General features: G+C 44.8%; 4 protein-coding genes across 17 annotated transcripts; 2 read left to right on the forward strand and 2 right to left on the reverse strand.

Moving 5' to 3' along the window:
• Positions 1-5,010: 5,010 nt before the first annotated feature.
• On the reverse strand, positions 5,011-28,168 carry BROX (BRO1 domain and CAAX motif containing). Of its 2 annotated transcripts, none has more exons than XM_080651282.1 (13): positions 27,308-27,431; positions 24,439-24,555; positions 22,434-22,540; positions 21,999-22,095; positions 18,867-18,962; positions 17,670-17,742; positions 14,446-14,551; positions 13,205-13,294; positions 11,652-11,737; positions 10,496-10,577; positions 10,059-10,209; positions 8,333-8,492; positions 5,011-7,139 (listed from the first exon to the last, which is right to left on the reverse strand). In XM_080651282.1, exons 2-13 carry the CDS (start codon positions 24,537-24,539, stop codon positions 7,056-7,058), a joined length of 1,233 nt encoding a protein of 410 aa, XP_080507408.1. In that variant the 5' UTR covers positions 24,540-24,555; positions 27,308-27,431; the 3' UTR covers positions 5,011-7,055. The 2 variants fall into 2 exon arrangements, with proteins under 2 accessions (XP_080507408.1, XP_080507407.1); XM_080651281.1 differs by lacking the exon at positions 27,308-27,431 and adding an exon at positions 27,775-28,168 and having other exon boundaries at positions 5,015-7,139.
• Positions 28,169-28,187: 19 nt separating this feature from the next.
• On the forward strand, positions 28,188-53,979 carry AIDA (axin interactor, dorsalization associated). The gene is made up of 10 exons (XM_080651283.1): positions 28,188-28,502; positions 34,426-34,495; positions 40,926-40,979; positions 41,422-41,476; positions 45,092-45,155; positions 45,314-45,420; positions 46,275-46,397; positions 48,669-48,791; positions 50,494-50,611; positions 50,738-53,979. Exons 1-10 carry the CDS (start codon positions 28,393-28,395, stop codon positions 50,832-50,834), a joined length of 921 nt encoding a protein of 306 aa, XP_080507409.1. The 5' UTR covers positions 28,188-28,392; the 3' UTR covers positions 50,835-53,979.
• Positions 53,980-54,894: 915 nt separating this feature from the next.
• On the reverse strand, positions 54,895-89,286 carry MIA3 (MIA SH3 domain ER export factor 3). Of its 13 annotated transcripts, none has more exons than XM_080651366.1 (29): positions 89,136-89,286; positions 85,823-85,956; positions 81,922-82,008; positions 76,528-79,351; positions 74,963-75,124; positions 73,812-73,927; positions 69,764-69,895; positions 68,738-68,759; positions 67,898-67,986; positions 67,578-67,655; positions 67,375-67,485; positions 66,346-66,417; positions 66,046-66,150; positions 65,295-65,417; positions 65,092-65,203; positions 64,259-64,314; positions 64,074-64,164; positions 63,368-63,506; positions 61,747-61,848; positions 60,841-60,901; positions 60,705-60,740; positions 60,561-60,628; positions 60,340-60,437; positions 59,793-59,927; positions 59,033-59,098; positions 58,608-58,678; positions 58,430-58,501; positions 56,628-56,778; positions 54,895-55,707 (listed from the first exon to the last, which is right to left on the reverse strand). In XM_080651366.1, the coding sequence occupies exons 1-29, from the start codon at positions 89,266-89,268 to the stop codon at positions 55,400-55,402; spliced, it is 5,754 nt and encodes a 1,917-aa protein (XP_080507492.1). In that variant the 5' UTR covers positions 89,269-89,286; the 3' UTR covers positions 54,895-55,399. The 13 variants fall into 13 exon arrangements, with proteins under 13 accessions (XP_080507492.1, XP_080507487.1, XP_080507494.1 ...); XM_080651361.1 differs by having other exon boundaries at positions 58,385-58,501; XM_080651368.1 differs by lacking the exon at positions 59,033-59,098.
• Positions 89,287-95,847: 6,561 nt separating this feature from the next.
• On the forward strand, positions 95,848-118,680 carry TAF1A (TATA-box binding protein associated factor, RNA polymerase I subunit A). Its single transcript, XM_080651225.1, has 11 exons — positions 95,848-95,944; positions 97,464-97,586; positions 100,030-100,199; positions 104,671-104,784; positions 106,053-106,251; positions 109,468-109,598; positions 111,042-111,200; positions 111,788-111,854; positions 113,089-113,212; positions 115,332-115,486; positions 118,068-118,680. The coding sequence occupies exons 2-11, from the start codon at positions 97,466-97,468 to the stop codon at positions 118,178-118,180; spliced, it is 1,353 nt and encodes a 450-aa protein (XP_080507351.1). The 5' UTR covers positions 95,848-95,944; positions 97,464-97,465; the 3' UTR covers positions 118,181-118,680.
• Positions 118,681-142,748: the final 24,068 nt, after the last annotated feature.

Consider the following 142,748-nt stretch of genomic DNA (forward strand, 5'->3'; position numbering starts at 1 on the left):
AATAAAAACATACGTTTGTTATCCGCTGCGGAGCCAGACTCAGCCAACATCTCGCAGCTTGCAGGCGGCACTTTTCATTGGGAGCCGAGATGGCTGGGCCTCCGATCCGTTCCCTTTGCTTTCCTCGTCACTTTCCTTGTGTGGAGAGAAAGAAGGAAAACTTCAACGCTAAGCCAAATGCCGCAAAACTCCCCCCTTTTAATTTTATTGCCTTTAAATGACATCGCAATAAAGCTGACAAGCGTGGAGCCAGACTGCTTAGGTTCAAAACCCTATGGCTTAGGGTCCCCGTGTCTCGGTTTCCTCATCTATAAAATAGGAAGGATGTGGTTTGAATGTGTGTGTGAATATAGCACTGACTTTGTGAAATTGAGGAGTGAAAGAGTAAAGACGCATGAAGGAGGTAGAGCAATTCTTAGAGAGAGTGTTTAGTAAAAGCTGGCTCTTATTAAGTACCTATCACTTGGAAGGTCGTCCGGAAGGACGTCCGGAAGGTCGTTCGGCTGTCTGGTCTAATCAGCATATTACGCTTTTATTGTTATAGAAGGTATTTTAAGATTATTATCAGTTAATTTGGCACACTGAGCTGATGCAGAAGGATTCTCCTTATTGTTTCAAACACACAGAAATGCTGGATGAAACGAAGGAAACAAAATATTAAATCAGGCCGCACTAAGGAAGAGAGAGGAGGGGAGGAGGAGGGAAGGGAAAGGAAGGGAAGGAGTGGCATGAAGGAAGGAAGGAATGAAAGAAGAGAGGGAGGGAGGGGTTGAAGCACAACAATATTCTAAGAATAATACTATTGCAAAAGTAAATATTGTCAATGCCATGAGAAATCAAATGTTCTACAACCCGAAGAAAAGAAAAATGCACTCAAAAAGCAACTCATGCCCTGACCGGTTTGGCTCAGTGGATAGAGCATCGGCCTGCGAACTGAAAGGTCCCGGGTTCGATTCCGGTCAAGGGCATGTACCTTGGTTGTGGGCACATCCCCAGTGGGAGGTGTGCAGGAGGCAGCTGATTGATGTTTCTCTCTCATCGATGTTTCTAGCTTTCTATCCCTCTCCTTTCCTCTCTGTAAAATACCAATAAAATATATTTAAAAAAAAATAAAAATAAAAATAAAATCAATTTTAAAAACAGCCCTAGCTGGTTTGGCTCAGTGGATAGAGCGTCGGCCTGCGGACTGAAAGGTCCCGGGTTCGATTCCGGTCAAGGGCATGTACCTTGGTTGCAGGCACATCCCCAGTAGGAGGTGTGCAGGAGGCAGCTGATCGATGTTTCTCTCTCATCAATGTTTCTAGCTCTCTATCCCTCTCCCTTCCTCTCTGTGAAATATCAATAAAATATATTTAAAAAAAAGCAACTCACCTCCAGAATCCCTTTGCCTTCCCCTTCGTTGCTTTACCCCGTTCTGGTTCTTTTTGAAAGCAGTACGAAACTTGGTGCTAGAAGCTGGTTGCTGAGTGGTCATTCACACAGGGCCCTGGATGGAGCGTGCTGACATGGAACCATCTGCCTGTGTGTGACCAGCAGGCTGCACCGTGTTTAAGTTGCGAGAAAATCCGTTCTATTTGCACATTCGGTATTTAGTAAACCCGGTGGCCCTCCAACTTGTCTTCGTATCAGAATCATCTGGTCTTTTAAAAACTTCCAAGGCCCGGCCAGTGTGGCTCAGTGGTTGAGTGTCGACCTATGAACCAAGAGGTCGCTGGTTCCATTCCCGGTCAGGGCACATGCCCGGGTTGCAGGCTCCATCCCCAGTAGGGGGTGTGCAGGAGGCAGCCTTCTCAATGGTGTTTCTATTTCCCTGTTCTTTTCCCTTTCTTTCTCTCTACAGTCAATAAAAATATATTTAAAATAATTTTTGAAAAAACAACCACACATGTCCGAGGCCAGGCCACATCTCAGACCACTTCGATCACAATCTCTAGGGACGGGGCAGGGGCATTGGTTATTTTTGAAGCTGTCCAGGGGGTTCCGGTGTGCAAGCAAGTTTGGGGACTAGTATCCTAAGGAGAGTGGAAGAAGAGGTAACTTCTAAATTGAAATAGATTTGTGATACATGACTTACTTTTTTTTCAAGAGGGTTTTTTCCTTTCTGAGCCTGCCTCCCCCACCTTTCCCCAAGCTAAAAATCTTAAATATCTAGTTTATGAAAAAGGCCTAACAGTCTCATGGCCTTACTCCTCCCAAAACCAGCTCGCAATATACACTTTTCCAAACGGAATGAAGCACTCTGTACCCCAGACACCTTGCTCACCCCCATTATCTTACAGACGAATGGCTGCTGTTGGTCCTCTGAAGAAAATGCCAGTTTCTGTTCTAAGTGATAATAGTGTACATCAGTGGTCAGCAAACGGCGGCTGGCGAGCCACATGTGGCTCTTTGGCCCCTTGAGTGTGGATCTTCCACAAAATACCACGGCCTGGGCGAGTCTATTTTGAAGAAGTGGCGTTAGAAGTTTAAGTTTAAAAAATTTGGCTCTCAAATTTCAATCGTTGTACTGTTGATATTTGGCTCTGTTGACTAATGAGTTTGCCGACCACTGGTACATTAAGGAGACATGCATCCCTTAATTCAGAGGGACTCTTTTCACTAAAGGGAGGGGTAGAGGAGAGCGGGACGGGACCTGCAGCTGATTTAGTGGGTGTCTCCTGCCACCTAGTGGACATTTTAGGATGTGCTATGCAAAAGTCATTGTAACCACAGTGCCTGTGACCTAGAGTGGGCTCAGTACTGCGGTGTAGAATCTACTTATTTTTATTTACAAAAACCTTGGGAACATTGCCAACTTCACACCAAGTGCCTAGATATGGGTGCTTCGAAGTGATCTTTCAAAGGACCAAACAGCCCCTGCCACGTGCTTTAATTCTTGTGAGCACCTCTATTCTTGTTTCTTAAAACTCCCAAATGTCATTTATCAACAGCTGTTCCCAAGTATATAATGTAATTAACGGACAATAACATCTCCCTGGCCTTTCTACGTATATTAGACTGCCTCAGGGCTCAGTGATTGTAGCTCTTCTGTTTTTTTTTTTTAATCTACTGCCTTGATAATCTTGTTTATGGCTTTAAATGCCATCTACACACATTCATTATTGGACATTTTTATATCCAGGTCGCTTTCCCCCTGTATCTCAGAGTCATAGATTCTACTGTCTACTCAGCATCTCTTCTTGGGTGTCTGACAGTGTCAATTCTAACCTGTCTTTAAGTCTTTGCTTAGCTCTCACTGCCTCCTCCTCCCTCCCTCCCCCCCACCCCACACACACACACAGGACACTCATTTCACTAAACAGCAACTCTATTCTTCCAGGTGCTCGGACCAAAAATACTGGAGTCACTCTCTATCCTTCTCCTTTCATCACGCCTCGCATTACATCCACCAGGAAACGTTCTTGGATGTTTTTGGAACCCTAACAGCACCCCTCCACTGCCTCCCACCTGGTCTAAGCCACCACCTCTCACCTGGATGATGGCGGCGGCCTCCTAAGTGTCCCCCCTACAGTCTACACTCCTAAAGCACCCAGAGCTGTTACATCTTAGGTGGGATAATGTCACTCCTCTGCGTAAAATGCTCCAAGGGGTTCCCAGCGTACCTGGAGCGGAAGCCCACGTCCCTGCAATGGCCCACAGGCAGTGGACCTGGCCCCCAACACTTTGCTGACCTCAACTTGTAAGCCTCTCCCCTCGCTCCTCACTCAGGCCGCAGGCTCTCGTCCAGCAGGTCCTCTGTACAGTCCTTCGCTCACACTTTGTTCGCTCCCTTCCTCCAGGTCTGACTTGAGCTTTTGGAAGGCAACTTCCCATTCCCTTGACCACCTTGACTGCCGTCACCCCCGGACACCCGACCTCCTGGGCTTGTTCTCTCTCCTTGGCACTTACCAATGGAACACACTTACCCTCATGGAACACACTTACCTCGTATGTCTTCCTCTCCCCTCCCTGCCCCTCCCGTCTTCCAGGCAGAGTGGGGGGGCCTTCCCTGTGCCCTCCTGGCTGTGTCTCCTCCCCTACAATACCTGACACGCAGATGGAGCGCAGTATTTGTTTAGTCAATGAATCATACAGTTAATTCCTTTTAATGAGTGGGGGAAGGTGCCATAGAATAGATTAGAAAAACAAGGACAGAACTTGCAATTTTATCTCCTGATGTTAAAATGGCCACCCTTTAATACACTTCTCATCACCTTTACACACGAATCATTGCACTTTACTCCTTCACTGACACACGGCATTGTAATCTGCGGCGACAAAATGACATCCTGGTTCTAGATCCTGGCATTTAACTTCTGGAAGGTTATACCTGAAACTTCCTAGCGTTCTTTCCGCTTCCATTGATCAGAAAATGTTTCCAGTGAACCGGGTTAAGCCAAGAGGTGACAGAAGACCTCCTCAGCACTGCTCACCTGGCCACTGCAGGTCGCTGCTCCCAGCTCCCCCCCTCGCTCCCCCCACAAGCCCTCGAGGCCCTGGTGACAGCGGCGGTGGGCCACCAACACCCACAGGGCAGTCCTCCGGACAGTGACGCTGCCGTGTACTTGTGGGCACCAAGTAAAAGAGGTAAGACATGTGCTGTTTTCTAAAGGGTGGAGGACAAGGAACTGTTTCTGAACACGGCTTTACCTCTGAGTGTATTTATATAACACTGAAAATGCCGCCTCAAGATTCCAAAGTACAAAGCGTTCTGCAGAGCAGTGCTCAGCGGCGATAAGCTCGCTAGCGAGCCTACCACAGTGCGCAGACCGTGTCACAGGGACAAACACCAGGAATAAGGCCAATCGACATCGTGCTTCGCGATGAAGGGGTGATAAGTACCAATAAACAGAAACCAAATAGCCTAGGGCGTGTGGAACAGCTAACGAACTCATGTAGCATAAAACAACGGACACACATGGACTTGTCACTTTCCGATGTCACTGTGAAAAATTATGGCACTGCACTGTGTTAACTCTGTCACTGGCTTAATCAATGGAAAACTATTTATAGAACAGCAAATAAAAATGTCAATGAAACTATAAGTAAAATTACTTTTATTTTCATAAATAAAAAGATGATTCATTATACAAACAACAGTCAGCAGAATGTTAGCTGTCATTATCTGCTTTAAGTGAAGTATGAAGTGTCTGCAGCAGTTAATGCAAATAGTTCCCTCTCTCTAGACCCTTCATGCAACTTCTTTACGAACAATATGGCAAAGGGGATATTGCAGTCACAAAGCGTTGCCTTTGCGGAGTCAACAGAACGTTTACCTGCTTAGGTCAAAGTTCCCAGTTACGGACTAAACTGCCAGTATTGACTGCGTATCACAGAAGCACTGAGCGTGCTACAGGCTTTCATTCCGTGTGTGGTAGTATGATGCACACGATGTCCACGTGAGGATTAGCAGCTTGATTAATAAGCACTGGTACCTGCAATAAGCTGACCCACTGGGCCCAGCTGTAAGCTGCAAGGACAGCTCAGTTCTGTCCGCTACTGGTGTACAGCGAGCCGGCGACGGCTTTGTCATCACAATGCAGTGAATTTAATTAAAATATTAAATTCTAACTAAAATGTGATGTCTGTTCGGTTATTACTCTACTTATTCTGGAAACGGCAGCTTCAAAACACGTTTTACAGCAAGGAGCATTTCCGTATGTTACTTCCGGTAGCATTCCACATATTTTTTAAACACACTGATTCTATGTAGCTTGTTTCACGAGTGTAAATTATGATTTTAGTAAGCACTTATTTGAGCACAATATTGATTCAGACAGGCATAATCTATTTATTCTTCATAATGAAATGTTTATTCCTATTTCAACAGTCTATGCAGAGTTTACCTATTTCTCAGAGTTGCTGTGTGGACTCAAGGGTTTATCTATGGAAGTGTTCGGTGCAGGGCCCGGCATGTAGTAAGCTCCAACATATACTGCTCTTATTACTAAGTGAGCCAGCCCATTTATGAGAGGAAAATTAGCTAATGCCCCCAGAGAATAATCAAAAGATAAACCTACATGTGTATGCATCCACTATATCCCAAGTCTATGTACATATGAAACGGTTTCAAATATTACGAACTATTGTTAAGATCATACTGTATCTGTTGTTCTGTTAAGTTTTTGCTCTGGCCTCTGGCCTAAAGCAGCACATATCCTGTGTATCTAAAAAATCATATAAAAGCAAGGTACACTACCCCAGGTAACCAAAGCATTTTAGTCTAACGTCTCTAGCAAAGAAGTGGAGTGACAGTGTAATTCAACCCTCCCCTTAGGTTCAAAGTTTCTCTCGACATCATGCAACATCTGACTTCTTCAAAAACCTTTTCGTTCTGGCTCCCCTCACACAGAAACATAAGAGCTACTGAAAGTTCTGCCCTAGAAGTGAAAAACCCATGAGAAAGAAACTCGTGAAAACCGGTTAAGTTTACAGACAGACGAGGTGCAGGGCCGCCAGAGCAGAAGTCCTTCAATGATCTCAACATCACCGAACACTGATTTCTTAGTAAATCATAGATTCGATCGTAAGGGGTTGGGTATAAACACTTTCTCACCTTTAACTATAAGTGACTTTTTTTCCAGTGGAAAAGGTAACTAACTCAGAACCTAAGTCTGTGCTACAATGAAAAGAATGTGAAGGGAAAACTGTCTGTTGGAAACAGACTCCTGTCATTCTGCTGGTATCAACTAAAAGGAAGGAAAAAAAGATTTTTGTAAAGAGAGAAAACATACCCAAGATCACGTGATTTTGGCCTATACTATATTAACCTATAATTCATTACTACCCAGAGTGTGGGGGGGAAAAACCAAAAAACAAAACCCAACCCTTAAATACACTCTTCAGGGGCAGAATCAAGTCTTTCCCATGCTGTCCTGGTTACAAAGGAGTGTGGAAGCAAAGCATGAAGCCTCAGTACATGAAAAATCTAACAGCTAAACTGAAGGCCGATTCCCTCTGAATGTACTCAATTATTCTACAGGCTTCAGAGAAATCATTTCAAGAAACGTGGACGGAAGTCCACGGCTTATCTCGTCCCCTAGCCGAGCGGCTCCCATGCACCGGGGTCAGTGCATTTAGGAGACGGAGCACCCCGTGTCCTTCTGAGGTTTGATGTCTGGTTCTTTCACAGGCCTCACGTCTTCTGGTTTGGGTTTGGTCTAGGGAGAAAGAACAGTACGACGTAAGAAGAGAAGCTAAGATTCGGAAAACCAACTCTAGACCTTTTCTACCTCCAACTTTTAAAAGACGCTCCATTCAATTCTCCAACACCGGGAGGAGCGAAGCTGTTCCGAAAGCTACGTATCAGTTCGGCTGAAGACATAACGGGAAAGCACTGCACTGGTGAGGATGGGAAGCTACGGGGGCCAAGATCAGGCTCCTGCTCCTCCTACGCTGTCTGAGGAGGAGACCGAGGATGATCGTGCACGAGGAGGCTGTGTGTTTGGAAATCACTCGTGACAGTAACAGGCCCTATTCTGGAGGCGGGCCAGGATACAAACACAGTTCTTTTAAGGCATGATGGCTTTAGCACGGGTGGGGAATTAGTTAAAAACCACCCCGTTTCAAGGGAGAATTAATTCCCACTTCCTTTTTTTCACAGAGCCCTCCCTCTTTTGGAAGTCAAACCTCAACACTTCTACTTCATGTACCCTTCGATTGAGTACAGCAAGAACTTAGACAGACGTGAATGCAAGCAGTCTTATTTGACCCGTGGGTGATTCCAGGCGATGCTGAAATCAGGCCAAGCTTTCAGTTACCCTGCCTTACGCTACATAAGAACAGAGAGCATCACTAGAGCAATAGACGTGGGCGAGCCATCCTCCTCAGAGGTGCTCTCCCTCTCTCTTCTCACAGGAGGCTCTGAACAAACTGGCAAAAAGGCAAGACAATGTGTTGAAACAAGGCCAGTCGATTAGGTGGAAAATCAGGAGACAATGAAGGCCTAGAGTTCTGTCTCTGAGAGTCCGAGAACATTTCACCAAGCATTGCAGTTAGCTGATTGAACATTTAGACCAATATATATATCTGCTTGGGCAGAGAACAGTATCAAAATGCTAGCTCTGAATTCTTTTTAAACATCTGTGAAAGAGCCCGGGCCGGTTTGGTTTAGTGGTTAGAGCATCGGCCCATGGACCAAAGGGTGTTGGGTTCGATTCCTGGTCAAGGGCACATACCTCAGTTGCAGGTTCCCCAGCCCTGGTAGGGGTCCGTGCACGAGGCAACCAATCGATGTGTCTGTCTCGCATCGATGTTTTTCTCTCTCCCCCCTCCTCCCTCCCTCCCTCTGTCTAAAAATCCTCGGGTGGGGATTTAAAACCGTCTGTGAAGGAATGAAAACCCAGTCTCTTACGCTGTCGTCCTTGGGCCTTTTGGTGAGGTCAAACGCAGCCAGCGTGTCCGGGGTCCAGTGTGCACTTGTAGGAGGAAATTCGAAAGGCACGGGCTCCACCAGGCCGTAATTTGCTTTGAGTTCCAGTTGTGGGGCTTCTGTTGGAATTTTTTGAAAGTAGCTGCAAAAAGCCATTGAAACAGCAATTTATTCCCTCATTCATTAACTATTTGAGTACCTATTATGTTCAGGGCCCTGTGCAACCTGCCTCATGTAGCTTACAGACGAGTAGGTGAGACAGTCCAGAAACCTTGTCGACGACGACGCGGTGCGACTGAAGCTATGACGACACAGAGTGCCATGGGAACACAAAAGAGGACAACTGACCCAGATCGGGTCTGGGGATGCTTTCCGAGGGGAGTGATTAGGGGACACGAGGCGTGTTCAAGGGCGTGAAGGCGCTCAGATGACCAGGTGCAGGAACAAGGGGAGGGATGCAAGGAGACCAAAGCAGGGACAACTTGGGGTTAACTTTGCAGCTGCGGCTGAAAAGCTGTTTTGTTCTTAATATATTTGTTACTGGGCCTCTATTTAGAAAGCTGGAAAGAAACGTGATAGAAATGAACGTCACAAAAAAATGTACGAAACCCACGTGAAAGACTGGGGGCCAAAGAGAGAGATCTCGCTAAGTGAGGAGATGTCGCTATTTTTTAATAGAAAGGCACTCAAGTGATGAGGACTGTGGCTTTATCTTCTTTGCACTTCACTCTAGGTTTTCCACATTGAGCACATTATTCCCCTATTTCCAATTAACTCATAATTTTTAAAAAGTATGGGAACTTTAAAGATCTTTAAAAAATTGTATCTACCAACCTACAGTTCGAACAATGCTGATTTAATAACAAAACTGAGGCAGGTTAATCTCCCTGCTTACAGGTGGCTGAGACAAGGGTGAGATGACTATGCAAAGGGAGTTGTGAAGAATATATATAACATGTGGAGGAAGAATGGCGGGGAAACAGAAAATCAGGACCGTATAAGGGGCTATTACGTTATAACTGAAAATTCATGTTTAAATTTTGAAATCTGCTTTTATACATCGTCATCAGAAGCAGAATAAATGTTAAGATAACACAAGTAAACTTTAGTACCGATTTTAAGAGAAGATTAAAGTTAATCTTAATTGCAATCTGACATAAAATCTTTGGAAACAGATCAATGCATACAGTTCGCCCTCCTCATCTGTGGATCCCCAACATATATATATATATATATATCTGGAAGTTACAGATATTTACCAAAAAAATCTGCCTATAAGTGGATCCAAGCAGTTCACACGTGTTGTTCAAGAGTCAGTGGCCTACCCGCATTACTATTACTAAGACTAGAGGCCCAATGCATGAAGATTCGTGCAAGAATGGGCCTTCCTTCCCCTGGCTGCCAGCACCGCCTTCGCTCTGGCTGGAGACGCCTTTTTGCTCCAGCCCGGAGCCACCTTTCTGCCTTCCCACACTGCCCAGAGGCCTGGAGCGGCTGGGGCAGTGCGGAAGGCCTGCGTCGTCACTATGGCGACAATGCAAGCGTCCTGCCCCGCTCCTGGCCACTCAACGCCTGCATATGCAAATTAACCCATCTTTGTTGAGTTAATTTGCATACTCACTCCCAATTGGCTGGTGGGCATCACAAAGGTACAGTCAATTTGCATCTTACTCTTTTATTAGTGCAGATACTGCTAAGCTGTACTCACATAAATCCATTTTCTCTCTGACATTTCTCTAGGGTATTCTTCACAAGGTTTCCAAGTTTCCTGAAGAACAAGTGTTCCGAAGGCTTGACTGTTGGTCCCGGTCCTTTGGTTTCTCCATATTCTTTGCATAATGCTTCTGCCTTTGCAAAGGCTGGTGTGAAAGGGATAGAAAGTCATTTGATTTGAAGTCACTGTTGATTATTCACACTAAAAGTGCTTTAAATCAGAGAAGGCAGGGAATGCTGCAGCAACACCAGCATCAGTGCAAAGGGAAGCTGGGTCTTCTCTAGAGTCTAGGTTTCTGAAACGTTTTTTCTTTTCTCCAACTCCCATCCCCGTTCATGAACTCAGCCAAAATCTCTTTTAACTGCCTCTCCCCTTTAGGATAAAACATGTGTTTTTAAGAAGGGAGTTAATAATCTGGTGGGAATACTCACATTTTTCTGCTTCTTGGAGAGACCTGATTGCCTCACCACATTTATCACTAGCCAACAAAGTCTGACCGTGGTAACAGTAAGCCTGACAAAAGACACAAATTTTCACTCATTTTCTCCACAAATGATGCTTTCCACTGCCATTGTTTTATATATGCATCAGATAAATCATTGCCTTTGCCACTGGTTGAAGTTTCAATGCAATCCCTTACATTTATTTACTTGAATAAGCATTCCCCCATCTCTGTTAGTATCAAAAGTGGAATTACATCAAACCTTTGGGCCAAACTAGTCTTTTAACCATGGGCTGAGAGCAAAAAGCATTTGCTGAAACCTGTTTCTAAAACTAGGGCATTGTGGGTAAAGGAGGGAAAGCACTGTGCTAATGGAGAGGGAGTGGGAGGGAGGACTTAAATTAGGACTAAACCGGTTTAAAGCATGAAGTTGGATATGCTCACTCTTTAAATGTCTACATCAGTATAAGGATGGCACACACATGGTCTTATGCAGCATGCTTAAAAACCAGTTATAAGGCTTAAGAAATGAAAATATCTACCTAGATCTGAAAAAGGGTGGGTTTTTTTGTTTGTTTTTTTCATTTCAGAGAGAGGTAGGGAGAGAAACATCGATCTGTTGCATCCCGCCCCCATTGGGGATCGAACCCGCAACCTAGGATGTGCCCTGACCAGGAACCTAACCCGCCACCTTTCAGTGTACGGGATGACGCCCCAATCAACCGAGCCTCAATGGCCAGGGAAAGGTCTGGTGGGTACAAGAGACAAAAAGGCCACTTCCCAAAGAGTGCTTATTAATAGTTCTTCCCCAGCGAAGGTGATGTATGTTCAGTATGTCCTAAGATTAGAATTAGTAAGTATCTTTCTACAGGGTGAAATGAGAGAATTCTTTAGTCTGCAGAAGCTTCCAGCTTAAAAGTGGGTTTAAATGGAACAGTAACTCCACTGCTAGAACCCAGTTCTAAGTTCTCCATCCTCTCTCTCCACCCACCTTAGTTCACAGTGGTGGCCGCACTGACTGCTGGTGACCAGCTACTGAGAACTCCATTATTGGTAAAATGCTAATTAAGGGCCGGGGAGATGGCACGCCTGGCACTCAGGGCCGGGAAGCCGGTATTTTGCTGTTCCGGGTTATGCATACTTACATACGCTGTGTAGAAGCACATTTTCAAGAGAAGGTATTTTCTCCATTTAGCAGAGTATGCAGGCTCCAAACTGGATAAAGTATGATCTAAAGTTACATTTTAAAAAGCAAAATATCATTTCACCCTGATTCACTAGAAGACTTTTAGTTCATGTGTTCAGATGCTAAAAGCAGAATGACATTCAAGTCTAAACTCAAGCATTTACACATTTTTAAAAACCTCGCTTTATTTCAAGTGATTTATTTTTCCCAATAACTATATAGTAAGATTGGTTAAGTACCAGGGCCCTTCTTTGATTTGATGGTTAATGTAATTTAGGTTTAACATAATGATAAAAATAGATATAACTAAGGACTTGAAGGTAAATATGATTTATACTATTACATTATCTATTTTTTAAAAGTTACATAGCAATGCAGAGTAGTCTAGTCACCCACGTCAGAAACATGAGGGACACACTCATTCAGTCCCATCACTGAATCTCATATGAAATACACACATTCACACATCCTGCCACGCATCTCTCAAGTCTGTTTCTTCCTCCCCATTTCCTACTTTGCTATCTTTGTCTAAGTGTTCATCATTTTCTCCTTACATTATAAGCATTCCTCCTAAGCACGCCCATTTCTCATCTTAAAACCATAGAGACCTTTTAAAAATTCAAATGCAATCAAGTCAAGTTTACTTTGTATCATTTAATGGGCCCAAACATCTACTGAATAAAGGCCAAACTTCTCAGATAGGCTTGCAAACCAGTTCATGATTTCACCCACGCACGCTTTCCTAACCTCTCCTCCCAACATGCATCCTGTGTTTTAGCAAGAGCATCTGTCCAAAGCTCCCAGAAGGAGCTAAGTTCCTTTGTATCTCTATAAACTACAGAATGTTCTCCTCTTCCCATCGCTCAAGATTCCTAGCACCCTTAGAACTTCTATTTATATTTCAAAATAAGGCTAACATAACACCTTCCTCTCGCAGGCCCAGGTCCTCCAGGCTTCTATTTCACTGCTGTAACATCTTATTTCATGCCACAATAATGTGTGTGTCCCTTTCTGTAGACTGTGAATCTGTTCTACTGATTTTTGTGTACCAGTAACTAAAATAGTAACCATCCCATACACAGGAACATGTATGTGTTCCCTAAGTAAGTGAATGAAAAGAAAAATAGGCTAATGAGACGACCAGAGTTCTAGTCCCAGCTTCTCAACGGCGAGCAGTTAAATGATGGGTCAGTTATATTAATTCTCTGGCGTTTGGTTTCTTGTCTCACTAAGAATAGTAACTATACGGTTCTAATAAAGACCAAACAATTTTCAAAAGCAAAACAGCTATATAATTATTAAGACATAATTGGTTAAAAAGTATAGTATCGTCCTTTCCATTAACTGTGAACAGCTCTAATTCTTTGCTTTTCAACAAAATTCATAAAATAATGCAGATATTATTACGTGAAAAGTCTGAGCATTTTTCTGATTTGCTTGTTCCCTATTTAGCCCGGAAGTTAATCTGAAAACCTAAAGGCTAAACGTGTAACAACGGGATGATGAACGTACCCGCTTTCTGATAGAAATTGGCTGTTTCGTAGGCCAGCGCCGCTATCAGTCCCGGAGCATGCTTCAGCTCAATGGCTCGAGCAATTGTCACTGTGACCAAAACACAATCAAATGAATCTACGTTCAATGATAATGGCAAAGGACAGTCCAACCACCTATGTGGGGTTTTAATAGTTTCTTCAAAGTTTTACTATGAAAAGTATGCTACAGAAAATGCAAACACAAACTGAGCTTGCTGGCTCTGATGCTATTTTTATTTTAATTTTTTAATGTTTTTATTCATTTTAGAGAGAGGATGAGAGAGGAAGAAAGGGACAGCAACAAGGATGAGACAGAATCGACAATTGGATGCCTCCTGCATGTCCCACTGAGCTTGCAACCTTGACCTCCTGGCTCATGGGTTGACGCTCAACCACTGAGCCACACTGGCGGAGCCCATTTCTTTATTTAAATAAATCACTGTAGCCAATTACCATCTAATCACAGGAAATTACTACTATAAAACAGCATGATGTAAGAAGAAACAAATACCTTCAGGGCTCTGGAATCAGAAATAAAGCAAAACTAAAGCCTACAAAGTTTATTGTTTTCACCGAAGTCTTCATTTATTTCCTGCCATTGAAAGGGGGTAATTTCAAGGCAAGCCAAATAGTGGAAGAAGAAAAGGACTGAGCAAGATGGAGGGGGACAAGGTGAGTTACAGAATTAATTTCATTTTGTCAGATACACTTTGTGAAATCAAATACTTTTAAAAAGAGACATGAAGGGGAGAGGCTGGGGGAAGGTCAATGGGGGAAAAAAAAGGATATATATGAGCTACTATATGTAATACTTTAAACAATTAAAAAAAAAAGAGACATGAAATTGTGAGGCCTTTTTCCGCTAACTAAAAATGAAGGCAAATGCTAAAGGAAAATTATTCCTCACTGTAAATTTTTCAAAACCTAAAACTGGATTCTAGCTAATTCTAATTTGAAAAAGAATGGGGGTGGGGGGGAACCCTGGCCAGGTAGTTCAGTTGGTTAGAGCTTCATCCCGATATGCCAAGGTTGTGGGTTCGATCTCCGGTCTGGGTACTTACAAGAAACAACCAATAAATGCATAAATAAGTGGAACAAAAAATTCAATGTTTGCTTCTCTCTCCCTTCCTCTCTATCTCTTAAATAAATTAATTTAAAAAATAATTTTTGTTAATGCCGATACAGACTTTCTTTTAAAAACACTTTATAATCGTAAGATACCTTCTTGAGCCTCAGCCTGACACTGAATAATGTAAGCTTCTAGGAGCCGTGCTTCCAAATCTCTCCCCTTCTCTGCAGGTGTGATAAGCCTTGGGATGTGACTTTCCTGAAAGAGAAAAAAAGAAAAAAAAAGCCCCATTTCTTTTATCCCAGTTGTGAGAGATGAAGAAAGTGGAAGCTGATGGAGATTTATCAGAAATATAAGGTAAAACAAAAAATGTGTTAAAAAAAAAAAAAGGAAAAATACTAAGCATATAGAGAATAAAAGCTCCTGTATACGCAAACGTTCAAAGCTTTTTATAAGCTTCTGTAAAAATAAGAAATTCAAGAACAAAATCTGGATCATAATGGATTGGTTAATGTGCAAATCATATTTTCACCTTAGAAAACGTTGAACTGAAACAGTCACCTTGTGAATGGCAGCCGGCACTGCTCACTCACATGAACAACTGGATATAAAGACGACGACAATTCTACAGCTCCCTCGGGGTCACGGCTTTGTGGTCACTGTAAAAGCATCTTATCTTACCCTAAGAAAACCCAACACTGGTCTCCAGGAAATAGTGGTTTAGTGAGCATGAGATGCGCGTGATTCTGGTTGGAAATACATTAATCTTTCTCCTAATTCCCAACCATCTTCAGGCACTTCAGATAACTAGTGTGTACTGCACGCCCTGCAGTGTTCTCACTGAGACAGAGAAAACACAGCGGCTCAGGTGTGCACAAGTCTGACTGCTGCTGGCCGCTGCTGCAGACAGCAACAAGAACCGGTCAGCACCAGCAATTTCGGTGCTTTGTCTTCTGCCTTTTCAGGAGAGACAGAAGAATAAGCAGTGAATTACGACGTGTGTTTTCTCATTGTGAAATTCACTGGTGATTTTCTAAAATGGAGACACTATTCTACAACTGGTCCCACTCATCAACATGGTACTTAACATGAGAAAACCAGAACACACACTAGTACTTTTTACATAATGAATAATGCCCTCGTGCTCCACCCCAAAGAAGTAAAGAAAAATTATTCAAGCCTGGCTGGTGTGGCTCAGCAGCTGAGCAGGGCACATGCCCGGGTTGTGGGCTCGACCCCTAGTGGGGGGCATGCAGGGGCAGTCGATCAATGATTCTCTCTCATCACTGATGTTTCTCTCTCTCTCCCCCTCTCCCTTCCTCTCTGAAATCCATAAAAATGTATTTAAAATTTTTTTTTCAAGAATTAAAGCATTAATGAGAGAAACCAAGATGGCGGCATAGGTAAACACCTAAACTGCTGCCTCGCACAACAATTTCAAAACTACAACTAAACGACAAAACGGAGATCCAAAATCACAGGAAGGCTGATTGAGTGGAAATTCTACAACTAGAAGGAAAGAGAAAAGAACACTGAGACTCAGAGGAGCTGCAGGAGGCAGAGGTACTGAGACGCACATGCCGAGAGAGCGGGCAACTGAGTACGCGGCTGGCTTTCTCAAGCGGGAGGGAGACAAAAGCTCCCGACTGCACGGAACTCCAGTTCTGGGCAAGACTCTGGGGATCCAGACTAATTCAGGGAGAAAATGGACTGTCTGGCAGTGGGCGGAACTCAGGGGCGGCTTTCTCTCAGAGGTGCTTGCAGTGATTACCATGGGACACTGAGACACAGAGGCCTATTAGGGCAGGGCTGATGGGAAACCAATGCTGTCTGCTCCACCCTGAGACTCCGCCCCATCCAAGCTGAGCACAGAGGCTTTTGCAAGTCTTGTCTCATAAGGGTGTCTCCAGCACAGAAGTTCTCCCAGCCTATACACCGCTGATCCTCACAGCCAATTGGCCTGGAGGTCAATTCCTCCCAGTGATACCAACAACAATCAAGGCTTAACTACAACAAGACTGTGCACACAGCACACAAAGGGGTGCACCAAGAGTGTCCACCTCAGGTAACTGGGGAGGCTGAGCCACTGGGCTCTATAGGACATCTAGCACACAAAGCCACTCTATCAACTCAGGGAAGCAACGAAAATGCGGAGACAAAGAAACAGATCACAAATGAAAGAAATGGAGGAAAGCAAATGACTGGATATAGAGTTCAAAACCACGGTTATAAGGTTTTTCAAGAATTTTCTAGAAAAGGCCGATAAATTTAGTGAGACCCTCGAGGATATGAAAAAGGACCAACTAGAAATTAAGCATACACTGACTGAAATAAAAAATATTATACAGAGATCTAACAGCAGACTAGAGGATCGCAAGAATCAAGTCAAAGATTTGAAATACAAAGAAGCAAAAAACACTCAACCGGAAAAGCAAAAAGAAAAAAGGATCCAAAAATATGAGGATAGTGTAAGGAGCCTCTGGGACAATTTCAAGCGTATCAACATCCGAATTATGGGGGTGCCAGAAGAAGAGAGAGAGCAAGATACTGAAAACCTATTTGAAGAAATAATGACCGAAAACTTCCCCCACCTGGTGAAAGAAATAGACTTACAAGTCCAGGAAGCACAGAGAACCCCAAACAAAAGGAATCCAAAGAGGACCACACCAAGACACATCATAATTAAAATGCCAAGAGCAAAAGACAGAGAATATTAAAAGCAGCAAGAGAAAAATAGTTACCTACAAGGGAGCACCCATATGACTGTCAGCTGATTTCTCAACAGAAACTATGCAGGCCAGATGGGAGTGGCAAGAAATATTCAAAGTGATGAATAGCAAGAACCTACAACCAAGATTACTCTACCCAGCAAAGCTATCATTCAGAATTGAAGGGCAGATAAAGAGCTTCACAGATAAGAAAAAGCTAAAGTTCACCACCACCAAACCAGAATTATATGAAATGCTGAAAGGTATTCTTTAAGTGGAAGAAGAAGAAAAAGGTAAAGATAAAAATTATGAACAACAAATACATATCTATCAACAAGTGAATCTAAAAATCAAGTGAATAAAAAATCTGATGAACAGAATAAACTGGTGGATATAATAGAATCAGGGGCATAGAAAGGGAGTGGACTGACCATTCTCGGGGGGAAAGGGGTGTGGGGGGTGCGGGAAGAGACTGGACAAAAATCGTACACCTATGGATGAGGACAGTGTGGGGGAGGTAAGGGCAGAGGGTGGGGTGGGAACCGGGTGGAGGGGAGCTATGGTGGAAAAAAGAGGAACAATTGTAATAATCTGAACAGTAAAGATTTATTAAATTTAAAAAAAAAGAATTAAAGCATTAGAAATATATTTTATTATTATTTTTTTACCTTTAAATGTTTAAAAATCCCAGCTGCAATTTTCAGGCTTCGATGGACCTCTTTCGCTTCCTCTTCTGTAATGCTTGAAGACAGTGGTTACGTTACTTAGAGGATCAAAGCCGTTGCTGGTATTAAAAACCAACAACTAATACATTATGTGTCATAAAACCAAATTAGTCATTTGTGCTTCTCACCACTAGCTTTCCTCCTTTTAGAAAGTCTAATTGGACATTTAACAAATGCACATGAAAAAGATCCAAAGAGAAGAAACTACAAATGAAAAGGAGATGATCTAGTGGTCTGAACAAAGGCTTCTTGTTTTTCCTTCCAGATGAGCTTCTGTGCATAAATGGCACCGAACGTCATACACGTAATACATGCCCACACTTGAAAAACACATACATACACGACATTCACTACTCTGCTCTTGTTTAACCCCCTTCAATTACTTTAGAGATAATTTTACATCAGCCTACACAATTCAACTTCATTTTTTAAAAATCGTATTTATTGGGGTGATACTGGTTAATATAGGTTTCAGATGTACAGTTCTATAATACATCATCTGAATACTGAATTGTGTGTTCACCATTCCGTCAAGTCCCCATCCATCAATTTCATTCTTAAATGGCTGCATATTATTCCCGTGTTCAGATGCACCAGAGTTGGTAGTGGATTTCGTATTGTTAATATCTACTTTTACTATTATAAAAATTGTATCTCATTTTATTTCACAATTCTTTAATCCTTCAGAACATCTTTTGCATCCTTTTAAAGCCTTTTTATTTAGGTTTCTGTGAACTGTTTATGTCCTTTATCTTCATTAGATTTGTTGGTCTTTTCCTTCTTGACTTGTAAGAATATAATTATAAAAATAATTTGTAGTATGCATTGCACTTTTTTTGACCCATCTATCATTTTAAAAATTGTTTATAGTACTTTTACATAGTCAAATATTCAATCTTTTTCTTTTCTTGGTTTAGGGTTTTATTTAAAAAGACCTTCCCCATGACAAAATTTTTCATTTTTTTTCCTCCTTTTGACACTGGGCTCCATAATTCTGAAACTTATATGCTAACATTTTGAGGCAACCTTTCACTTGCCAAAGTGGTACTTTTTATCAATAGTCTAGATTTTTTAATAACAAAGCTCCATATACTGGAAAAAATAATACATGTGCATATAAACCATCCCCTTTTAACTTACTTTTCTTTTCCAGCCAGTCTCGAGGCATACTTGGTGTACCACAAAGCTACATTAAATCCCATGGAAATTAATTCAAAAACAGCATCCTGCTGGGCACTAGAATCATAAACATGATCATTAAGTTTTGTCAATTATTAAGACATCTCTACATGAGATCTACTGGTACATCCAACTCAAAATTATAGGTAACTCTATACTAACTGAAAAATGAAGGAAACAGTCTTTGTGCTGAACACGGAGAGCTAAGACACACACGTAATTAACAATGAAGGCCTAAACACGCTGCCCGGCGTGTGCCCTGTAACAGTAAGCCGAGGTTTCCTAATGTAATGATGGTAGAGGTGAGCATGAGACTAGTCGTTGTTCCCAAAGGTGACTGTGCATGGAGGAGCTTTAAAAACACTGATTCTGGGACTCAATCCCAGAGACTCAGAAAGTCTGGGAGGGGCCCAGGAGCTGCATTTTTAACAAGTACCCGACTGATTCTGGAGCTGGTGGCTCTGATACCACATTTTAAGAAAATGGAATTCATAGGAGAGATGGTTTCAGGCTAAATAATTAAAGAAGGCTTCATGTATCTATAGAACCTGAAGTGTGCCCTGAAAGATGGCTGCCAGGAAGCAGAGGGCGTCCCAGGTGAGGGAACGATGCTGCTAATGCACAAGAAGGTCTGACGGTTTTCCTCACAGCAGAGACCCCACTAGCTTGACTGGCACAGATGGTTCATAAAAACAAATCGAGGAACAGAGGCAAGACGCCAAGCTGGAAAGAAACTGAAGAGGATTCTGAGCTAAGCCAATCAGCATCCTACAAAGAAAAAGGTCTTAAACTCAAATATACTAGTATTTTATATCTTGTTTCCTTCAGGTTCTATTACTAAATAGGACACAAAGATGACAAAAGCTTATTAAGCAAATAAGATAATACTAATTTTTAATCACTAGGTTTCTGCCACGACCCTGAAAATTCCTTATACATGATCTCATGTATCTCAAATGAGGAAGAAAACAATGCCCTTATTTTACATACACAATACTAAGATAAAGAAAAATTACCCGAAGGGGAGAAATCAGAATCATGATTCTACTTTGTTGCCTACATCTTAAAAGAAATGGAGACATAGAAACTTTTTAGATTAAAAAAAAAAAAATCTGTTATAAGACATACATAGTAACTCAAAAATAACTTTAAAATAACTTAAAAACTACTGTTTAATGTTATACAAAAATATGTTATGAACAAACTACCTGAAAAAAATTTAATGCATAGTTTCATAGCTTATTCTTTTCAGCATTATCTTTCAAATGAATTACCTCTGATGATCTAGTAGGCATCTCTAATTTTTAACTTTAAAGTAATAAAATAGCTTTGCTAATTTACAGTCACAGGAATAACTCCCATTTTTCCTTCATATATTTCAATCTGCCTCACTCCCAAATATTCCACTTCTATTGAACTACATCTAAGTAGTGGTCAGAGTATATACAGTTGAGGAAACTTTTCAGAAAAGCTATATTCATTCTATCTATACTCGTAAATATATTATCTATTGCATATCAGTAGCAGTCAAGGATAAAGTTACTTAAATTATCTCGGATGTACTGAATATTCAGTAGTATTATTTAAGGCCTCTATCACATAATTCTGCACTGTCTCATAAAACTATGCAGAAAATGCTGTTACAGGAATCAACATTTGGCGCACGGTGGGGAAAAGTGCCAAATATATGTGACGCAAAACAGTCTTAGAAGCTGCCCAAGTATTCTAATGTAATAAAGACAGCGGTTTGATTCTCAAAAAAAAAAAAGAAAAAGGTTTTTTAAATAAAAATATTCCTTACTTTTAGATAAAATACAAGGGAGTCACAGAAAGAAAAACAAAAAATGAGGACTTGGAAATCCTTAGGATCCCAGAATATTAAAATGTGGAAAGGATCCAGAGTCTCCAACTTCCTACCCAATTTATGATTTCTACATACAACATTCCCAAGGAAGGAAGGAAACTCACATTCACTGACTGTCTATTATGTGCCTGGCGTTATATTAGTCACGGAAGATAAGTGTTCATGTTCTGCTTCTCACAAAGGCCGATACCTGCAACCCCAACGTGCAGCGGAAGGGGCGGATGTTCCTGCACTACTGGCCTGAGATCACACCCAGTTAGTGTGAATCCAAGGTCCACACTCCTGCCTCCAAGGCTTGCTGTCTGGTCTTTCAGCCGTCTCCATTTCCTCCCCTTCTGATTTTAGAAAACAGTAATTCTAACAAATTGATATAAAGATACACAAGCATTTAAATAGCTCAGTGGTGTAAAAAAAAAAGTAGTTAAATAAAAATTTAGCACCATTATGATCTGCTTCCTGTTATAATTAGATCTCTTCTAATTAGTCTCAAATAAGTGGTAAGAAAGTTCTGAGGGGGGAGTTTTTTAAAATGAGCAGAAACAGTGTAGAGAAATTAGGAAGAAAATAAATATTGTGAATCAAAAGGGTATGGAACTGGGGTGGCATTGGGGAGAAAGAAAGAAAGACACTGACCAAGGATATCTGAATTATTCATCAGAAAGGAAAAGGAGGGGAAAAACCAAATTCTTTTCTGCCTGAATGTAGGCAAAGATCAAAAGCTAGCTTTGGGTTCCAAATTCCAAACACTCTGTGTGTGTCAAGGCTGGCCCAGCCAGCATGGCTCAGTGGTTGAGCATCGACCTATGAACCAGGAGGTCACGGTTTGCTTCCCAGTCAGGGCACATGCCCAAGGTGGGGGATCAATTCCAGTAGGGGGTGTGCATGAGGCAGCCGATCAATGATTCTCTCTCATCACCGATCTTTCTATCTTCTCTCTTTCCATTCCTCTCTGAGATCAATAAAAAAATAATAATTTTAAAAGTCAAGGCTATTCTAGTTAATATTTGTACTGATTATCTGAAAAACAGATTTGGTCCAGGAGAAACATTATATTTTTACTTAACAGCATGTATTAGGAGTTTAGGTGAAATTTTAAAAATTAATTTCCTGATAAGAGAAAATACTGATTGGGTCTATATTTTATTTCTTCAAAAACAGGGGCTATGAGTTAAGTACTGGCTAAATAGTTAAAAAAATGGCTTCAATTTAGTACTGTTAGCACTGCCTACCTTGGAACCTGTCCTTGTAATGTATCGGTCCACTTGAAATTTTGAATATATCGTAACTTACTTTCTTGGCTAGATTCATCCAATGAATTTATGAAACCTATAAACGGTACAAAACATTCCAGTTTTAGAAAGCAATATCAAGTATTAAATTTAGAAAATTTTTCAGATAATGACTTTTCCAGGTATCTGAATGAAACTCCTAACCTCTCTCTCCCTTTCTGTATCTCACACCTTCTCTAAAGTAACACATTATGAAATATGAACACATTTAATTTTCAAAATGTGAGAAAGACCACATACCACTCTTACGTTCTCACATTTCTGAACCTCAAGCATACCAAAGAATACAGCCCAGATTTGAAAAGTCTAAGAATTAAATGTGAACTTGTGCATAGCTGTCTTTTAAAAACTCCCGAGTTTGTATAAATAACTCACCTTGTAAAAGGGAAAAATACGCATCGGCCGCAGTCTTCATCATTTCTGGGTTACAGCTCAAATCCGTGAACAATTCAAGCAGCCGTGCCCTGGACGACCTCAAGTCACTTCCATGAGACAGAGACAGTCAAGTTAGTAAGCTGTGTTATAATGAGTCTGCGTCAAAGAGGTAAAACGTCAATTGTAACTTTTAAAACACCATACACACACACACACACACACACACACGCACGCACGCACGCACGCACGCACACACACACGTGCACGCACACACCTCCTCTAAGGTATTGCTAAGTACACAGAAATGAATTTAATTAGGGCTAACACTGGAGGTAACTAAAATTTCTAGTAACAATTGTTTTAAAAGTTGTACTAAAATAAACTCAGTCCAATTTAAAGGGACAAATCATGGGCATTACATGTAATAAAAATATATAGCAAGTTTTAATTTAAAAAATTAAGTATAATCACTTAAGATGGGAGGAAGGCCTTAAGAACGAGTAAACTAAATTGCTCAGTTCACAATAAAATTTTGAAAAATGGAAACTGAATACGTTTGTGCATGATTTTACTATCTTCTTGAAATTTCAAATTCGATATTATGTCGAAATATACTTTAACAAGTAGAAACCCATTTTAAAAATGAAATTTCATTCTGTAATTCAATATACACGTAAAGAATATGTAAAAACGTGTGGTCATTAGTCATTTTAAAACGTCTCCCTTCCCTTTTACTTCTTTGCAGCAATAAATGTTGTAGATCCACCGTTTCCTTCTTGAAATTCTTTTCTCCCTTGATTCCAATAACTCTAAATTTTGAAGATTCTCCTCTTATCTTTAAAGGTTCCTTCTTCACTTTTTCTATGCCCCCTTCTCATTCCCAGTCCAAAAATGCCCAGTCTCTAGCTTCCTCCTTTTCTCTCTTCTGAGGTCTCATCTATTCGTGCAACTTTCTATCCAACCCTAGATCTACATCACCAGCTCCAACTTGGTCCTGTTCCAGCTCCATCTCACTTCAGAAGGCAACTTGCTTAGTGAGGGTCCCAGCAATCACACTGCACTGACCATGTCTGAAGACACTTGTGTGCAAATGGCTAAAGACTAAATTTAAATTGTAAGCACCAAGGGAGTTTTCCTACCTTTTGCTCCAATTACTTCTTCCCACAAAAAAAGCAGCATCTCCCTTGATTTTCCTTTACTGGTACCATCAATGCCTTGATCACCTTGGTTCTCTATCTCATATACAATGAATGCTTTCAACTTCCCAGAGCAGATCTGGCCAGCTGACCCCTCCTTAGAAATAGCTCTTGCATCTCTTTTTGTTCTGGTCAAACTACTCTAAACAAAGGTTTTCTTGATAGAAATGACTTCTCTTCTTCTTTCTTACTATCTACATTAGGAATCAGCCTACTTTTCCTGTAATGGGCCTGGAAGTACATACTTTAAAGTTTCTGGGTCATCTAAGCCTCTATAGGAAATGCTGTTGTAGAGAGAAGGCAAAGGCAACCACAGACAATATGTAAATGAATGGGGATGCAGGGGCTGTGTTCCAATAAAACTTTATTTATAAAAACAAGCAGTGGGCTGAATCTGCTGAACAGAGTTTGCTAACCTGGTTTAAGCTAACAATTTATTTAAACTCCTTTTTCCTATATGAACACTCTGAGGGCTATTCAAGTCATAGGGTCAGAACTCAATGAATTTAATATCCAGCCAATTAACAAAACCCATATACGACTTTGTAGAGTCTCTTATACCATTATAATAATTCTTTTATTGTGATTGTTTTAGCCTCTCTGGGACTCACTGATTTAAAACTAAAGACCCTGGCCTGGCAAAGTTTAAGTAATCTAGGATTTAACTCTTCACATCACTTATAAGTTTGTAAGGAGTCTAAGTTTAGGGACAGTGTGTTACATACTTTTGGACTGACCATGGGACCTATATAATTCCATGGTACCCAAGGGTGACTCAACCAATACCTGTTGAGATTAACGAAACTTACCTGCAAATTTTTGAAGCAGCCGGACTAGTGACTACGCCATAATAATTAAAAGAAACAGGAGCTGTGGCTTTTAATGGATTCCTATGAAACCAATGTGTCATTTTCTCCAGATGTTTCCTATTTAAAAAAAAAAAAATGCATACAAGTTAAATAATGCAAATAGTATAAAAATAATTATTTTTAAAATAAAATTTTACTATAGGTATATACACTTTTATATAAAATACATGTAAAATATACATAGATAAACAAAATGCTTCACTGCTGTAAGTCAACCTTGTTTTATCTATGTTTAGATCAGGCCTATTAAAAAATAGCATTTGTATTATGCTAAGTGAAATAAGCCAATTTGAGAAAGACAAATTCACATGATCTCACTTATTTGTGGAATCTAATGAACAAAATGAATTGACCAGCAAAGTAAGACCCGAAGCATGGAGATGTGGAACAGACTGACATACCTTGATGTGGGGTTGGGGGGACCAGAAGAGATAAACCAAAGAACTTATATACTTACTAGAGGCCTGCTGCATGTGCACTGTTGGGGTCCCTCGGCCTGGCCTGCACCCTCTTGCAATCGGGGACCCCACGGGGGATGTTGGACTGCCAGTTTCGGCCCAATCCCCGCAGGCCAGGCCAAGGGACCCCACCGGTGCATGAATCCGTGCACTGGGCCTCTAGTATGCATATAAAATCTTTGGTTAATCTCTCCCCGCCCTCCTCCTTACTGGCTTCCCTCTGAGATTCATCAGTCTGTTCCATGATTCCATGCCTGTGCACTGAGCGTCCGCCCCCTGGTGGTCAGTGCGCATCATAGCTACTGGTCAAACATTCGAATGGTCGGAGGGTCGCTTAGGCTTTTATATATAGATATGCACAGCCCATGGACACAGACAATAGGGTAGTGAAGACCTGGGGGGTAGGTAAGGGCTCAGAGGAGCGGGATAAAGAGGGGTAAAATGGGAAATATCTGTAATACTATCAACAATAAAAAATATATTTTAAATAATAAAAAAAATTATAAACTGATGAACCAAAAGATAGATTCAGAGGCAGTAAAGCATCAAACAGACTGTCAAATTACAGCGGGAAGGTGAGGGAGAGGTGGGGGAAATAAGAGATCAACCGAAGGACTTATATGCATGCATATATGAGTAACCAACGGATGCAAAACATTGGGGAGTGAGGGCATGTATGGGAGTGGGGTGGGGGTGGGCAATGGTAAGGTATGTACACATATAATACCTTAATAAAAATATATATTAAGAAACAAACAAACAAAATATATATATATTTTAAGAAAGTAGCATTTGGACATTTGCCCACAATAACTGCAATGTTAACCTGAAGCAGTAACCTTTAAACCCTAGTGTACATTAAAAATCACCTGGGGGGGTGCTCATTAAAATGCAGGTTATCAACATCTGGGGTAGGACCTGGAATGCTGCTGCTGCTGCTGGTCCCTACACTACACTTTTGAGTAGCAAAGTACTAGACTTTGGTTGGACAGCCACAAGTGAGAATGACAGAGAACCAGGTGAATGTAATTGCCAAAACAGGCAATTTGGACTGCTAAGGTTACTTGAGAGAAATAGGTTTTATTTTATTTTTAATCCTCACCCTGAGAGACCAGGATTGAACTCAGGGCCTTTCAGTTCACAGGCCCATGCTCTACCCACTGAGCCAAACAGGCTAGGGGGAAATAGGTCTTAAGGTAACTATACTTCCCCCATGATAATGCTGGCATCAACTAACAGGTTAGATAGCATGTGTTCTATAGTAAATACACTTTCAACACAATAGCAAATAAGGATCAATATTTTCGTGATTAAAAAAATGATACTTGGTCAATAATTTGGAAAACGATGTAAGTAAAATGGCAACTACAAAAAATTTAAATTAGAAAAAAAAAAAAGGTGTATGTCACTTGCCTATACGTCCTTGAAGGTCGGTAGTGCAGATTTTACAGGAAAGCCTAGCTGAAGACTTATATGTGGCAATTAGATTCCAGGAAGTAACAGACAAGAAATTCTGATAAGGTTTAATTAATTTGAAGGTATTATACAATGTTGTCGATCAGTTTTTCTTAATGGGAAAAATACCCAGGGCTGCACAGGGTGTGAAATGCCTACTTTTAGCACCTCCCTTACCTGTTTAATTATTCACCACCAAACAGGTTTTAGAGAGCACCACGCGTTTAATGAAGAGAAAATGCATTGTGTTCTCAAGAAGAAACTGGGCAAGTACACTTCTGACTCAAAACATTTAACAAGTCCTGATTATGTATATACATATACTAGAGGCCCGATGCATGAAATTCCTGCAAGGGGCTCGGCCCTCACAGCCCGGGCTTCCCCAGAAGGTCATCCAGCCGGTCGTTCTGCTATTTGGTCTAATTAGCATATTAGCTCTTTATTATATGTATATATATCAATATAGATATATATATAGAGAGATAGATCTATATATATATATAATCTTCTAGACACCATCCACGTTCGCCTCCTTTATAACCCAAGTAAATACAGCACCTACATGCATGTAAATCAGCCTTCTAGAGATAATGGCACACAATACACTTGATTTTGTGGCAGCAAATTTCGTGCACACACTCTGTTAAGGCGGCCTGCCACTTCCGGGATGAACGTGTCTGAGGGTCATCCGTCCCAGACCCTGCACCCCGGTTTCCAGGGATTCGGAGGGTGGGGTCGAGGGACGCCACACCCACCGCAGGTGCAAGGGGACCTGCAGAGCCACCGATACAACAGCGGGATCGAGGCCGCCACCTAGCAGGCCTCCACAGTGGGGACTGACTACGGACAGGGGCCCCCACCACTCCGGAGCCCCCGGGTCCCCCCCGGGAGCCTACCTGAGCGGCGCCCCGGGGCCAGAGCGTCCGCTTCCTGTTTACCACCAGCCTCTTCCCAAGCTCCGCGCCCGGCCGGCCCGGGTAGGCGGCGGCCACCCGCGCAGGCGCCAACCCCGGGCGCCCCACTTCCCGACAGGCATTTCTGTGGAAAGCCGACACTCCCCACTCGGGGGGACGGGCCGACGACCGCTGGACAAGCCCCTATTTAGCTGGAAGCCCCCCAATACCAGCGGAGAGGCGGGCAAGGGGGTCCCGCGAATCTGACTCTGTTCATGCTGTTGATTCGCGGGGCGCAAAATAAATTTTCTCTTTCTTTGGTTTCAAGATACCAAAAGGAGACTTTGGGGGACCACTATCCGGGAGTCTATGGGGACTGCAAAAAGGGGGTGACCCCATTGTCTGGGACTCCAGGGACGCGACAAGGGCAGGATATTACTGGGAAACGCCCGTCCTCTTGACATACTTACCGGATTTCTCGGAGCCTGGACGGCAGTCCTCCTACGGGAAGAAAGGCACGGTTCGAGCGGCCAGCGAGGAAGGGAGGGACGCGGACAACCTGGCCCCTGAGCTGGAGCGACGGGAACCGCGCATGCGCGGATCTGGACCACGTGACCCGGCGGCCATGACAGCTACCGAGGCAGCCGCGCGGGCCGCTGGGGGCGGGGGCTGCCGCGTCGTCGCGGCCCCTCCGGACGCTCCTTTCCCGGGCCCTTTCCTAGCTGCTCCGCCCTAGTCTTTCCTCTGGAGCTGCAGCCTCGTCTCCAGGGAGAAGCGCAGAGGAGGCCCGGCCTCCGCGGCCGAGGCAGACGCCGCAATAGCGCCGGCGGCCGCTGGGGGAGCGGGGCGGCCTCAACCTAACGCGGGGCGGGGCCTCGGGGGCGGGGCCGCGGCGGGGCGGCCGCCGCCGAGCCGCAAAGTTTGGCTGTGGCGGCAAATGGGCTTGGGCGGCTCCTCGGCGGGTGGCGGCGGTGGCCGGAGCGGTTCCTCCCGGCCCTGTTAATGTCGGGGCCCGGCCCGGGGAGGATGGCGCCCTAGAGCCCGGCCTCGCCGGGGCAGGGGCGGGAGGGGACGGGTGGGGACCGGCCATGTCGGAGGTGACCCGGAGTCTGCTGCAGCGCTGGGGCGCCAGTTTCAGGAGAGGCGCCGACTTCGACTCCTGGGGCCAGCTGGTGGAGGCGATAGACGAGTATCAGATGTGAGTGACTAGCGGCGGGCGGCCCAGCCCGGCTGCAGGGGCCGCCTCCGCTGTTCCTGTCGGTAACTCTCATCCCTGTCTCTGCGGCCAAGGCTTCTCAGGGTGGGGCCCCGCGGGCACTGGGGCTGGCTCGCCCGGCCCCCGAGAAGCTGCCCTGGACACCACGATCCGCGGGCTCTCTGGGCTTCCTCGCCCTTCTCCCTCCGCCTCCACCGGGCCAGTCCCCATTCAACAGGTTGCCCTGGTCTCCCGGGGCGCCGGCCCCATCAGGCTACCTACTTACTTAGTTCCTTCCCGCGTCTCACGGGTCCCCCGCTCGCAGTTTCCTTTCCTCCTTCCCCCCCGCCTCTCGCAGGTTGCCGCCCCTCAATTTCTCTGTTAGAATCTCCGGGGGGTCGGGGGGAAAACTTGGGTGCTCTCCGCCCATGTTCCAGGCACGAGTGGCTCTGTGCACGGTGCCATCCTCCCCCCCACCCCCCCATGTGTAGGACTGGAGGGGACAAACTGGTGGCAATGAAGAGGAGGGGGGTGCCCCTGGGAAGCAGCGAGGCCAGAGGTGCCTCACCAGCCCAAACAAGGGTCCCCCCTCGCGCGCCCCTTCTCCACCCATCTTTCTGCAGAGCCCTGTTTTCCCAGTTCACCTCGGTTCCGTTTCGGTTTCTGGGACTGTTATTTGCTCAGCAGTGTGGGTCCCACCCACCCACCCCCTCGCTCGGTTGCTTTGGGTGGAGTCCGCGCAGGATGTGAACAGAAGAGAGCAAAATGTGAATTAATAGACCACGCACGGGAGCCGCCGCTCCCTCCTGGGCCCCTCCTCCTTTTCCTGTGTATAATGTATAGCCGCTGGGTGCGTGTGTGTACCAGTTTCTTTGATCGGCCCAAGTCCGATTTATTTCCCTTTCTAGTTTCCCCCTCCCCCCCCCAAAAAAAGTAAGAGTTTATTATTATTATTATTATTATTATTAAAAGACAAGGTTTACGTACCTATAAAACTTTGCTTAGATTCTTACACATTTTCCTGGAAATAACTGGCTGCTAAAGTGCCATTGCAAACTGTTGCCATTAATTACTTATTGGGTTAAAGCAAGTTATTGTTTGAGGCTGTAGGGAATATGAAACCATGTGTGTGTAAAATCCTCCCCCCCCCCCCCCAGTGTCTTCTGGGAAGAATATACGATTGGTACTTGGAGGATCTAAATTCTTTGTTCTTTCTCTACAATAGTTATTTGTGTTTCTATGTGGCTGTTCAGTTGAATGTGTAGATGTTCTCCTTCCCCATCGTACTGACTTTGAATTGCCTGTAGTTTCAAAAGGCTCAGAAAACAACCCTGCTCTGGGCCCTGTTGCCATGCGTATCATTTGACTTGCACTTGCACTTGATATCACTTGCTCTTGCCACTACTCAGTGAGCATATTATTCTCATTTTACAAAAAGAGGAAAGAGAAGCTTGGGTTAAGCAGACTACCTAGGGTCACAATACTATGCCGCTGAAATCTGAGGTTTTTAAAAAATTCCCAATCCTGTCTGCTCTACTCCATAGTACTTAAGATACTTTATTTAAGATGTGGCGTGTATGTCATTTGGGAAATTAGATTTTCTTCATTACCAAAGAACATGCCCTTCCATACTATCGCCTGTTAGGCAGTGAGCACCTACGTGTATTCTCATTCTGTGTGTTCGCCAGAATTGCAGACCCTGAGGTGTAAAGCCGCCTCGCACTGTGAAGTGGTGGGACTTCACAGCTGTTGGCATTTAGCAGCAGAGCTCACAATGGGAAGTGGACAGTACCGTGTCCAATTGAAATTACAAAGGAAAGTGGAGTGTGCAAGCTGTTTAGCTAGCACTGAGTAATAGGCACATACAAATCTGCTGTTGGACCTCCACACTAACTTTTTAACTTCGTCAGAGAGAACCACTCCAGAGTGGTTCTCAGATTTTAAAACCTGCCAGCGTAATGATTGGCTTAAATTTTGTAGATGTTTAAAAATGAGGCTACGTATAAAATGAGGTTGAAATGTTCAAAGCAGCGCAATTTACAATAGCTAAGATCTGGAAACAGCCCAAGTGCCCATCAGTGGATGAGTGGATAAAAAAGCTGTGGGACATTGACCCCATGGAATACTATGCAGCAGTAAAAAAAGAAGGATCTCTTACCCTCTGAGACAGCATGGAGGGACCTGGAGAGCATCATGCTGAGTGACATAAGCCAGTCAGAGAAAGACAAGTATCCCATGATCGCACTCATATGAGCAAAATAGATCCAGAGACAGAAGCATGGACCAAACTCTGGAATCTCAGAGGAAAGGTGGGGGAGGGTGGATGGGTGGGAAGAGATCAACCAAAGAACTTGTATGCATATATGCATAACCCATGGACACAGACAGTAGGGTGGTGACAGCCTAGGGTGGGGCAGGCCTGAAGGGGTCAATGGGGGGAAAGGAGGTATATGAAATACTGTCAACAATAAAGATTTTTAAAAAATAAGGGAAAAAAAGGTTGAATTTAAAATTCATATATCCAAAAAGGAAGGCGAATTGTCTTTTTTATTTGAATTATCTGTGAGGAAAGGCTGCAGAAAAGAAGACCATTTGGGGGCTACTAAATGATGTAAAAAAGAATTGACAGGATATAGTCGCTGACTGGATATTGAGAGTGAAGGAGGGAAAGTCTAGGACAGCCGTGGGCAAACTACAGCCTGCGGGCTGGATCCGGCCCGTTCGGCTGTTCTATCCAGTCCGCAGAGCCGAAAGAGCGGAGGGTTCTCTTGCTCTCCCCTCCGCTCCTTTACTTTGAATTTATATTAGTTCACACAAACACTCCATCCATGCTTTTGTTCCGGCCCTCCGGTCCAGTTTAAGAACCCATTGTGGCCCTCGAGTCAAAAAGTTTGCCCACCCCTGGTGTAGATATTTGTTTGGTGTAGTCTCTCTCCCCACTTGAATGTAAGCTCTTTGAGGGTAGGGTATCCAAGGTATACTTAGTGTCCAGAGTAGTGCTAGGCTATCATCAAATAATTGCTTAGTTAGATAATAGATAATTATCGTATTCTATTGAATGGATAGATTCAGTAGTATGCTGTGGGAACAGTAGAGAATTGATGTCAAAATTGATGTCAAAATAATTTAAACAAATTATTATGGCAAAAACAAAAACTTCTATCCAAAATAAACATTGTTGATGAAAAAAATTCCGTTTAGCAGGTCACCTCTTTCAGCAAGCTGAGGGATATGTGACCCCCTAACTTATGGTAGAGTGGTATGGAGTCTGTTGCTCAGAATCAGGTATTTCACAAGAGGTCTTAGTCTAGCACATGGATGCTCAGTAAATATTTGTTAAAGTGAATGGGTGAGTTTGAAGACCGAATAATACCTGCTGTTAATCACCTTTACTATCTATAATAATAAAAGCGTAATATGCTAATTAGACTGGACAGCCGAACGACCTTCCGGACGTCCTTCCAGATGACCTTCCAGATGAAGCCGGGGCTGCGAGGGCCGAGGCAAGCGCTGCAGCTGCAAGGGCTGAGGCAAGCCGCCTCGGCTGCAAGGGCTGAGCCCCTTGCACAAATTTTGTGCATCGGGCCTCTAGTGTGTTATATCAGTGCTACTCAGGTGTGGTCCACAGATTGGTGCTGGTCTGCAAACTGCCACTGGTCTGCAATGAGATAAATAAAGGAATCGAGATTTAAGATTTAGAAACTAGCAATTTAACATCTGCACGATCATTTGTGTTGTATTTTATAGAAGTATTAGTCTGGAGCAGATTAGAGGGAAAGACTGGTCCTTCACTAAAGACAGTTTGAGAAGCACTAATTTCTGTCACGGATTGCTGTCCTTCGACTACTTGTTTATGTGTTTAAAGTATAATTAAAACTCCCCTTTGAGAACAGTCCTGTTTTATCTGTAGGAAGCACTGTAAGGTGAGTTTATTCTCTAGAGAAGAATATTTGATAGATTTCTCACCTCTGCTAACAGAACGGCAATTCTTGCACTTTGCTCGTCTGATATCCAAAAGTACGTGGATTTTCCCTCAAGGGACACAATCATGTCTCACTTTGCCTTCAAATGGTACAATCATTTATGGATTTAGCAAATTATTGTTTTTGCCTAGGTTTTAAAAAAGTTTAAAATAACTATGGAGGTTTAATTTCTATACCATGAGTTCACTCATTTTACATAAGCAATTAAATGAATTTTTAGTAAATTTACCAAGTTGGGGAGCCATCCCTACAGTAAAGTTTATAACATCTTCATCACCTGAAAAGACCCCTGTGCCCATCTGCAGTCACTTCATATTCCTACTCAAACCCCAGCAACTGCTAGTCTATATTCTGTCTCTAAAGATTTGTCTTACCTGGACATTTCATGTAAATTGAGTCATCTAATATGTGATCCCTATGGCTTCTTTGATTAGACAATGTTTTTGAGGTTCATCCATGTTGTGTGGCATGTATCACACTTCATTCTTCTTTATGCCAAATAATATTCCATTGAATGGATATACTCCTTTTTGTTTACCCCGTTCATCAATGGGTGGACATTTGGGGTATTTCCACTTTGGGGCTGTTATGCTTAATGCTGATGCTGTAAGCATTCATGTACAGGTGTTTTTGTGTGAATATATGTTTCCAGTTTCTTTGGGAATATACCTAGGATTTTGAAATTGCTGGGTTATATGGTAACTTTGCTTAACTTTTTGAGGAATTACCCAAGTGATTTCCACAGTGACTGTACCATCCTATCAGCAGTATGTGAGGGTTCCAATTTCTCCACATCCTTGCCTACAGTTATTTTTCCCTCTCCTTTTAAAAATTATACTCATCCTAGTGGGTGTGACATGGTATCTCATTATGGTTTTGATTTGTATTTCCCTAGTGACTAATCATAAGAGAGATATTCATGTGCTTATTGGCCATTTTTATATCTTCTTTGGAGAAAAGTCTGTTCAAATCCTTTGCCCATTTTTAAGTTGAGTTATTTGTCTTTTTATTTTTTAGTTGTTAAGAGTCAATCCTGTGTTTTTGCTGCCTCAGAAATCACTTTGGATCTTCACTGTTGAGTTGAACTAGCAGCACAGCTCCATCCTTGAAAATTCACCCAAGGCCTCGCTGCTATTTGTAATTTTGATGATAATTGGGCAGACAATGATTTTCATAGCTGATTGGTGGCGTTTTCTTTATTTTCCATGAAAAATGTTTTCAAAGGTATAATTTGGTTGGGTATTGCCACTTCGGCATGGCTGTAATGTGGACTAATCTTACCAGCAAATTAACAATAGGCTGATGAAGTGTCTCTGGTTGGTACTGTTCTTGGTGCTCACCGGAAGTTTTATGCAGCATCTGGACAACTGCTGATTGGCTTGTTCCAGAAGAAATGTATGCGTGCGAAAGAAAGTTGGGTTAGATGCCACTTGAGGTTCTTCCCAGCTCTGAGATTCTGTTTTTACTGTCTAGAGCTCAAATTTGTCCCAGTGAAATGCTCTGAAAATTATCTTATTTTCATTGTCATTGTATAAAGAGTTTGATTCTAAAGATAATATAGGTTTATACTTTGAAACCAGAACATAGTATTATTGTACTTCACTGTTTTGTTTTTAAAATATTAAAATTGTGCCCTGGCCAGTGTGGCTTAATTGGTTGGGCAGTATCGCATGCACCAAATGGTTGCTGGTTCGATTCCTAGTCAGGGCACGTGCCCCTGTTGCAGGCTCGAGCCCCAGTAGGGGGCATGCAGGAGGTAGCCAATTGATGTTTCACTCTCACATAAATGTTTCTCTCTCTCCCCTTCCCTTCCTCTCTCTCGAAAAATGTATAAATAAATAAAAAATTATTTTTAAAAATAAAAGATTGAAGTTGCTTCACCTTGTTGCACTTGAGATACTTTGCTTTCCTTCAGTTCTCAAGAATATGTTTTCTTCTTACAGATTAGCAAGACATCTACAAAAAGAGGCCCAAGCTCAACACAATAATTCCGAATTCACAGAAGAACAAAAGGTATCATAGAGTAATTGCCAGATGTGTCAAATTCCAAATGAACAGGCTTCCGTCCTTTGATTCCATTAAGCAAAAACAAAAATCAAAACTGTTATACAAAAAATGATACTGATTATGCTTTGCTGAACATTGTGATCACGTAGAGATACCACGTGATTTGCCACTTAGTGAATTTCTTACTTCATGAATTTCTTAGCCATTTAGGCTTTGTTTATCTTTAGTGGAGATCATCCACACGTTGGTTGGGAGGGAAGTCCATAAACTGGAGTTTGATTATGAGTAATTGTATCTTATTTTTAACTCTGAACTTTCTTAATTTCTCTACCTCCTTTCAAAACAAAACAGACACCCCCCAAAAGAAGTCACCACTGAAAAAAATTTGTTCAATAGTTTGGCATAAGATTCTGTCACAAAATAAATGCATAAGATTGCAAAATGTTTCAATGGTGCTCTTTCTCCTTGCATTAAAATTTTAATGTGTCATGTTAATTTCTTGTAGAGATGATGAAAAATAGGATGCTTTAAGAAGCTTTACTTTAGCCCTAACCACGTCGGCCTGCGGACTGAAGGGTCCCACGTTCGATTCCGGTCAAGGGCATGTACCGGGGTTGCGGGTACATCCCCAGTAGGGGGCGTGCAGGAGGCAGCTGATCGATGTCTCTCTCTCATCGATGTTTCTAACTCTCTATCCCTCTCTCTTCCTTTCTGTAAAAAAATCAATAAAATATTAAAAAAAAAAGAAGCTTTACTTTAAAGAGTGAGATGAAGTGGGAAGAAACAATTCCCATTTTTTCCTGGCTTAGAGTATCTAATGTAAAATCAAATTTTAATCTCGTAGATAAAGAAAAAAGACTTGTGTCAGTTTTTCCTTCATCTCTTAAGAAAACACATTGTGAAAACTATGGTGACTTAATTTGCTTGAATTCTTTTTTTGTGCAAAGAGTGGGAGTGGGAGTGATTTTTTTTTTCTTTTTTTTCTTTTTTTTTTTGTATGTGTGTGTGTGTAGACTTTTTAAGGAAGCTGAAACAAATTTATTTTGGTCCTTAGGCTTTGTATTCATTTGAGTGTTGTTTATAGGAGTTTGGAAAGGAAAAAACCCCTAAAGATTTTGGTTAGCCATATTTCTTACACAAGATAGTACATTTGCATTTTAAAAATATTTAGGATCTACATAATCTAATGTACTTTTATTGTGTTGAAAAAAGAAAAAATACATTGCTACAATTTAAAAGTGTACTGTTCTCTTTTTCTTAATAATTACTGATACCCACAATAGATTTAGGATATTTAGGATTTGAGCCCTTGAAAATAATTACCATAAAGGAAATGATTGGTTTGCTTAAGGAACAAAGACTGTATGCTTTATCACCTCTATAGCATTTGTGAAAACTATCTAGGAATTGATTAGGAAGTGATCAGCTGGTTTCACAGTATTGAGAATTAAATGACCGCTATATTTTATTTTTATTTTTCATTTTTTGAAATTGATTTTTAGAGAGAGAGAAAGGGAGAGGGGGAGAGAGAGAAACATTGATGTGAGAGCAAAACATCAATCTCCTGTCTCCTGTGCACTCCCTACTGTGGATCAAGCCCAAAACCCAGGCATGTGCCCTGACCGGGAATTGAACTGACAACCTTTTGGTGCACAGGGCAGTGCCTAGCCAACTGAGCCACACTGGCCAGGGCTGACCCCCCTATTTTAATCACTTATTTGCCCTGAGTTACTAATACGTTTTGTCTCCAAAATCTGCTGCTTAGGTATAAACCTATGAGCAAAATGACCTCAAATATAAAGAGATTTGACCTAAACCTTTAAAGTTAAAAAATGCCATCAAGAAATGATCTTTGCCTGTACCTCCTCCTATCCTGGAGGCCTGATTTCTGAGGTGCTATTTATGATAACTGCCTGGAGGCGTTTGTGGCTGCTGGTGGTGACCACAGAGAGAGCTCATGCCTGCCTGCCTATTCCTTGGGCTTGGAGAAGGACCCCTAACTCAATCTGTACTACATTTTTAATGGAAGGCCAAGTTGTATACACTTAACACATTCAAATTGCTTTAAAAAATACAGGTGAGACATTCACAACAGGAGAAAAATCCCATAATGACATACAGGCCTTATTTGAATGTCACATAAGGAAGAAGTTGCTAAATGATTAGAAAACAAAGATTTCCCAGATCTGATCTGGAGAATGCTGGCTCTGAGAAATTAATAGATGTTAATTGAACAGAGAGTTTGTGACTTGTCAGGGCTTTTACTATGGCCAATGTGTATGTTGAATTTTTTCCTCTTTTTAAAAAATGTATTATTTAGTTAGTTTTGTATGTTGAATTTTTAAAGAGTTTGGGTAATGGAATATTTCTTAAATTTGTTTGTTTTTGGAAGTCCTGCCCCAAACATTTCATTGGGTCTAGTGTTCTGAAGGACACGTTTTGGGAAATTTTGAAACCAACTGTTAGGTCTGCAAAATTAACTGAACGCTACACCTGGAACATAGGCAAAGTAGGAGAAAGTCGATTATGTTTTCCTCAAAAGAGGAAAATGGAAACTGTTCCCTACATTATTCTAAGCAGAATTGTTCTTTATGTTTTCCATTTTGAATTCTATTTCTAAGCTTTTACTATTTTCAGTGTTTTTGTAGCTGTGATAAATTTGAGAATTATGGCAATCATTCAATAGTTTGTGGGACTTTGAAAGGAGATTTTTAAGAAACCAACCATATTTCTAAAATGCTTTCTTTATGTGCCCTGACTGGGTATTGAACCAACAACCTTTTGGTGCACAAGAAGCTTTTTGCTTTCTAGCTCACAGTAAGCTTTCACAATTATTTGATGAATAAATGCTTCATTATTAATCGTAGGTTATTGATATTTATTCATATATGATTATTATTTTAAGGTAAGAGAAATCCTAATTTTTGAGAGCATAACTTATATACATCTCCACAATATTTATTTTAAGTCTAAAGGACTCTAAAACAGATCCACTGATCCCTCAAACCTTTACTAATTGGTGATAAAATATTCATAGGGATTTTCTAATCATAATATCCACAAAGACTTCCGGTGGAAAGTAAAAAAATTTGTGATTCTTATTTGATCCTCCCTCATGGTTAGTTGAATTGGCTTTCTATTCCCAATAGTTTTGTCATAGTAACAACTGGGTTTAATAGCCAAAGCATAGCTGCCAAAAGCTTTCATTCCATTAAGTTCCCTACTTTGGTGTAGTAGATTTTCTCATGTAAGTTTCTGGGCAGAATAGAACATCATGTCTCATGATGCTTAGAAAGTCTTTTTCTGTTTTGAATCAAATTTGGTGGTAATGAGAATTCCAGCACTAATGCTTGTATTATATTTTCTAGGCACCCCCTTTCTACTGCCTCCCCCTTCTTTTCCTCCCTTCCCAGCCTCCCCCCAGCTAGAGAGTAGATGACTAGCTGTTTAAGTCTAAAAAATTAAATCTGGATTGAGACTATACTACTTCAACTCTGTGTATTTTTAAAACCTATTTAAATTGAATACATTTTAGCAAAATTAATGTAGCTCTTTAATTGTCTAATTTTGATTCCACCTTTTTCTTTAAAACTGCTCTTTTTGGAGTTGTCAATTTCCCTAGCAACAATAAACTAAAATAGCCAATATTCTGAAAATGAGAACATTTACCATTGCATATCATATGTATGATATGAGCAATTAATTTGAATGAAGTGCTGATAATTTAAATCTTCCTAAATTTAAACTTCACTTACCCTCAATGCACGTTAGTTAATAGTCAGTACTTACTCTGGCACAAGTGGCCTGTGCTTCTCAGTCATTTTTGTGTCCATTTGTTTCTAGGAAAGGTGAAAGAAACAATTACAGTAGCAAGCACTGGATTTTGACACCAATAAATCCTGCATGTTTTAAAAATCATTGTTACATCTGAAAATGATAGTGTTTCCTCCTCTTTTAATACTGATGTTGGGTGTGGTCCCTTAAAATAGTTATGAATAATGCCTATTGGTATTTTGCCATAGTTCAGTAGATTCCGGCTAAAAAGCTGTTGCTTCTGCTTAACTTGAAGAAATGTTCATTTTAAAATAGGTTATTAGTGGACTTATAGTTGTTAAACAACATTTTACTTTAAAAGTTAAAAGTGTCAAATCAAAAAGTAAAGAAGGAAAAGGAGTTAAGTAATATTTTTAAAGACTTACTCATTGATATATCTCAATACAGACAAAATCCTTGTTAAAAGAACATTTTTGAAAGAACAAAAAATATGGCCAAATGGTATTAAAATAAATGTATTGCTTTTTAATATTTTGTATAGAAAAAATTTTATATTCAGGGCAACTTACTTAACCTCTGTTTAATTTTTGCATCTATAAAATGACTGTCTCTAACTGATAGAATTATAGTGAGGATTAAACGAATTAAAGCTTATAAATCACTTAGGAGAGCTTGTCGGTAAGTGCTCTATAATTGTTAGCCATTACTGCTCCTATATTATTTATGTTTAACATTATTTATTAGTTTGTCAGAGTTGAGTGGTATATTTGAATAACAATGATTAGATTTTATTTAGAAAAGATTCACTGATTTCTATGCAAAAGCTATTTGAGATGTTATATAATCTATCTTGAATCCTTTTGCGCTTAACATATTTAAATACAATCTTTAAATGTAAATTTTCAGAATGAAATTGGGTATTTTCTAAACTCTTATGTTGGGATTGAAAGGAATTTTTAGATTGTGGAAATAATTAAATATGGTTACTTATGCATTAGCCAAGTGTCACATCTTGCTCGGTAGTGGTTTATTTTGTGAGTTGCTGTACCAGCTTTTTATTATTGATATAATAATAGCAATAATACACACTAGCCTAAGCACCGGGGCCAGGATGGTACTTGTTACTCCTCTTTGCTCCTCATTATCTTGCAGAGAAAGCTGACAAAAGAGAAAACCACCATATTCAACTAACATTTATACATTTAGAAAAACATATCATTTGTTTGCAGAATAGTTCATTGTGAAGGCACTGTAAATATTGTACAAAGATACTTCACTTTTATGGTCTGGATTGATTTCTAACAAAAACTTAAGAAATGTCTTTTTTGGAAGGACTTGAAAGTATTGATGGCATAATTCGGCTGCCTGCTCTTACAGATCTTTCTTCTATGGGTGTCCTCCTTTTCATAGCCGCCCTAGCCATTCATGTTCCTGTTTATGACCATTTACTGGGATACTTGAACTAACCTGACTGATCTTACCTTCAGTCTTTTACCTTTCCTACTTCATCCTATGGATTCTGTTGTCACAACAATATTCTTAAAGGGCAAATCTGATTGTCATTCTGTGTTCAAAAACCTTCTGTGTAATTTACTGCTGAAGTAATGACAGCTTCCTCAGCTAGTCATTGAAGGTCCCCTTCAGAACGACGCCCCCACCCCCAACACACACACACTTCATACGTCAATTTAGTTTGGGACAAATGCATCATGACAATTTTCTAAGCTTTTTCGTTTTAAAATCCTCCCAGTCACTGCAGCATATGGTCTTGTCCTATTTCTTCAGAACATACAGTGGCTTACTTTGCTGCATCTTTTTTTTAAAAAATATATTTTATTGATTTTTTTTACAGAGAGGAAGGGAGAGGGATAGAGAGTTAGAAACGTCGATGAGAGAGAAACATCGATCAGCTGCCTCCTGCACACCTCCCACTGGGGATGTGCCCGCAACCAAGGTACATGCCCTTGACCGGAATCGAACCCGGGACCCCTCAGTCCGCAGGCCGAGGCTCTATCCACTGAGCCAAACCGGTTAAGGCATTACTTTGCTGCATCTTATAGAATCAAGTGTCTCTTCTTTAGATTACAGTGATTCTGTCCATGTCTTATCTTACACTGTAGAACCTGAGCTTATTAAGGTCAAGGACTATGCCCTGTCACTTAATAGGAAACAGATCTGACTGTGAAACTTGCCACCATTCATCACAAGTACTAATTTTGCTTAGTAGTGCCTATGTATTTAATTATCTAAGTCATGATTGGACTTAGTCAAAATTAAATTATATCATGCTAACTTTCAGGTATTTTTACTTTTAACTCTTTTAATGAATTTCAGGCTTTATGGAGAAAAAGAGAAGGCAGAACTTGGGAGGGAATAGGTTGTAAGTCCTTTTCATTGACCTGTAAATCATGTCATAAAGCTGTCATCAAAGTAAACTTAATTTAAAATTGGTTGTGGCACATTAGCTCTCCCTCATCCCAGCCCTTTGCTGCCTGTTTCTCTTCTTTAAAATCTGTAAGACGCTAAAAAGAAAGAGAATTTAACTTATTTTTAGAAATCATACTGGTACATCCTTTATCAATAAAAATTAACTGGTGATTTTGACAACTACTAGTTAATAGTTATAATGTTTGGTATTTATAGCTTTTTCTTTTTTCTACAGAAAACCATCGGCAAAATTGCAACATGCTTGGAATTACGAAGTGCAGCTTTACAGGTAAATAGCATTTTGCCCCTCTTTCTGATACAAGGAAACCACCAACTGTTAGGTCTGCAAACTTAAGGAAAAGAAATTATTATGAACTATTCTAATGAAACATTAGGCATGCCTGCTAAGAGCAGTATTGTCTCAGGAGGGTTTTATAGCAATAGGAATTCATGAGTTAAGCTCATATGAAAATATTTAGTTCATTTTTTTATAAATTAGAAATAAAAGATATAACTTTAATTTTTTTTCTGTTATTATTAGTCTGAATGTTCCCAAAACACAACAACAAACAAAAATCCGCTTCAGACTTGTTATTTTCTACTTTGAAAGTCAGAAATAGATTCATTTATTTTGGCTACTTTTGGACTATTTAGTTCTTGCCACTTAAGAGACATTGGGTATAATGAAATATTTATAATAAAAAGATGTAATATGCATATTTTGAATTCAGTCCACACAGTCCCAAGAAGAATTTAAACTGGAGGACCTGAAGAAGCTAGAACCAAGTAAGTTTTTCAGTGATACTTCTTTCAAAAAATATTCATTAGATTAATTAAGATTATTTAGCATAAATGCTTATTTGATTTATTTTTGTTACTGTTTTGTCCTGTGTGATTTTTTTATGCTTTTATAATTCCTATAGTATTGATAGTAGTTTTTATTTGGTTTACCTTCATTTAGAATATGAAAAATTTGATTCTAGGTTGTACTTGCCTCACCTATACGTTTTAAGCCTTTATTTTGTTTTAATCACTGTAACAAGACTCCAGTTACTTTGGTAAGCGTTTGTAGTCATGTCTACTGGAGAATTTAAAATTATAGTCACTGATGCCCATTTATATCATGACATCCAAAACTACAGTCCAGCTGTTTGAGTGCTCTACAAAATATTTTTTTGTTGTCCTCATTTTCTTTCCCTTCTTAAAAGCTCTTTTGAAGTAGGTGGTGGTTAGGATGCTGCTAAATAAAGCTTTTTTTGCTGGTTCAAATGAATGGTCTCTTAGAGAAAATGTTTGCAGTCTAGGCAAAGGCACAAGGATTGAATACCACCATAGTCCATTTTAGGGCATTTTCATCACCCCAAAAAGAAATCCTGTACCCAGTAGCATCCACCCATTTCCCCCAACTCCCCAATTCCCAGCCACGAGTTTAATGTCTGTCTATAGATTTGCCTGTTGTGGACATGGCTTATAAATGGAATCATATAATATATGGGCTTTTGTGACTGGCTGTGCATACCATTGTTTTAGGAAAAGCACATTGGCAGCTTTAATGGTTATTTAATGGTTATGTAATGTTTCTGAAGAAAATTCTAATCAGTTTTTCAGTGATAAGCATAATTAGGACTTTGGCTCCTTACTTAGTCACTATTTTTCATTAGGTTTTTGTTTGGTGTTTTTTCCCCCAGTTTGTTTCCAAATAAAACTTTAAAATCAAATAGATATGTAGGATGACTGTAAACTATTTATCCTTAGGTCTTTATCATCTCTCTCTCTAAACGTGTCCACTTATTTCTCCTGTTGCCTGAAAGGATCATTCATTGGTGACCATGGTTACCAGTGTTTAGAATAGCAGCTACCTAATAGGCACTCAGGTAAAGCCACTCAGTTGCAGTTTGCTAACTGACACCTGCCCATGACCTTACAGCTTATAAATGCCAGAACTGGAGTCTTTTGGCTTTGTTTAACCTTCATTGTTGAAAGTATTACAGATGTCCCCTTTGTTTTTGTTTTTGTTTTTTCCCCATTGACCCCCTCCACCCGCACACGCCCCTCCCAAGCCTTCACCACACTATTCCAGAACTTGGTATTGACCAGGGTTCTAAGTGGCCCCAATCCTGTGTTTCCTCCACTGCACTCTATATTACACCTGTAATGTTAGAATGTCGACATCAATCCTAAATATCATAGTTCTCCAGTTCAAGCTCCTGAGAGGTTATTGACACACATATTAGAAGATTGGACTAAAATCTGCATTAATCTTTTATTTCTTGTGTTTTTGTTTGCTTTTTATTTTTATTTTTTAAGATTAGGGGTAGGAATGGAAAGGAAAGATAGCATTATTGGGATTCATTCTGTTACATTTTGAATTTATATAGTTCTTTTCATATGGACTTCTCCCTCCTTGGTACTTACTAGCTTTTTAGATGACTTTAATTTGCTCTGGCCTCCTAAAGGAACATCAGTGTGCCTATTGTATCTCAGTAGGATATGCTCTGTAATTTTTATTTGATTAAAGCTAGGCCCTTGTGAGTTAATGATTGTATCAGAATCATTTTCTAAAGGTTGGTGTTTGATATGCTTTAAGTTAAGTGTACTTAGTCAAACTAGCCTCTGCCTCTTCTAAGACTAAGAAAAGTAAAATTAATGAATGACTGTACCTTTCAATATGTGGACTTGGTTGCTTTATTTTGCTAATGTATTTTTTCTTCAAGGGTTTTTAAATCTGATAATCCTGTCTGAAATATACTAAACCTAAGATCTTGAAAGTACTAGTCATTTAATTTTCTTACGTTTATCCTTAGTAATAGCAACATATCACATTTCAGATCTCTGCCACTTCCCCTTGGCTTATCCATTTCAGCTGTACAGTCCGTTCTATTCCGTGAACAAGTCAGGCTCGTTCCTGCCTCAGAGCCTTTATTGCTGCTCTCGCCCGTTCTCTAATACGTGGACAGCCCTTGTTCCAGAGCTGCTTAGAGACAGTTCCTCCATTCCAGGTCACAGCTCTCACAACTCTAACAAGTTAGCTGTGAAAGGCCTGCCTTGTCCACCTTAGCTGAAGTTCTCTCCTACGCCACTTGCAGTCTTCTGTTTGTGGCCTTTATCTCGCTAAGCGCAATCTTACATTACCTTGTTAACTTGTTGGCTTATCTACTGTCTGCTTGTCCTCACTGTGGCCTAAGATCCATATGTGAGGGCAAGAACCCTCTGTCTTGATCACTGCCATATCTCAAACATTATGGACATTATGGACATTCGTGGCACATTTGTTGAGAAGAGAGTGAGAGGAAGGATAAGGGTAAGAGCTGGAAGGAGAGAGAGAGAGAGAGAGAATAAGAATGAATGAGAATCTAGACACAGTCTCAGATTTCTTCCTCACTGAAGGACTGAGTAGGGGTGCTATAATATATTATAAGAAGTGTGGTAAACACATCTCCCTCCTGTTGAAGTCATATAATTGCAGTCTGCACTGGGGTTTCCTCCTTTGAGATGACAACATGCCACACCTATTTTAGCTTTAAGCTGCAGGACTCCAAAATTAGGCTGAATAGGATGCATGTAAAATCCTGGGAACTTTTTGGGTTGCCCAGTTAATGCCATTACTTCACCTTCATATAATTGCAGGTAGTTACTGGAAACCCATAGGGCTAGATCTGAAGCACATACTTATAGCACCTCTCCAGCGTAGGCAGAAGAGGAGAACTCCTCTCTGTAAGTTTACATGCCAGAATGTAATCATGGAGCACAGCCCTAGTCCAGGAGGTGGTGCCATAGTGTGTGGTTTCAGACTTCCCTTGAGGATAAGTCTTTCTTTATGTTTGTGTGCATGTATCTTATGTATATGTATGTATGTAATAGCCTTTATCATAAATGATAATGGTTTTATGTATGTGTATAATACATGTGTGTATACTGTAAACTTTATATATGAAAATTATAACCAGATTTACCAAACTTTACCAGTTTCATGTAGTTGAGGGGAAATCTAACCAGGACACAGAATAAGACATGTTCATGTGCCTCTGATTGGTCATCTTTGATGTCAGTCTTTAAATGTTGTACTCCAGGAAGGAGGCATTACTTGTCTGTTCCCATGTCTCACCTGGGACTTTGTACATAGAACTATTTGGGGGTTTGTTTTCCATGAGGGCTTTGAGGCTCTGGAGCTTATCCTCTCCTTAGAGAGCTGATAGTACTTTGAAATTATCAGTGGCTGAAGCATTCTACGGATAGTTCCATTTGCTAAGATCTGTAAGTCCATGGACAAATACATGATAAGATCGGCAATTTTCAAAAATTATTACTATGCAGAGAAAATTGATTAAAAACAGTCATTTGTGGTAAAATTCTAAATTTGATTCATAGAAGAATTCATGCTCCTTTCTCTTTTTATTCTAGTCCTAAAGAATATTCTTACCTATAATAAAGAATTCCCATTTGACGTTCAGCCTGTCCCCTTAAGGTAAAGTAAATACTCACCAATATTTGTTTTCTTATTTTACACCTATTTTTGTCAACATTGTTTATATCAGCATCTTACCTGGGAAGTGAGCAGCTGGGAGGCTTCCCTAGAATACTTGGTTTTGTAGCTTATTATTTTTTCTGTCCTCTCGTACGTAGAAGAATTTTAGCACCTGGTGAAGAAGAGAATTTGGAATTTGAAGAAGATGAAGAAGAGGGTGGTGCTGGAGCAGGGTCTCCTGATTCCTTTCCTGCTAGAGTTCCCGGTGGGTATCTTTGTTTTAAAATAGTCACAATATAACCCCAGGTCAGGGTGTTTGGAACTGATTTTGGTACTTGCTAGTGGGGAGTAAGACATCTCCAGAGCCCGTGTCAGCCTGAAACAAACGTTTATGGCCATGTTATTGGCAGGAGCTATTTTAGAAGAGTGGTCTGAAAGTACCCTACTGTGTCGGGGTCCCAAGACCACCCTCAGGTTTGGTAATTCGCTAGGAGGACTGAGCATATAGTTGTACTCATAGCTATAATGTCTTGCAGTGAGCAAAATACAAGAACAGAACCAGCAAAGGGAGAAGGTGCGCGAGTAGGGAAGCCAGGTGCGAGCTTCCGGGAGTCCCCCTGGTAGAGCTGCATTGGGATTAATTCCCCCAGCGACCAATGGGAGCAGCACACGGAGCTGGGTTCTGTCGGGAAGCACAGTGGGGACTCAGTGCCCGAGCTGGTACTGGGGCCGATCACATAGCCACCCTCTGCCGAGCACTGGCCGAAATCCCTCCCCGAGGAAAGCAGGTACTCAGCATAGACCGCATTGTTTGCCCAGACAGCCGAGGCACAGTGGCTGTTCTTATCAGGGGATGTGGGAACCCTCCCCAAATCCAAGTCCCAGACACATGCCCAGGGCTGACCTTGCAAGCAGGCCTTTCCCAGAGTGACAGGCTCGGTCCTGCTCTGTTAACTCTTTCCTGTCCACGGTCATGGTGCTTGTTTAATTAATCACATTGTGGTTATTAAACCTGGACCCGGAGGCGGGGGTGGGGGTGGATAGGAAGCAAATAACGTACAATATTTACTCTGAAATTTCCCGTGGAGCTCATTTTTATTGCTGTTTCTCTGTTACCAGGTACTTTATTACCAAGGTTGCCGTCAGAACCAGGAATGACGTTACTAACGATCAGAATTGAGAAGATTGGTCTGAAAGATGCCGGGCAGTGCATTGATCCCTATATCACAGTCAGTGTAAAGGGTAAATAACTGTGTCTACGTGTTTTCCCTCTGGCGAATTTTATAAAACGGTGTTTCTCATTGGGATAAATGGGGGCGGGGGGACTCTCGTGTCTATGACAGCTCATTTTTCATTCATTCTACAGTGAGGCAAGATCCCTGAGAAGAGGGCATCATTCCTTCTCTGAACATTTCTGAGAGATTTACTAAAAGTATTTTCCTATTATAACTTACACTCATGTTTGCTTTCGAGGTGTTTTTTTCTATGTCTTTTATTCTTCTAATTCCATCAAGGGTGCTGCTAGACATACACACTGTCTTCACAGCAAAGACACCCTTCAGGAAACAGGTTTAAAAATGTCCCCACCTCCCAGGGGTGTGTGGTTCCCTTTGCACAGCCGTGCTCTCCTGTCCCCTTGTGCCTCCGAGAGCCGTCCAGGAGAGCCTTCCCAGGGAGAGCCGTGCCCAGGTGGGCGAGAGTCAGGGCGTCGATGAATCATCCGTGGAGAAGGGAAACAGGACGTATCCGTAAACATCCACACCCAGAACACAGTCCTGGGGGACGCTAGAAAGTGGTGTATTTCTTGTCCTAAACTATGTTTCCAAGGTTATTGAACATGGTTAGTCTTAGAAATTTTTTTGTCTGCTATCCAGTGATTGATTCCTTGAAAACAACTTTTTCTGTCTTTGGTTTAAGAGGGAAACCACAGCAGTTGAGTTCTTTTGTTGCATCGCCCAGCATTTTATTTTATTTTATTTATTTATTTTTTTTTTTTTTAAACCAAGAGCCGGTTCTTTCAAACATATTTTTTTTATATATTTTATTGATTTTTTACAGAGAGGAAGGAAGAAGGATAGTCAGAAACATCGATGAGAGAGAAACATCGATCAGCTACCTCTTGCACACCCCCCACTGGGGATGTGCCCGCAACCAAGTTACATGCCCTTGACCGGAATCAAACCTGGGACCTTTCAGTCCGCAGGCCGACGCTCTATCCACTGAGCCAAACCGGTTTTGGCTCGCCCAGCATTTTATTCAGAACTTTACTGTAACGTACTCAGTGGCCTTTTAAAAATAATTATTGAGTGAGTGAGAATGAAGTTGTCATACTATTACTCAGAAATGACAACACAGTTAATCCAACCCACAGTTAATCTGCAGTTTGAGGCAAATCAATGAAACAGATATGGACTGAAATGAAATGGAACTTTCACCAATGACAGAAATAAATTCAGACCCATGTGGGTTCATCAGTACCAAATAAAAGAAAAAGGAATTTGGCCACAGAGGAAAATTGTAACATGGAGAAACCACGACCCACAGCACTAGCGCTGTGTTACTTTATCTGCTGATGTGCAGTTATCAAGTCCATGGTCGACTGGAAAGCATTTGTACCCGACATTGTTTTATAGGCCCTTAGCAAAGCTGCGTATCTCATTTGGGAAAATACACTGTAAAACACACAATGTCATGATAACGTGATAGGTATTATGTTACCTTTGCATACACGTTGGACTGAAATACGTTTTTGTGTAAATATCTTTAGGAACTGAAATAATTAAATGTGCTAAATCGTTTTCAGTCCCCTAAGATGGACCTGTGGAGTAAAACACTGAGGAGTCATTAAGTGAGTCCCCATTGAATTTGATTAAACTGGAAGATTCCCGGCTCCAGGAAATTAAAACCATACTCCATACGTAGTGCACCATCTGGCTGTTGTAAATCAGGTTATGTTACAGCAAATGGAACCAGAATGTAGGTCATATACATGCAAAAGCATTCACGTATGGAGAGGTTTCATTGGCAGGTTTCATGTCCGATTGGTCCACCGACTTGAATGTAACGGGGATTCTGATAGTGGTCAGTTCACAGGCCTTCCCATGCCATGCACTTGCTCCGGGTGGGAAGTAGGGGTGTTATTCACATTCCCAAGTTGTATTGCACTCAAGAATATAATGGCCTGTTCCCTGGGGGAAGACACGATGCTCTCCTTCACCTCTGAACTATAGGATCACATTGTGTTCTCTCCAAGCTTCCGTAGGTCCCCAGTCATGGCAAGGCTTCCTTTGCTGGTCCCTGAGGTCCCCCCCGTCTCCTCAGCTCCCTCCACATACCTCTGGAGACCACAAGGTCTTCCTTCAGGTGGCCGCCCACACCATGTGGGAGCTCCGTTAACTGGGAGTCTGCTCTCGGCTCCTGCCGGCCTCTAGGAAACATAATCCCGGGGTTTCCTGTGCGCTTTTGAGTCTGTGCATTTGAAGGCTGCTGAGCAGAAACTCTTTTCCTTTCTAGATCTGAACGGCATAGATTTAACTCCTGTGCAAGATACTCCTGTGGCTTCACGAAAAGAAGATACATATGTTCACTTTAATGTGGACATTGAGCTCCAGAAGCATGTTGAAAAATTAACCAAAGGTGTGTAATCGTCAGTAACTGACCCCTTGTGCTCAGAGTTCTCATCTTGTTCATGTTTGTGGGCCTGGTGGACCTAGCAGCGTTGGAAAAAGTAAATGTCACATAGCGTTTATGGAATTGAATGAAATATACATTTATATTTAAATGTGGGAATCCGGAATTGTGTTCTCTAGTTGTATAGTAAATAACCTATAATAAAGCAATCTTCCATAGTAAAATCTTATCATCTTTAACAACAAAATAGAATGAAAGCTTTCTCATACTGAAGAGCTGGGGAAGCGGGGCTCCCTGAAGAGTAAGTCTCTAGTAGCTGAAAGAAACATTTTTTTCCAGCGGAATTTATTGGGCAGACAGACTATCGTTTGCGTTAGTTGGCAGGAGGATGGGAAAGGACAAAAGCAAATTATTAAAAAGGTGAAGCTACATTTTCAAGTTGCACGGTTCTTGGGGTGAGATGTGTCTCTTGCCTTTTGTCCACCGGAATGCCAGTGTCCTCTGAGCAGAAGACTTCGGAGCCCCTTTATCTCCAGAGATTCAGGTGTGGTGTTTGAAATGTCCACGCCCTGTGGGAGGATTGCACAAGATACACCTGTGCCTTTTGAACAGTGGCCACGGCCTCTCAAACAGCAGTCGCCAACCTTCCCAACCTCATGGACCACCAGTGGTCCGCCCACCACCGGTTGGCGACCGCTGCTCTAAAAGACTTGATCTTTTCCTTCTCAAATCGGGTGCTGCTGTTCCTGTGTCCTAAAAGGCGGTCCTGCCCGGCCGGCGTGCCTCAGTGGTTGATTGTCGACCTATGAACCAGGAGGTTGCAGCTCGATTCCCAGTCAGAGCATGTGTCCTGGTTGTGGGCTCAATCCCCAGTGTGGGGCGATCTCCAGTGTGGGGCGTGCAGGAGGCAGCTGATCAATGATTCTCTCTCATCATTGATGTTTTTGTCCCCCTTCCTCTCTGAAATCAATAAAAGTATTTTAAAAAATAAAAGACTTTTCCTGCAGCGCTCCTGTTAGAGGGTGATTCTCTGAGTGTGAGCAGCTTCCTGGTTAGATGCAAATGCTTGGGCCCGCCCCAGACCTCCTGGTGCCCTCCAGAGTTTGAGAATCGCTGTGTTAGCAGCATGAGTAGATAGGACATGCTTAAGAAATAATGTCCAAGAAATTTCAGTGGGAAGTGTGCCTTTGGCAGGAAAATATAACAAAACTTTGTTTTCCATTTAACTCCATTGCTCTGGAAAATGTTTCTGATGTGGGGTTGGGGGGGGTGTTTCACGGGCTATTTGATTATGTTGGTTTTATTGAGCTGTGTTCTTGATGACTTGACTCGCAGGGTGTTAAAAATAGGACTGTATTCAGAAGTTGACTTCATTCATTTCCCCCCACTTTGAATTCTTTATGTACAGTGACTCTAGTTTGAACTGATATTAATACTAATGAATATGCTGTACTTTCTTCACGTTTACAAGCATGTCAGCTCATCTTCCTGGGCTATTCTCATTTCACGGGTCGTTCTTCGATCAGTCTGGCTCAGAAGTTTTGCTAGAGTTTGGAGTGACAGCCACAGGCATACCATCAGACCGTATAACAAAGGTTACCTTATAAAATTATGCCAGTTGTTGCTTGTTCCTATGCTTCTGGTGATCAAAGAAAATGTATTGACGAGAATGGTGCTATCTGTGGCTAATGCTTTTGTCATCCCTTAGGTGCAGCTATCTTCTTTGAATTCAAGCACTACAAGCCTAAAAAAAGGTTTACAAGTACCAAGTGTTTCGCGTTCATGGAGATGGATGAAATTAAACCCGGGCCCATTGTAATAGAACTGTAAGTGATGCGCTTATGGAGTTAGTACTAATGGAATGGTGGCTAGTATTTCTTCTTAGTATGTGACCTTGGAATAGATCGATTATCAAAGTATTTTAAACAGTGGTTTTTCTATTGTGGTTACAGATACAAGAAACCCACTGATTTTAAAAGAAAGAAATTGCAATTATTGACCAAGAAACCACTTTATCTTCATCTACATCAAACTTTGCACAAGGAATGACCCTGACATGAATAACCTGGAACTTCTGTGAATTGTACCACTCACTAGAAACATCGTAGCTCTGTAGAATCCTCTCCCTTCAGCAGGCAGGAAGCAGGCCGTGCCAGGCCAGTGGGCCAGGGGGAGCCCACTGCAAAGCTGTAGCACAGAACCCATGTCCAGCACGTCACTGACATGTAAGACTCTTTTGGATACAGGCTTATTGTAGATTTTGAAACAGGTTTTTACTTTTCTATTGATTGTGCAGTTAATGTTCTCTTTTCTAATTGACCACTACTGCCCTGCTTCCTGGAAAAACACTGTTATGAGTAGGGTGTGCTCATCTTCAAACTTATTACAGCAATAAGAATGTACTAGAGTTTACACGTCTGTACCCTTCTGCTCCACCATGCTCTTTGGGTGTTTTGAATTAATGTCAAACTTTGGGCCGATGTGGGTAGGATAGTATGAATCTGCTTTGGAGCGTTTGGACTAATTAGGCTGTCGAAGAAGGAAATTTCTAGGCTGCTCCTCGAGGTGGCCTAAGTTCACCTGATCTCATCCTTCTCCTGCTCGGAGTGTGCCTTGGCCGGATCAGTATCCATATGGGAGTGTTCCCAGGTTGTAGCTGTGATTTTTCCCGATGACAAGATTGTTTCGGAAAGTGAGCATATTTTTAGTCACGTTGATTTGCTGTTCTTCCACATCACATTGTTATTCTTTCTGATAGTGATTCTAGGGTTAATGCGGAACCATCTCAGAATAATTACCAATTTTTAGATGGGTTAATAATGTCTTCTAGATCATGTAAAAATAATTTGAGTCAGATGCCAATGAGATACTGCAGGAAGAACTGCTGTTTTTCTGACAACTGATTGTGAAACCTGGAAACCTGCATACCTCTTACAGCATTGAGTATGCGAAATTTGGAGATACTCTATTTTTTTTTTTTTTTTTTTACATAGGTAGATAGGATTGCCATTTATTTCCTGTTTAGATATATCACCATTCATCCATATGGAAATATGCAGGTCATTAGCATGTTATAATTTGACTATTTACATTATTTTTGACTTAATGGGGCATAAATAAAACTTTCATAGTATACACGAGGCACCTGTTTGATACACAGAACATTAAATCTGGGGTGGGCTTTCTGTGGGTTAGATGTAGAGCCCACATATTTCATATCACTACTTTCAGTGACCAGTGCTAGCACGAGGGAATGGGGCGCAGTACTTGGGCTGTTTTTAAACTAGTGTAATAACCTGTCATACTGTTCCGTATGTTTGCTTTTAAAAATAAGTAACCACCATTAAGTCGTCCCAGCCCTTGCACTTCAAGAGATCTAGTCTCTCAGTTGTCCTTTGGGACAGTTCCGTTTACGGAGATGGATGTCAGAAACTTCAGGAGCCTGAATGAATTCTCAGCCAGATTTCGTCTGGTCTCTCATCTTGATTAGATTAATTTCAAAATGGTTCCGTCCACAGTAACTGGAGGGGATGAGGAATTGCCTTAAATAACTTTGTTGTTCACTCAACTCTTAGACTGTGAGTTGTCAGCCCCCCAGACTGTAAGCTCCTCAAGGGGCAAGAACAACACTTTCTCCACATCATGTAAACTGAGGTGGGGGCAGCGCTCTGCACCCTGCGGGACTCAGGACCTTTTGTTTGATGTCGCTGACAAGACCTAAAAAATTCTCCCTCAAAAAACCTATTAAAATGTAGCAAAACTGACATATTGTTCTTTCTCTTTTCTTGTAGACCATAAGACATGTATAGCAAAGTGATAATTTATATGAAGCATCTGCTACTGTTCACTAAGTATGTTTTATATGAACTACACATGCCTTTCATCAGTATTAAAGAAGCTTAAATTGAACACTGTGTGAGTAGCTTAGCTTTAATTCAGAACGGAATGAAATAACAAAGCAAGTGATTGTCTTGAAGCAGTAGACACAGAATACTCCACATCCCACAGTAAATTATTTAAATTTACTTCCAAATGAAAAAAAAAAAAATCAGCCATTGAACAGTAACCACAACTGTAGAAATGCTTCTGGCTGAAACATTGCTGCTTCCTAAATGAGATGATTTTAAAAACCACGCCCAGAAACACAATGACTGGAGATGGCCGGGTGTGGCATACTGAGGGATGGTCCCCTGCCCTTTCTGGATATTGGCAGCTTGCCTGGCTCCGCTGCCAAAGCGATGCCACCCGAGGGCTGAGAGAGCATCCCGCAGGGGCAGAGGTGCTCAGGTCGGGAATTCTCTACAGCTGACTGACTTTCCAGTAAGAGGAGGTAAATACCCCCCAAAGCTTTAGGGGCCCAAAGACTCCAGCTCTGATTGGTTTAAAAATAGGCTTAATTTACCTTTCCTACTTGATTATCTTCCTAGCTGGTATAATCTACATTTAAATGCTATTTAAAAATAGAAATTACATTAACTTCATCACTATTTTATGTCCTAAAGGAGATTGGAATATTCAAAAGTTGTATTTGTGATTTACTCTTATTTTACATGGTTAAAAAATAACATTTGCTATTAACTATGGAGTTCTTCTCAAATTGCTTCTTTTCTTGATATTAAATGGGAGGACCTATTGTATTGATGGAATTCTTTTGCTGAAGATACGTTACTTATGAATTTTGAAAGGGTTATCTTCTTTCAAAGGTCCTTATCTTTCTCAAGTGGTATATGTGTTAGTGGTTTAGTATAAAGGAAGATTTGGTTTCACGGTGAGCCTTTTGCTTTCTGTAATAGGGTGTTCTTAGTGGAGTAAATGCCGTAACAGTGACAGGCCCTGGTGTAGATAATATTATATCATGAACCTTCAGAGAACAGGAAGAGTATGGTCAAAAAGTTAACAGGGATATCAGCTTTTTATCATTTTGATTTAATCTAAATCTTAAACTTCTTAAAATATGCTATTAAGTTACTATAATTTAATGGTTCTAAAGAGTTAGTTCTTAAGAAACATTGTTTCAAAACCATGGTGTAGCCCTGGCCGGTGTGGCTCTGTTGGTTGGAGCATCACCCCGTACACTGAAAGGTGGCAGGTTCGATTCCTGGTCTGGTTATGAACGGGAGGCAACCGATCGATGTTTCTCACATCGATGTTTCTCCCTCTCTCTCTTTCTCCCTCTCCCTTTCTCTAAAATTCCAATAAAAAATTAAAATTTAAAATAAATAAATAAAACCATGGTGTAATAAGAGTACTTTTTAAGTATGGTGTATTCCCAAATTCTTACAGATATACTGACTTTTAAATACAAATGCCAACGTTCAGATATTCTGTGGAGTAGAATCAGTCAACAGAAAGAATTGAGGTCAGCCATGGTTGCTGACCTAGGGCATGTTACAAGCCTTAAAATCTTAAATCATTCTTTCTCATAGTATTCTACTCTTCTGATGGTTTTTGCCATATTCATTGAAAATCATAGGCAAGGTATGGGAGACATAATAGACTTTACTTTTTTTAATAAAGGACATTTCCTCTTATGGTCACAAGACATTGCTTTCTTTTTTCTGTTGTGCACCCTTTTAAAAAATAATCTATTTTTATTTATTTCAGAGAAGAAGGGAGAGAGAGATAGAAACATCAATGATGAGAGAATCATCGATCAGCTGCCTCCTGCACACCTCCCACTGGAGATTGAGCCTTCAACCTGGACATGTGCCCTGACCAGGAATTGAACCTTGACTTCCTGGGTCACAGGTCAATGCTCAACCACTGAGCCAAACCGGTGGGCTTGTTGTGCACCCTTAATGCACAAATGACAAAAGCAGCAGAACATCAGGTCAGACACTCGTTGCTACTCCTGTACACTCGTCTTCGGGCATGACCCAGGCAGGCAGTCACAGAGAGCCGAGAGCTGTCCGAGGGCCATGACTGCTCTGAAGGGAAGGAAGCCCTCCGTCCTGTGTCCGGGTGACCGAGGCCGAGCCTGCTGAGCGGGGAGCAATAGGGATCTTGCTGCCAGCCACCTGCAGCGGTGCTGGGACCCCCAGCTTTCACCTTTCCCGAATGGCACAAGTCTCATGGGAAAACAGTCCAATAAATCAACAGACTCTTGGGAAACATTAATAACCAAATTTTAATGAACTTCCACTACAAAGAACTTCAGCAAGAGGGGAGATAAAGTTCAGTGATTTCTTAGTAAACATTTTTAGCGTAACAGTCCTTGCGACGATACTTTAAAAATTCAAGCTTATAAACACCGTTGCTCTGCGTTCAACTGGTGTCCACTAAAAACAGGGTAATAAATGGAAATACATGTTCTTATAGCATTTCCACAGGAAATGTTCATATTTTTCATGACGTTCTAAATCATTGAACAGTTACATATGCTACATGAACTAAAACACAGGTATTCTTTATTGCACATTTCAAAGTTGGGAGGAGGCTCTAGCTTACGAGGTGATTTTTATTTAAGGGGAGAAATGGTATTTTTTCATTGTTTGGCTCAAAAATGCACACTGCCGGGGCAGCTTAGGCCTAAAAACTAACTTTATTTAAACTTTTGGATTTCAGACTGTAATGGATAGTGCACAGTCCACTTCCTCTCCGGCGACATGTCGGAGTTAGGGGCTCTGTTTCAAGGTCTGGGAGGAGCCCTGGCTGCCGCTCTGAGAGGCAGGTGGGGGCTCCTCTCTGGAGCCAGGAGGCAGTGAGTCTCTTGCAGCAGGTGAAGGGTACTCCGGGGGACCATGGCTCGGGGGCGGTAGTCGGGGACCAGGAACGAAGTACTCCCGAGGTCCAGGAGAGCCTCCAGGTCTAAAATGAGGGTGTCCCGGCACAAATCCTCGAGGGTCGAAAGGCACATCCCGTTTTCCCGGTGGAACGCCTGGTGCGTACTCCCTGAAGCCTAGAGGTGGCCGGAAACCAGGACCTAGGAAAAAAAAAATGGCGTCACGTATGAACATACCTACATGTAGATGATTCCAGGAATGTTGATCTTTAATTTCTCCCAACCCTAGAAGTCGGGGTGGAAGCCCCGCTTTATACACCCTGAGGCTCAGCAGGGTTAAGTGACAGGCCTCTGGCCAGCCAGCCCTGCAGCAGCACAGGCAGGATTTCAGCACCGCTCTACCTAGCTTGTGGCTTTTCTACGTCACACGTCCGCCATCTTTATCTCACAAGAGCTTGGCTTGTATTTGACAGATGATGAAAAACAGGGCGTCACAAGACAAAGGAATTTTGATGAAGGACATCCTGTCTACTACTGCATCCATTAAAAATTCATGCGGTGCTCAGCACGGACCTAACTAGCCATCAAAATCAAGGTGCTTGCCCCTCTGGGAAGGCCTTCCAGCTCCACCTAACTAAACTCACAACCCCCATTAGGTAGCTGTTCCACTCCACCTGCTCCGTAAAACTTCCTGCCCGTTTGTTCCCAAGGTGGGCAGTGAGGGTTTAGCTTCCCTTTATACTCCGACCCATTCACACGGAGCGTATGTAGCTGTGCCCTATAGGACGCTCGGAGCTCTCCGAGTTCAGAGAGTAGTGAGTTCTATCCATCAGAGCCTGGCACGCAGCCCCTGATGTTCCATGAACATCTGCCGCAGTAGTATTTCTGGCTTTCTATAAGCAGCCCCTGTCTGCTGTCTACAAGAGATACCATTCTGCCCGCCCCAGCAGAGCGAGGTTGTGCAGCCCCCTCCCCGCCGGCCCATGTGTCCTAAGAAACTTTAGGACAAGTTCAAAGGGACTCCGCCAGCTTTACCCTTTCACTGCAGAGCCTGCGATAGCAACTGTTAAAATCTTAGCAAGGAGCACACGGAAAGGCGTTTGGCAAGTCAACAATCATACCAAATGGTGGAGGAAATGGCCGAGGCCCGAAAGGCCTGCAGAGTTGAGGAGGGGGTCCGTATCGAATGGGTGGTGGCAGAGGGCCTGCCATGGAGGAGCTCATGAGGGGCACGCCTGGGAAAGGAGGGGGCCCTTCCGCAGCCATGTTCACCTGCAGAGCAGAAACGGTTACACTGAAATACCTTGGAATGACAGACAGAAGCACCAGCACCAACACAAGCTGAACCCCAAAGAAGCAGATGTCAGGCACCTGCCAATGGGCAGAACCAGTGCAAAAGACTACCCTCCTCCCATCGGTCCCCACTGGCAGCTTGGGCAGGCAGGACAGCACAGCCGTGAAGAGTTTTGCTGTGATCATGCTACTACTGGTATGTGCAAGTGGAAGGGGGGGAAATCACACCATGCTACCCACGGTGATCTATTTCCAGGGCATCCCTCCCTCCAGCATCCCTCCCCTCACCACAACCGCTCATATTTCCATACTAAGAATGGAGAGAAGAAAGGGAACAAAAATCCGTTCTCAACACGTGTCATCTTAGCTACTATTCAGAGTACCTTCAATTTCCTCTCCTCTAATTCTCAGATCTCTAAGTCTCTAAGTACGATCGTCTGGTTTTAAATACCAAAGAGCACAGAGAGGCGCAGACACTTTGCTGAAGGTCACCCAGCACGTAAGGCTAAGGCAGGAGTCAGGGTCAGGGCTGCGTTTCCCGCCGCCGCCCTCTAACAAGGCGGCTGTTCTCTTTGAAGCCTTCTACTTCAAAGGGGCCTGGGGGCTTACTCCAGCTGCCCCCGGAGAAAAGGCCTGTCGGAGAGGTGTGTTCCCGGAGTCCTGCACCGAACGGGGAAGCGTTTTACAACAGAAACCATGTTCCCTGTGTAAGTCAGGCATGGTGCTAACCTTCACCTTCATTCCCAGTGATACTGCGTATTGTGAGGTAAGGACTAATCCAGGGGTGGGCAAACTTTTTGACTCCAGGGCCACAATGGGTTCTTAAACTGGACCGGAGGGCCGGAACAAAAGCATGGATAGAGTGTTTGTGTGAACTAATATAAATTCAAAGTAAAGGAGCGGAGGGGAGAGCAAGAGAACCGGATAGAACAGCCGGATCCGGCCCGCGGGCCATAGTTTGCCCACAGCTGGAATCTCTCCTCACGGGAAACTGGGCTGGAACTTCTAAATAATTAAACTGCATGTATTTCTATTTCAACCTGGAGAAGCCCTGTGAGGTATGACCAGAGGGCTCCCAGCTAGAGCCGCTACACGAGGGACAAGAGAACGCTCTCGTGGCACCCTCATTTAAGGCTCTTGCCAGAACTGGCACAACGGTAATGACAGGTTTTCACTAGTCAGTGTCTCACCCCCGGCAAACAGCCTTCTGTTACCAAGCTGTGACTTCAGGTTATTCAGAATAGCGTTTGCCTACTGTACAACTGGAGGTGGTCTTAGATAGCAGACTTCCCAGCGTGTGTAGTGACGGTGAGTTATGCACCACACAGTGGATTTACTTTGCCTGGGAGCGCTCAACACGGAAGCACACGATGTACAGGTGGAGTGATGCCTCTGCACATGTTTTAGTTGATTATAGCACTCCAAACGGCTCGATCACCGAACCAACACAGAAACCAGTCAGCCAGTCAGATTTCAGCAACGGAGAACCACTCGCAAGTCCAAGGCCAGAGGAAGCTCACACTGCCATGCGAGGTCACGCAGGCAGATTAGTGCGAGGGCCTGCGTGTCCTTTCCGGAAACGCACCAGGTGTGTCAAGCCCAGGGCAGTCCTCAGCCTCTGAGTACTCACTGCTCCTGGATGCTCAGCCAAAGGTGTAGTGCTGGGAACGGAAGGGCCTTCAAACTCCTGGGGAACCGTTTGCTTTTTAAGAGATAAACGAGACAGTGCAGATATAACCGCACCCACAGAGAGTGGCGGACGAGGCAGAGGGCTGCAGACCCAGCGCAGTGCTCCCTGGAATACGTACCTTGCCCTCACCCACCTTGGATGGGGAAGCGCTTCTTGGGCTGCTGTTCATCATGGGAGCTGCCCCGGGGTCTGTCGAAGCCAGAGGATGAGTTAGACGTACTGAGTGACATACTCTGAGGAAGAATAAAAATCCCTCTACCCACTGCCTCCATGATTTTGTTGTTGTTTTCGTAATACATTTTTATTGATTTCAGAGAGGAAGGGGGAGGGGGAGAGAGAAATAGAAACATCAATGATGAGAGAGAATCATTGACCGGCTGCCTCCTACACACCCCCTATTGGAGATCGAGCCTGCGACCCGGGCACGTGCCCAGCCCAGGAATCGAACTGTGACCTCCTGGTTCATAGGCTGAGGCTCAACCACTGAGCCACACTGGCCGGCTGCCTGCATGATTTTAGACTTGGAACACACCAGGTCCCTACCAGAGGCAGAGGGGCTCCCAGGTGCCTCAGAGCACTGGAGAGGAGGTGGAGGCCCGTCCACTGGACCTTGAGAAAGAAAGAACAAAGCCCTTGCGTGGATTTCAGAAGGAATACACCAATTACGGGCAGGGCAGGGCTCAACTCTGCCTAAAGAGGATCATTAGAAACGGCCCCCGATACCTATGGGGGGAAACCACAGTTTATGCCCAGACTTGGAGAATGAAAGTAAGAGCTGCCTTAGAAAGAATGGCAACAAAACCCGTGATGAACGGACTGGTGTGCAGGCTCACTTTTCCGGTTTGCATGTAATGCCTTCCATATCTTACCGAGTCTCGTAGACACATTTATGAAAGAATCAGACCTAGCATTTCATACTATAGTGAGGAATGATCGCGGCAGAAATTATAAAGTCTTAAGGCTACTTTTATAATACTTCAGAAGGGAACGCCATAGAAATTTATTTTACAGATAAAGGCTTACACATCACAGTAAAACATAAAAATAAAAGCAAAAACAATATTTATTATTTATGATTTTAAGTATAAACATACTTTACGTATTTATTTATATGTAAAGTAAATAATATTAGTGATAAATAGATGGTTTCTGTTCTAAAGCAGATCTTGCAGTAGACTATTCGAAATAAGAAAAATTAAGAAATTCTCTATGTTAGGCACAAATTCTAAAAAGTCTGCATTAGAATTCTCAAATAAAGGGGAAAGTGCTCTTGGAACAGTTTACAGGTAACATGGATACTCACCAAATTCACTTCTGGGCACATCTCTTCGACTGAGCGTGGCAGAGAGAGGTCTCGTGGGCGGGTCTCTCGGGGGCGGGGAGCATTCTCCGCCACTCACGGGCGAGGGGCCGAAAGAGCCATTCTGGCTCAGGGGGCCTGCAGGTGACAGTCCACCGTTACCACTTCAGGCCTCTCTGTTCTTTAACACATTGCGGACGGATCACGAGAATTCGCGTGTTTTCTGTTCTACGGCTTGTGGCCAATCATGAGAATTCTTTGAAAAGATATTGGCTTGTAAGAACATGTAATAAATAACTTCAAAATGCAATGGGTATTTAAATTTAAAGTGTGCCTTTAACATTTATGTAAAATGTTTCTTGTACTCGTTCAATAGAAACTTATCCGGCCACTGGGTAAAGCCAGCAATACAACTACTTTCTGGTCCGCAGTGTGTTAAGTTCTTAGGATTGTTTCTAGGGCGTCATTATATCACACACAGAAATAAGAAGTAACCTGTATTCAGTCTGCACCGAAATACAGATTGCTGCCCTCTAAAAGCGCTCCCTACCCCTTCGTGGAGGGTTCTGTGCGCTGGGCCTCCCAGGCATTGGCTTCACAATCACAGGTTCTTGCAGCATCGCCATCTTCTGGGTCAATTCTAATAACCTGGGATATGGAGGAAGAATGGACTGAAACATGCAATCGGAAACCAATTCCTATTAAACACCACACAGCACGGCCTTGAACACCTCCCAGTGCGCTGACAAGACAGGGATCGAAGCCACGTACTTGTGTCTCAAGTTGGCCGCCTCCCTCTTCTCTTCAGCCATAGCTCTTTCTGCCGCGCGAGCTTTGAGCTGTTGGAGGAAAACGTACCCAAGTTCAGCTGTGGTCGACTGTGCGCCACATGGAGGGAAGGGAAAGATATCTCACCCAGTTCTCGTGCGCCTTCTTCTCATTAGCAGAAATCTGAAAAAGATAACACACCAGAAATATGTGTTTATGGATTCATTACACCAGCCTGTCAGAGAGCCCAAAGAACCCTGCAGCTGCCGGGCGGTATACCCACCTGGTCTTTAAAGGAGCGCTCTGTCTTCTGCAGTTCATCCTCCAGTTCTTCGATTCTCCACCTGAGAGTTACACTTGCTTTTATCCGCCCAGCACAACTGAATTAGATGGTACATCATCCTACCTTGTTCCCTTTACTGTAACTGCACCCTTACAGATTTCACCCTAACACAGAAATGTATTTTACATGGTTATAATGAAGAGCACAGCCCGAGCTGGTTTGGCTCAATGGATAGAGCATCCGCCTGTGGACTGGAGTGTCCCAGGTTCGATTCCGGCCAAGGGCACATGCCCGGGTTGTGGGCTTGATCACCAGTAGGGGGCGTGCAGGAGGCAGCCAATCAATGATTCTCTCTCATCACTGATGTTTCTATCTCTTTCTCCCTCTCCCTTCCTCTCTGAAATCAATAAAAATATATTAAAAAAGAGTACAATATAATCAAAACTAATACTATCTAATTTCCTTATTTATTGTAACAGCCAGAGATTCCAAGTTGATACATTATAATTTCTTTAACTGTTCTCTAATATGTTCTCAAACAAGCCTGCTAGCAATCTCTCCCTCCACACAGCTTCTTCCTTTAATGATATCCACAGACAATGTCCCAGAGCTGAGCACTGGGCCCATCAATGTCACGGTCATTTTAGAGGTCTGATACACCAGACAGCAAACTGCCTTCCTAAAACAGCTATTAAGCCACCAGATCTGCTGGCATGAACCAAGTTCCCTTACATTCACCAGTGTTGGGTGGCGGGAAGTTTTTGTTAAACATTTTTTCCCTTTGCTAAGTGAAAATTTCTTTTTTGCTTGTGCGAATTAAATGTATTCATGTCCTTTCATCATTATTTACGTGCCATTTTGTTGTACAAACGGAACAAGTGGTTTTGGTAAAAAGCCTGAACTCACTTGTAGGTTTTTATCTCCTCTGCCGCCGAAACCGCCTTTTCGTCGGCCGCTGACAGCCGCTGTTCCCTTTCTCGCCGCTCAAACTCTTCTTGGCTCAGCTTCCTACGGAAGAGGCAGTTGGCAAGTGAAAGTGTGTCTCTTTTCCCCCAGCGCCTGTCTCAATGCCTCCACTCAAACCCTCAATGCCTCCACTTCCCATCCTCTCTGATGCACCAGACGTGCCAACAAATTCACAAGAGGGTTTCACACCTGCCATTTAGGGATGCAAACCAAGCTCTGGCCTTTGGCAAATCACCTGCACTTCCCAACTTCTCTTCGTACTTCTCTACTTATTAACAAATAAAACGATGAAATGAGAAAACGCCAGGTGCCCCATGGGCAACGTTCTGGGACTCGAGACAATGGAAGCTCATTTGACTCGTGTGGAAAGCCAGGGCCAATCTGCCAGACACAGTCAAGCTGATCAGGGTGAAGCAGGGGATAGTCCTGATTCCTACAGGGAAGACCTGTAACTACTTCTCTTTTCCTGTCACGGAAGGGCTGTTTCTCCGCTCAAGACTGGCACCATGAGAAGACAGTCTGCCGAAGAAAGAGCCTTCAAAACACGTCTCCTGGCTGTGCAATTAGCCACAGACACTTCCACACTTTAGGGCCCAGTCCCACTCCCCACCTGCTCCAGTGGGATTGTGATGAGGAGAGAGAAAAGCTAAGGACTGGCCATGTCTATTGACTAGAAGGAGACTCTGGCTGCCCTGTAATCGGCGTACTATCTACTGGAGTCTGGTTTTAACCCAATAACCTGCCAGCTCAAGATGTCAATCTACTGTGACATAAATGACAATGGTTGTAACATTTAACGGTTTAAAAATACTATTTTCTTGTTACCCTTGGTGCTCTTTGCACATAGTTCTGATTCAAAAGACACTTAACTGGAAACAATTTTCTATGAATCAGAAGCAAAATGGGAGAAGAGCTATAGTAAAAAGGGTTAACACCAAAGAGAAAAAGGTTTATGTATTCTTAACTGCCCATTCAATACTTCAGCAAGTATTTTATGAATGGCTATAGTAGACCGGTTACCCAGTAAGATGCTAAGATTAAAGTATGGACAAATACTATTATTATGTGCCACTCAGTCAAAACTGATGGGGCATTCTGCAAGACTTGGTGATCAAAATCTAAAAGACAGGCCAACATCCTTGGCATGGTTACATTATGTAATGTTTAGTGTATCTGACTTATATGTATACCTTCAATAGCTAAATATTCCTTTTGAAGTATTTATTTTACTAAAAATAATGTATATAAATCATTCAGGATTTTTCAAGACTACAGAAAGAGTAAGGATCATAAAAAAAAAAAAAGCACTTCCGCAGCAGTAACTGTTAGTATCACCACCACCCCCTCCAGTAAATGCGCGGGAACAATTTCTGATGACAACTGGTTAGAATGGAAAGAAAAATGCAAGTTATGGAAAACGGGGTGGAAAGGCAAAAAGGCAACCCTAACTTAATTATGGATGGAAAACCTTGATAATCTTTAAAAAGGAGACAAAGTGATCTGATAGTCACGCCTTTAGTTTAGCGACCATCTTGTTGCCAACGACCCAGGAGAACCGTACTTCTGCAGCGTCATCTCCTTCTGCTGGTAGAGCTCGTTCAGGATCTCCACCTTCTGCTTCAGGGTCTTGTTCTCCTCCTCCAGCCCCGCCTTGGCGGCCTGCAGGGAGCTGCGCTCGTCCTCTAACTGCTTTACTTGGTCTGCAGAGGAGAACACATCTGAGCTGTGTGCGCACAGGGACTCGGCAACTGGAGGGTTGCCATTCTTTCTCTTTCCAATGCAATAATAATTTTTTTTTTTACATATTTTATTGATTTTTTACAGAGAGGAAGGGAGAGGGATAGAGAGTTAGAAACATCGATGAGAGAGAAACATTGATCAGCTGCCTCCTGCACACCCCCTACTGGGGACGTGCCCGCAACCAAGGTACATGCCCTTGACCGGAATCGAACCTGGGACCTTTCAGTCCGCAGGCTGACGCTCTATCCATTGAGCCAAACCGGTTTTGGCGCAATGATAATTTTTTAAATTATTTTTTTTATTGATTGCAGAGAGGAAGGGAGAGGGAGAGATAGAAATATCAATGATGAAAGAGAATCACTGATTGGCTGCCTCCAGCATGCCCCCTACTAGGGATCTAGTCTGCATGTGCCCTGACCAGGAATCAAACCGTGACCTCCTGGTTCATAGGTCAATGCTCAACCACGGAGCCACGCCACCCGGGCATCCAAAGCAATTCTTTGTCTTCCCAGTATTTGGCAACCTACCTTCCAGGTTACATTTTGTGGACATCGAGGCTCTCAGCTTACACTGTAGGAGTTTTAGATCCTCTTCAACTACTGACATTTCCGTCTGTGTCTAGAAAGTGCAGCAGAGAGAGGTGTTCTTAAAAGGAGGCACAGTAAGGACTCACAGGCACTTACGCCACTCTGTTCTACACAAAGGACGGTACCCGAGAAACGTCCATCATCTGCTTAATCTGATTTCTCATCTTCTCACTTCGGTCACCTAGAAAACAGAAGGGTTTCATTACTTCTTCCTCCCATGCTTTTTAACTCTATTTTCTCGATTTCCCCCAAAGGAAAAATGACCATGTTTAAATGCTCGAAGTCAAAACAAATTAACCAAGAGAACTGATTAGGCTACTTGACTTGTATGAGAGTTCGTGCAATAAAAATGTTACCCATGCCATTCGTGAGCAAGGAGGTCTATGTGAGGTAAAGCTGTCTCTTCCCTCTCACATCTACCTCCACCTGGTCAAGTATCTTCTTTAGAAAGACTCATTCCTCTGTCCTCCCCTTGAGTCTGCTACCGGGTGGAGTTGAAAACACCCGCTATGCGAGCAATATCCAACTTGGGAAACAGTCTAGAATCATCTCATCAGGAAACACAGATACTCTTCAGCCTTGCTCTCCTGACCCTCGTGAGTCCATGGCTCCCGCCACCTCATTCTGAAAGTCGGTTGTGGGGCCTTCAAACCGCAGAGCTACAGAGATGATGGGCATTAAATTCCAGTTTTATCATCTCCGTGAAGGTGGCAAACAAGTGTCTCCTCCTGACCAGTGTTCAGTGCCCAGCACCAGCACACACGTCTAGTTCGAGTGGGATGGAAAAGCAAACCCAGTGTCCACTGCACGCCCACGGTCACACCACAGCCCAGCCACCCACCTCTGCCCAACACACACAGACGCACACCCAGATCCAGCGACGTGTGCCCACAACCCTAAAGGAGCATCGGTGTACTTAATTAACGACAGGAACCAGCCTCCCCGAAACCCATCTTACCTCCCACTTCCCCGTTTGCCAATTCATCTGATTCATTTCCTGTTTTGTTTTGATGCTCCGATTCAGATTCACAGTCTAACCGATTCAACTGTGTGATGCAATTCGTCAAAGCCTGGGAAAGCAGCAGAAGGGTATTAGAAAGAAACTCTTGGTTGCATGGGGATTCATGAGAACTAAACATGTGCTCAAGAGAATGAACTTACATTGATATTATCATCTTTTTGAGTAAGAGTTACTTCCAAATCTTTCTGAGACTTCTCAAATGATTTGATTTGCTCACTGAGCTCAGCGTGGGATTTATTCAAGTCTTTGATTTCCTGCTGCAACTGAAAAGTTAAAGCACACGAATTTCCGAAAGTTAGGGCTTTGCACTGGAGACATCAGGACCACGCGAATGAGACAGGTTAGTACGGAGCCAGGCTCCGCTCTGCCCGTCACCACGGGCTAAGGCCTCGGTTAAGGGCGAAGGGAGAGTGGCCCCAGTCCTCAGAAGCTGATCCAGTTTACTGTAGCCTTCAGAAAATGGCAGCCAATTCAAGTAACTAACACCCCGTGGGAATGGAAGGGTACAATCTCAGTCTCCCAGACCCAGACCACCTCATCTTCCCCTGGTCAGTGAAGCGGGCACTGCTTAGACTAATTCTGTAGTTTTAAGAAGCAAATCCACCGCCCCCTTGAGGCCATTCAGGTTAATAACTGGTTGGTGTTTGAAGACAAAGACTAAACACTCTGCTAGCTCTAAGAAACGGTACAGAGGAACAGAAAATCCAGAACAGATGGAGAACGAACACATGTACTCAATTTGGGGAGCACAGTTTAAAGTTTGCATATCTCAGAATAGAATCCTGCATACATATTTCATTTCCTTAAAAACAGATCTGAGAAAAGATATTCAAGAGGCAATGATATTCAGTTCTCCAGTTTACAAAATCTATGGCGCTAACTTTTCTTTACCTGGTCTCTCTTCTTCTTAAGCTTAGCATTTTCTTCTTGAACCCGATGGCATTCAGACTTCACCTTCTCTTCACTAAGTTTAGCTTCGTTAAGGGCAATTTGAACCTAATGCAGAACACTCCCATTAATGAATTGATTCCAAAGAAAAACAAACCAAAAAAACCCCCACAAAGTTTCACTTTCCCAATGAGATGTTAGGTAGTTTCAGTTTTTTGCGTATTCTAGCACAAATAAGTGTTTGCTCCTCAATAAAACTAAGACGTTGTATTAATATCTTGCAGGAATTGTAGAAAGCTTTACCTCTGAAAGTTCTGAGGCATTCATTGCAATAACATCCTTTAACTTCTCTAAAGATACCTTGTTTTCCAATATCTGCCGTGTGGAAAAGAACACAAAAAATGCATTAGGATTTCCGTAGGAACACTGGGCCATAAGCTAACAGGTATGTATAACAGGTAAAAGCCGGTGACCCAGCCTTAGCCTCCAAGAAAAGTCAAGAATGTAAAGAGATGAGGAAACAAGAAAATAATTGGAGGCATTTGTGTTTCATGCCACCCACCACCTTCCTGGCTATGAGATGATGTGGTAGAGGACCAGACAAAAAGGCGAAAGCAAAGAAAATGAAAACACTTCCAAGTAAACCAGTCCAAATCAATGGTTTTTCCTAGCAATAGAGAAAAAGATGCCGAGGTCACTTTAAAAATTCTCTGGCCTGAACTAAAAATGGCTGGACCAGAGAATAGACAAACCTCACCTACGAAGACTTCCAAATAAATTATGAAGAACGCTGCCTCCCCAGGAGGCGGGAAGGGGGGGGCCCTCTTCCCCCTTTAGCTGTGGGCCGTGACTTCCAGAATGCAGCAGGCCAGGGTGGAAAAGGGGTGACTTTACCGTGGAGCGGCCTCAGCCAGGTGATCAAGTTTAACTGGGTGTGTGATACATGGGAACCCTCGCTCCACTATGCTGAACTTGAACTCTAAAAGTGTCCTAATATTAGAAGTCTATTTTTAAAAAGACCCACGCAAACAAAGTGCTAGCACTGTTCGACTGGGCTGGTTTCTTAGTTGCTCAACATGCTTTGGGGGTTGAGCCAAGCCCAGGCTGAGGACAAAAATACTTCCTAGGACCGTAAGAGTAAGAGCTTGTGGGATGAGCATTTAAAGTTCCTTAAAAAATGGACAGATACAGGTTTAACTCCCCTGGCTTCCACTCTTACTCTAGCTACAACATGGGAAAATGCAGAGTTCAGCTCACCCAATCTACAAGATAGCTTGAAAAATACACAGTTCGAAATCCAAGTGCTGGTGACACCTAGACCAAAACTCTTACCAAGTCCTCATTCTTGGCATTCTGTTCTCTCTCAGATTCTAACAGAAGACGCAGATTTTTTGCTGTGTCGTTCAGATTTTCCTTAGTTTCTTCAAGTTCCTTGATTCTATCCTATAGAAAATGGTATTAAGATTAATAATAATTACTTGTTATTTTTCTTTTGTTTTTTAGAATGTAATCTCAAAACGATCAGGGGTTTTTACCTTAAATTTAGTTGCTTCATCAGAGAGAATCATATTTTGTTTCTTGGTTTCTTGAACATGCTTCTTTGATTCCTTGATCTATTTAGATAAAGCATTCAGAATATAGAAATATGAATTAGAGTGCTATCACACTTATCTCCATCAGGTGACCCCTTCAGAAAAGAGAGTAGTACTTTATACACATGATGGTTGCTTCAAATTTGAATGGTTTGTAGGGAATAATGGAATTAAAAACAAGATTTAAAAATAGCATAATAACTATAAGACAGAAGGAGGAAATCAAGCTGAAATCATGGGGGAAAAAACTAAAAGAATTATACCTTCTGCTCATAATTTGACAATTTTTGTACAAGGTCTGCGTTTTCTTTCTTGAGCATCTTCAACTTGTCAGAAATTTGCTGTTCAGTGACTAAAAAGGGGGGGGGGCGCGAATCCATAATGGAATTATGACTTGTAAATAAAACTGAATTACCCAACCTATTAGCAACAAAGACATCTTATCCTGCACTATGAAGGAAAAGAACTTCTTAGCATAACTATCAGCCTTTAAAAACCAATCAGTAGTTAAGAGAAATAAAGGTATAAAAATATTAAAATTTAAGAAAAATATAATAAGAACCTTTACTTCAATGAGTTTCCAATTAAAATTACTTCAGAGCTAGGAAATATAGTAAAATATTTTAGCTCTATATCCTTCCCTTCAGGGGACCCCTTTCTTCCCAGAAACTGTGGTCATTTCAACTATACATAACTTGCAAAGAGGAACAGACGAAAGTATAGCATATTGATTTGCATCTCTTATTCCTCAAATTATCTACTTAAATATTTACATATACTGTATTGATTATACCATTAGCCCAGGAACACTGTTCACATGTAATGAATTTGCATTCCGTCAATATTTAAAGTCAATCTGCCCCAAATTAAACCAATCATCTTCTTCCTACTTCCACTTTGTTCCACCTCATCTCCTATCTCAGAGGCAGCATCACCATCTGCTCTATCACCCAAACTACAACCCAGCATTAGTGAAACCTTCAGGAGTTAATAAGTCAGTCATATATCAGATGTCACTGTATCTATTTCTAGCTTGTAAAACTCCTATCAAACACCAATAATGAGGAAACAGTACAGATAACAAAACCAGCTTAAATATTTACCTTGGTACACATGACTCTTTACCTAAAAGAGAAATAAAATTAAATTTGATATCATTATTAGAAATAATATAGTTCTAATACAACAGTCAAATCATAACTACAAGAAAATTTAATAACAGTTGATTCAGCCTAATGAGCCATAGGGTTAGAAAAAGGTTAAAAAGCATTTCAAATGTAATTGGTAGTGATACTTCATAAATAGTTTGATAGATAAAAGCAATAAGGCAAACACCTCATTTTGCAACAAAAGGCACATTTATATATCTATGGAATGAGCACCAATCTTATTAACTAAGTACCTAACTTTAAAAAATGAAAATGGAAAATATTTTCACGTTGAATATACTAATGCTTCATTTTACCCCAAAATAACTTGACAACCCCAAATTGCCAGAATGAGGTCTAGAAACAATGACTGTTCAAAAAGACAAAATTAAAGGCATCGTCTTGGTACTAAGAAATGCCTCTTGCTCTCACCAGAAAACACCTTGGGAATCCTATTTAAAGTTGACTGTTGGCTGAATTTAGAAGTCTAATAAATAAGCTAGATCATTCAGATTTTCCCAACCCCCTGAGAATAGTGGTTATAACCCTGAAAGGGAAAGGAGACTGGTGCAGGATAACGCATGAACAAAAAGACAGCTAAGCCCTAGCCGGTTTGGCTCAGTGGGTAGAGCGTCGGCCTGCGAACTGAAAGGTCCCGGGTTCGATTCCAGTCAAGGGCACATGCCTGGGTTGCGGGCTTAATCCCCAGTAGGGGGTGTGCAGGAGGCAGCTGATCCATGATTCTCTCACATCATTGATGTTTCTATCTTTCTCTCTCCTTCTCCCTTCCTCTCTGAAATCAATAAAAAAAAAAGATTTTTAAAAAAAAGACAGCTATCACCAATGAAGACTACACTGGGTTACTTTACAAGGGTAGATTATATGTACTGCTAGGAAGTGAAAAAGAAACAAAAGGACCAGCAACTATAAAATATTCCTTGTGTCTATGAGGCAAGGTATAAGTTAATCTAATTTACTCACAGCAAGGATGGTTCTCCAGAAGAAAATGGCAACTGAAAGAATTCCCAAGAAGGCAGTGATAAGTACAGGCTTCCATGGCAGTCCATAAAAATCGGGCCCAGGCTGAACATCACCAGGCAGTGTAGAAAGGAGCTGAAACAGAAATATTAGAAGTAGTAAAAACTTTACATCAGAGCAGCCACAAAGAATTATCCACAGAAATTCCAGAACAATCTCTATCAGATAACTACCCCTTCAAAAATCTTCAATAGCTTCCACTATTTCTACAAAGATTGGATACTGGCAGCCTCACATTTCTCTTTTTTTAAAAAAATTTTTTTATTGATTTTTTTATTAAGGTATTACATATGTGTCCATATCCCCCCCTCACCCCCCACCCCACTCCCGTACATGCCCTCACCCCCCTGCTGTCTGTGTCCATTGGTTATGCTTATATGCATGCATACAAGTCTTTTGGTTGATCTCTCCCCCTTACTCCCACCCTCCCCTACCTTCCCTCTGAGGTTTGATGGTCTGATTGATGCTTCTCTGCCTTTGGATCTGTTTTTGTTATTTTAATGATTTTTTTTAGAGAGAGTAGAAGGGAGAGGAATAGAGAGATAGAAACATCCATGATGAGAGGAACATCATTGATCTGCATGTGCCCTGACCGGGAATTGAACCCTGACCTCCTGGTTCAGAGGTTGATGCTCAACCACTCAGCTACACCAGCCGGGGCAGCCTCACATTTCTTGTTTGATTTGAAATGTTTTTAAACATTATGAATCTAAATGTCTTTAAGTTGTGCATGTATTTCCAGTTTGCGATACCACATCACATTGCCTAACACAGGGCTAGAATCTCTTTGGATCTAGCTGATTTTTATGACTTAAAAAGCCACATAAAACAAAAAATTAAAATCCTGTACCAAGTAACCAAGTTTTACAGCAACAAATAAAACCAAAATGGTAAAAATTAAAAAATGCGCTTTCCCCCTAAGATTGTACATCCTCGATTCTATTCCACTCTTAAAAACAAATGCTGAGGAGGGCCGGACAGCTGGTAACTGGTCTGGGCTCCTCTGAATGTAACTGTCATCTATAAAACGCAATGCCTCAATTGTAAGTACTTCCTCGAAGGCTGTGCAGGAAACACCTGCCTGCCTCTCACCGTTTCCACCGCCTTCTGCAACTTCACTGTACCTGTCAGACTGGCCCCACCCCCCACGGAGCCAGGGCCACTGGGAAAGGAGGCCCGCAGGGACGCGGTGACCACGGTTAGGATGGCGATCGCCCGCCAGGGGTAATACAGCGCCTGCTGCCCGCTAAGTGCTCAACAGAAAATGAACAGCGACACCGCACACACGCTCCCGCTGCCTCCTTCAGCAGCACTGCAGGGTCCCGCCGGCCTCGGGCCTGACACCCCATTTCTCCCTCGCCCGGTCCGTTAGGGCACCCACTCCAACTAGAACGGCCACCGTCCTGCCCGGGCCAGCGTCCCTCCCGGGAATGGGACCGTCACCTCCAGGAGCTTGGCTATCAGGGCTGCGTAGAGCACCGACAGGGGTCCCAGCAGCTCCGAGTCCCCCGGGGAGGCGGAGACAGAAGGCACAGTGGCGGGTACTGAGTCCATTGCGCGGGGACAGGCGAGCGGAGGCGACGCTTCCCCGAGTTACGGCCCTGGACGCCCCTCTGGTCACCGGTTCCCCCTTCGGAAAGGACCCGAGGGGCGGGAGCTGGGAATGAACTTCGCCTTCCCCGCCGCCGGCACTGACACTTCCTACACCTGCCGTAAAACACGTCATCAGCCCCTGCCCCCAGGCGACGTCAACATGCCGACGGGGGCGGGGCCCGCGGTGGGCGGGACCGAGGTGGGCGGGGCCACGGCGGAGGATCCAATGGCCGAGCGCGGCGGGGAGGGAGCGAACAGACCTGCGCGGAAGGAATGAAGTACGGACCTGCATGGGGGAAGGAGGCGCACCTGCCTCAGGTACAGCGAGAGAAAGCGCGATCTAGGGGAGGCCCCGGGCTACCGGGAGGAGGGTGGGCGGGGCCGGCCACTCGCCCGCCCCGAGCCGGATCCCAAGTCACCGCGGGCTGAGCCCCCAGACTCCCGTGGTCCCTCCCGCTCGCTGTAGGACCGCCGCTCTGCCTCCCGGCGCGGCCCGCTTCCCTGCGTCTCAGGTGCTTGCCCCGCTCTAGCCTCCCTTCCCGACCTCCAGAGGCTCCCCGGGCCTCACTTTCTTGCTGATGCCCCTTAAAAAGCCATAGCCTAAGCCTTAGGCCCTAAGGAATTACGTCATTATCACGCCCACGCCAGTGGGTTCAGTTCTGGATCCCGCGTTTGATGGTTGCGGGACTTACGGAAAGGGACGAGGATTATGAAGAAACTGGGGACAGTAAGTTGGAGAGAAAACAATTCTTGCAGATCTTTAAAGGTATGTCTTTGCGTTGAGTATAAAGTCAATAGAGCAAGGACAACCAGGGAAATCCAGAATTATGCTTTATACCTCCTAGAATCTTGTATTCCTAGCACAATACTTGGTACATATTGGGTCATCAAAATGCTTTGTACCCTTCAAATCAATGTTACTTTGTAACATTGCACCCTTTTCTCTTGCCATTCATATCTGTCTTCTCCCATCATCCCCCAAGCAGGTACTGCATCCTATATCACATCTGTGTCCCCCAACCCTGGGTTAGAACAGGGCTCTGTGCATACCCATAAGGAAAGTGAATAAAGAATCCCTCCCACATATGGAGACTGTGAAACTTTGGAAGTGATGATGACGTATTCTGATTATCAGGTTTGAATTCTGAGCCTCCCTTAATCGCTGAACGTTTCATTATTCTGCCTCACAGGTCACACACACACCTTCACCCGGACTGCTGCCACCACGATGACCACGGAGAAAACGGGAAAGCGGTTTGGTTTTCCTTCAGCCTTCCCATCCCGGTGGCCTTCCTCCTGAATTCCTTAGGTATTCCACATCTCTACACTGAACCTCTGATCATCCAAATGAGAAGCAGGTAGGGGGTGACGCCTACAAAAAGCCAGGCCCTGTGCTAGACACTTCCTATTATCAACTCATGTAATCCTTACAACAATCGGAGTAGGTATTACCTGAAATAACAGAACCAGGAGGAAAAGTATTTTGGTAGAGGATACTTTCTCTATAGCTCCAAATAGTTTACCGAGAAAAACCACCCAATTTCAACCAACACCACCAGGGGGAGCTACGACCTAAAAAGCTTAGCTAGTAAACTAGACAGATGAAAGTTCTCATTTGGGTCATGACTTCCTTTAGGATGATAAATCTGAATAAATATTTTACCATAAATGACTCTTTCTGAGAAACAAGTCTGACCATACCCCTTTTCTGCTAAAAACTTGAAAGGACCGACCCCCATCCCTAACAGTCTAACCCACCAAGATATACAGCTTCCTTTATGCCTGACCATTACTCTGCATTTGAATGGCACAACAAAGCTTCCCTGGCTCCCCCAAATAAAGTTTTCTTTATGCCTCCATCTCCTTGAACATGTTATTTCTTCTGACTGCACACTGCCCCGTCTCCCCCACACCTCACCCCACCCCCGCCCTTCTATTCAATAACAAACTACACATCAAACTCCCACTGGCCCTTCACCTCTGCCCCAAACGTGTCTCAGCCCACTTCTGACCTTCTCTGACCTTTCTCCCACCACAATGAAGCTATTTATTCAACACAGGGCTCACCACCAGGTAAACACACTCTTCCGGCCTGTATGGACGTGTGTTCAGGTGGATGGTCTTTATCTCCTTGCTAGACTGGAGGATCCTTGAGGGGAAGGACGGCGTTTTACAGCTGTGCACATGCCCAGCTCGGGCACACAGCGAATCCTCCTCGGTGCCTCACTGACCTAAGAGCCCATCAGAGGCATGTACCCGTGGCTTGTTTCAGAGGCCCTCTTCGAAGAACCCGGAGTCATTTTCAGAAAAACACCGTAGGTTTCTCACCTCAAGCTTGAAATCAGCTTAAAAACTGTAAAAATCAACATTCTGTTTGAAGAAACTATGTCACACTTACCGTCTCAGTCAAATAAGCCATGAAAGGCGTGGCACTCGCTGGCTCCTCGGTATGTACTTCTAGTTGCTCTTTTCCATCAACAGCCTTGTCAGGAGCGCTTTCTGCTACAAATATCCCTAAACCGAGGGGGGAAAGGAGTATTTTATTGTATGCTTTAGAGTAAGAATTGTTTCTCTTCACTTACAATATGTATGAGTGTCCACTAAGTAGTAACACTGTGCCTGGATCTGTGGCTCTTAAAGACGATTATACAGAGAGAAAATCTCAGAATTCCCATTAGGGCCATCAACGCCTTCAGTTATAAAATGAACACAGCTGCGCCCTCGCTGGTGTGGCTCAGTTCGTTGGGTGTCATCCTAAAGGTTGCCGGCTCGATTCCCAGACAGAGCACATGCCTGGGTTGTGGGCTCGAGTCCCGATATTTTGCTCTCTCCCCCTCCCTTTCTCTCTCTCTAAAAAATGTGGTTTTTAAAACAACTTCCTCAGGTCAGACGAAACCAGTTGCTCTCCCACTAGACGTTCGCTGTGCTCTGTGATCCAGTTACTATTCAAAAGTGTCTGTCTCCACTGGACCACCCCATCCTGCCACATTCTGTACTGTTTCCTAAACTCGTACAGGACAACAATACATGGACATAAACACCCCTTCCCAGTTTTAAAAAAAGGTTTTTACCATGTCCAGGTAGCATTTTAACAAAAGAACTGAGCTACACTATATTCTACTTGGGGGAGGTGGAGTGTGGAATGGGGGTGAAACACTGAATCTGTGAGTTTTGGAGCAGTGGGTCTCAAACTTTCAACCAATCAGAATTTCCTGGAGGGCTGGTTAAACTCTGATTGCTGGTCTCCACCCTGAGTTTCTGCTGCTGCTGATCTGGTTGAAACTGTTTAGAGCCTAAGGCTTTTAAAGTACATTTTAGGTTAAAATCAGTTGCCTAAGCTAATGCTAGCAGTCATTGGTGTCCGTTACTTACAGCCTCCGGCCTGTGTCCTATGATTGATTTCATGTGTCTTAACTCCTGCTTGTCTCTGTTGGTTCGGTTCTAGGATTTCTTACTTTCAGAATGTGTTCATACCTGCATTACTTTCCCCTCTGTTTCCAATCTTTAATAACAAATCTCCTAGAAGCTCTTCTTTATGACATGCTTTACCTGGGTGTTCGTCTTTCTCAGTATTCGGCTTCTGTGACACTTCTAAGACACCCAGGGGACTAGTCACAGGTTGATCTGAATGGCTGGGCTCCTCAGGAATCTGCATTTTGAGATCTTCTGTGTTCTCTTGTGGGAAATTATCTTCCAGCGGTGGCTGTATCTCTACGGGGAGGAAGAATGCATTGCGCCGGCAAAGCTTGCTGACTCCCCCTGAACTCCTCCCACTGAGCAGCACCCCATCACAGCTCTGGGGCAACCCCCTCTCCCCGCCGAGTGCTGGCAGCTCATGGAGCACAAGTGGGCAGGAAAATAAGAGTTTCAGATGATCTGATCTCACTTCGAAGATAGCTAACCTGCATAATAAAATGTACAAAGAAATCCTTCTCCCGAAGTACTTCATAATTCAATGTATTTACAGTAGGGACGTCAATAACCTGACTCCCTCTGGCCCACACAGATAAATGTGCAAAAGAGAGTCCCAGTCAAGAGCCAAACTAGGAAATGTCTCTTCTACACAGAAATGACATGAACTCGTTCATACACAAGCATGCCTGTCTCAGGGCCAGCAAAGAGAGGGGCGCACATACAGAGGCAGCTTGCTGAAGTGCCTTCCAATATTGTCAAAGCACCTCTAACGGTCAAAGAGAACCCATTTCCGTCCCTAAGAGGCTCAGGGCATAGCCCCATGTGTGACCGCAACAGAGATGGATTTCTTTCAAACCTCAGAATCTACCCTGAAAATTCGAGTTTTACATTCTAATCCAATACGTATCTGCTTTCATGAAATGCAAAGGTGGTCCCTCGCCCAGATGCTCAGGAAAATGGGCCCTCGGGGAGAAACACTGACCCTGTGCCTTCCTGTCCGCCTGGCACTCCTCCACGGACCCTCAGTTCCAATCCCTGAGTTTGAAAAGCATGGGGGGCAGAGAGGAGGGCGTGCAACTCAGAAGCAGCTGACGTTAGGACACTGGCTCAGGGCCAGTTCGACCATTAGTTACTCGATGGCTTCTGTGTGTCAGCTGCTGTGTTAGATAGACTTCTCTGCATCCTGGCTCCATGCTTGGCCGATCCGAATGCATGAACCCCAGGGCCCAGTAGAATTGACCTGACCTTGGTGACTGCTCCCAACAGGCAGAAAGAACATGACATCCACCAGAGATGCAAGCTGGGAAATGAAGACCCTCAGGCCAGTCAATCCTTGTTCCGACTGCAGTTATTTTGTGATTGAGAAACTATGTTCCCGAAAGCGCTTTCATAATTAATTTCACATGAAGCTTGTACGTGGTTAACAGGTCTATTTTGTGCATTTTTTTCCCGTTTGCATCTTTATCTTTTTATAAAGTTTCCTTTTGAAAGTGCTACCATTCTCAACTGTTCTAAGGAGAAGACAGCAAGAAATCCTTATCCGTGCCTGAAAGAAGGCAGGAAGGGACATGGGGACATCACTGTGCTCGCCTCCTGCCCTTAGACACGCTGTCAACTGTGGGCTGGGTCTTACAAATAAGGTATAAGGCACTTCAGCGAACCCCCAACCCAACTCAACAAGGCCACAGGCGGGTACTTACCTTCCGCTGGTCCCCCCCAGCCGCCCTCTGGAGGCTGTGTCGTTGCCAGTGGTGCAGGCTCCTCCCCTGTGGAGTGTGTGTACCTGACAAAATAGATCAGGTCTTGAACATCGTCTAGCACCGCGGCCTCTTCAAAAATGTTGCTTTCCTTCAGTCCCGAATCTCTCCGTTCGGTCACACGTGCATCGAGCATTCTCTCTGCTACGTTCAAAATCTGGGACTCAGACGCCCGGAAGACCTTGTCCAGCACTTTCTCCACATTGTAGGGCAGGCTGTCCCGCTGTGCCGACTTCAGCTTTCGCGACATTTCTTGGAACATGGCTTCCAGCTCGTGGACATCGAAGTACTTCTGGAACCGCTGCAGAGACTGCTGCTCCTTAAAGAAGCTGCTGATTATAGGCAGGTCCTCCCTGTGGGCGCTGTGCTCTGGCTTTGCGGTTGCGTGTGCAGTCCAGGGGATGTCGCCTTCATGTTCCTCGGCAGCAGCCCCCTGGCTCTGTGTGTCCATGAACTTCTCGGTGTCCTCCTGGCCCGCTTTCGAGAGCTCTGGCCCAGGCTCCGCGGCGAGCCCCGAGGTCTTGGGGTGTTCCTCAGGGTTGTCTTCTTTAAGATAACCAGGGTCTTGACTCCGAAGCACTTCGCCCAACTCTGGAATCTGATAGTTTCTCTTATCAGGAAAGTCACTCCCTTCAGATGGTCCCTGTGCTCTCTGATCTGCAGGAGGGCTTTCTTCTGATCCTACCTCCGGGCCACCAGGTTCCTTGCCTAGCGTGCCTACCCCTCTGCCCTCAGTTTCATTTTTGCTTTCAGTTTCCAAAATATTACTAGCGTTTTCTTTGTTTTCTTCAGTTTCTACATTAGTATTTATGGTGTCGAAAATTCCACTTCCAGAGACTTGCGGATTAACATCTAACTGCCTGTCCTGCATCTCAGGGCCTTTTTCTTTAGACTGTTTTGCACTTACAGCATTTTCGTCCTCCAGCAGTTCTTCAGGGCTGGAATCGTCATCCTCTGCTTCTGGTTTTTCAGGATGGAAACCTGGGACTTCCGCGCTATCCGTCTGGCCTGTTGTTTCTGCTTCCGGAGTGCGTGGCTGTGGATGAGCAAGCTCTTCACTTAAGGTGTCCCCTGTGACCTCTTCCTCATTCAGCCTCGTCTTCTCCTTCACTTGCTTGTTAACTGCAGCAGCCACATCTCCTCCTGGTTGCCCAGACAGATTTCTTCCCAGAATGGGACCCTCATCTTCCGGTTCTGCTGACAAACCAATTTCATCGGGAGAGGAGAACCTAGGTTGATTTTGAGTTTTAAGAAGCTGTTCCTCTTTAAATTCCTCACTTGGATGCTCCGCTGCGAGCATGTGTTGTTCTGGTCCATTTCCGGAAACATCTACTCCCTTCTCCACACTGTCTCTGGAAGCATTATGCTCATTATCTCCCAAGAGCCGTGTACCATCCATGGCTTCCTGTTTAATCTTTTCTTCCTTCATTTCATTCCCTGCAGCTTTATGTTCCCATACTTTCACTAAGCCACCTTCCGAAATCTGTTCTCCAGGCTTCTCTTCATGGACCATTCCTTTTGAGATATGAACAACTGCTCCTTTTAGATCATTTTCTTTGTTATAAAAGGCTGCTTTTAATATTTCTTTACCCTTTTCAATTGCTGGCAAAGAGTTGAGGTTACTGCTTTGCGTAGAACCAGGCAGAGTCCTGTCTTCTTTCTTTCCATCCTCTAATCCTTTCTTACCTTCCACCAGGTCCCTGTTGGATTCCTCAACTGTCCTCCCTTTTCCTTTAATATAAAGTTCTGTGTCCATTAATGGGTTTTTGTCATTATTTGTTTTAGGAACTTCTACAGTCAAAAGACCATCTTCTGCCTTTTCAGGGTCATTATCATCTGCCACTGGTGGTTTCCCCCATTTGCTGTCTGGGATTAATCCATCCTCACCTTCCTCTTCTTCCTCTGAATCAGAACTCTCGAAATCCATACCTGTTTGTTCTGCACCTTCTGTGACCGCAGAGAAGACAGTACCCTCCCAAGTTGTTAGTATATTTTTATCACTCTTTTTGATGCCAAGGGGCTGAGTTACCTCCACCTCATCCTCTTCACTTGAATTCTGCTCTTTATCAGTTGAATATTTCTCAACTTCAGATTTCACTGGCATTTTCAAATCCTCTCCATCTGTGAAGGTTAGTAATGGCAACTCATCAAAGTTTTCTTCATTCTCTTCCTCTTCGTCCTTCCCAACTACGTAGTACTCAGCATCTAATTCCTCATCAAAATCGTCTTCTAAGGAAGTAACGAGTCTGGTTGTCTCATCATCAGACACAAGTGCATCAGCAGTGGAGCCAAATTTGGTTTTCAAGTCCACAGTCATTTCTTTTTTCAAAAGTTTATAAGCATCAGTCTTATGCTCATTTGAGAACTGAGAGCTATTGCTGGTTAGGTTTTCGTTGGCGGACACGTTTAATTTATCTTGAAGCATGTCTTCCAGCGGTTCCAATGAGGATTGTCCTCCCTGAGGGTGATTTCTTTGACTGTTTACATGGGGATGGTTCTCCTGAGCCTCATGTCTGTCCTGGAGCTCCTTGGTGCTTTCTGAGAAAACACTTTCTCTTTCTGCTGAGGTAGCTTGCACTGAATCAGGTTCAGGGTCACTTTCTTCAGACACTTCAGGAGGTTCTTCCACAGGCTGAGAAGTTTTTTCTAGAGCTTTCTCAGAATCTCTAGTTGCAGAATTGTGCAAATCCAAAAATCCTAGAAGTTCTTCTACATTATAGTTATCAAAACTGTCTCTTCCCCCATCAAAGCAAACAAAATCTGTCTCCTGTAAGAGAAAGAAAAACGTTAGTGTATCTGTAGCCATGTGTCACAAGAGCAAACTCTCAACCATGCCAATGACAGCAATAGCCTCAAAGTCATGTTGGCTCTAGAGGGGCTTTTGTGCCAGCCTCGGGCAATGACTGTTCCTTGGTAGTCGGGAGACAGGAGGCCGGAACCCACTTTTCCCTGGCTTTCTGCTTCCCCAAGGAAATACTTTCACATGAGTAATACTCCCAGCTTCCCTTCCTTCTCTCTTCCCCAGGGGAGGAATGACTCAGGCAGCTGGTGAGTTTGCCCTGCACCATCCCTGTTTTCTGTTTGGGACCAGCTGGAAGGAGCACACATCCTCTCTCTTCTATGCTGTCAGTTATAGGGACATTTCCCCTGGGAATAGCCAAACTGCCACCCCCTCCCCCTTCCTGAGCTCTGCCTCTGGCTGTGTTAGTCTATATTATTCTAGACTGCAGTGGTCGAAAGCCCATTATTTCTGCACACTTGAGGCATGTTTGCCAAAAAGCTCCATCAATAAATAATGGGGACAATTTAGTCTCCATCTGCCTGACTCCTGGGTCTCTCAATTTGTTCTGAGCACAAAAGGTGAAAAGTGAGGTGTCAGTGATTGGATCCCCCAACTTCCAACATTGGTACCTGATGTCCTGGGAATTCACCACGTAAGACTTTGTCTAGCTCCTTGCCATCCTGCTTTCTAGGCTGAACCCCTCTGCTGACCCAGCCAGAACCAGGCAGAATCCCCGTGCTGTCGGTTGGCTCTGAGTCTACACAGATTTTGGCTCTTATTTTCCTTAGGTTGGGAAAGATAAATCAGCTCAAGACGTTTGTTATTGAAATACAGGTGCACAGGAAATAAAAATGTAAAGGAACAAAGAATGGTGTCAAGGGGGTTCCCACCTCATTATCACCACAAGTATAACTTGAACACAAGGAAGGGATATACTCTAAATCAGGATTCTTGGTGTCATTAAAACCTGCTTTCAGGACTCTCAGTAAACGTATATTCTTCCTTTCCTCCCTTAAAAACCATATAGACATAAAAGGGGCCACAAAGGGAAAAATTAAAAAACCAACAAAGATAATTTTCTTCTAACTAAACTGTCACATTACTCTGGGGAGGCATGACCAGTGTAGTAGGGATAAATTATATTTCCTTTTTTTCATCACATGCATTTCTAAGCCATTTTTTAAAAAATATATTTCATTGATATTTTACAGAGAGGAAGGGAGAGGGATAGAGAGCTAGAAACATCGATCAGCTGCCTCCTGCACACCTCCCACTGGGGATGTGCCCGCAACCAAGGTACATGCCCTTGACCGGAATCGAACCCGGGACCCTTCAGTCCGCAGGCCGACGCTCTATCCACTGAGCCAAACCGGTTTCGGCACTAAGCCATTTTCTTAACTGAGGGAAGCATGCAAAGGTTGGTGCAAGGAGAAGGCAGAGTCCCAAACAACTGCTGTCTCCCACTTATCCCGAAGTCTCTTCATTCGGAGTGAGGCCAAACAGGCAACAAGGCTGACTTTATGACCCTTGGGATCATCAAGAATTTATAAGAAGAGCGATGGCTCCAAAACGTCACCCATTCTGCCACTCTCATCTGACAGCTGCTCTCGGCCAGCAGCTAGCACACTCGGAGGCACCTCCAAAGAGCTGCTCAAAGCCTTCTGAGAGAAGGTGGGCATCCATTATTACAAATGTGAAAACTGCAGAAATAACCAGCTGAATGAGGATCTCAGAACACAAAAGCCTTGTCTTGACAAAGCTATTTTAAGTCAGTGATCCCCAGAGGAGTGATCATAGAATTGGTGCCGTCGGTACCTTGTAGATTTGCGACAGGCCTGCATCTGAAACTCGCACATTCCCTTTTCCAAATCTAAAATGTAACCATAATCCCTTAAATCACTGACAGTTCAACGATAAGAAAATCCCCGTAAATCTGCATTTCTGGCCTAGTACATAAATTACGGTTTGATCAATTTAACCTGATTTCTATCTACGTAAACTGTCTAATAGCTATTCCTTTTGCTTATAAGAACTATCTCATTTTAATAACTTAATGCAAAGATATTGAATTCTTAACTTTTTTTCATATAAAGTAAAGAAAAACCCTGTATGAGAGTACACAGCCTTATATAAGAAGATGTGCTTCCATCAGATTATAAGTCTCCTAGATATTTTCAAATTTTTCTTTTTTTCTATTTTTAAAGGTAACCTGATTCTAAATTAAAATCTGAAACACAAAGTTAACTTTTTTTTTTTTTTTTTTTTTTTTTACCAAAACACATTCAAAGACTTTAAAAAATACACCAGGTCCTTGAATAACATCTTGTTCAGTGTCATTTCATTATCATGTTGTGAGATGCCATAGAAATGTAACTCTTGCTTATATCAATTAACCTATGATAAAATTGGCTTTGTTTTACGACATTTTGCTTGAAGTCAAAGAACCCATAGAGGACATTAAGTGAGTACTTAATGTAGTTAACAACTGATGAATTTGTAAGCCAAATATAATGAAGAACCAAAAAAAAAAAAAAAAAAAAAAATCCACAACTTACATCTGCTGGAATTTGTAGTTCTTCTTTAGTATATTTATGGACTACCTGAAGTAAATCCTTTGGAAAATATCCAAAAATACGTCCAACCTATATAAAAAGAATGGGCAAAAGAAAAACTATCAGTCAAAATTCTGTACAAGAAATATAAATGAGAGAAATGTAAATGAGAGGAAATATACAAATGGACAGGTAGATATAACCACAGAAATACACAGTCACTATGATTGCAGAGATTATTATTCCAATTAAAATTAAGTATATAATATTGCAAAGCCAACTTTTCTAAAACCACTTATCTTTTCTTTCCACACTCAGCTTAATGCTAAACACAGGGCACATAAAGTTAGATTTGGAAGTAGATAAAAGATCTGCAGAAGAGAAGACGGTTGTATATTATATGATTAAAACTATGCAAATCAAAGCTGATTGGAAACACAATTCCAAATAACCTCTAGCAAGAATTTACCTGCACGTTTCATAGCATTTCTCACAAACCAGTACTTATGTCTCTCTTAAACCAATAAACACCAGTGATGAAAATTAATAAGTGAAAAATATAAAATTTCTGAAATGTATTGATCAACACGACAAAAGGCGAACAAATATTTATTGATATTTATGGGTTGTACTAGCTTTTTCAAAAACTAGATTTTCCAGGTATTTGGGGAGAAAATAAAATTCATACTAATCTACCCATCAGCTTTGGATTTATGCAAAGGAAACCTCTGTAGAAGATGATCCCATTTATCTACAGCTCTAGCAGCTAAGGTTATACTACTAAGCATGTCCTCTTGGGAAACATACACTGCCTGTTACTAGCTGCAGTCTGAGAGAGCGTGTTAGATCTCTTCCCAGTCATTCCAGGAGACTGGTAGGCGGATCAAATGCACAAAAAGAAAACAAAAGGCTATCTTATCACTAACTCCTAAAATATCCTCATTATGAGTGCTCTTGTTTTATCTGGCAACTACCTGAGAGCCAGTGCTGGTGGTAGAGTAGTGCCTTGGAGATTAGATAAGCCAGGGCAATTAAAAACTGCCACAGTGGCAGCTGAAGTCTGAAATTCTAAGAAACCAAAAAAGACTGTAGGATGAAAACTAAGAAATAGAAAGAAGAGTCATTTGAAAGCCAAGGAGAGAGAGTTTTAATTTCATAAAGTGTAAGGGCCACCAAATGAGAGAGGAGAGTGAGGGCAAAGATCCTTTTCTCCTTCACGGGAAAATTTTATTTAGAGAATGTGGAAAAGGGAAAAACGTCAATCTGTAGAGAAAGGAAATACATTTATCTTTGTGTCATCTTTGCTATATAAAACTTTATTTTTATACTGGGTGGGGTCCCCTTTCTTATGACCTGACCCCTCCCCAAAATGTGGCAGAATCATGGGTCCTCGTAACTAGAAATAATTTTTATATCTAATTGGCTTCCAACTATCATCCCTGCCAAGGAACTGCTACTGATTTGATTTTGGGGGGGAAAAGCAAAATATTTTTTTCAAGGGAACAAATTCTGCATAGCTACTATGCAGACAAATGTCAACGCCACCGCCCTGAAAGGAAATATTCAAAAGGAAGATGGGTTACACACGGGCCCTTCCATTTCAGAGCTTTTGATTTTACAGGAGCTAAGACAGTACACACACTAACTGTGATGCAAAGCAGAAGAAAGGGTCCCACAAGCAGTGCAAACACAGTGTCCCCTAAACAATTATCAGACGGCAAAGACCCCTTCTGTTGGGTGCAGGGGGCAGTGCTTCCCACAGAAGGCAGGATGAGAGGTGGGCCCACAAAGACGGCAGGCTTTCTAGACGTGAGTAAGATGGTGAACAAGAGTGTGGAGGCAGCCCTAACCGGTTTGGCTCAGTGGATAGAGCATCGGCCTATGGACTGAAGGGTCCCAGGTTCGATTCCGGTCAAGGGCATGTACCTTGGTTGCGGGCACATCCCCAGTATGTGCAGGAGGCAGCTGATCGATATTTCTAACTCTCTATTCCTCTCCCTTCCTCTCTGTAAAAAATCAATAAAATAAAAAATAAAAAAAAAAGAGTGTGGAGGTTAAAAAAAAAAAAAAAATGCAAGTTGAGTTCAGTTATCCAAATGCTCAAACTTGACCACCAGATTAAAAATGCAGCATAGGGACATGGAAAAAACTCTCCAAGAATAAAGATTACTAAGAAATCTCACGTGGCAGACTTGAAAGAAACAAACAGAATAGATTCTTATTTGTATCAAATGATTCAACTGGGATTCTGCCTAAATGCAAGGACTGTCCCTGCCCCGTTGGCCTTGGAAGATTCCTCCCTGGGAATCGGAACGCCAACGAAATCAATCTGCTTTCCCCATGGAGGACGCTCAAGCCTTATTTTCTGTTGTCGGTTTGGTGTTTTATTGAGATTGAAAGCTTTCGCAGTTGGGACTGGATATTTCTCTAATTTTGGACAACCCCAAGGACATCAAGGACTGTTGCTACTTTCAATAAATACATAGTCCACACAAAACACTTTTTAAAAAGGACAATAACTCATAAGCCTCCCAATCAGCTCACTCCCAGTGAATCTCTTCATTCAAAACATCACAGCGTGATGTATTCACTGATTCCATGTCTGCTATCAGGACAACCACGGAACTGGGTGGAATCGAGCTGCTGGGGGAACTACTGGCAACAAATGTCCGAAGAGCAGGAAGAGGATGACCCAGAAGTTGCCAATAAAACAAACAAGAAGGCACACAGTGACAATGACATTTTGGTTTTTTAACAGGCTAAGAACAGCACACATGATTAGGTAACTGTTCCCAGAGCTGCCAGTTTTTCGAATATTAATAATTTAGTAAAAAACAAATGCACACAAGATCAACTTTCCTCGTGAATGCCTGAAACCCTATCTTGCACATAGCTTGCAGGAATAAGTCTCAAACCCATGAATCCTTCCATTTTAAAGCTACGGAATTTCAGGCTGCACCATTTCAACCTTTTTTTAAAAAAATATAGATATATATTTTATTGATTTTTTACAGAGAGAAAGGGAGAGAGACAGAGAGTCAGAAACATTGATGAGAGAGAAACATCGATCAGCTGCCTCCTGCACACCTCCTACTGGGGATGTGCCCACAACCAAGGTCCATGCCCTTGACTGGAATCGAACCTGGGACCTTTCAGTCCACAGGCCGACGCTCTATCCACTGAGCCAAACCGGTCAGGGCCTGGTCAGGGCCCATTTCAACCTTTGCTATGTATGGAGCACGCGTGGCTGAAAGGCCTAGAACGTGATGCTGAGGAGCAATAGTTGGAAGCAGTTCAGTTCTATTTAGGAAATCTCTGCTGAGCCCCTACTCGGTGCCAAGCCTGACGCCTGCTGGGGACACACAGCAGAGGACAGGTTAACGCCATCCGGGACCCCAAGAAAACAGTTACTTAAATCGTCAGCGCTAAACGAGCCCGTACAACGTCAGAAAAGAAAGCTTGTCATTTTCCCCACCTTCGTCCTGGCAGAATTTGCACGTGGCTCACCAAGTCTGCAGGCTCGAAATTGCAATCCTTTTCTTTTCTTTTTTTTTTTTTTAAATCTGCTTGTGTATTGGTTTAATTTCTTTTTTTTATTTTTATATTTTATTGATTTTTTTACAGAGAGGAAGGGAGAGGGATAGAGAGTTAGAAACATCAATGAGAGAGAAACATTGACCAGCTGCCTCCTGCACGCCCCCTACTGGGGATGTGCCCGCAACCAAGGTACATGCCCTTGACCGGAATCGAACCCGGGACCTCTCAGTCTGCAGGCCGACGCTCTATCCACTGAGCCAAACCAGTCAGGGCTGCAATCCTTTTCTTTTTCCCGAATAAATCTTTTTTGGTAATGAAAAAGGAAAAGAAAAAAAAAAAAAAGAAACTATGCCAAATTTTTACTTACACTTCCAGCCCAAACTTCCGGCGACGTCCCCGCCAGTTTATAGTAGACATGGACATGGTCTCCTCTTTTAAAATTCACGAAACGACAGTCTGGGCCTGTGAAGTCTTCTAGAGCCTCAGCCCGGTACATCAACACTGTATGTAAAGAGAGAAAAGAAGTAACCAGACAGCACGATTCGACCTGCACAGCCCGTATTGATTGATCAGGAAATACAGGAACCCACTGTCAACAACGTTCTCCGGTACTGCCTGCACTCGATCACTTGGAAGTCACATGCTCCAAGCATCTAAAACCTTGCGAGCTTTATCATGGTAAACCAGGACAGCGCCTGCAAGTAGACAGGGCAGAGAGAAGCTCTCCCTAGTTTTCTTTATGGAAAATGCTGAGAAACAAAAACCAGTGTGTCCACCGCCCCCACAGGCCGGACTCAAATAAAACTCTCGGTTCCCTCTCTAACTTGCTAGTCCTCTATCTTTGCTGTGTCATAATCACAAAAAAAGCTTCCTTTTGCAACTGGGTAAATTCAAGGGCAGATGCTGACTCGCTCGCTTAAGCAGGGCTGCATGCAGAGGTAATAGGGGCTGGGAGAGCACCCAGGAACCCCCAGGGGGTTAATTAACCTGAACTAACCACTAAAAGGCACTATTTTTAAGTGGCTCTAATTGCTACCACCCAGCAGTAAACACTGTCAGTTTCATTTGTGGCCAAGTCGTTCTTTCCTTACAATATCTAGGTAAACTGACGGGAAAGGATGTCACACCCTATGTGACAGATCCAATCATGTTACAAGGTAATATTTCCTGAAGATAAAGAATGTTGACTGTAGCCCTGACCAGTTTGGCTCAGTGGATAGAGCGTCGGCCTGCGGACTGAAGGGTCCCAGGTTCGATTGCGGTCAAGGGCATGTACCTTGGTTGTGGGCACATCCCCAGTAGGGGGCGTGCAGAAGACAGCTGATCAATGTTTCTCTCTCATCCATGTTTCTAGCTCTCTATCTCCCTTCCTCTCTGTAAAAAATCAATAAAATATGTGTATTTTTAAAAAAAGAATGTTTACGGTAGCCAACATTAACACGTTAAGCACCAGGGCTGTTTGGTCTTCCTTTCCATTTAGCCCGCGATATCCGATTTCACCCATATGCTGGCGGCCAGAGACTGAGGAGGTCCAAACGGAATAGTGTCAGTCACCGGTGACTGACATGGCGCTAAAGGTGTTAAGAAGGTTTCAGAACAAAGTTAAAATAGCCTTATTTACCTATTTCTATAAACAAAACCAAAAGTGGACATCACCTGTGGCAGGGATTAAGCAAAACTTGTGAACACTGTTCAGTAGTTACCTTCAGTCTTAAAATGCAGGACTTAAATCACACCTGACCTAGAAACTGGTGGAAGTATTTTTCTTTTTGTTGGCCAAATACAGTTTCACATGTAAGATGAAATGGACAATAAATGCAATTAAGTAGCAGAAAAAAAGGATGGAATGGAAATAATACTTTTCTACAAGGCAATTAGCAATAAATACATGAAAATGTATCTATTTGAGGGACAAACATAAAGGGGGTTATTTGGATTTTGAAGCTAAAAATCTCATTATTTTAATGCATGCCATCAACCTAATTCAGATATAATTGGGTGAGAGGCCAGATTGAAGGTGATAGGCAATTTAAGATTGGGGACTGTGGGACAATTGGAAATAGCAATGTTTCTCTCGGTCCCCTCCGAACAGATCATTGAGGATTTCTAATCATAAATGGGATGACACCATAACGCAAGCTGTAGAACAGCTATCTGAAAAGCACATGCGTACAACGCAGCCCCTACCCTGCTTCAGCGGCTTCCTGCTGTGTTTGGTTACATCTGGTTGGACACATGCCATGTGACCACTTTAGGGCCCTTCCAATACCTTGTCTCCTACGGAGGAAGCATCCGCGATGTGCTTCTCCAGGCAACTGGTTTTGAGGAACTCAGGTGGGATAGCGCTTGGAAGCACCGAACAGCGGCTATTTGCCACGGCCAGCCCTGCTTGCTAATAACCTGGGTTTGCTCCGAGAAAACTACAGGAAAAACCCGTGAGGCTGCGCCGCTTTTGTAGCGTTTATTTACATGGGCCCCAGGGTTACCTCCAGGAATGGCTGCAGGGATACAAACTCCAAATTATGAAACTGGTTTTTGAATAACGCCGGTTTGCATATAAGTAGCTAAACTGTAGGCTGATGGCCTTTCCAGAAAGATCGTTTTCTGTACCTTTTGATTACTATTTATGAACAACCTTTCTGGAAGCGGTTATTAGTAAGTTAAGGCTATTTGAGACCGGCTGGGAGACTGTAAGATGGATCTTGGTTCAGCAAACACCTCCTAGCCTCAGAGATTCCAACAACACAAGGGGCTAAGGCTAAAGCTGGTTGTGTTTATAAGACCCTCTGAGTATTGAACAGCATTACTGTTACTTTAATAATCCTCCATCGGAGCCTGAAGATCTCAACCCTTCGCACCCTCCCCCCGCCCCCCACCAATCTGAGGCAGGGGAACAATTCCGCTTCCTGCACAAAGAAGAGGAGGCTGTGGGGTCCCAGGTGGCCGAGGCAGATCCTCCCACACTTTCGAGAGCCAAAGACTGTGGCCTTTCTGGTGCCCTCCCTGCCCGGCTGCCTGCAAGACTTCCAAGCACAGAAATGACAGGACGGAGGCAGAGCCGGATGGAGACCTTGGGATACACCGCATGCCTGGACTCTAAGACTGTCCCAATCCAAAACTCCAGTATCTGTCCAAAAGGCGGCACGCGCCCCAAGTCCCAGCGAAGCAGAAGGGCAAAGGGGCAGCGCCCTTCCCGAAGCCTATCATCAACCTTGAGCAGGGAGTCCGCCCAGCGAGCCCTGAGCGCATCTGCCCCCGGACAGCACCCACCCTGGTCCCCGCAGCGGGGGCAGGAAGGCTCTCCGAGGCAGCGTGGGAAGCCCGGGCACGCGGCGCGCCACCCCATCTCCCATCGGAGCCGGGTAAACCAGGGTAGCGGACGCCGGGAGCTGCCCCGGGATAACGGGGGCCATCTCCAACCCCCCCAAGTTCCCCAACCCGGTCAGCAAAGGAAAAAGAAAACGCCGGCAACAAGTGGGAGGCGCAGACCCCGCGGCCGGGGCCTGCTGGCCCGGGCGCCCGCAGAGCCGCCGGGCACACACGCAGGGACCCGGGGCTCGGTCCCCGACCCCCGGCCCGGCGCTCCGCCCTCCAGCCCGGGCTGCGACTCCCCAGCGGCGTGCGGGCTGCCCAGCTCCCGCCCCCGCGCAGCCCGGCCACGGTGGCCCTCGGGCACTCACTGCTGCATTCCTCGTCCGCGCAGAGCTTGTGCTCGGAGAAGCGCCTGCTCATGTCAGGCTCCAGCCGGCCCGGGACCCGCCAGGGCAGCCCGAGCAGGAGCAGGCACAAGGGCAGCCCCGGCGCCGCAGCCATGTTGTGGTCACCGCGGGGGCCGGTGACGCGGAGGCGGAGGCCGGCGGCGCCAGCGGGCGGGGCCAGGGCGGAATGGGGGCGGGCCAGGGCGTGTAGGGGGCGGGGCCAGGCGCGAGGGGCGGGGCCTGGGCGGGTTTGAGTTGCTGGTCTGACACGTCAGCACGGGCCCTGGGAGCGGATGCAGGGGTCTGGGAGGAGGACCGCAACTGCTTTCTTCGCTCTCCCCCGCCCCTTCGCCCTACGACCTGGGATCCCCTAACCTCCCACCTGTTGGTGGGATGGCGCGAGGTTTTCGCAGCCTCTCATCTCTGATCCGCAACCCCCATTCTTGGTTTGGTACCTCCTTTTCCCAACTGTGAAATCCCACCCGCGGCTTGACACTGGTAGTCCCTGTTTCGAGGCTCCATCCCGGACACCAGGCCCCCACTTCGATTAGGAAGGGGAGAGTGAGTGGAATGGTGCGTTGGTGAGGTAACTAGAGCACGTGGCGGGTTTGGTCCTTTTAGGGGGCCTGGGAGATAGAGATGGGCAATGGGTGGGGCCCCGTGCTGAGATCTCCAGGTGCTTGGGTCTTCATCCACAGGGGAGGAAGTAACTGAATTCAACACAAATGTGTTGAGCTTCCATTTTATGCTACCATGTCATGCCAGGCTCCGGACAAAATACTAGGGTGGTGTGCAAAAATACCTAAGTCAAAGACAAGATGTCTGGCCCTAAGGAAGCCCACAATTCAGTGGAAACCAACCGGCATAAAAACGACTAACGAATCAATGTCAGAATAGGCGAGAGGTAATGGCAGCTAATATTTTCCTTAGGAGCGGGTGTTATTCTACGGCCTTTAAACGTATCATTTAATCTTCAAAGCATTTTTTGCTGTGCTTCGGACTTTGAGTAAGTGGTTTATGTGTGCCATGAGATGAGAAAGGTTGAAAATCGCCAATCTAGAATATACAAAGGACTGTTAAAATTCAATAGTAAAAAGACAAATAACCTGAAGTATTATAAACTAGGTTAATCCTAGTAAAGGTCTTGGTTAAAAATAAAAATACTGCCCTAACTGGTTTGGCTCAGTGGATAGAGCGTCGGCCTGCGGACTGAAGGGTCCTGGGTTCGATTCCGGTGAAGGGCATGTACCTTGGTTGCGGGCACATCCCCAGTGGGAGGTGTGCAGGAGGCAGCTGATCGATGTTTCTAGCTCTCTATCCCTCTCCTTTCCTCTCTGTAAAATATCAATAAAGCATATTTAAAAAAAATAAAATAAAAATACTATGATTGGTTGGAATATAGTGAGTCAAAAAAACCACAAACACACATCTCTTTACTCTGTCCAGTCAGCCTGCACAGTAGCATTTCCTTCCGAGCATCTTGAGGTCTTCCTTTCTTCTCTCTTCCCAGGTTTCTGGCTTTTGTGTCTCTGTCATCCCAAGGAGCCTCAATTGGGCTCCACCTCTGAGGGTGGAGAATGACTCTGGATCCTCATCATATTCTTTAGAATGGAAACTCCTACAAGATCAACAAATCTCTCCTACTAATACCCATCATCCATCTCTCTTAGTAAGAATGGGGGGAGGGAGGGAGAAAAGAACCCTGGCACACAATAGGTGCTAAAATGTGCTGGGGTACACATTCTAAGCACTAAAGAGTTCAAAGAAGGAGGAAAGTAAATGATGGTGGTGGGATTTGAGTTAGGTCTCGGTGAGTAAGTAGGATTTAGATTCTAAAAAGATAGGGAAGGGCCCTGGCCGGTTTGGCTCAGTGGATAGAGCGTCGGCCTGCGGACTGAAAGGTCCCAGGTTCGATTCCAGCCAAGAGCACATGCTGTGGTTGTGGGCTCGATGCCCAGTAGGGGGCGTGCAGGAGGCAGCCGATCAGTGATTCTCTCTCATCATTGATGTTTCTCTCTCTCTCTCCCTCTCCCTTCCTCTCTGAAATCAATAAAGAAATATATATATTTTTAAAAATAATAAAAAATAAAAAGATAGGAAAGGGCAAGTTGAAGAAAGCAACATAAGACAAAACAGAGCAGGAAGTAATTTTTAAAGGACAGGAAGGAGACCTAATCTTTCTAGAGTGAAATGATCCTATTAAAGAGAGCTGGGCGATAAACTTGGGTGGCTGGGGCAGGTCAGCTTATGAAAATCAAGCACAAGAATTAGACTTAGTAGAGCCAAAGACAGAAAGCTATCAGACTTTAAGTAAAGGAATCATAAAACGGAAGTGAACTTTAAGTAAATATCCTATCCTGAAAGCAAAGGTGAATGGAGTTTTGTGTTAAGCATGGCTAGTAGGGTTAAATCCTTCCCCACCACTAAAAAGCATGTCAAGCCCTAACCGGTTTGGCTCAGTGGATAGAGCGTCAGCCTGCGGACTGAAAGGTCCCAGGTTTGATTCCGGTCAAGGGCATGTACCTTGGTTGCGGGCACATCCCCAGTAGGAGGTGTGCAAGAGGCAGCTAATCGATGTTTCTCTCTCATCGATGTTCCTATCTCTCTATCCCTCTCCCTTCCTCTCTGTAAAAAATCAATAATATATATATATATAAAATAAGTGGCTTATCTTCTTTCCAAAATAAATGAGTACTTTGAACTTAAAAAAAAAAAAGCATGTCAAAGCCACGTCAAAGAGTATGTTCTACTGGGAGTGAGTCATATGCAAGCCAAGGCCTTCTATCCGCATGTTCTGTTTGTCCAGTCTTGGTAAATGTCCCCATTTCTATTGTACAAAGGAAGAAATGCAAACATCTGGAACTGCCACTAATATATACAGTAAGCTTGTATGTCAGTTCCGGTTTCCGGTTCTGCCTCATTTACCTTGGCGCTCTTTTCACAGAAGTCAAATATTTGGTGCTTTGAAACAAATGAAGAACCAATTCCAGGGTGGGGCCTGTACAAGTCAGCTTCCACAGTGAAGACTGGCTTATCCATTACAGTTTTCAGATATGAATTATTTCCTTACAGAACGACAGTGGAGGCAGGGAATGTAGTCAAAAGAATTAAGCTAGCCCTGGCCGGTTTGGCTCAGTGGATAGAGCGTCTGCCTGCGGACTCAAGGGTCCCGGGTTCGATTCCGGTCAAGGACGTGCAGGGGGCAGCTGATTGGTGTTTCTCTCTCATTGACGTTTCTAACTCTCTCTCCCTCTCCCTTCCTCTCTGTAAAAAGTCAATAAAAGATATAAAAAAAAAAAAGAATTAAGCTAGCTATCAGGGGTGTAATCGTGTGACCCTGGGCGAGTCATCAATTTTTCTGTGTCTTACATTCCTCAGCTATAAAATTGGGGTTAAATGTTAACACTTCATGGTGTCGCTTGAAGAAGCAAATAAGATCACATATTAAAGATTGCCCATTTTATGTTGTTTAAAAAATTAAACAGCAAACATATCTGGCTCTTAGGCAACAGGGATGGTTGATGATGCAATGAGAGTCTCAGCAAATCAATGACTTCGTCACAAGGGAGACATTTTTAGATGGAACCTACCCTGGACACTTCCCTTCTTACTAAAAGTCAGTGTGGCAGGTAACAGCCTCCCAGGCTGTGCTTGGCAGTTCAAAAGCGCCTCCTGGAGGAGCTACTAAGAACTGAGAGGAAGAAAATAGGTTCTTGACGTACAAGCACAGACAACCTGTTAACAGATCACACATCCAGACAAAGCAAACCTCCTGAATCCTCAGCATTTTAGTTGACACATTCAGTATAAAATCAGGAACAGGAACATAAATGCCATCATGAAGACATTTCAAGTGTGGATGTCGAGCCATTGCATACAGGAAGCGTAAGAGTTCCCTGCAAGTATAAAAGTACATCCCTATTAAAAGATGAAAAAAAAAAAGTTCATCCCTATTTAAATATGCATCGGATAGGAAATGATATGGAATGCATTAGAGGGTGAATGAATGACATCAAACCAGAATGATTAAATAATGAATCTAAACCTGATACTTCCCTTATTTCTCACTGACTCCCTAGAACAATGCTGTCCAATAGCAATATGATGCCAGCTACAAATTTAAAATTTCTACAAGTGACATTAGGAAGGTAAAACAAAGCAGATGAGACTAATTTTAATAATACATCTTATTTAATACAATACATCCAAAGTATTACTGTTTCAACTTGTAATCAATGTAAGATTCTTAAGCAGGCATTTGACATTCTTTATTTTATATGAAATCTTTGAAATCTGTTATGTATTTTACATTTACAGTACATATTAATTCAGACTAGACACATTTAAAGAAAGCACAGCTCAAGAAGGCAGAGATTAAAAATTAACTTCAGATCCATACCATACATTTGTACATACCTGTACATTATTTTGCATATGCTTATTTTAAAGAAATGAAAAGCTTAAAATTGTGTTTTTGAATTTAACATATTTTGGCCAAGCTCTTTTTGGAACTTTTTCGGAAGGAGAAAGAAGGATGATGGTTATCTCAAGATCCACCAATTTTTGTTTGTTTGTAATCAGAGGTTGAGGTTATTGTTAGGATATTTGAGAAGTTCATTGCCATTTCAGATGAATCTGAAGACCTTAATAAAAAGTATAAGATATAGTTATCATTATGCTCTTAGTCATTAAGTGCTAGTTATGCATTTATTGTGTATTTCTCATAATTATATCTCACACATTTACTATTCTTGACAGTGAAACCACGATTGATATTGAAATGGGTTGGCCCTGGCCAGGAAACTAGGTGATTAGAGCATTGTCCCAATACGCCAAGTTTGCAGGCTCTCTACATAACAGTTTGCAGCTTTTTAAAAAATGTAATGAATTAAATTAAGTTGCTCTTTAGTGCAATGAAATTGTAAGAAAGTCTGTTACTTACGATATGTTTCCTTCTAGATTGGAGTCCAGAAAGCCTTCTGCATGCTTTGTTTTATATTATTTCTGTCATGCCATTTCTTTATTTTATTTATGCCACTGGATGCGATATAGCATAGTCATTTTCTTTTTTACTCTCTTCTCTTCACCCAACACGTTTTCTACCAGAATTGAACTGTGGGAAAGGGAAGGGGTAAGTAGGGCATCTACACTAACGAAAGAGAAAGACGCAAATTGACCATGCCTCCGTGATGCCCACTAGCCAATCAGGAGTGAGTATGCAAATTAACCCAAAATGGCGGGTTAATTTGCATACACAGGCATAGAGCAAAGACTGAAGACTGAAGGCTCCACTGTGGCCAGAGCCAAGCCTGAAGGCTGAAGACTTGGCTCCGCTGCGGCCCAGGTCCCGGGTGCCAGAGGAAAACCGGTGCTGGCAGCCTGGGGAAGAAAGGCCTATTGCACCAATCTTCATGCAACGGGCCTCTAGTATAAATATATTAGTTTTTAACTATGTCTCTTTTATCCATTGTTGCTTAAGAGTTGTTTTAAGAACGTTAAGGTAAATCATAAACTTCTCCATTTTTGTGAGAGCATGAATTTCTAGCCATATAAAATCAGTTCTGGGTTGGTTTGGGTGAAATTATACCTATGGCAAGAGATGAAATGTAGCATGCCAAGCCTTTAGACTAGAAGCCTTTGTCTATGTCATTTGTGTGCCTTCCTGGCCCGCATCATCACTTAGGTCAACCTTGACAGTGGAGGTAGAGCACAGCTTGAGTGAGGCCAAGGGCTTATGACACAAGAAAGAGCTGATGGAATTGTTCTTGCAAGCTCATAGCTGCTGCATGGTGTTTTTTGAGGACAACACAGAATCAAATATTTGTAGCGAGGAATTCTTGTACAAACTCTTACCAGACCCTTCAATCAACTCTACAATATTCTGATTCTGCTCAAGTGGCTCAATTTCAGGGTACGGAAAAGTCTTGAATTTCCTGTGGCAGCCTATGCCACTATTTGTGCAGTCTTACAAGATTCTTGCAATGACTTGAAAGCTGCCTTCCTTTAACTTGCACTCCTTAGTCCTAGTTCTGTTAACTCGGATGTTCTGAAATAGTAGCCTGAACCCTTCTTTCACAGACCAACCTCCCAAATTTTGGCGATACATAGTGTTTCCATTGGTCTCTGCTTTCCCAGGGTTGTCTGGGCTAGAACTCCTCATCTTTCCGTTATTTCACATTTAACCTCCCTACTTCCGACCCCTATTTCATAAAAAGTTTGTCGATGGTCCTCATGACAGTGACTCCAGGTGTCAGCAGAACCACCACTGCTGAAAGGAAAAACAAATCTTGCCCAACTTTTGGAGAGGTAGTCAAAGGTCCCCTAAATTCAAAACTTAATTTTAATAAAAGAGAAAAATGATTTCAAAGGAGCAGTGAAAAGGCTACGCAGATTTGCTGTGCTCGGACCACCAGCCACTGTTCACCTCATCCACTTGCCCTCCAGTCGCCCCAATATCCATTTGCAACGAAAGTCTCCCATTCATCCGATGAAGATAGACCAAGATGCAAATCTGGAGTGTGCACAATGGGAGGGCGGGAGTTCGCGATCACTTCCGGGTTACCTGGGCGGGGGAACCGGCTGGGGGGCGGGGTCCAGCCGCGGACAGGGAAGACTGCGGCGCCGCAGGAGGAGTTAGGGGCGGGGCTGCGTCTGCGCTTTGCCTGCGAGCCGGGAGCTGGCTTCACGCATGCTCACACGGAGGTGTCGCTAACTCCACTTCCGGTGTTTGCTCTGGCGGCGTCGGAGCTGGGACTGTGTTCGGCGGTACGGGAGAGGTCCTGCTGCAGGCGGTGAGGGCCGCGGGTACCCTCCATCCATCACAGCCGGCGGGAGGGTGGAGGGACTTGGGTGAACTTGGCAAATGCATGGCACGCCTGCAGTCTTGGAGAATTTGGAAAGGGAGAGCGGCTTCTATCAGGACTCGATAAAATGCATGCGCGTGGGATTCGAAATCTGGTGCTATTTAAAACGCATGCTCCTAACTCTAGAATTTGATTTCGAAAGATCTCGCAGGCAGTGACGTGGAGTAGCAGAATGTGAGGCAGGGTCCCTCGTTAGAAAGCGAAGGCAGTGAGCTAGACCCAGTGTGAAGGTGTCCTGAACTAGGGTGCTGGCGTAGGGTAGCGGAGAAGCGGGGAGATTGAAGTGCCAGCAGGCAGCCAGCAGCAGGACCTAATGAGCCATCGGAATGGGGAGCGAGGGAGAGGGCCCTGAGCATCTGGAGGGTTAAGTCCAGACTCAGCTTGGCACATGGCTGTCTTTCTAGATTCCTTGCCCGCCCTCACTTCTGCATTCCGATCCCCTCCTGCGCACACACCCCAAACTCCGTTCATGCCAAGTAGTTTGAAGTTCTAGTTCACAGAATATTGTCCTCACCTTTCTTGTGACCTCGGGCCAGGTTACGTTTCTTCACTAAGACCCTCCGTTTTTTTTTCCACATGAAAATGGGAGAAAATAATAGTATTTACTTCAGGTGTCTGTAAGGATTAATTTAGATGATTTATATGCCCAGTGTATAAAAAGGTCCCAGTAAATGTGAACTACTATTACTGTTATTATTGTACTGTTTTGTTATTATGCAGTTTGCTGTTTCTTCCTTTATTACTTTTTTTTAATACATTTTATTGATTTTAGAGAGGAAGGGAGAGGGAGAGAGAGATAGAAACATCAATGATGAGAGAGAATCATTGATTGGCTGCCTCCTGCGTGCCCCACACTGGGGATCAAGCTGGCAACCCAGGCATGTGCCCCTGACCAGAATCGAACCTGGGACCGTTCAGTCCGAAGTCTGACGCTCTATCCATTGAGCCAAACCAGTCAGGGCCTTTATTAGATTTTTAAAAATTAAAAAAATATATACCTTTATTTGATTTGAGATAGAGATAAATAAACATCACTTTGTTGTTACACTTATTTATGCATTCATTGGTTGTTTCTTGTATGTGCCCTGACCCAGGATCGAACCCCAAACCTTGGTGTATTGGGTGGATGCGCTAACCAACTGAGCTACCTTACCAGGGCTGCTGTTTCTTCCTTTAGATTTGAGTCGTTTTCTTTTTTAAAGCCAGGGGCAGTGTCTTATCTATCTTGGTGTTTTCCTGAAACATAGTTTCTGTCTGTTTTTTTGCATGGATCATTTATTTTGGTTGTTGCTGACAAATTTATATTTTTAAAAGGAATTACTAGATACCATTAATTTTGCTGATCAAGTGGTATTTACAGACTAAGAAATGTCTGTTTTTCTGTATAACTCAGAAGGCTGTGGAGTAAGACGTGCAGAAAGTAACTGATCTTCTCGGTTTGAAATAGGTATGAGTGATTTCAGCGAAGACTTGTTGAGGCCCACGACAGAGGATGATCCAGCGGAAACGAGTGTCCGCTCTTGTTCAGGAATGCGTCTTCCTTGGCTCCAAAAGCATGTAGAAAGTGTGGGTAAGTAAAGTACCATACAGCCATTTTATCTTCCGTGCAAGAGATGATAAGATCCCATACAGATGCTACATGAATAACCAAGCTTGGTTCACTTTTCAAGACAGGAATAAATAGATGACAATTTCTTTTTCTTTCTTTTTTTTTTTTTTTAAATATATTTTATTGATTTTTTACAGAGAGGAAGGGAGAGGGATAGAGAGTTAGAAACATCGATGAGAGAGAAACATCGATCAGCTGCCTCCTGCACACTACCTACTGGGTATGTGCCCACAACCACGGTACATGCCCTTGACCGGAATCGAACCAGGGACCCTTGAGTCCGCAGGCCGACACTCTATCCACTGAGCCAAACTGGTTAGGACTAGATGACAATTTCTTATGCTACAGCCAAAAAGAAATAAAAAAAAGATGATTTTTTGTTTTAGAATTCTTTTTTTTTTTTTAATATATTTTATTGATTTTTTAAAGAGAGGAAGGGAGAGGGATAGAGAGCTAGAAACATCGATGAGAGAGGAACATCAATCAGCTGCCTCCTGCACACCTCCTACTGGGGATGTGCCCGTAACCAAGGTACATGCCCTTGACCGGAATCGAACCTGGGACCCTTCAGTCCGCAGGCCAACACTCTATCCACTGAGCCAAACCAGTTAGGGCTAGAATTCTTTTCCTTTGAATTAATAGTCTGTATTATGGCAGATACACATTTCTTTTTCTTTTTCCTGAGCACTTCTTATATCCCTGACATTGGCTAAATTTATCCTCTGTAAATCTACGTGCTAGCATTTTATTTTTTTATTTTTTATTATTTTTTTAAAAATATATTTTATTGATTTTTTACAGAGAGGAAGAGAGAGGGATAGAGTTAGAAACATTGATGGGAGAGAAACATCAATCAGCTGCCTCTTGCACACCTCCTATTGGGGATGTGCCCGCAACCAAGGTACATGCCCTTGACCGGAATTGAACCTGGGACCTTTCAGTCCGCAGGCTGATGCTCTATCCACTGAGCCAAACCAGTTAGGGCCGTGCTAAGCATTTTAAAGGTGAGGAAACTGAATCTCAAATAACTAAGTGCTGGATGTCTTAGTCATTCACTTTCTCCTCCATTTGCGCCTTAAGGTAACTCATATTGCTTTTGTTGATGAAGCCTTGACTATAGGCACAGTTCTCTAGGGGATCAATTTTAGGAAAGAGTATGGGAGGAAGTTAATTGCTCTAAAACTATGTTTGCAGGTACTTGTTAGTCTGTGTACTCCCAGAGTAAGGGTACCTCCGCTGAAAGACTGCTGGCCCCTCAGGGTCCCCTAGAGGAATGGAAAGGGAGGAGGAGTGGCAGTATGCAACCATTTACTCCTGTAACAGGGTTGTAACTAATTCCAAGTATTCTTAGTATGAGTGTTGTCAATTCTTTTATTTTTTTTTACTAGAGGCCCGCTGCACGAAATTCAGGCACAGGTAGGGTCCCTAGGCCTGGCCGGCGATCAGGGCCGATTGGGGCCTTCCTTTGTTCCACACCGCCCCCTGGTGGTCATCACACATCATAGCGAGCGATCCAACTCCCGGTCTCCCGGTCAAACTCCCGAGGGGACACTTTGCATATTAGCCTTTTATATATAGATTTTTTGTTTTTTTATTTTTAAGACTTTATTGTTGAAATATTACATATGTCCCCTTTTTTCCCATATTGTCAATTCTTTAGAGATCTAAATGCTAATGTCTACAAAACTGTTTTAGTCTAATTTGCATTTTAATATCACTGAGTTACTGGGAACTCAGTCCTTAAAGACATTAAAGCCCACCTCTTGTTTTCAGAACACAGGAAGGTAATAAAGGCCCTACTTGCCTAGGATGGCCCTAATGATTTCTACGCATTCTAACTACTTGAGACTATGCGTTTGGACAGATTCTACTCAGATTGTTTAGTACAAGAATGAAAGGGTGATCGACAGATTTAAAGGGTTTGTTGACTCCGGTAGAACATCAAATTACACATCTCCACCTTAGACTTTTTTTTTCCATTTGCTAAAACTAGTTAAAATAGTGTGCAAGAGTTGGTTTCAAGTGAAGCTAGCTTTGATATTTGGGATGGGCTGGATTAAGGTAATACCCACTGTTGTACTTGTTAATACTTCCATTTATCAGAAGTAAGTTTTTGAGCTGTTGAATTGGGGTCACTGGGTAAAAGACTCCTCTCTTTGCCCAACCGGTATGGCTCAGTGGTTGAGCAACAACCAGTGAACTGGGAGGTCACGGTTGGATTCCCGGTCAGGGCACATGCCCGGGTTGCGGGCTTGATCCCCAGTAGGGGATGTGCAGGAGGCAGCCGATCGATGATTCTCTCTCATCATTGATGTTTCTATCTTTCTCCCTCTCCCTTCCTCTCTCAAATCAATAAAAACATATTAAAAAATAAATAAAAGACTCCTCTCTTTAACCTTTATAGCGACCAGAGGGAAAAAGGAGAAGGATTTTGCTCAGACAACAAGTGCCTGTTTAAGTTTCATCCAAGAAGCCCTGCTGAAGCACCAGTGGCAGCAAGCAGCCGAGTACATGCACAGTTACCTCCAGATCCTGGAAGACTCGGATAGCAACAAAAGGCAGTCTGCGCCGGAGGTGAGTCAGTGCGAGTCTGCGGAAGAGGTTACTGATCCCTGGGAGTTTCAGCTTCTTTTGGTAGAAATGGTTCTGATCTTCACCACCTTTTCTTCATCTCAGAGGATGATTGTTTTATGTATCTAACTGCTAAGGCCAAACTCTGGAATCGTCTTTTTTTTCATGTCTCATCTCCAAACCATCAGAAAGGCCTGTTGGCTGTTCGTTCCGATCCCCTGGGGTCTGACCAGGCTGCCCCTGGATCCAGGCTGCTGCCATCCCGCTGAGACGGCCGTTTGCCCTTTTCCACCTCCTGGTCTGGTTTCAGCACAGCAACCAGAGCGACGCTTTTTTTAATTTTAGAAAGAGAGACATCGTTTTATTGAGATATAATTAACACACCATACAGTTCACCCATTTCAATCGTACAGTTCAATGTTTTTTCATAGATATTCACAGAGATGTGCAACTATTACCACAATCTAAATGTGGACATCTTTGGCCCCCCCAAATAGAAATCCTCTATGGACTTGCATTCAGTCTCTGTTCTTCTCTTCACCCTCCCCCCCCACCCCAAGCCCCTGGCAACCACTAATCTAGGACTTTCTATTCTGGCGATTTCATGTAAGTGGAACCATATAATGTGTGGCCTCTGTGAGTGACTTCTTTCACTGTACATTAATGTTAAGGTTTACCCGTGTTGTAGTGTGTATTTGTACTTCATTCCTTTTTATTATTGCAAAGTAATATTCCATTATATAGATCACTAGAGGCCCGGTGCACGAAATTCGTGCACGGGGGGGAAGGGGTGTCCCTCAGCCCAGCCTGCACCCTCTCAAATCTGGGACCCCTCGAGGGATGTCCGACTGACCGTTTAGGCCCGATCCTACCTGGATCGGGCCTAAACGGTCAGTCCGACATCCCTCTCACAATCCAGGACTGCTGGCTCCCAACTGCTTGCCTGCCTGCCTTCCTGATTGCCCCTAACCACTTCTGCCTGCCAGCCTGATCACCCCCTAACCACTCCCCTACCAGCCTGTTTGCCCCTAACTTTCCTCCTCTGCCGGCCTGGTCACCCCTAACTGCCTTCCCCTGTAGGCTTGATTGCCCCCAACTGCCCTCCCTTGCAGGCCTGGTCCCTCCCAGCTGCCCTCCCCTACTGGCCATCTTGTGGTGGCCATCTTGTGTCCACATGGGGGGCAGTCATCTTTGACCACATGGGGGCAGCCATCTTGTGTGTTGGAGTGATGGTCAATTTGCATATTACTCTTTGATTAGATAGGATTAGATAGGATAGAGGCCTGGTGCACGGGTAGGGGCCAGCTGGTTTGCCCTGAAGGGTGTCCCGGATCAGGGTGGGGGTTCCCTTGGGGCGTGGGGTGGCTTGGGTGAGGGGCCTGTGGTGGTTTGCAGGCCAGCCACGCCCCCCGGCGACCCAAGTGGATGCCCTGGTATCTGGGATTTATTTATCTTCTATAATTAAACTTTGTAGCCTTGAGTGGAGCCAAGCCTCCTGCTCACTCTGGCCGCAGCCATTTTTGTTGGGATTTATTTATCTTTTATAATTGAAACTTTGTAGCCTTGAGCGGAGGCCAAGTCAGGCCAGGGCTGCCAAAGCTTGGCTTCCTCCATCACCAGGGAAACCCAAGCCTCCTGCTCTCTCCAGCTCTGTGGCTGCAGCCATTTTTGTTGGGATTTATTTATCTTCTATAATTGAAAGTTTGTAGCCTTGAGCAGAGGCCTGGGCCCGCCAGGGCAGGCGGAAAGCTTGGCTTCCTCCATTGCCAGGGAAACCCAAGGCTCCTGCTCTCTCGGTGGCTGTAGCCATCTTGGTTGGGTTAATTTGCATACTCGCTCCTGATTAGCTGGTGGGCAGGGCTTGTGGCTGTAGTGGAGGTATGGTCAATTTGCAAATTACTCTTTTATTAGATAGGATAGCTCATTTTATGTGTCCATTCACCAGTTGTTAGACATATGGATTCTCTCCACGTTTTGGTTATTGTGAACAAGGCTGCTGAGACAAGCTGTACAAGTTTTGGTCGGGATGTTTGGGTATGTACCCAGGAGTGGAATCGCTGGGTCGTATGGGAGCGGTTTAATCTCTTGAGGACCTAGTAGACTGCTTTCCAAAGCGATGACACCATTTGACCTTCCCACCAGCAGTGTGGGAGGGCTCCAGTTTCTCCCGTCCTTGCCAACGCTTGTTATTGTCTGTCTGTTAATTACAGCTGTCCTAGTGGTTGTGAAGGTGGCATCTCATGGTGGTTTTGATTTGCTCCCAAGTTCTGTGACTAATGACTAATGCCTCAGCAGGATCCTTTTAAAACATGAGGCAGCACGCCTCTCCCCTGCTGCAGACCTGGTGGCTTCCCATTTCACTGCACGTCGAAGCCAGCGGCCTCCGGATGCCTGCGTGTTCTCCATGTCTTCCCTCTGCCCTCCCCCTCCGACCACTCTCTGACCTCTGACCTCTGACCTCTCTGTCACTCCCCTTGTCTTTTCCTCTGCACCCACACCGCCTTCCTTCTCTTACTTGGACAGGCTCTTACTTGCCAGGTTGCCTTTGCTCTTTCCTTTACCTGGAAAGTTCTCCAGGACTCACTCTAGCTACTCCCCTCCGAGCCACGTTTTCAACGGGGCCTAACGTGCCTACAGTTGCCGCTGTGCACCCCTCTCCACCTTCCAGCTGTCACTCCGGGTCCCCTATGCCCCTCCATTTGTTTCCCATAGTTTTTGCCAATTTAATTATGACGTTTCTTGGTTATTGTCTGTCTCTCTACAGTAGAATGTTATTTTCAGTAGGGCAGGGCTCTGGAACAGTGCCTCGCATATATGGTTAAATTTGTTTAGTAAAAAGCAGTTTGTCTAAAATAATTTCACCTGGAAAACTCAAATAGCTTTTATTGATTTATTTTTTAAATATATTTTTATTGGTTTCAGAGAGGAAGGGAGAGGAAGAGAGAGAGAGAAACATCAATGATGAGAGAGAATCATCGATAGCTGCCTCCTGCACGCCCTACACTGGGGATTGAGCCTGCAACCCAGGCATGTGCCCTGACCGGGAATCGAACCTTGACCTCCTGGTTCATAGGTCGATGTTGCTCAACCACTGCGCCAAGCCGGCTGGGCTCAAATAGCTTTTATTAATACAGTAACCAGTGTATGAGTTAGAGATCTAATAGAGCCAAAAACAAGCTGAAAGAAAAAGTTTTCCCATTGATTGAAAATTTAGTTTATGGACTAACGTTTCATACACCTTTAAGTCACTGGACAGGTAACGGGCTCTTTTTGTCCAGAGTTTGTTTTGTAAAGTGAGGGGATTGGATCAGGGGTTGCTAGGCGCCTGTTTGGAGCAGTGGTCGGCAAACTCATTAGTCAACAGAGCCAAATATCAATGGTACAATGATTGAAATTTCTTTTGAGAGCCAAATTTTTTAAACTTAAACTTCTTCTAACGCCACTTCTTTTTTTTTTTTTTTTATTTTTATTTTTTTTTATTTTATTTTTTTATTTTTTTTTTTTAACGCCACTTCTTCAAAATAGACTCGCCCAGGCCCTGGTATTTTGTGGAAGAGCCACACTCAAGGGGCCAAAGAGCCACATGGGGCTCGCGAGCCGCAGTTTGCCGACCACGGGTCTAGGGCTTTCATTGGACACGCAGATTCCAGGGCTCCGCCCCAGGTCTGAATCCAAGTCTGAATCCCTGCAGTGTTTATTTAACAGGTAGTTCTTGTGTACAACCAGGTGTAAGTACACTTGTGATAGGTGATCTCCACGTTTTCTCTAAGCTCCAGAATGCTCCAGTCTGGCATTCTGCAAACGAGGTCTTGACCCCTCTAAGCTGCGAAGATGCGTTTTACGGTTATACCAAACCATCGGTCTGTATATTTATAGAAATAACTGATTTAAAATTCACTTAAATTTACTTTCAGGTCAGTGTTATTGAATTACTTTAAAGGGGGGTAAGAGAAACAGAGTTCACACCCATGGAAAATGAAGAGCTCCGAGTTCTATCAGCAACGTTGTGGTGCTGTGGGGAGGAAATATCTTTTATTAAAATTTGTCTGTAGCTGATAAACATTCTTAAATTTGAGCTCTAAATGTAGGTTACATATAGTCAGTAGTTAGAAAGCTTGCTGGGATCTCAGGAAGTATCTAGTCCATTGCTCTCATTTTGGTTTTTCTCCTATGTTAGTTAAAAATTTTATCTTCAGTATATATCTTAACTGCCTGCCTTCTTTAGACCACTAATTTAAAAATGGCACTATTATAGTTATCTGGTATTTTAATTGGTGGGAAAGATTTAATCACATGTGATAATATTAGTTTCACTGGGTGAAGTCTAGTGAAGTATTGATGGAAGTGGTATCTAGGAAAGGAAATTATAGGTTGCTTTTGAATGAAATAATCAGAAAAAAAAAATAGCTTTCTTAGGCAGACATTGGTTAAGGCAAAGATTTTACATTTTTGTTAGTAATTTCTGTTTTGACAGATTATTTGGAAACTCGGAAGTGAAATCCTCTATTATCACCCCAAAAGCAGTGTGGAGACTTTTAATGCCTTTGCAGACAGGATGAAGAATATTGGCGTCCTGAATTACTTAACGGTAAGAACATGGGCTTTGCAAATTGACCTCTGCAGTGTTCATTGTAACAAAACAGCTTGTCTCAGCGGCGAGGTAGGTAGTCAGGTAACAGGCATGGACAGAGTGTCAGAGACCTGGATAAATAGAAGCAGAGAGGAAGCAGTGCTGTGAGAACCACTTACTTCTCCGTTTCCTGTCGCCTACCTTGACCTCTGAGTCCAAATACCTTCTTGTTCTGTGTCTCGAGCTGCCCACACCAGCCCTTTGGACACGTGTTCATTGTGCTGAGGGGCCACCTTCCCATCCTTTGCTCAAGTCGCTCGAGCTCTCTAGCAGTTGGCACTTTTGGAAAAGGATTGAACTAAACAAATTGGGAGTTTGAATATGTGAAAACGTTCCCCCCGCCAGCTTTCTGGAGATATAATTGGCATAGAACACCGTGTAAGTTTAATGTGTACAGTGTGATGATTTGACCCATGTACACGTCATGAAAGAGTTACCACAATAAGGTGAGTTCGCATCTCCTTCCTCTCACATAATTACCATTGTGGTGTTGTTCTGGTGAGAACATTAAAGCTCTACCCTCCCGGGAACATTCGGGTACACAATTCAGCGTTATTAACTCCAGTGACCGTACTGTATAATGGGCCCCCGGAACTGACTCATCTCGTAACTGAAAATGGGTGCCCTTTGACCAACATCTTCCCGCCTCCTCCACCCTCAGCCCTTGGCCACCACCCGGCTCCTCTGTGTTGAGGCAGCTTTGGCGCAGCATCGGAGCCGGGACCGCCTGTCTCCCGGGCACAGGTTCTTTCCCTGGATCACGCAGCCCTCTCTCTGTAAGCTGACATCCTTTTACTCTCATCCACCTCGTGCTGTTCCACACCTCTCCCCTCTTTGCTGGATTGACATTTCGGATGACGGGGACCGTGCTGTTACATCATTTGTGTCCTACCAAGATCTTAGCCCAACATACATCCTATTTCTTTTTTTTTTTTTTTAAATATATTTTATTGATATTTTATCAGAGAGGAAGGGAGAGGGATAGAGAGCTAGAAACATCGATGAGAGAGAAACATCGATCAGCTGCCTCCTGCACACCTCCCACTGGGGATGTGCCCGCAACCAAGGTACATGCCCTGGACCGGAATCGAACCCGGGACCCTTCAGTCCGCAGGCTGACGCTCTATCCACTGAGCCAAACCGGTTTCGGCATATACATCCTATTTCTGACGTGTGGTTTATAAGCACCTCTCAGGTCCTGGTGCATGTTCTTGTTACGGTTGCAGATCTCCTTGCAACACGCGTTATACCTTCTGCATCACGGGATGCTCGACGACGCCAGCAGGAACCTCGGCCAGGCGGAGACGTGGAGGTACGGCGAAAAGTCGTCGTCCCAGGAGGCGTTAATCAACCTCGTTCAGGCCTATAAAGGGCTTTTGCAGTATTACACTTGGTCTAAAAAGAAGAAGGAGTTGTCTGAGCTTGGTGAGTGGATACAGGGAACTGTTTCTTGTGGCGATAAGACTGAATCAGAGGGACACGGGTCTTAAGGAGTAAATCCAATCCCCGACCTCCCAGCCGAGCTTTATCCAGGTGTTACAGAGAGCGGGTGCTTCTATGGATGTAAAATTCTCCATCATCTTTTATATACCGGTGTATCAGAAACCTTTTCAGGCAAACTTAGATGATTCATAAATTACGTTTATGACCATTTTAGGTTCATTGCTGTTTTTAACTATGATTTCCAAGAGAGGTGACCATTTTCTTCAGCAGGCATTATCGCATATGATAAATGTTTCTTCTTGTGGGTTTAGAATGGGGTTTAGTGTGTTTTATAATGTTGTTTCTCAGACTACTATTTAAAGAGTAGAGCAAGATAAAGTTGTTTCATCTCTGTACAAAGGTCATAACAGATCATTTTCTGTCTTTTTTTTTCCTTCAATATGTTTTTACTCATTTCAGAGAGAGGAAGGGAAAGGGAGAGAGAGATAGAAACATCAATATGAGAGAAAATTATTCATCGGCTGCCTTCTGCACACCCCTACTGGGGATGGAGCCCACAACCCGGGCCTGTGCCCTGACCGGGAGTCACACTGACCTGGTTCATGGGTCGACATTCACCCACTGAGCCACACCAGCTGGGCACAGACCATTCTCTTGATCATACCAGGAACTGACCGCGTGTCCTTCTCAAACTTGGTTCCCTTGCTCGCTTTTTGTACTGGCCATGGTACCCTGCACGAGTGCCACATTTGTGTTCCTTAAAGCGATAGGCTGTTTTCATTTCCTTTCTCTTGTTTACTTTTTCTCCGTAGCTATTTTGGGATTAACCCCTTTTTAACCCATATTAAAACCAGGACAGTGATTTTTCTCAAGACAATGGAAGGAAAGGCACTTATGGGGGTTCTGGTTTTCTATCCACATCTCAGTCTTGGTATTTATCGCGTCGTGTGTGGTAAGCAGTGTTTTCTTATTATGCTTATGAGATAAGTAGTATTTCCTTGGTCTCTGGTCGTGTGACTTTACTAACCTCAAAATTCCCTTCCCTCTTTCTATTTCTTTTTTTTAAATATTTTTTATTGATTTCAGAAAGAAAGGGAGAGAGACAGATAGAACCATCAATGATGAGAGAGAATCATTGATTGGCTGCCTCCTGCACATCCCCTACTGGGGGGGAATCGAGCCCCCAACCCGGGCATGTGCCCTTGGCCAGAATTGAACCTGGGACCCTTTAGTCCGCAGGCCAACGCTCTATCCACGGAGCCAAACCGGCTAGGGCCCTCTTCCTATTTCTGATCTCTCCCAAGACACTTCCGAAGTGCGGTGTTCTTCGTGATAATCCTGTGTGGTCTTCCTGCCATCTCCCCATCTAGCCTCCCTCTGCCCATGCAGACTCGGTAGACCCCTTGTTCTTACACGTAGACCCAATAGAGCAGCCACCCGGGCAGCCTGTGTTACTGGACTCTTCACCTCTTGCTTTGTAATCGCTCTAAGTTCTTCCCTGTGAGTTTTCTGTGGTATCTCCTCGTCTGTGCCAGTCAGATCTTTCGAGGTCCCGTGTCTGTCTTCTGTTTCTTCAGTTAACCTGGCTAGAATGCCCGCTGTGATATTTTTTTTTTTAAAAAAAAAACAGGCTTGCTGCTGCTGATTAGGCAAGTTTTCAGTTCAATATTTGCTTTCTTACACGTGGTTAGGTCGAACCGAAGCAAATATTTGATGACAGAAGCAGTTGGAACCTGGCATTCACACCCTCTCCCCCCCGGGCAGGTGATGCAGGCCCTTCCTGCAGCGGCCCCTCCGTTCTGTAGCAACGGGAGATGAAGATGGGGTAACACGTGGGGCTCTTTACACGACTTCCAGCCTCCAGTGTCCGTTTAGTAGGAAAAAAAGCGAGGGCTCGTTCTGTAGAACCGCGCTCATAAGGACATAGCACATAACCACGTGCTCAGAGCGACCTTCCCTCGCTGCTGCGGGGGCCTGTCCTGCTGGGATTGGATGCCCTTGGTGACTGGGGACCCCCTTCCACAGGAAGTTCACACCCAACGTATACCTACTCAGGGATCGCCTTTTTGCTTTAAAATGTTTTTTTAGCCTGGCCTGTGTGGCTCAGTGGTTGAGCGTCGACCTATGAACCACGGTCCGATTCCCAGTCAGGGCACATGCCCGGGTTGCGGGCTCTATCTCCAGTAGGGGGCGTGCAGGAGGCAGCCGATCGATGATTCTCCCTCTCCCTCCTTCCCTCTCTGAAATCAATTAAAAACAGTTTTTCTATACCATTTCTTACCTGCTTTCCTCTTATCACCTCGTTTCCAAGCCCATACTGATATTTATTCAGTTGATCTACTGGGGAGAGAATACCGATCCCTCTTTTTTTGGGGGGGATGAGTTAGTTTTCTGGTTAAAAGGTAGCACTGGTACCAAAAAGTATTTTGGTCGTCTGTTAGTTGTTGCCTTTGAAAAGTCTTCAAAGTAACTTCCTTTTAAACCTTGAAGGTTGTGAAATATAACATACAGTAAGTGCTCACTTACCATCGTTGATAGGTTCTGTGACTTTAAGTGAAATGACCTGTGATGAAACCAGTTTGACCACAGGCTGAGAGATATAAACAGGGGTTAAGTTCCTGTGGCATGTCATCCACAGTATAACGAAATGGCGTTGAACGCAAGATATTATTTGAGGATCTGCTGTATGACTCGATGGGATATAGAGCGGAAGGGGACAGAAAAAGTGTATAAAACAAATGTGTGGTAGAATGCATGATTATAAAGCAAACATCCCTGTACCTGCCACCCAGGTTAAGGAGCACAGCATTGCTGTCCCCATCAAGTCCCCCCTGTGTGCCCCTCCTCCCACTGCCTTGAGAAAGCCACTGTCCTGATTTTAATTTGCTAGTATTTGGTTGAGGATATTTGCATCTGTGTTTCTAGAAAGGTTGGTCCATCCTGTTCTGTGTTGTCTTTGTCTGGTTTTGGTCTGAGGGTAATACTGGCCTCATAGAGTGAGCTGGAAGTGTTCCCTCTGTCCTGTTTTTGGGGGGGGGGGGATGCGGGGAAGAGTTTGTGAAGAATCAGACTTATCCTTTAAACGTTTGAATTCACCAGCAAAGCCATCAGGGCCTGAGCTTTTCTGTGGGTAGTTACTGATTGCTGATTCTGCAGTCAATTCTGAATGATTCTTAAAAGTCTTTGGTCTTTGATTAGATGAGGATGATTATGCTTACAGCACAGCATCTCAGAACATGTTCAACCACAGCTGGAAGACGTCCATCAACTTTTCTGCATTGATTCAGACTCCTGGAGTTTGGGACCCTTTCGTGAAGAGTTATGTAGAGGTAAGTAGACTTCTCATAACATTTTATTAGTTTCATTTTTTTTATTAAGTATATTTTTATTGATTTCAGAGAGGGAAGGGAGAAGGGAGAGATAGAAACATCAATGATGAGAAAGAATCAATGATGAGAAAGAATCATTGATGGCTGCCTCCTGCACACCCCCTACTGGGGACCGAGCCCGCAACCCAGACATGTGACCCTGGCTGGAATTGAACCCGGGACCCTTCTGTCCACAGGCCGATGCTCTTTCCACTGAGCTAAACTGGTTAGGTGCTAGTTTCATTTTATTATAAGCCTAACCTCTACTGATCAGAAGGAAACGAATATTTAAAAATTGTTTAAAAAAAAATCTCTTTTTTTGGTCTGAACATTTTTTGTTTATTTTCCTAGTATATTGTAAATGTTACTTTTGTTTGTTTTTACTGCTGGATAACATGTCATAGCCAAATATTTATAAAATAAATAACAATATAGTTGTAAATATCAACTCCATATTCTTTTTTCTTTTTTTAAAATATTTTACTGATTTTTACAGAGAGGAAGGGAGAGGGAGAGAAAGTTAGAAACATCGATGAGAGAGAAACATCAATCAGCTGCCTCCTGCACCCCCCCTACTGGGGATGTACCCGCAACCAAAGTATATGCCCTTGACCGGAATCGAACCTGGGACCCTTGAGTCCGCAGGCCGACGCTTTATCCACTGAGCCAAACCGGTTAGGGCTCAACTCCATATTATTCTTATCGAGCTTAAAAGAAAAGCAGAAAGATCTTTTATGACTCGATGGGATATAAACGGAAGGGGACCGAAATCTGAAATTAGGTCACGACATACCAGGTGAAGAATAACGGCTGTTACCCCAGAGTCATTACGGAAGGACAGAGGGCTTTGGCGCTGGGCACGGATTAGATCCTCAGAGTAACTGGCTTTGTGAACGCGTCACGAGGGCTAACGTGATAATTGTGTGGTCAGAGAGCACCCCTGAGACCAGATGCTGGTGAACCTGGGAGTTCCTGGTAACGCTGGGAGCGGGATGACACGGGCTGCGCTTCGCACGCACTCCTGTTCGGGCTGAAGTTACATGGGGCACAGGCCGGGGACGTCCTGTGTTCTCTCTCCAGCCCGCAGTGCCCTGCCATAAGCGCTTCGTTTATTAGAGGAACAGTTCTTCGGTGAAGTTGTCGGTTTCTCAGTAGCAAATGGGATAAGGGCACAGTGGGCAACCAGCAGGCCTTTGTTGTAAGTGCCGTGTGTGCTCCATCGAGGCTGTCACATGCTGCTGAGAGCAGAAACTGGCGTGACCACCCTACCCCACACAGCAAATGCCGTTTTCAGTTTTATGATACTTTCGTACCCATCGTTAACTTGTGCATTATCTTTCACGTAACTGTCTTACAGAATTTAGCTCAGATATTATGGTGTTTATTTTATTTTTTTATATATAGATGCTGGAATTCTATGGGGATCAAGATGGGGCCCGAGAGGTCCTCACTAACTATGCCTACGATGAAAAGTTCCCATCCAATCCGAACGCGCACGTCTACTTATACAACTTTCTAAAGAGAGAGAAGGCACCAAGAGAGAAACTGATAAGTGTGCTTAAGGTATAGATTTTTTAAAAAAAGATTTTTAATGGGTTTTAGAGAGAGAGGGAAGGAGAAGGATAGAAAGGAAAGATAGAAATATTGGTGGGAGAGACATCGATCAGCTGCCTTCTGCACGCCCTCTACTGGGGATCGGGCCTGGGTCATGGGCATGCGCCCCAACCGGGAATCGAACTGGGAACCTCATGGTTCATGGGTTGACGCTCAACCACTGAGTCACACTGGCCGGGCCTGTGTGAAATAGATTTTTTCCTTTATTTTTTTTTTCTCAGTTTTGACTTCTGAAAAGAAATTAAATTACTAAGTGTGGTAAACAGTATGAAAAATGTATGAGAAAATAAAAAGCCTCCATCTGTTTCCCCTACACCTTTGATTATCTTGTTATTATAAGTGATTTTTAAACAATAGCTTTACAGAGAATCCTTTCTGTACCCGAATTGAAACTGGATAAAAGCTAAGTATCTTAAATCTGTGATTCATTCTCTGAAGGGCTATTCACGAGTAAGAGCTTTCTTTGAAAGTAAGCTGAAATTTGAGAAATGCCTTTTGAATGTGCAAATATCACACAAGATTATCCTTTCTTCCAGATTCTGTATCAGATTGTACCATCTCATAAACTGATGTTAGAACTCCATAGGTTACTGAAGAAATCAGGTGAGTCGTGTGTGTTTTATACCTTTGTGGGCAGACAGGCTGTAGACGAGGGGGTCAGCAGCCTAAGGTCCCTGGGCCAAACCCACTGCTCCCCCCGATCACAGTTCTGGAGCCCAGCCGCTCCCGTGCACCGACTGGTGTCCGTGGCTGCTTCTGCACTGTGGAAGCACTGTCGCTGAGCTGTGACAGAGGCCACGCGGCTCACAGAGCCTGCATGTTCGCTGTCTGGCCCTTTACAGAAACACTTTGCTGACCCCTGCTGTAGCATGCTAGGCAGCAGTCAGCCAAAGAGAGGTGGCTTTAGTTTATATAACACCTCGTTTCAGTCACCACTGCCTCGCGGCTCAATGTAGAAGAGAATGTAGCTTCACCGGGAGAAACCAGCCAGGAGGTAGCGAGCCTGTCTCGGTGCCTCTCCTCGTAGGAGACAATGTGACCTGCCCACACAGGGCAAGCGCTTTAAGCTGTGTTCTCAGTGTATGCAGTTGATCCTCGGACAACATGGGTTTGAGCTGTGTGGATCCACTTACATGCAGAATTTTTTTAATAAATGCTGTAACTCCTAGTGATTTTAAAAAAATATATATATTTTTATTGATTTCAGAGAGGAAAGGAGAGGGAGAGAGAGAGAGAAACATCAATGATGAGAGAGAATCATCGATAGGCTGCCTCCTGCACGCCCCACACTGGGGATCGAGCCCACAACCCGGGCATGTGCCCTGATCGGGAATCAAACCGTGACCTCCTGGTTCATAGGTCGATGCTCAACCACTGAGCCACACTGGCCGGGCATGATTTTCTTAATCACATTTTCTTTTCTGTAGCTTACTGTACTGTAAGAATACAGTATATAATACACATAACAGACAAAATACGTGTGATCAGTACGACCTCTGGTGAACAGTGGGCCATTAGTAGTTAAGGTTTTTGGGAGTCAAAAGTTAGACATGGGTGTTTGACTGTGGGGATGGGGAGATGGATGCCCCTATCTCAGGCGTTCAGTTGTATAGCCCATTCAGAGGTCAGAATCCGCATTCCGGCTTCAGTAGCATGGACTGAATTATTGAATTTTTTAGGTTCTTCACAGGAGAGTATGAGTACAGTGAATTGTTTTAAATTTTCAGCCGAATTAGAGGGCTTATGGTTCAGTAATACTTTATCAACTGATGAAATGTTTGTTTCAGCTTTTTGTGCCTCAGTTTCTTCTGTGACCTAATTGCTGTGACCATTACAGACCAAGAAGAGCACCATAAACTGGGGCTGGAGGTACTGTTCGGTGTCTTAGATTTTGCCGGATGCACTAAAAACGTAACTGCTTGGCAATATTTGGCAAAATATCTCAGACAGATCTTAATGGGGTAAGTAAGAGACGCATGGTATTTATTACGGGGTCAGCATAAATCATAATATCCCCCAGTGTTAGTGCTGATAATAGGTCAATTTTTAAGCAAATAAGGTATTTGCTTATGTTTTTGGATTTCTTTTTTAAAAAAAAAAAAAAATTGGTTATTGCTTTTAGAGGGAAAGGAAGGGAGAGGAAGAGAGAAAACCATTGACAGGCTGCCTCCTGCACGCTCCCTACTTGGGATCGGGCCTGCAACCCAGGCGTGCGTCCTGGCTGGGAATGGAACCAGTGACCTCTCAACCTGACACCCAACCACTGAGCCACACCTTTCTGCTGCTTTCTTCTGACTTTATCAAAAACAAGGACACAAAAAGTCACAAGTATAACATACAAAAATTCTCTCAAGATTTTTTTACATTAGCAAAATAAGTACTACATCACAAAATAAATACCACTGTTCGGTTAGGGCCGTGGTCGGCAAACTGCGGCTTACGAGCCGCATGCGGTTCTTTGGCCCCTTGAGTGTGGCTCTTCCACAAAATACCACGGCCTGGGCGAGTCTATTTTGAAGAAGTGGCGTTAGAAGAAGATTAAGTTTAAAAAATTTGGCTCTCAAAAGAAATTTCAATCGTTGTACTGTTGGTATTTGGCTCTGTTGACTAATGAGTTTGCCGACCACTGGGTTAGGGAATATGTTGGTTTTCAAATTGGAAATAAGGACGAGGCGGGATCACTCCCACTCCGTGCTGACTCTTGTAAAGCTCTTTGGGATTTGCATGTTATTAACTTCTGAGATCACATGGGAAGCAGCTTTCTTCCCAGCTGTTTCCAATAATTTTCAGTGGGGTTTTAAGGCCTCATAAGATCATGGTAGGTTATTCACTCAGCAAATATTGCTTAAGCCCGTTGTGAGCTGGGAATCTAAAATGATAGCTTTGATCATAACATCATTAGTGTCACATTTTTACTTTGTGAGAAGCAGGGATGTAAAAAAATTGTTTCAGCCTTAGCCGGTTTGGTTCAGTGGATAGAGCGCCCGCCTGTGGACTAAAGGGTCCCAGGCTTGATTCCGGCCAAGGGCACATGCCCCGGTTTTGGGCTAGATTCCCCCCAGTAGGGGGCGTGCAGGAGGCAGCCAATCGATGATTCTGTCTCATCATTGATGTTTCTATCTCTCTCTCTTTTTCCCTTCCTCTCCGAAATCAATAAAAATATATATATATTTTTAAAAATAGTTTCATTAATTCATTGTATCCATTTTGGTTGGTTAGGAAGTTCATGATCAGTGGGAACCTGTTTCAGCCTTCAGATCTGACCTGACCTTGGAGGTGGAGCAGGGCTGATTATAAAATTATAAAATGTTTTTGGTGTTCTATGTTGACGTACACACTGTAAACCATTCTGCAGATCGAAAGCCCTGTCTAAGCCCCATCTGAACCCCTGCTGACCATAAGATTCTTGAAGGCAGAGAAATGTCCCGTTCCGTTTTTGAACCCGTAGGAGTTCTGCCACAGGACACAAATAAGTCCTAAATGTGTATTTGCTCAATTAAATTATTCATGAACTCTCGGCCTTGTCCAGTTCAACTGTCAGACCTGTGTGTTCATGTATTTATATTATATTTACTATCTGAATTGGGATAGTAATTCTTTGTAACATGTAATTTAAAATAAGGTTTTAAAGAAGCTTTAAGTAGTAATAATAGCTAACATTTATGGAGCATTTGCCAGGAGCTTTAATGAGACTGCCGTATTGCTGGACCCGTTTAATCCGAATAACAGTGCTGGGCACTGGTGCCATTAATATCCTCAAGGAAACCGAAGCTCAGAGAGGTTAAACACCTTGGCCGGGATCACATAGGTAGCGAATGGTGGAAGATCTGAGGTTTGAATCAGGATTTTGACTTCAGGGTCTATGGTATTAACCACACGGCGCCATCCTGAGCTGGCTATTTAGTTAAATGGGAACTAGGACATAGAGATCAACGATGTGGTTTCATGCGTGTGCCCCGCCCCTGCCAAACTCAGGCATTGGTCTGAAAAGTCTTCCTCTCATCGTTCATGGAGACTCTGCTTCAGTTCCCGTTCTGACAGCGTAGATCCGTCTCCAACACTGACCTTTTTCTTTTCCAGAAATCATCTTGCCTGGGTGCAGGAAGAGTGGAATTCCAGGAAAAACTGGTGGCCAGGCTTCCACTTCAGCTCCTTTTGGGCAAAAAGTGATTGGAAGGAGGATAAAGCTTTGGCTTATGAGAAAGCTTTCGTAGCTGGGATATTGTTAGGAAAAGGTACGTGTTTTCTTTTTATCTAAAAGTCTCCCGTAGACGATTTTGAAATACAAAGTGTGACCACTCTTTCATCTGACAGCTCACCTCCTGCCGTACCTCAGGTTGTTGCTGTGTCTTGGCTATTGTGAATAATGCTACAGTGAAAGAGAGAGACATGTATCTTTATGATGGTGTTTTAAAAAATATTGTGGGGCCCTAACTGGTTTGGCTCGGAGGATAGAGCGTCGGCCTGCGGACTCAAGGGTCCCAGGTTCGATTCCAGTCAAGGGCATGTACCGTGGTTGTGGGCACATCCCCAGTAGAGGGTGTGCAGGAGGCAGCTGATTGATGTTTCTCTCTCATCAGTGTTTCTAACTCTCTCTCCCTCTCCCTTTCTCTCTGTAAAAAATCAATAAAATATATTAAAAAATATATATTGTGGGTAGATACCCAGAAGAGGAATTACTGGGTCATATGGTGGCTCTATTCTTAATGTTTTGAGGAGCCTCCATTCTGTTCTCCATAGAGGCTGCATGAAGTTACAATCCTGCCAGCAGGATTCCCTTTTCCCTGCATCCTCTCCAGCACTTGTTACTGCTCATCTTATTGAGAGTAGCCATTCTACCGGTGAGAGGTAGTTTCTTATTGTGGTTTTGATTTGCATTTCCCTTATAGCTAGTGAGGTCAAGCACCTTTTCATATATCTTTTGGCCATCCACATGTCTTCTTGGGAAAAGTGTCTGTTCGGGCCCTCTTAAGACTGCACCAAAAGACTATTAAAAACAATAAATAAATATAGTAAAAGTTGCGGAATACAAAATCAGTGTACAGAAATCTGTTGTGTTCCTGTATACTAAAAATGAAACATCAGAAAAAGAAATGAAGAAAACACACAATCCCATTTGCAGTTGCAACAGAAAGGATAAAATACCTAGAAATAAACTTAAAAAAGGAAGTAAAGGTCCTGTACTCTGAAAACTACAACAGATTGTTGAGAGAAACTGAAGACACAGAAATGGAAAGACACGCTGTGTTCATGGATTAGAAGAATTAGCATAGCTAAAATGCCATGGTACCTAAAGCGAGATACAGATGGAATACAATCCCCATCAGAACTGCAGTGGCATTTTTCTAAGAAGTAGAACAAAAATTCAAATTTGTATGGAACCACAAAACACCCCGAATAGCTAAAGCGATACTGAGGAAAAAGAGCAAAGCCAGAGGTATCGCACTCCCTGACTTCAAATTACCCTACAAAGCTACAATAATCCAAACAGTAAGGTATTGGCAGAAAAATAGGCACACAAACCAATGGAACAGAATTGAGAGCCCAAAAATCCACACATACACGGGCAACTCATTTTTTGACCAAAAAGCCAAAAACGTACAATGGAGAAAGGAAAGCCTCTCCAGTGAATGGTATTGGGAAAATTGGAAAACCAAATGCGAAAGAGTGAAACTAAACCGCTATCTGACGTCATACACAAACGTTAACTCAAAACGGATTAAAGGCTTTGATATAAAACCGGAAGCAGTAAGATACATAGAGGAAGACATAGGTACTAAATTAGGGACCTTGGTCTCAGAGGGGATTTTGTGAACTTGACCCCAAAAGCAAAAATACGTGAATGGGATGGACATCAAGCTAAAAAGCTCTGTGCAGCAAAAGAAATCAACCAAACAAAAAGGCAGCCAACTAAATGAGAGAAGATATTTGCAAGCAATCCTGACAGAGGCTAATATCCAAAATATATAAAGAATTTATACAACTCAACAACAGCAAAAATAAGCAATCCATTTTTTAAATGGGCAAGAGGGCCTGACCGAACTTCACATGGGCACCAGGCACCTTTGGCAGAGTTATATGATCACCATCCAGCTACTTGCTAGGTGGTTAGAGTGACTAGATAATTCCTGATCTAACCTATGGTTTGTTTATTCTAATGCTTTACATCAAGGTTTTCTACAGATAACTTCCTTATTGTTATAGTTGCCTCTTTCGCTGCTTTTACAAGCTAACTTTGAGAAGGATTCTAGCCCTAACCGGTTGGCTCAGAGGATGGAGCATTGGCCCGGGGACTGAAGGGTCCCAGGTTCGATTCCATTCAAGGGCACATGCCTGGGTTGCGTGCTCGATCCCCAGTAAGAGGTGTGCAGGAGGCAACCGATCAATGATTCTCATCATGGATGTTTCTATCTCTCTCTCCCTCTCCCTTCCTCTCTGAAATCAAGAAAAATATATATTTCAAAAACAACAACAAAAAAGACAAGGAATCTAGAATAATTTGCTTTTGGAGAAGGCTCATTTAATATATGAATGCCTATCACTTAAATAAGGGTGTGGGAGGCAGCTTAGAAAACCAGCTAAAGATGACGCTTTAATGTTGATGGATCAGAAACATCTTTGTATGTAGCAAGCAGTACATTTCATTGGTGATGGCGCTGAGAGCGTACTTAGACATGTAGGCATGGACAGTAAAACTCATTGTCTCCATAATCATTAATGTGCCAGGAATGAAGCAAAACTGAGAATGTAGAAATGTATTTGAAGAATTCGATAAGTATTAAAATTTTCTTTGCTTTGTTTTATTTATTTTTTTAGGTTGTAGATATTTTCGGTATATTTCAAAACAAGATCATCAAGTCTTAAGGAAGAAATTTAAGCGGATGAAGAAGTTGGTGAAAAAACACAGTATTGTGAATCCAGGACCCTGATACTGAATTTTAGTTATTTCAGATTAGTAGCTACAGTGCAGTAGCTTAATGGATAATTATTGAATGTATTTATTTATTTGGTGTTTTAAGAAGGTAGTTTTATATGGCTACAAAAAAGTTATTTTTATACATTTTTATGTTTTCTCTTACTAGTAGTTACAGCTGGAGAAACAGTCTCACTACCTTTGTTCTTGGTAAATAAATATTTTTCTTTTTGTACTGTTAAATATAATATTTATTAAGGAATAACCTTCAAATAAAATATATATTTATTTAACCAGAGAATACACCTCTACAGCATTTATTGTTATTTGCAGATAATTTGCCTGACTTTGTGCAATAAGTCATAACTGTGGAACTGTTAAATGAATTTATATTCTTACTTCAGATTCTAAATAATCCATGTTGGATTTACTATCATGACCAATATTTTGGTGGTGAGTTCTGTTGAGAAACTTTGGAAACCAAAAAGATCTAGTAAAGGACTCTCCCTCTTCCTCCTTTGGTGTTAAGACCGGACAGTTTGAGGCTGAGTGACCTGATTCTAGAAGAGGAATTTGGGTCAGAACATGGAAGGGGCTGGCTGGATTCAGCTGGCGCTGGCTTAGCTTCGAAGGGCTCTAGGCTTGTTTGCGTTTGTTTCTGTATCTGCACAGCTAAGCCATGCTTTGGAGCTGCCGAGTCCTCCCCTTTCTCTGGGAAACCAGGTACAGCAGTAGGCAGCTGGACAGGGGAGGAGACAGCCAGTGAAACAGGGTCCCAGTCACACAGTAGGCCCAATGGGAAATGAAATAGTGTTCCAGTCACACAGTGGCCCGATGGGAAATGAAATAGTGTCCCAGTCACACAGTAGGACTGATAGGAAATGAAATAGTGTCCCAGTCACACAGTAGGCCCGATGGGAAATGAAATAGTGTCCCAGGGTCACACAGTAGGACTGATGGGAAGTGAAATAGTGTCCCAGTCACACAGTAGGCCCAGTGGGGAAGCTTGGCTTGGAGTATGAGCTGAACTTTATAACACCTTGTGAAAACTGGTAGAGTGAGTGTTTCTTCAAAACTGTCTTGGCTTTCACACATTTACTGTTCACATAACTAGTATTTTGAGTTCTGTGAAGGCTCACGGACTTCAGAGAAAATCCAATATTTAAGTGGTAAACCATGTATTTTCCCCACTAATTTTAAACGGTCTGCAAGAAAATTGGGGGACATACTATGCTTTGTCAGTAATTTAATCCAATATTTTGTATTTAGTAAGAAATGACTATCAATAAACAAGTAACCAACCTTCTAATAAACATATGAGACAAGTAGGTGACTCGCAGAACCAGTAAAACCAAGTCAAAGCCACCACCGAAGGGGCCAGCTTCCTATCAAACGCTCACACCTCACTGCAGGAAGAGCAGTGCGAATCCACAGCTGGCATTGCTTTAGGTCCATGGGGGCTGAAGCCAGTTTCATGAATAATTGCCAGCACTCACCGCACACTTTGGGCTTTACATTCCGTCATGTCGTCACCGCAAATCCTCGGAATCATCCCCATCTTACCAAGGAAGGAAGTCCGGTCCTCCTATTAAAGTAACTTGCCCCAGGTCACAGCTGCAAGGCTTTAGCGGGGTTCCGAGGACCACGCCTCATGGGTACTGTCTGTACTGACTCCCACGTTAGTCGGGGCTTGCTTATTACAAGCAGAACACCACGCTGGGTATCAGCTCTTCATTTAAAAAATTTTCCTGTCTGCCAGCCTGCTTGGCATGGCACTGCACGTGTCTGTTTTGTTTTGTAAATGCTACGACCTAAGGTGATGAATCAGCACTTGCTCAAAGAGACACACGTCTCCTGATCGCCCCAATGTGTGGCATTGGCCCAAGAACCCTATTTCATTCTCACGCCCTATCTACCCCAGGTCTAGGAGGAGGCCTGTGCTGACGGGTTTCCAAGGAAAGCTGCCCCCTAAAATGGTCACCCCCTTTGCAGGTTCCGAGTAAGTCGTCCTGGGCCTGGGGTAATTCAGGATCTGAAATGGCTTTGCAAACAGCGAAGTGCTGACCCTTCTGTGAGGACCGGGAGTGTTTTTCCTGCCTGGGTGGGACCCGTCTCCTCAGGGCCCTGGGAACACTTCTCCTCACTGCACACACCCTGGCCGCAGGAAGGCAAACCCACCCACCAACGTGTGTGTTTCTGCAGAGCTGAAAGCCAGCCAGCCACGATGAACCCGTTAACTGCCACGCGTCCGAAACGGAAACCATCCCACACGCCACGATATTTTGAATTGCATTTAGAAAAACCCGCCGCTTATGGCGTACAAAGTGTAAACACCTTACAGCTGCATCGCTCCCAAAGCTAGTCAATGTAAAGAATACATTCCCTTGCCCTTTGCGGAGTTTAACGTTATTTTGGGGAGGTATTTGGTTTCATTTCAATCAGTGCCAGGCACAGTGCCGGCTTTGGGAGACCCAGAGGCCTCTGCCCACCCCAGTATTTCCTGGTTAAAAATGAACTTGACCTCAAGGTCACGGGGCTCTCGCTCCCTACATCTGCAGAAATAGGAGAGCTGCAAATAGGGGCCACATGTGTACTTCCTTTACAATTTTCTGTTAGTCACATTTAAAAAAATAGGTACAATGAAAGTAATTCTATATTTTATGGAATCCACCCTATCTACAATATTAGCACTTCAACACATAATCAATGGAAACATTACTCATGGGGTGGTTTACATTTTTTTTTTTTTTTTTGAACTAAGTTTTCCTAGTCTGGGCTGTGTTTTAAGTTCTGCACATCTGGATCCGGATTGGCCACGTTTCAGGCCTCGAGGCCACGCGTGGCTGGAGGCTGCTTCACAGACAGCCCTTCGTCCCGCTCCAGCCTGGGGTGCGGGGGAAGGAGGTGGTGGGTGGGCACACCCATGCGTCCAGAAAAGACTCTCCTGGCTCTGTGGTCACGCGCATTCTGGGATTCAGCGGGACACGGAGAAAGGAGGATGGCTGCGTGGGCTGCTTGTTTTGGGGACTCTCTCCCCCTCCCTCTGGAACGGGGCCGGACCCGGGATGCAGGCGGGGCTGCGAGGCCGGGGTGCCACGTGGCGGCCACAGCCTGGCTTCCGTCCGGGCCGCGCTGGCCACGCTCCGGGTGCGGGTCCGGCGTGGGGAGAGGCGAGCGGGAGCCGGGGCCACAGCGCCACCTGCCGGCCGCGCGCGCGCACTGCAGGCGCAGCGCCTCCTCCGCCCGCCCCGCAGCGCGCGCCCGAGTTCCCGCGGCGGACGCCCCTCCGCTTCCCGCCACTCACGCGGGACGCCGTCTCCCAGGCGCTGAGAGCGAGCCGCCGGAGCCTCGCGCCCCCTTTTCCAGCGCAGGTGCCGGGAGCGCCACGGTCGCCGAGGATGGCTTTTCCGTTTCTTTTTTCCCCCTTTTCTTTCTGCTCTTTGTTGCGGCCCAGCATTTTCTCTTCCGCGTCACATCCAAAGCGCAGCGAGGATGCCCGTCTCTTGCATTTCAGGAGGAGACACTTTTCATCTTGCCGGATAGCGGTTTCAGAGGTGACTTTTCCATTTTTGGAGTTTCTGTTCTGTATTGATGCGAGATAATGGGGAAAAAAAAAAAAAAAAAAAAACCTAGCCAAAGGCCCCAGCGAGGATCGAACTCGCGACCCCTGGTTTACAAGACCAGTGCTCTAACCACTGAGCTATGGAGCCCACTTGTTACCTGGGAGACTGTAATTCAAGGACATTGGAAGCAGCCTTGCTTTAGCTGGCAGGCTTTTGAGACTGACTGACCCCATGCACCCCATCTCAGTAATGATGGCTGTGAAGACTGAAATGCCAGAGAAAAAATGCCTACCACAGGACAGGCAGAAAAACCCCCGAATCCCAGCGTCTTAAGGTTAGGATCACAGAGCACTGAGTCATACCTCCGGTAAGTGATGCGTACAGACAGGCTGCAAGGGAAGATGCAAAAGTTAAATGTCGTTACCTTTTAGGTGGTAGGACAGCTCTGCTGTTGCTGTGACAACTTGGATCAAGTTTAAGACTTAAAAGGGAGTTATGGGGCCTGTCTTTGGTTCTCAGAAGTAAGTTATTGGTTATGGATGAGTTTGTTGATTCAACACACTCATATCCGGCCCGACCTTGGAGAGAGTAGGGTAAGCTCTGTCCTGCTCTTTTAAAAAAAAATGACGGGGATCGCGAAACGATGCCTCATTCCCTTTTGCTCAGTGAACTGTTTACCAAAGGCATGAAGTCATGGCCACGGCATGATCCATCTCTGCATGAAGGAGAGAAAGAAGAAGAGCATGTGTTCCCAGTGGCCCACAGGCCTCTCTGCTTTACCTCCTTCAAGCCTTTGCTCCTCACATTCTCTTTCTCCAGGAGACCTTTCTGCACCCGCTGTTCAAAGCTGCACCGTCCTCCTTGTCCTCTCCCCGTTCTACTTAGCCCTCTTCCCCACGAGAGAATGGGCTTCCTGTGTTTTTATTATTCTCTTTCTGTCTCTTCCGATTGGAATGTCGGCTCTTCGAGGTCAGGGGTGCTCGTTTTATTCCCTGCTGTGTTTCTCACCGCCTGGAATAGCGTGCAGCACAGAGTAGGTGCTCAATAAATGCCGAAGGATTGACATCGATGATGTCATCGCACTGCTTTATAAACCCAACCCCGAGTTCACATGTGGAAGTGGCAGCAATTAGTGGCTTTGGGATCGGAGAGCTCACGTGTGTTTGTTCAGGGACAGGTGAATCGGAATGAGCCGGATGTGCGTGATCCCTGGCCTCTGGGCTGGTGTTTAGGAGGGACAAACCCCAGCGCCATGGTCTTGGGGTCCAGTGCTGCGATTTCAGTCCTTCCTGAATGGGTTGAGGTTTGTCTTGTGACCTGCTATGGGGTCTGCCCTGGAGAATGTTGGAAGCAACTGTTTGCTTTTCGGTTTTGGGATTCAGTTTCTTTCTTTTTTTTTTTTTTTAAATATATATTTTATTGATTCTTTACAGAGAGGAAGGGAGAGGGAGAGAGAGTTAGAAACATCCATGAGAGAGAAACATCGATCAGCTGCCTCTTGCACACCTCCTACTGGGGATGTGCCCGCAGCCAAGGTACATGCCCTTGACCGGAATCGAACCTGGAACCTTCCAGTACGCAGGCCGACGCTCTATCCACTGAGCCAAACCGGTTAGGGCTGGGATTCAGTTTCGATGAAGTTGATCTCATCTCATGCGGAGTCGTGGTGTTTCAGGCTGGGCACAGGCATCGTGCAGGACGACATCGCAGCGTCCTCCTTTGTAAAACGCGAGTGATGGTGATGAGGAGGAGGATGCTGACGACCACAATAGCACTCTCACCGCCTGTGGGTACTCGGGAAGAACCCGTAAAACCGTGTGTGTAAATACTTCCCCCAGAGCCTGGCGTCTGGGGAGTCCTTGGTATGAGTTATTTTTATTACTAGTTGCGCCTAAAAGTATCGTATGCAGCCCTCCTAGGGCAGGGGGGTGGCTCACCGAGATGGGGGTGACAGGAGGCGGAGGGAGCGGTGAAGAACAGGGCCTTCAGGTGCCCAAACTGTGATTTCTTAGCCAGAGCTCCTCCCACACACCTGCTGGGTGAGCTGTTAGCGCAGCTTGGGGAGTGCGGAGTCATACTCAGAGAGGAGAGCTTTTCTCGCCTCCCCGAGACCGCGGATTAGAATGGACCCGATTACAGTCGGACAGGGCCAGCGCTCCCCGAGGCCGGGAGAGGTAGTCTTCCAGCGGATGCGGCCGTCTTCTGTGTGTGCTTCCCCGGGACAGTGGGGCGGGGCTTCCACGCCTGGTGGGTAGAAGGAGATGCTAGCAATGGCTAGTGCAGGGACAGAAGGACGGTCGAGACACGGAGGGAGTCCCAAGAATTGCTCAAGACGTTGGGGACAATCTTATAAGACAGAGAAACTAGCCAACCCCCAGCAGAGCTCCTGGTGGGCCATGTAAGGGTGAAAAGACCTCTAGTCTAAGGGGTGGGGTGGGGTGGGTGGGGCCTGAAGGTAGAAGCAGAGCTGGCGGGTATTCTAGTTCATCACCTGGTTGCATGGGTCTCAATGCTGGCCGCATGCTAGTTACCGGGGGACATTAAAAAAAATGTCAGCCGAAACCGGTTTGGCTCAGTGGATAGAGCGTCAGCCTGCGGACTGAAAGGTCCCAGGTTCAATTCCGGTCAAGGGCATGTACCTTGGTGGCGGGCACGTACCCAGTAGGGCGTGTGCAGGAGGCAGCTGATCGATGTTTCTCTCTCATCGATGTTTCTAACTCTCTATCCCTCTTCCTTCCTCTCTGTAAAAAAATCAATAAAATATATTTAAAAAAAAATATCATTGCCCAGGCTCCAGAAATTCTGGTTTAATTGGCTTGGGTGAGGCCTAAGCATTCCTTTATAAAAGCTCTTCAAGTTATTCTGTGGAGAACCTGATCTTACCAATCCTTTTCATCTTGTAGATCAAGCATGTCAAACGCAAAGGCTGACACGGGCCACATAAACAAGGATTAAGTGTGTGTGGGCCGCAAAAAAACAAAAGCTTCCGTTTTCATAGAAACGCAGGTTTATTTCGATAGAGACATGCGGAATACAAAGGGCTGAAATAATGAGTCATCGTGAACATAAAATAATAGAACATTTTAATAAAAGTTAATATTTTTTCTTGAACATTAACTTACCAGACACTGAATAACTGCACAAAATAATAAGCTTAGTGCAAGTAAACCTATTTTTCTTGTTCTCTGAAAGTGAAATATTTCCCATTGCGCACACCAAACAAGTCAGTCCAAGACTAATGCTGTGGCCATCGGCTGCTGAAATACTCGCTGCTGGTATTAGTGGAGAGAAATGGTGCGCCTGCGTGTAAGGGCGTAAGGGAAATGAATGCAACAGGATTACAGTAACCAGTCATTAGCGAGCGTTGTAGTTTGTTACTAATAATGATGTGTAACAGCATATTGTAAAGATTAAGTTATGACATTTTTATTAAAACATTTCTTACATACCATTATATGGGCTGGGCCACAAAACCATTCGTTGTGGGCCGCATGCAGCCCGCAGGCCGTGAGTTTGACATGCTTGTTGTAGATGAAAAAACAGACTTCGAGAGCTTAAATAATGGACCCAAAGTAAAGGCCATGGAGGCGATGTTTGGCCACAGGGTCTGAACTCAGACTCGGGGCTCTCTCCCTCCCCCTTAAACCAAATGTCCTCAGCCTTGACACTCTGGGTTGATTTTAGATCAGTGGTTCTCAACCTTCCTAATGCCGCGGCCCTTTAATACAGTTCCTCATGTTGTGGTGACCCCCAACCATAACATTATTTTTTGTTGCTACTTCATAACTGTAATGTTGCTACTGTTAATGAATCGTAATGTAAATATCTGTGTTTTCCGATGGTCTTAGGCGACCCTGCTAGCGGTTCTCAACCTGTGGGTCGCGACCGGAGCTGCTGCAGAGCCTAAGACCATCAGAAAACACAGATATTTACATTACGATTCATAACAGTAGCAACATTACAGTTATGAAGTAGCAACGAGAATAATGTTATGGCTGGGGATCACCACACCATGAGGAACTGTATTAAAGGGTCGCAGCATTAGGAAGGTTGAGAATCACTGTTTTAGAGGACAGTGAGGGTGCTCATGTGTTTAAACCCGCATCTGGACATGGTATTTGAACGGCGCTAGCATGCTCTCGGGCCACAGGTGGTCCCTAAGGTCCGAAAGGTCGGCGGCGGCTGCCCCGGAGGGGCTGTGGAGAACTGGGGCTCTCCCGGAAACCTTGGTGACCGGCGGCCCCAGGCTCTGGACGTGGTGACAGGCTCAGGGGTTGGAGTCACGGAAGCCTGGGGACCTTGGTCACGTAACCTGGCATCGCTGAGCTTCAGTTTCTTTACCTGTGAGATAGATATTTCCTTAGAGTCCACACAGACTGGTTCCTTGGTTGTGAAGATGAACTAAGATAATGACATTAAGCTCCTCGCACACAATCTGTGCCTTTTTATTTTATTATTACTTTTTGTTTTTGTTTTTAGTGCCTTTTTATTTAAAAAAATGAATATTTTTTATTGATTTCAGAGAGGAAGGGAGAGGGAGAGAGAGAGAAACATCAATGATGATAATCTTTGATCGGCTGCCTCCTGCACGCCCCCTGCTGGGGATCGAGCCCACAATCTGGGCATGTGCCCTTGACCAGAATGGAACCTGGGATCCTTCAGTCCGCAGGCTGAGGCTCTATCCACTGGGCCACACCAGCCCGGGCTTTTTGCGCCTTTTTAAATGGGAGCAACAGGAGTTGCTCTTGGCATTATTATTTTTTTTAACATTTTTTTTTATTAAGGTATTATATGTGTACATAGCTTACCATTGCCCCCCTCCCCCCACCATGCTCTTGGCATTATTATGTTTACACTTCTGTGTCCTGGGCTTCTGGAACAGTGGTTTTCAACCAGGGGTAACTCTGCAGCCTCAGGGAGCAGTTGGCAACGTCTAGAGATAGTTTGTCTTCGTGGGAGGATAAGGGTTTACTGGCACCTAGAGGGTGGAGGTCCGGGGTGCCCCTACACATTCACCGTGTGCAGGGTAGACCCTCCCCAAACAAAGGGTTAGCCAAGCAGCGGTGCCACGTGGGGAGGCCTGCCCTAGAAATCGGAAAGGAACGGGGCGCTCGAAGGCCAGCGCTGGGGGTGCTAACAGGTTGGCGGTTTGGGTTCTTGCCCTGGGAGGAGGCCGGGGGCACTGCACCGCCCCATCTCCGCGCTCGGTCTCCACGGAAGACTCTGCAGCTGCTGACCTGCAGGTGATAGCGTGGCTGGGACTTGGTCCCCAGAGGTGCCGGGAGGATGCGGGGCCTAGGAAAGCCGAGGCGGCTGCATCAGGCCCTGGGGGAGGGGGAGGCGCTCTGTCCGCTCAGGAGCTCATCATTTATAAATGACAGCCGCCAGCGTGGGGAAGTGTGACACGGCGATGGCAGGTGGATAACGGACTCGGCTTTCTTTCTGGAGCCTCGCGTCTTAACGTAGTCACCTTGAGAATAAGATAAATCCAGCCGGAACCGGTGTGGCTCAGTGGATAGAGCGTCAGCCTGTGGACTGAAGGGTCCCAGGTTCGATTCCGGTCAAGGGCATGTACCTTGGTTGTGGGTGCGTCCCCAGTGGGGGGTGTGCAGGAGACAGCTGATCGATGTTTCTCTCTATCCCTCTCCCTTCCTCTCTGTAAAAAATCAATAAAATATATTAAAAAAATAAAAAAATAATAATAATTTAAAAAAAGAAGAAGAAGAAGAATGGGTGTTAAAACTCTCCCGGATGAGAAAAGAAAAAACTCTCCCTGGGAGCACAACACTTTGTCAAGGTGACCACGGTGACTTATTTCTTTTGCCTGCAGTTGAGCGAGTGGCCACTAGGGGGTGCCACGTTCCCACACGAGAGGAAGCTCTGCCTGCGTGGAAGTGACTGAATGTCAGTCTTGGAGAACATGCACCCCCGAGTGAAAAATGAAGTCACAGGCGAGATTTAGTTCTTAAAACAAGTCCGCAGCCCAGCGAAGCACACACTGCCGTGGCAGGTACATCTCCTCGCTCGCACGGACGGAAAAGGGCATTTACTGCCTACGGGCACCTGGCTACAGATGCCAGGTTATAAACATACACAAGTCGGTGAAACCACGCAGCAGGCCTGGCCCGGGGAGCAGAGAATGAGACCCAGCTGGGCTCGGCCACAGGTCTGGGGTCCGGCCCCGGCGGGCCGTGGTGATGAATGTTGAGTAAATAGACAGTGATCAGGTGGAGACCCTTTTTAATTAGGAATTAGGAGCGGCCTGGCCCCACACCTGGGCCGGGATGCCACCTCTCTGAGCCTCCGTTTGTCGCTGGTTTGGATAGGGATCACCGTCGCTACCTGCCTTAGAGGGTAACAGGGTGCGGATCTGCAGGAGGCGATCATGGGAGTGGAAAGGAGCAAGGACCAGATGAGCGTTGTCATGGTGACGGGCAGGCTCCACGCGGACTCATTCAATTGTAAAGGGGACTCTCTGGCCCCATGCAAGTTCCCAGGCATCCTTGCCACTTGCCTCCAGACGCGTAGACCCCGCTGTCAGGCCCCGCGTGGGTCAGGGACGGAGGAGGCACAGGGTGGAAGGGTGGCTGTGAGCTGGTCGCCCTGCATTCCAGTTCTGCCAGCGACGAGCTCTTTGACCTTGGGAAGGTCATTTCACTGGAGCCTCGGTGCTCTCATGTGTAAAACATTGACAAGATGGGCAGGGAGGTTGCAAGGGGGCCCTGGGCTGCTCCAAAGGCGTTCACGTCCATCAGAAACAGGTTTGCAAGTCACATGGCCGGACAGCCCCACGTGAAGGCAGAGGAACTGTGAAACCCGGGAGCGGGGCCTCGGAAGGGGATGGGCTGATACCCTTCCCACCATTTCAATCCCTTTCTCGTTTTGTCTGGACTTGGTCCCTCCCCGGACTTACTGGATCGTGACAAGCGTTTATGGACTTGGAACAACGTAATGATATCTATCATGGATGAAGCGGCAGGGACTAGGGTTTTGGGAACATTCGTTTCCCCAGTTTAATGCTCACGAGCACCTGGAAGGTGAGGATTATCCCAGGCAGGGAGTGCAGGAGGAGGGGGAGGGAGTCACTGCCCGAGGTCACAGGTAGGTGGGCGGGGGAGTGGGCGGGGTCTATCTGGGGTGGGCAGGAAGCTCGGCGGCCCCGTGGGAGAAGCAGGGGTGCTCACCATCCCTGAGAGTATGAGGCGTCTGGGGGCGGGGCGGGGCAGGCTATGCAGTGGGTTCTTGTTCAATCACGGAAACGTCTAAGGACAGACACACAGACACCCCTCCACAGAGGCACAGAGCTTTCTATCTCGAGGTGCACACATCCATGGGTTATAAATAGCCGCGGACCCCACTGGGTGTCCCCCCAGGTGGCTCTCCGAACGGCCAGTTTAGAAACTTGTCAACATGCACGGGACACGTGGTCCTGTTGGTCACGGCCCAGCCGAGTGAGGCCCCATCTTCCCCCAGGCCAGACCCCTATCCCCTGGGCCAGTGGTCGGCAAACTCATGAGTCCACAGAGCCCAATATCAACAGGACAACGAGTGACATTTCTTTTGAGAGCCACATTTTTTAAACTGAAACTTCTTCTAACGCCACTTTTTCAACATAGACTCGCCCAGGCCGTGGTATTTTGTGGAAGAGCCACACTCAAGGGGCCAAAGAGCCGCCTGTGGCTCGCGAGCCGCAGTTCGCCAACCACTGTCCTGGGCGATTCAACCAGGGCCAGAGATGCTTTAGGCTAGAACACGCACCTTCCTGCAGTGACACACCGGTGGGCCAGCCTCCAACACCCCTCCCTGGTCACGCCTTCGGGTTGAAAACGGTTCCTGAATGAACTTCCGTCTCCAACTTGCCAGCAGCTCACCTTGACCCAAACCTCGTGGCAGGTCCCCTTAGAGTCAAAGGTCACCTTGTCTTCCACAGCTTGGCAAAGAGCCACGCTCCCTGCCCCGGGATCTGGGGGCTTTGGGATGCGAAGGACACTCGTCAGCGTTGCCTGAGTCATCCGTGTCAGGCAGGGTGTCTGGGGAAGGTCCCTGCTCGTTGTTGAGGACACACTATGCTTCGGTGACTTAGTAGGTGTGCGTTGATCTCACTGACTACTCAACCTCCCTGCCACGCAGCTGTGATTAGCCTGGTTTAGGCGTGTCTTTCAGGAGGACCTTGCCTCTGATTAGGCAGCTGAAAACGTACGTGGGCGTTAAGCTCAGATCCCAGGTCTTCCTGGTGCCTTGACCTGTGGAATTTTGCGCCTTCCTCAACGCATGTTTATGTCAGTATCTTTTCTTGCAAAAGGACTGTCTCTTTGGTGACTAGAGTGTTGCTGGGAAGTCAGGGAACGGCACCGCAGCTGTGGGAGGGAGAGCTCACACAGATGGTGGAAATTAATGGATCACGTGAAGAGGTATCACAGATGCCCCAAGGAGAGGTGATGGGCTCAGTTGGAAGGCGAGACGCCGGGTGGTCAGCGGAGGTCCACGGAGCAGGTGGGAGATGAGTTGGTTCTTGAAATAAGGGTTAGGTCTGGGGGAGGCCGGAGAGTGGACGGATGGCAGCTGGAGCGGGGCCACGTGCTGTGAGGGCAGGAGTTGTTTTCCGGTGAGAGTGGGGTGGGAGCCTAAGAAAGTTGGGCCGGAAGGTCATTGCTAAGAGCCACAGCCCCTGGGTCCAGGCCGTTTCTGCCGACCGAGCAGGTCAGAGGGGACACCTGGTGGCCGTGGGACCTGTGGCTGAGCATGGAGAGAGCTGGCCACAGCTGCAGTGGCTTCTGGGAGCTTTTCCTTGTGCTGCCTCCATTCCCTGGGCTCCGCAGGGCCCCCCAGGCCTCTGCCTTCAACATAAAGGGGTGGGGGCTGCAGAGACCAGCCTTCTGGGGGAGAGCGATGGTGAGAGGAGGCCTCAGGGGTTCCCCTCCACCCGGGACGGTGTGTGCACCCTCACGCTGTGCTTGGAGGTACGGGGAGAGGGGACTGATGGGAAAAGATGGATTGTCCTGCTAATAATCCGAGCGTCATTGTGGTTTGAATGTTAAAGCAAACATGCTGGGTGTCCCCCCGAAATGTATACCCAGCTGAGAGTTCAGTTTTGAAAGTGAAATGTATTTTTTAAAAAAATATATTTTATTGATATTTTACAGAGAGGAAGGGAGAGGGAGAGAGAGTTAGAAACATCGATGAGAGAGAAACATCGATCAGCTGCCTCCTGTACACCCCCCACTGGGGATGTGCCCACAACCAAGGTACGTGCCCCCGACCGGAATCGAACCTGGGACCCTTCAGTCCGCAGGCCGACGCTCTATCCACTGAGCCAAACCGGTTAGGGCGTAAAATGTATTTTCATAAACACTGCCTTTTGCATTATTCAAAGTGTGCGTATACATTTTTTTTTTTTGGGGGGGGAACCCTATATTTTATCTTAATTTACAGAAAAGAAGACTGGTAAGAATTTAGTCGTGAGTGAGGCCGATCAGGATGAAAAGGAGGCCATAATGTGATCAATCGTGTGGGGTGAATAGATGACCTCGTTTAGTGATTGAGTCAAGGTTGAAGCTGTCAGGAGTGTTGGTTAGAGGCGAGAGGAGGGTGGAAGGGGGAAGGAGTCCCCAGGGCTGTCTTTGCTCCTCTCTGAAGCCAGCTCTCTCCCTAGGTGCCCTGGTTCCAGAACCCCGTCTCCCATCACGTGCTTTGCGTCTGCGGTTACCCAGGCCTCACCCCAAGCCACTCAAAGCCGACTTCCAGCCCCGAGAGCTGCGCTCACGGTAAGTGCCCCACATCGGTGCCCCGCGTGAAATCTACACTGTTCGTACGTGCTCTTTCTGCGTTTAGCTGTGCAGACACTCCCACGGTGTGACAGTCGCCCAGTGTTCAGAACATGCTATGCAGGAGGCTGCACCCGGCAGCCGCGGTGTGCAGTGGGCGAGAGTGTTAGGTTTGTGTAAGTGCACGCTTGCGTGTTTGCACAGATGAGATTGTCTCAAACGTTGTTTCCCTAAACCTCCTCCTGCAGTTGGAAGTGCTTGGTCAGGAGGAGCTGCTTCTTGTTATGGCTCCTGGCATTTTGTGCCAAGTGGGGGCTCCTTCCTTCCTTTCTTCCTTCCTTCCTTCCTTCCTTCCTTCCTTCCTTCCTTCCTTCCTTCCTTCCTTCTTCCCTTCCTCCCTCCCTCCTTTCCTTCCCCTCCCTCCCTCCCTCCCTCCCTCCCTCCTTTTCTTCCCTTCCCTCCCTTCCTTCCCTCCCTTCCTTCCTCCCTCCCTCCCTCCCTCCTTTCCTTCCCTTCCCTCCCTTCCTTCCCTCCCTTCCTTCCTTCCTTCCTTACTCCCTCCCTCCCTCCCTCCTTTCCTTTCCTTCCTCCCTCCCTCCTTCCCTCCCTCCCTCCCTTCCTTCCTTCCTTCCTCCTTCCCTCCCTCCCTCCCTTTCCTTCCTCTCTTCTTTCCTTTCCTCCCTTCCTCCCTCCCTCCCTCCCTTTCTCCCTCCCTCCCTCCCTCCCTCCCTCCCTCCCTCCCTCCCTCCCTCTATTTCTTTATTCCTTTAATGAGTGCCGAAGGCTATTTGGAAAGTAGAGGCAACCTGTTGCCTATAAAACGGTACCAAAAAAATACTCGATTTCTCATAAAAAAGAAAACAAGGAACATAAAAGAAAAAGGTGTGGGGTTAATGAAAGGAAGAAGTTAAACATTTGTTAAGTGCTTACCCTGTACTCTGTATGGAGCTCAGGGTGTGTGTGTGTGTGTGGGAGAGATGAATAAAAGATGAATAAGGTTTGGTCACTGCCTTCAAGGAGCTCAGTCTCGGGGAAGCTCTGCCCTGGTGTGTGAGCACAGACAGTGGCAAAAGCCACGGCGTGGGGTTTGTGTGGACCTTAGAGCTGTTCTGTCTTGTCTGGATTTGAATTCTGGCTCGTCACCTTTGAAAAGGCATTTGGTCTTTATGTATCTGGGTTTTCTCCTCTGTCAGTGGGGACAAGACTCAAGTCTAGTTAATGGTGTGTTGTTTTTTTTTGTTTTTTTGGTGTGTTTTTTTGGTGAGGATTGGATATACAACATATCTAAATTATGTTGAATAATGCCTGGCCAACAGGGAACACTTGATGAATGAGAGCAATGACTGCTGCAAGATTAGAGTAGGGTCATGGCTGCATTTTTCATTTTCAGTGATATTCAAATGTCCTAGAATGGCCACCCCACCTTCTGCTTCAGACATAGGGGGGTTGGCTGTCCGTCTCCCCAGTCATTGCTAGCCTCGCCTGGGACATGGGTGTGAGCATCCCTGGCTATGTTTTTAACCTGTCTGAGCCTTGATTTTATCATCTGTCCAATGGGAAGACTCTTTCACAGAGCTGGTGAGAGGATCAGATCCCCACACAGGATTTCTCGGTGTTAAGTGCTCAACAGATGGCCCTTTATTCTGCAAAAAAGGACTGTGCTTCACTGGAGTATTACGGAGAGGAGAGGAACACGGTGGGAGGGTGCGGGGAGGGGAAAGAAGTAGAGAGTAAGGAGAGGGGGATTTTGAGGTTGAACCTTGGTAAAATTAACCCTTATTTTTAAAAAAATATTTAAGATAGATTTTTCTTTTCTTTTAAAAAAATTTTATTGTTTAAAGTATTACAAATAGTAGTACGTACACTGAGTGGCCAGATTATGATGATCTCTGAACTCATAATAATCTGGCCACTCAGTGTATATCCTATATAATAAAAGGCTAATATGCAAATTGTCCCCTCGACCAGGAGTTCAACCAGCAGGCAGGCTGGCCAACCGCCCATGTCCCCTCCCCCTGGCCAGGCTGGCTGGACCCCACCCATGCACGAATTCATGCACCGGGCCTCTAATATATATATATGTATGTATACACACACACACACACACACTCTCTCTCTCTCTCTCTCTCTCTCTCTCTCTCTCTGAGTGGCCAGATTATTATGCGTTCAGAGATCATCATAATCTGGCCACTCAGTGTGTGTCTTCTTTTTTTCCCCATTGACCTCCCCAGAGCCTTACCTACCCCCCCACCCCCCGCCCCAGTGTCTTCCGTCCATTGTTAACCCTTATTTTCAAAGCTCTTTTCCCAACCCATCCAGCTCCCCAAGGCAATACGACCTACCGTGCTTTGCATCGGACTCAGTGGCCGGATTAAGTGTGCCTGCCACTGCGTCCAGGGGACCGCGGCGAAGGGGAGCCGTCTGACATTCTCACCCGCGGGCAGGGATAAACTGTCCTTGACTCTGCTCGCGGACGAAAGTGTAAAGCCGTGGGCAGGTCTGTGGGCAGGGCTCTGTGAGACCCAAGTGTCCAGGGTGGCCCTTCACCCCTGAGAGATGGATCTGGAAAGAGTGCGTGTGCGTCTTCATTTCCTTCCTCTGCAGAGCGAAGCCTGCTTGCAGGCAGATTGGCTCATCTCGCAGCGTGCCCCGTCCACAGCTGCTGAGTGAGGGGGGTGAGGATGACAAGAGAATACGTTTTTGGGGGGAGCGACGGTCTCGGGGAGGCCGTGGCCTTTCCCCACGGCGGTTGGCTCTCTGGTTGACCTGCTCGAACTGTCCCTCTCGAATTCTGCCAACCAGGCGTGGGCACATCTGCCTGCTTCCTTCACGAGGGTGTGAAAAGTTAGCGAGACTGGCTGGAGCTTCCCCTGCAGCCACACGTAGGCCCAGGGATCTCAGTTTGTATGTGAGGCATAAAACAATGAGACAGAAACTTAAAAAATGCTTCCCGGCCCTAGCCGCTTTGGCTCAGTGGATAGAGCACCCGCCTGCGGACTGAAAGGTCCCAGGTTCCATTCCCGGTCAGGGCACAGGCCCGGGTTGTGGGCTCGATCCCCAGTGGGGGGCGTGCAGGAGGCAGCCGATCCATGATTCTCTCTCATCATTGATGTTTCTACTTCTCTCTCCCTCTTCCTTCCTGTCTGAAATCAATAAAAATATATTACAAAAAATAAAAAAGTTAAATTTGGTCACGTTCTTAAAAAAAGTTAAATTTGGTCACGTTCTTAAAAAAACACACAAAACTTCACCCCTCACCTCTCTGTTTTAAAAATATATATATATATTTTATTGATTTTTCGCAGAGAGGAAGGGAGAGGGATAGAGAGTTAGAAACATCGATGAGAGACAAACATCCATCAGCTGCCTCCTGCCCACCCCCTACTGGGGATGTGCCTGCAACCAAGGCACATGCCCTTGACCGGAATCGGACCTGGGACACTTCAGTCCGCAGGCTGATGCTCTATCCACTGAGCCAAACCAGTTAGGGCTCACCTCTCTGTTTTAACTTGCGACCTCATTTCCTTCCAGAGAAGCCATGCTGTGGAACCCAAGCCGAGATATTTGAACAGTGAGGGGTGAGGCGCGGGGACTGCTGGGGAGTCCACGACTCGGGAGAAGTTAGGGGTGCGACAGGCAGGCAGTTTCTGCGGTAGTTTTTGGGGAAGAAAGCTGAGTTTGGAGTGTCTTCTTTGGTGATGGTTTCCCTAAATGGAAACAGTGGCCATTTACAGAAGAAGAAGGAGGTCAGGGGTAGTGTGACATTTAATTGCCATATTTTCTTTATTTTTTAATTTTTTTAAAAAAATATATTTCTTTATTGATTTCAGAGAGGAAGGGAGAAGGAGAGATAGAAACATCAATGAAGAGAGCGAATCATTGATTGGCTGCCTCCTGCACGCCCCCTACTGGGGATCGAGCCCGCAACCCAGGCATGTACCCTTGGCTGGAATCGAACCTGGGACCCTTCAGTCCACAGGCTGACGCTCTATCCACTGAGCCAAGCCGGCTAGGGCTTCTTTAGTTTTTTTAAAGCATTATCTTCTAAGTGCTAAGCCAAGGAGCATGGCCCCGAGCGATGTTCTAGGAAGAGGGTTTTGTGGTCACCGCGCCCTGGAAGCTCGAAGACTCTAGTGCAGCCACGGCTCTGCTAAGTCCTGTTCGGAAGAAGCAGATCTCACCGAGCACTTCCCCACTGACTTGGCTATGAAATCCTTTCCAAGCACATCACACCTACACCTCGGGGGCCTTGGTTAAAGTAACGGGAACAACATTTACAGAGCTGCTTCCGTTGCTGGAAACCCGCTATGTACTTCGTAGGCACCATCTTATTTCTTCCTTCTTTCTTATTTTTATTTATTTATTTTTAAAAAAATATATTTTATTGATATTTTACAGAGAGCAAGGGACAGGGTTAGAGTTAGAAACATCGATGAGGGAGAAACATCCATCAGCCGCCTCCTGCACACCCCCCACTGGGGATGTGCCCACACCAAGGTACATGCCCTTGATCAGAATCGAACCTGGGACCCTTCAGTCCATAGGCTGACGCTCTATCCACTGAGCCAAACCGGCTAGGGCTTATTATTATTTTTTTAATATTGTTTATGGTGATGATGATGAAAAACATGTAACACAATTTTCCATCTTTTCTTTTCCATTATAGTTTACATTCAATATTATTCTTATTTTTAAAATATGTTTTTAAAATTGATTTCAGAGAGAGAGGAAGGGAGAGGGAGAGATAGAAACATCACTGAGAAAGAAGCATAATCGACTGCCTCCTGCACGCCGCCTACTGGGGATCGAGCCTGCAACCTGGGCATGTGCCCTGACCGGGACTCGAACCAGCGACCTCCGGGTGCATGGGACGATGCCCAACCGCTGAGCCACACAGGCCGGGCTTATTTATTTCTTGTATTAGCCTTCGGAGCTGCGTCCTGTCATTACCATGTCACAGGTGTAGATGCTGAGGGTTAGCAAGGTCAGGTAGCTCGCTCAAGGTTACCTGGCTAGTCATTGGCGCAGAGGGCTTTGTTGGCTTCTTCCTGTTTGTCCCGATCACCCCGTGGCCTTCCTCAGGGTCCCCGTGGAATCCTCACAGTAGGGAAATGTTGTGGAAGAGAACCGGGGGGTGGTGGCGACAGATGCCAGCTCCGCGGCCTCAGGGGTTCCTTCTGGTGCTTTGGCGAGGGCCGTGCCTCCAGGACTCTGCAGGAGCAGCTGGGCCAGGCAGGTGTTTCCAAAGGATGGGACTGCAGAGGGGGGAGACTCAGGGACAGATGGGGTGAACGAAGGCGGCACAGGGGAAAGGCCAGGGCGTCAGGGGCCTCGGAGAGAGGGGCAGGTGCATCCGGGGGCCGATATCCATCCCAGGTGAGGCCCAGGGAGCAGGCTGTGTGGGCACAGGGGGTGAGCAGAGGAATCCCAGAGAGCCGAGTGCAGGCACTAAGGGCCACTTTCCTTCCGGCACTTTCTCAAAGCCTTAGAAGCAGGCGGTGGTGGAGGAGGGCGGTCGTGAACTTGTGGAAAGCGGACCTGCCTGGGACGTGACCTGAAGCAGCAGGACTTTAGGAACCTTTTTTTTTTTTTTTATAAAATATATTTTATTGATTTTTTACAGAGAGGAAGGGAGAGGGATAGAGAGTTAGAAACATCGATGAGAGACAAACATGGATCAGCTGCCTCCTGCACACTCCCTACTGGGGATGTGCCTGCAACCAAGGTACATGCCCTTGACCGGAATCGAACCTGGGACCCTTGAGTCCACAGGCCGACACTCTACCAGGCGTCCTCAAACTACGGCCCGCGGGCCACATGCGGCCGGCCGAGGACATTTATCCGGCCCGCCGGGTGCTGCTGCCTGTCCTGCTTAGCAGCTGACTCGTCCCGGGCCTGCAGTGCGCTTAGGAATTTGTTCATAGTTTTTTTTTTTTTTTTTTTTTTTTTTTTAACTATAGTCCAGCCCTCCAACGGTCTGAGGGACAGTGAACTGGCCCCCTGTTTAAAAAGTTTGAGGACCCCTGCTCTATCCACTGAGCAAACTGCCCAGGGCAGGGACCAACCTTTTTCTCTTCCTCCTCTTCTTCCCTTCCTTCCCCAGGCGGCCCCCACCGTTCCGGCCCTCCTGCATAACCGAGGAAGAATCTGTAGTATTTCGTTCCCCACCCTGAAGCAGGCAGTCTCACAAGTTCAAAGCTGACGTTTCTGACGGAGACCTTGGGCTCTGATGGGCTGGGGAGTGTGTGTGCCCCCGTCCTGTTAGGAGAGGAGGTCAGAATGGACCCGAGGCCTCCTGCTTGCTGCCCTTTCTCCCACGCTGTCTGGTTCTAATTTTGGAGGATGGGGTGAGCCCGGGAGCTGAGGGCAGCCACGGCCATCAGTGAGGGGTGTGGATGTCACAGGTCGGTTGGGAGAGGACAGGCGTGTCACCTGGGTGAAGCCCGCACTGAAGACCGAGTCAAGCTTTGTCCCCTTCCCTGTGAGGAGGGAGAGAAGCTTGGTGTAAATTTAGAATCCCAGGTGACAGAGGGCTCTGGGTCTTTGGCACGCTGTCCCCGCGTGCAGGGTTAGCGATGCTGGTGGCCACCTGGCGGTCCGAGAGGCAGGAATGGGCCCAGGTGCCACCTGCTATGGTTTGGCCAAGGAAAGCTGGTCCATGCCCTCGGTGAGAGTCCTTGGGTTCTCTCTCCCTCTCTTGGCAGGATTGAGTCTCGAGGCCGTGACGGTCGGGTGCGGTGGTCCATCGCTCGAATCCTTTCTCTCCCTCCACTGCCTGCTTTTCAGACACACACTCAGATGAACCGGGAAACTGGGAAGACAAAAGATGAGCGAGACAGGGAGACAGCCAGGATGCGAATCCTAAGCTCTCAAGAATAGAAATTGTGTGCTTCCTGGACCCCCGTGTTAACTGTCATTCTCCTCGCCCCCCACTCGCCACTCCGAATGAAGGGAATTATGCTAAAAGCTGGGATGCATGTAGAAAGCAGAGGGCACTTTGGGGTGGCTTCCTGGGATGTCAGGAATAGGGTGTTTGCAGGGAATGCCAGCTCGGGGCAATGAGGTGATCCCAGCCCCTGCTGCAAGTGGGCACAGGGGCGAGGGGTGTCTGGGGGAGGATGGGGAGAGGGAGGCAGCCGTTCTTGAGCACAGAAAGGGGCCCTGGGGCGCCTGGGGCCCCTTGCCCTTGGCGCCCTGGTTCCATTCATTTCTGCCGTTTTGTAGAAATGCTCTTAAAAGCACCATGTATGATCTTGAGGTCCTTGACATTTTTAAATGCTGGCCAACCCTGGTGGTCTTGTCCTCATCCTGTCTCCGGCCGCAGGAATAAAGGACCCATACAAGGGAGCTACATTATTAAAAGAACAACTGGGGTCCTAGCTGGTGTGGTCCAGTGGGTAGAGCGTCGGCCTGCGGACTGAAGGGTCCCGGGTTCGATTCCGATCAAGGGCACATGCCTGGGTTGCAGGCTGGATCCCCAGTGTGGGGTGTGCAGGAGGCAGCCAGTCAATGATTCTCTCTCATCATGGATGTTTTTATCTCTCTCTTCCTCTCCCTTCCTCTCTGAAATAAATAAAAATGTAAAAAATAAATAAACGACACCTGGGAAGTTATCAAGGAACATTTCATATTCATAGCAAACCTTTAGCCTGTGTCTCCGCTTCCGAAAAGCCTGCTAGGCACACACCTCCGTCCCTCGGTAGCAGGGGTCCTCAAACTTTTTAAACAGGGGGCCAGTTCACTGTCCCTCAGACCGTTGGGGGGCCGGACTATAGTTTAAAAAAAAAACTATGAACAAATTCCTATGCGCACTGCGGGCCCGGGACGCGTCGGCTGCTAAGCAGGACAGGCAGCGGCCCCCGGCGGGCTGGATCAATGTCCTCGGCGGGCCGCATGTGGCCCGCGGGCTGTAGTTTGAGGACGCCTGCTCGGTAGGCAAGGGACTCATGGTTTCGATGCTTGTAAACCGAGCCTCCCCGGTGCCATGGTGTTCTTGGGGCAGGGAACCGATCATTCATTGTTCACTCCTCCTAGCCCTGGGTGCTTCCTGTTTGTCATTTCATTCAGCCCCTTTGCCCTGTCCCCCACCCTTGACACATGCAGGTGAAGACCGTGAGGCTCAGGGTCTGGGGAACCTGTCCAGTTTGATCACAGGGAAAGGAAGGGACAGGACTTCCGAAGGGTCCGTGATGGGATTTGAGCCCAGGCCAGCCTGCCTCGGAAGGCTTTCCTCTTTCCACGACACCTCATCATCTTTCGGTGGCTTCTGACCAACTGGATATAAAGCAGATGTTCCACCCTAGCCAGTGCTCTCAGTGGGTAGAGCATCAGCCTGAGGACAGAAGGGTCCCGGGTTCCATTTCAGTGGTGGGCACATGGTGGCAGGCTCAGTCCCCGGCCCTGGTGGGGGCCCATGTGGGAGGCAACCAATCGGTGTGTCTCCCTCACATGGATGTTTCTCTCTCTCCCCCTCCCTTCCACTGTCTCTAAAAATCCATGGAAAAATACCCTTGGGTGAGGATTCAAGCAAACAAACCAACATCAGAGGTTCCCATGACCCCCTCCTTAGGGATTTATTTGTAAAAGTGGTCCTTGCTCCTGGTTCCTGTTTTCAAGGTCACGAACACAAAATATCCCATCTTTCAGGCCAGGTGTGCCCAAGTTCCTGGTTTGGCATCAAACCCTTGGAGACTGTGAAAGCATTCAAGGTGAAGGCCGTGATTTGCGGGTGCCCCCCCCCTCACCTCCCACAGCTGTGGGCTAAACCGGGTTGACAGGGCAGGTGGCACCTGAGGTAGCTAATTGATTTTCTTCTTATGAATATTCATTTGAGGTTACTTCCCCATCTGCTCTCCTTCTGGAATTGCAACATGGCCACTGAGCCAGCCTGTCCCTCGCCTTCTAGGTCACTCCTCTTACGGCGGGAGGAGCAGGACCAGCTGCCTTCATGAGACCTGGGCAGAGGGCTCTGGGTGCTGTGGGGCTGGGCGCTTCGCCAGGCTGCCCATCGCTCCTCGCGTTGAGCTCTGTGCAGCCGGCTGATGAACGGGTTCTCAGCGTGGCCGTCTGAGCCCAGGACAGCTCTTAAAAGGGGAGCGCTCGCAGGTGGCCGGTAATAGTCTGTGATGGGGAGGACGAGCCATCGAGTGCAGAGGCCTCATTCGTTTGGATGGTGCTGGCTCAAATGATACAGCATTTTAGTCCCTTGTGTCAAATCCAGGCTCAGTACCAAAGAGAGATGTCCCTGCAGCCCATGGTGACTGCCTCGTGGGGGAGGGAAACTTGGGTGACTCTTTTCCTGGGGTCTCGGGTTCAAAGGGGACTAAGCTTGTGTGGAAGCCCCAGAAGAGGCTATTTATCTGGTCTTCGATTGAGAAGACTGAATATTGAGTGAAATGTGATCATTGATACCCCTGATAATGGCTCCCGCAGGTGGAAATACCTTAAATGGCCCCCCCGTATCCTTCAAGGTGGACACATTATGTTCACTGAAGCTTTGATGTCAAATGCATGTCATAGGTCTGATTTTGGGACCAGCGCCAGGGGGTGGGGTTTTCCTCGCCAAGTCATTCTTGGATGCCAGGTGGGTGTCCCACAGGTCAGGTCAGCTCTTAACTCCCTGGGGATAGTGGCAGGTGCCCCAGGTGAGGGACTTAGTCCCACAACACTGCCCTCCACTTCAGGTGCCAGTCACATGCTAGTCCAGGTCGTTACCTGTGCTTCTGACCAACTGGGTATAAATCAGAGGTTCCACCCTAGCTAGTGCTGCTCAATGGGTAGCGCATCGGCCTGAGGACAGAAGGGTCCTGGGTTCCATTCCAGTCAGGGGCACATGGTTGCAGGCTTGATCCCCGGCCCTGGTTGGGGCCCATGCGGGAGGCAACCAATTGATGTGTCTCTCTCACATGGATGTTTCTCTCTCTCTCTGTCTCTCCCCTTCCCTTCCACTCTCTGTAAAAATCAATGGAAAAATATCGTTGGGTGAGGACTAAAACAAACAAACAAACATCAGAGGTTCCCATGACCCCCTCCTTAGGGATTTGCAGAGTGTTCCTTGCTCCTAGGCTCCAGTGCTTCGCTGTGGCTCTCCGGGATGCTGCGGTAGAGATGTTCCATGGCCAGCAGAGAGCCTTGGCCTAGTCATTCCTGCACTGGGTTCGGTTGACGGTCTAGGGTTAGGGACCTTGTTGCAAAGCCTCTGTCAGTCACTGGACAGAGTTGGATGACTTCTGCCAAGCAAGCTGGGCGAATTTCAAGGCTTCAGATGGAGCCTTTCAAGGAGAAATGAAAAAGTAGAGGGAGGGCGGGTCATCAGAGATTCTAGATGGGGCAGTAAACGTGTGTGTGTGTGTGTGTGTGTGTGTGTGTGTGTGTGTCCAGAAATGCTCAGGTGACCCTCGGCTACTAGGCAAAGGTCACCCTACTCTTTCAGGATGTCTCCCAAAGGCCATCAAGTCCTCCAAGAAGGAACTGGCCTCTTGTAACGGATAGTCCCGGTGCTGCTTGTACTTCTCCAGCGTTTCGCATTATTCATTTCCAGAAAGTAATTTTAGTTGATTGCTGTGTGGTCTTTTTGAAGGAGGCCTTTTAAGAAATAGGAGAGAATAGGTTGGCTCACCCTCAAAATATCTCCCTTCTGGATGCTCCTAAGGACAGCGCAAGTGCCAATTTGGGACGGAAACTTGTTGGAATTTCTGTCTCTGGTGGATTTTAATGGGAGGTGAGACAACTATCTTCCTTGGTTCATTTAGTTGGATGCCTGCCTGGAACAGGGGTGTCAGCTGACCTTGTAGTTCCTTCCAGTATGAGCCTTTCTGACGAGGTGACAGATTCATGAGACTACACTAGGCTGAGGATTTTATCCATCTGCTTTATTATTTGACCCAATGTCTCTTAACCTTATCTCTCTAAGCAGATTTTTAAATTATTTGAAGGCTCGCCCTAGCCAGTTTGGCTCAGTGGATAGAACATTGCCTCTTGGACTGAAGGGTCCCGGGTTGGATTCCAATCAAGGGCACGTACCTTGGTTGCAGGTTCCCTGGCCCTGGTCGGGATGCCTGCAGGAGGCAACTAATCGATGTGTTTCTCTCACATCGATGTTTCTCTCTGTCTCTCCCTCTCCCTTCCACTCTCTCTAAAAATCAATGGAAACATATCCTTGGGTGAGGATTAACAGCCACAAAAAGTAGATTATTTGAAGGCGGGAATGCTGCCTTATGTTTCTTCCATGTTCTCCATGGAAGAGTGAGAGGGTGGA

This window comes from Plecotus auritus (assembly GCF_963455305.1).
Source record: "Plecotus auritus genome assembly, chromosome: 14".
Classification (NCBI taxonomy): domain Eukaryota; kingdom Metazoa; phylum Chordata; class Mammalia; order Chiroptera; family Vespertilionidae; genus Plecotus; species Plecotus auritus.

Excerpts from the sequence above, each read along its gene's own strand:
- AIDA (XM_080651283.1), top strand. The coding sequence starts at position 28,393 with ATGTCGGAGGTGACCCGGAGTCTGCTGCAGCGCTGGGGCGCCAGTTTC. Across the intron at positions 46,398-48,668 it reads TATCACAGTCAGTGTAAAGG|ATCTGAACGGCATAGATTTA; the intron begins GTAAATAACTGT and ends TTTCCTTTCTAG. Across the intron at positions 48,792-50,493 it reads TGTTGAAAAATTAACCAAAG|GTGCAGCTATCTTCTTTGAA; the intron begins GTGTGTAATCGT and ends GTCATCCCTTAG.
- TAF1A (XM_080651225.1), top strand. The coding sequence starts at position 97,466 with ATGAGTGATTTCAGCGAAGACTTGTTGAGGCCCACGACAGAGGATGAT. Across the intron at positions 100,200-104,670 it reads AAAGGCAGTCTGCGCCGGAG|ATTATTTGGAAACTCGGAAG; the intron begins GTGAGTCAGTGC and ends CTGTTTTGACAG. Across the intron at positions 109,599-111,041 it reads TCGTGAAGAGTTATGTAGAG|ATGCTGGAATTCTATGGGGA; the intron begins GTAAGTAGACTT and ends TTTTATATATAG.
- BROX (XM_080651282.1), bottom strand. The coding sequence starts at position 24,539 with ATGACACATTGGTTTCATAGGAATCCATTAAAAGCCACAGCTCCTGTT. Across the intron at positions 11,738-13,204 it reads CAATTTCTATCAGAAAGCGG|ATCATACTTTATCCAGTTTG; the intron begins GTACGTTCATCA and ends ATGTAACTTTAG. Across the intron at positions 7,140-8,332 it reads AAAGGCCCAAGGACGACAGC|ACCAAACCCAAACCAGAAGA; the intron begins GTAAGAGACTGG and ends CTTTCTCCCTAG.
- MIA3 (XM_080651361.1), bottom strand. The coding sequence starts at position 89,268 with ATGGCTGCGGCGCCGGGGCTGCCCTTGTGCCTGCTCCTGCTCGGGCTG. Across the intron at positions 65,204-65,294 it reads AAAAAGATGATAATATCAAT|GCTTTGACGAATTGCATCAC; the intron begins GTAAGTTCATTC and ends CTGCTTTCCCAG. Across the intron at positions 55,708-56,627 it reads GCCATTTCCTCCACCATTTG|GTCCTGGTTTCCGGCCACCT; the intron begins GTATGATTGTTG and ends TTTTTTTCCTAG.